Source organism: Dermacentor variabilis, chromosome 2, assembly GCF_050947875.1.
Source record: "Dermacentor variabilis isolate Ectoservices chromosome 2, ASM5094787v1, whole genome shotgun sequence".
NCBI classification, from domain to species: Eukaryota; Metazoa; Arthropoda; class Arachnida; order Ixodida; family Ixodidae; genus Dermacentor; species Dermacentor variabilis.
The window spans coordinates 164,968,606-165,112,784 of record NC_134569.1 but is presented as its reverse complement, the minus strand read 5'-3'; the positions used below and the strand labels follow the sequence as shown (position 1 = coordinate 165,112,784).

The following is a 144,179-nucleotide window of genomic DNA, read 5'->3' as shown; positions in this document are numbered from 1 at the left end:
GCCCTCACGAATAAAAGTCAAAGTAGAAAAAATAAATAAGAACATAGTTACATTTGCTGGTTTTAGTGTCTTGACATGGATTATTTGGCGTAGGTAAAAAGAAATGCTGATATTATTTTTTTGTGTGTGTGTGTGACATGACGGCACAAATTAACCACCGCAACACTTCGTCTTGTCGGACCTCACTGCGTGCTTTGGCAACTTCTCTGAGAGTGTTGATTTGGCTTGTCTCGTTGTATCTTCCGATGTACGACTTTAGAGAATTCAATGCGCCGTTGGCGTCAAATGTTTATAACAACATTAAATTCCCAATGTTCCGCAATCGAAAATCGAAAGCACAACTTTGGAAATTGCAATGCACCTTTCACATCAAAAGTTTATGAGAACTTTACACCCATAAAGTCCTTGAATTGACATCCATGCGCTCCGTAGGTTCCACGGACTCCGCGAGATGGCGCGGCGACCCCGTTCGCCATGTTCGCCATCAAAACGCCCTTGGAAACTTCGTGCTCGGATGGGGCTGCTTGCGTTATGTAACTCCCGGTGCATGGGCGTTGCCGCGAAACCCAGCCCGAGTTCGCAATGTTCGCGGTGAAATGGCTTTTCGAGCGTGAAAAAGTCATTTTACACAAAACCCAGAATATTTTTCGGCGCCGGGGGTTGCTTGGGTCGGCGATGCATGGGCAGCACGAAAAAATTTCGGGGGAGGCTGAAGCCCCATAAGGACCCCTCCCCCCCCTCCCCTGGCTACGCCCCTGACTGTGGAGACTTGACGGATTACACCGCGTTCGCTTAAGCGCAACCTCTCCGGAAAGTCTTGTCTCGCCGGAGTAAAATACCGAGCACTATGCCTATGGTTCTCGGTGGACCAAGCGTCTCACGTTTTCTTCGATATTCATTCGGTAGCCACATCAGGTCCGCAAATTAGGCATTCAATTGTGGCCAACATATTTTGCTTGGAGTTTTTTTTTTTAATTTCGGTGTCCTCGCCCCAGAAAAACAAAAAAAAAACATTGTTGCGGCGCAGCGAATTGTAGCATGGTGACAGTTTCTTACTGCTTTTGCGGAAAGTAATCGGCTACGGCACGCTTCGGTTGCCGGATACTATTATTATATTATGGTGATAGCAATTATATGAAGACTCCAGCCGCATTCCTGCTATCGCCGTCGCCCTCATGTTTCGTATGAAATCTCAGGGCAATAACGTCGTGACCGCGCGCCGCATGCTGTATGTGCGAGTGAAAGAGCAGGGGGGTGGAATGGGTCAGCCGACGATGGTGGCTCAGTGTTGCGTGCGCGAAGGAGAAAACCGGGGAGCAAGCGCGCCGCATTTCGTTGCACGCGATACATCGGATGGAGTGGATGGAATGGGGCGGGATCTAGGATTCTGTGAATCTGTGATTGCGCTACATGTCTATTTGCCTTCTTTGACGCATTATATACAGTGACTTTTTCTTAGATACGTAGATTTATTGGAGACCTATATGTATATTTAAATATCTTGTTGCGAGGTTTTGCGTATACGCGCAGTGAACTTTGTTTCCAGTGACACTCTTTGTCCCTTATCAAACATTCGTATATTCCATGGTATCTTCGCATTTCTAATGAACGAGGGCGAGTTAAATGAAAGTGAGCCTATCCACCCTGCGCAATAATGGTTCGTTTCATCATCTGCGAGGCACGCGCGTAGCACACAGGCATCTTTCATTTACAAAAGTGACACGCAGATGTGAGGGTAAATGTTCTTTAATGCTCTCATACACTGGATTGAACATAGTTACGTAATGGACACTTCAGAAGTTGAGCAGCGGGGTGCCGTGCATGTTTTGACAGCTGAAGGTGTTTCCCAAAAGGAAATTATTCGCCGTATGACTGCCATGTACGTTGAACATTGCATTTCATTGGCCACTGTGAAGCATCGGAGCAAACGGTTGAAAAAGGACGTGAAAGTTGCAAAGACGATCCAACGATCCAAGAACGGGCGAAAGCCATCCTGCAATTTCCTGCAACTGCATCCCAACACAAGCGCAAAAGCTGATGAGCGGATGATACAAGAACGGAGGATAAACATCGATGAACTGACAGAGCGTGTTAACATCAGTCGCAGTACGGTTCATACCATTATTCATGAACATCACGGTCATCGGCTCTTGTGTGTGCAATGGATGCCCAAGATTTTGAACCACCGCCAAAAGAAGGTTCTGCGATGCCTTGACTCATCTGATCCGGTATCACAATGAGGGTGACGACTTCTTGTCTCTAATTGTGAACGGCGACGAACCATGGTGCCACTACTACGAGCCTGAAACAGGACGGCGAAGCTTACAGTGGAAACATTCGAATTCACCGCCCCCAAAGAAAGAAAAGGCCGCAGGAAAGGTGTTGTTTACTATTTTTTTTTTTCGATCGTCAGGGGCCATTACTGATAGAATTTTCTAAAGCCGGGGTGACTATCATTCGTTTCCGATATTGTGAAACGCCGGATCGGCTGCGTGTCGCAATCAAGAAGAAACGACGTGAAAATTGACGAATGGGGTCATCTTGTTCCAGGACCTCGCTATGGTGTTGGACTGCTGAGCACGAGGTCGCGGAATCGAATCCCAGCCACGGCGGGTGCATCTCGATGGGGGCGAAATGCGAAAACACCGGTGTACTTAGATTTAGGTGCACGTTAAAGAACCCCAGGTGGTCGAAATTTCCGGAGTCCTCCACTACAGCGTGCCTCATAATCAGAAAGCGATTTTGAGAAGTAAAACCCCATAATTTAATTTTCAATTTTTCCACAATGCCCGTCCCCACATCGCTGATGTGGTTAATACAAAACTATCAAAGTTCAAGTGGGAAACGCTGCAACATCCGCCATACAGCTAAGACCTGTCGCCTTGTGACTTCCAAATTTTGGGGCAAATGAAAAAACAGCTTAAGGAAAACAGATTTGCGTCGGACGATGACGTGAAAGAGTCAGTTGCGGATTTGTTGAAGCAGCAACCTAAGGAATTTTATGAGACGGAATCACCCGACTCGTTGGTCAATGGGATAAATGTCTAAATGTTCCTTGAGACTACTTTTAAATTAAGTACCCCGTTTGTCATATATTTGCATTGGCTCACTTTCATTTGACTCGCCTTCGTATATATTGCAGAACGGCTTTATATAGGTGGTCTCTGTTGGGACAATAATTTCGGTGCAATTACTCACGATACTCGACTGGTCACAGCTGCTCTTGCGTAATACATTGGAATAAATGACAGCGTCATTGAGATTTTTCACTGGCCGTTGCATACGTACAAAAATGTAAACAAAGTTGTCGAATGACAAAGTTTCATTAACATATTTGTCCTCAACTTGCTCATTTCATGCCTTTACATTTTTCATATCAGAAGCATGCAGTGCTTTGCTGGTTTCGAACTGATATAGTTCTAAGAATCGTGTGATACTTTATTTACTCATTAAATAGACAAAAACATGGAAGCATTGATATCAGTTATTTTGAGCACAATTTCTGGCAGATACGAGTATATGTTTTTATTAAATAATACATATATTACTTGTTTTGAAAGTGCGTAGCGTTCAAGAATTCGTTTGCAGCATCTTTGGCAATGGCAATGCAGTTATTATTCATGTATTTGATCTCTCGACAAATTGTTTAAGAGGAAGCATTTGCTCGGGCCCAACTCCGACGCGGCCTATTGAAATAAATGCGAAACACAGAAACACTTTTCCGAGATAACCCCTGGATAACTTTTAATGGAATTTGTTGAATTTGAGAAAGTTAACTTTTAGTATCTGTTGGAAGTGGAAGTTCGATTTATGGCCTGAATTTCGTTTAAAATATTTTCAAAAATTTGAAAGTGCGAAAAAAAATAGAAGCACGACGTTTACAAACTAAAACCTCTTCATCAAAAACAGATATCGCGGTTCTTCAAACGGCGTCTATTATAAGAGTCAAAGCGGACAAATTCGATATGTCAATTTGCATCTTACGTGAATTAGTTACGTGGTGCACAAGGGTTCTGCAAAAGCCTTATTCCGATAATGCTAAATTGTTTGAGATTCATTTGTAACATATCAATTTTGTCCGCTGTAGATGTACTATTAGATGCGATTCACAGAATTGCGATATTGATTTTCATTGTTGAGTTACAGAGTTTAAAACTTGAAAGTTTTGCTTTCTCAAAATTTGAGATTTGTGCCAATTTTTAATAAAAAATTGACAATCTAAATGAAAAATTCGAAACCAGAAGACCGTAGACTTTAAGTTTTTCTTTTAAATGCAAGAAACCTCATCAAATTCTGCGTGCAGTGGTTGCTGAGAAAAACTACTTCACCTTCTACATGTATGTAGATAGGAGCATTCAAGATAAAGCTTCCTCTTAAGGAGGAGGCCAAGCTGCAACGTGAACCCCTCCCCCCCCCCGAACGAAATTTCTGGCTACACCACTGGCCGCGACCATCGAGTTCAGAAGACGCGACACGAATCTTTCGGCACAAAATTGAAGCAATGGCAGCTGCCACCCTTGGTTCACGCGCCGGTGATCCCAACAGGTTGCCCGTGGTACCACTTGTTCAAGCAATAGTCCGCGCAGAACTCCAAAATCTCGGAGTTTATTCTGCATGCTCTATTACAACTTCATGACGCTCTGAAGGACTTTATCCTTCACCTAGCCAGCGGTGCCCTCCAGGCTATCGAAATCCTGCCGAATGGCGAACTCCAGATGATATACCAATTTGCTTTGCCTCCCGTCTAATCGGTCATATTGCCCGCCATTACCGCAACCGTATCGCTTCTTCACTGCGACGGCCGACCTATGGCGATTGCCGTTCCGGGATTGAGCCGACGCTGTTTTTATGCTCCACTAGACCAGTAACCGCTCAGCGCCAACGCGATTGCCACATGGAACAGTTTCTCACCGTGCTTCCGCCATCATCAGTCCCGTTCGCCACCAGCTCGTCGCCCGCCGTCCCCCATGAACCTTCGACGTTCTTCTCCGGTAAACGAATTGCTGCAGCTACCGGGGGGTGACGCTGTACTGACGACCCGACCTAAAAATCTGCTGCTCACTTTACCGATCACACAAAACTTCATTGACGTTATAGTGGACGGCGTAAACATTTCAGCGTTGGTCGACACTGGTGCGCAACTATCCGTGATGAGTGCCCAATTGCGCCGCCGCTTGAAAAAAGTCATTACACCTGCCGCATCACGAACAGTCCGCGTCGCCGATGAAGGAACGTACACCGTGCTCGGAATGTGTACTGCTCGCGTCAGCATCGCGGAGCACTTTACTACTGTTTTGTCAGCAGTTTTGGAACAGTGCCCTCACGACATTATCCTAGGGTAAGACTTCTTATCATCTCATTCCACCCCATAGTTGCGACACTGCCCATAGTTGCGACATTGCGCAAGAGACACAACCGCGCTTATGTTCCCTCGATGACGTCTGCCTGCCACCGCAAGCCACCAAGTACGTTACTGACCTCATTTCCACCTGTTTCTGACGGCGTCTATCAGGTGTCACCGAGTGCTTACTTAATGTTTAAAAGAACGTCGCCCTTCCGCCCACCCTACTCACTACTGCAGACAACCGGATCACACTCCCTCTCCTCAGCTTTAACTGCTTCGCGCAGGTTATCGTGAGAGGCATGTCGCTGGCTGGTATATCGCCTATCGATCATTGAGAGATACCCGCATGAGACGCGGAAGTCCCACCATCACACGCAGGCAATTTCGATCAGCCTAATCCTGCACCGGTCGAACTAAGCAAGATGATCGCACCTGACCTTCCTCAGCAACATGTCCTCAGCGGACACGCGCCACGTGTTGGAAGCTTATCGCGACGTTTTAGATTTTGATGGTCGTCCCTTAGGCCAGACGTCAGTGGTCACTCGCCGTATATATACTGGAGACGCCAATCCCATAGGCCGACGTTCGCACCGCGTTTGACATGTCAAACGTCAAGTTATTCAGCATGAGGTGCAGAAAGTGCTGACTAAAGGCGTCATCAAATACTCGTCTAGTTCGTGGGCGCACCCTGTTGTCCTTGTCAAGAAAAAGGATGGCAGCTAGCGCTTTTGCGTCGATTACCGACATCTCAGTGAGATCACCTGCAAAGACATCCCCCGCCCGCTGCCACGCATTGATGAGGTCTTGGACTGCCTGCATGGAGCGAAGTACTTCTCGTCCATAGACCTTCGCTCTGGGTATTCGCAGATCTCTGTAGACGACATGGACCACCAAAAAGACCTCTTTCGTTACAGCAGACGGGCTTTATCAGTTCAAGGTTATGCGTTCGGAAATTGTAATGGCCAGGCAACCTTCGAGCGAATTATCGGCTCTCTACTTCAAGAATATAAATGGTCCACTTGTCTATGTTAGTTAGACCACCGTGATAGTTTTCTCGCCCACATTTGTGAGTCCCCTTACGCGTCTGTCGGTCATTCTTGCTGTTTTCAGACGTGCTGACCTGCAACTCAACTCGTCAAAATGCCACTTTGGAAGTCGCCAGCTTACTGTTTCAGGCCACTATGTAAGTGCCGCAGGAGTTCAACCCGATCCTGACAAAATTCCCGCCGTCCCAAACTTTCCGGTACCGTCATCCACGGCAGATGTCAGAAGCTTTGTTGGACTGTGCTCATATTTCCGTGGCTTTATCAAGAACTTTAGCGACACCACCAACCTGCTCACAGACCTACTCAAAAAGGGTTTTTCCTTTTCATGAGGCCCTTCGCAAGCCGACTCCTTCGGCGCCCTCGTCCACCTGCTAACGGCTACTCCTTTGGTGGCTCACTCCTGGCAACTGAAGTTCACACAGATGCCAGCACCCATAGAATAGGAGCTGTTCTCGTTGAACTACAGGACAACGCACAGCGCATAATTGTATACGCTAGCTGCCTTCTCTCGCCCATAGAACGGAAGTTTTTATCACAGAACGCGAGTGCCTGGAATTGGTTTGTGCAGTAGCCAAGTTCCGCCCTTACTGATTTGCGTGCTCATGTTTCGTTATCACTGATCAATATGCCCTGTGATGGCTCTCATCACTTAAATACCCGACTGGACTATTGAATCGGTGGGCGCTGCGGCTACAAGAATACACTTTCACTGTGCTGCACAAACCTGGCCGTTTACACCAAGACTCCGACTGTCTCTCCCGTCACGTGGTCGACAGTCCAGACCATGATGCCCACGACAGCGATGCTTGCGTCCTAGCGATTTGAGGCTTGCGCGACATTCGTAATGAACCATATTGTAATGACTCTTTACGTCTCCTCATCGATCGCGCAGATTCTGTCCATCCTGAACCCGCTGCCAGCGCTTTCGTACTTCAGCACGGCGTTCTGTAGCGACGAAATTTTCGCCCTGACGTCCCGGAAATTTTGCTCGTCCTATAAAGATATCTTCAGGCCAAAGTTCTTGAGCAGCTACACGACGCACCCACCTCCGGCCACCTGGGTGGATCCCTACCTACGACAGTGTTGAACGCTGCTTCTACTGGTCCGGCTTGTATCGCTGAGGGCGCCGCTATAGTATACGTTGCTGTTTCTGCACTCTGTCAGCGCTGCAAACGACCTTCTGTAATACCCGTTGGAGGACGCCTACACCCCATCGATATCCCTTCGAAACCATTCTTTCTTGTCGGGGTCGATCTCCTAGGCCCTTTTCCTACGTCTAAAACCGGCAACAAGTGGGTCGCTGTCGCGACTAACTACACGACGCGCTACACCATCGCTCGAGCATTGCCGACAAGCTGCGCGACAGACGTTACGGATTTTCTTCTGTATGACGTCATACTTTGTCACGGCGCACCGAGGCAGCTGCTCACTGATCGGGGCCGCACCTTCTTGTGCCGTGTTATCGAACACCTTCGATCCTGTTCTGCCGTGCACAGACTATACACCGCACAACATCCGCAGACAAATGAACTAACTGAGCGGCTCAACCAGGCACTGACGGAGATTCTATCCATGTACGTTTCTCCGGACCACAGTGACTGGGACAATACTTTACCGTACATAACATTTGCTTAGAATTCGTCCCGTCACGAGACCGCTGGTTTTCCTCCCTTTTATCTGCTGTTCGACCGCGACCCAGCTTTGCCCTTCGACGCACTCTTTCCACCCGCAGCCAGCATTCCAACTGAATATGGCGGCGACATCTTCGCCAGGACTCACTCAGCTCGCCAGATTGCCCCCTCACGGCTCACTGCCTCACAGTTTGCCCAGAAGACGACGTACGACACCCGCCACCGGGACGTTTATTTCTTCTCTGCGTCCCTAGTTCTTCTATGAACACCATGTCACCGTATCTGATTGTCCGAAAAACTTATACCACTTTACACATGGCAGTTTAAGATCCCGTGCCAGCTCGGCGATGTAAATTACGAAGTATCCCCGCTGTACTATCGTTCGCCGTCTCCCCCTGTGACCCCTGATGTGCCCACGTTTCTAGGCTGAAACCCGACTTCACCACAACTTCACCCCTATGAAAACTACCGCCGAGACGGCGGATTTTTGACCGAGGCGTGATTTTATAGAGCAGCGAGGTATAGTCATAGTATGACTATGAACAAAAACGACGATTGGTCGAGAAAAGCGTGCGGCTGATTCCGGCAGCCATCTTGTGCATATAATGTTGCTGCGACTTGTATATACTTGTAAGTACACCTAATTCTGCCCCGTGGCAATGTGCAGAAGACCAAGGTAATAAACAAGAAATCATATTCGTCAGTCACCCTTAGATTTAGAGTACGTAGGATTTATTTTGGTTACGATTACCATTGTGTGCTGTAAGCTGCCATTGTTCTCTGCCCACGCCTCGCGTGCGAACATCGCCGCATGGCACAACCTCGATCCTCAACAATTGCGTAGTAGTTGGCTACTCGGCTGCTGAGTTGACGCAGCTTGTGAGCTCGTTCTTCAATATACTAGAGTGTTGTCGGATTCTTCCATAATCACAAAAGTCGAGGCCCCGTGCTCAGGTCTTCCATATCTTTAGCTTATACTGATTCACCTAGAAACGCTGCTGAAGACCATAGTGAAACAGGATTAAGAAATATAGCTGCAATATTATCCTGAGCTGCTTAAGAACAACCCGGCCAAGTTTTGGAAAATAAGAAAGCCTAACAACGAATCCGATCAGATGTCATTACAATACAGCAGCAATGTTCCTAGTTCAGACAGCGAATGTTCGAGGGCTTTTAATTCATCCTTCAGCTCTGCCTTTACACAGGAGAAGACTCGAAATATACCTTGTGTTTCAGAATTAGGCTACCAAAACATATAACTTATTGCAGCCACTTTAGAGGACCTTTCTTCTCTCATAAATTACCTTCATGTGGCATAGATGGTAAACGCAAAGATTTTAAAGAATACCCTAGCAAGATCAAGCAAAAATCTCCTTCACATATTCGGACAATCACTTGCGACTGGCCACCTTCCCACAGATTAGATGATGGCAAAAGTTATAACAGTGTTTAAAAATGACAACAGGAACTCCGGTGAGAATTATCGTGCCATCTCCTTGACATGCATTCCCTGAAAGTTGCTCAAACATACTATCGCTTCACAGATTTACAGACATCGTGAGACTAACGAATTCCTTTTTCATAATCGGCATGGCTATCGGAAGGGCCTCTGCGAGGCACAGTTACTTTAATTTACAGCACATCTACACAACAACTTGAATTATAACTGACAAGTTCATTGCTTGTCTCTTGATTTTTCGAAGGCATTCAACCGTGTCGCTTATTGTCGCCTGATATAAAAACTCTCCGCACTCAAATTGGACTGTCTTGCCTTGTCACGGCTCCGTAACTTCCTGTCTAATAGTCAGCACTTTACTATTGCAAATAACTATTCTTCCTCAGTAACAGACGTTCCTTTGGTGTACTATAGTTAGCGTCCTCGGTCCCTTCCTTTTCTAAACTTTATTAACGACCTGCTTCACAATGTGTCCTCCGCTATAAGAATATTCGCCGACTCCGTAATTTATCGCCCAATTAATGGTTCAGATGATCATATCGTTCTTCAGCAAGATCTTGGACAAATTATTAGCTTGTGCAAAAAATGGATAATGACGTTAAATACCTCAAAATGCAAAGTAATGCAGTTTACCCCGAAGTCGACAATTTCACCGTATCTTTGCCATATTAATATTTACACTGTTGCAATGACTACACAATATAAGTTCTAGGAGTTCTATTCGTATCAATTCTTTCTTGCACATAGCACATCACGTCCATATCAGTTAACGCCTCCCAATCGTTGGGGTACTTGTGACGCAACTTAAGAAATGTGCCTTCTAATTTTCGCAAACTACATTATAATATTCGCCGACTCCGTAATTTATCGCCCAATTAATGGTTCAGATGATCATATCGTTCTTCAGCAAGATCTTGGACAAATTATTAGCTTGTGCAAAAAATGGATAATGACGTTAAATACCTCAAAATGCAAAGTAATGCAGTTTACCCCGAAGTCGACAATTTCACCGTATCTTTGCCATATTAATATTTACACTGTTGCAATGACTACACAATATAAGTTCTAGGAGTTCTATTCGTATCAATTCTTTCTTGCACATAGCACATCACGTCCATTTCAGTTAACGCCTCCCAATCGTTGGGGTACTTGTGATGCAACTTAAGAAATGTGCCTTCTAATTTTCGCAAACTACATTATCTAACTCTCGTTCGTCCCAAGCTCAAATACTCATCTCCTATTTGGTCCCCTCATCAGAAATACCGAATAGAAACGCTAGAACGGTTCCAGAACAGAGCAAGCCGCTTCATCTTCAACGATTGCAGCTATCAGTCCAATGTAACACAAATAAAACTTACGCTTCCATTACAATCCTTGAACACTCGCCGAGACATTGCCCTTTTATCACTGCTCCACAAATTCATTCACTCTACTCGAACACCAGCATGCTTGAAAGGAGCCTACTTCACGCCACATAGGCTTCATAATCATTTCAGCTATGCCTGCCTTTAGGGTTCTACAAATGCACTCCATTACTCTGCTCTTCCTCGTGCTATCAGATTATAGAATTCTCTTCCGGATAGCATTGCATGCTGGTCCAACTATGATTCATTCCGTGACGCCTTGACCGACTACATGACTAAAAAAAAATGTCAGGTTCCACGGTTGGCGCACAATGTTTTCTTGCGCTTTCACTACGCCTTATTGTGTACGCCTACGCATTACGCCTTATTGTCGCGTTAGTACCGTTATGTCGCTATGTTTATGTTACCGTTCGAATGTGGCTCTAGTAACTTTTGTGTCTTCTTTTTAAATCTGAAATGATGTTTAGCACTATGGTCCTCTTAATTACACGTCTTCATTGAAAATACTTTGCGTGATTCATTCTTTGTTATTATGTTATGTTTCTTGTACTAGGAAATCGTCAACTAAGTAATTCTTTTTCACCTAGGTTGCACTTAAGGTTCTAGTATGTAAACTGCTACAGTTTTTCATATATTCGATATATTTTTTATGTATCTTTTAGTACTTCACCCCTTACTCAATGCCTCACTTTGAGGCCTGTAAGGTATTTTTAAATAAATAAAGAAAGAAAGAAAACAGGTCCCAGCAAACTATTTTGCAACTTCAGGCGAGTCTAGTTATATACATATATATATAATGCTTTAAGAAAGGGCAGTCATCGACATTTCTGCAGACATGAACAGGCTTACGAGACACTAGTCCTGGCGCACACTATTATTACAACTGTAGCGTTTGGCAGTCAATAATAGCACGTTTCACCTTTTTGACGCTGATAAAAAATTCCTTTCTTTATACCTTCCAGCAAAATGCCCGAACTGCACGATGTTTGAAGTGGCTCTCCGCAATGCGCTTCCCAAGTATGGCCTAGACCCAACCCCACTACCCACACTCACGAAAAACCTGTTTGCAAGTCTCGCTCTTGTCAAAGTTACCAATGGGACCATCCGAGGCCTGTCCACGTTGCGCCAGTCAGGTGACATCGTCGCTAGCATCGATAACTGCGGCGCGCACGCCTTCCTAGATGTGACCGTCCAGAACCTTTCGGTCACACTTGGTGTGAATGTCACAACACTGTTGACTGATATCACGGCCACGGTTGGCATCAACATCTCAGTGCGAGCAGTCATCGAGATTGTCGAGTAAGTTCGTTTTACTATTCGTGTTAAAATGCAAGGCGCAATTTTGCTCTACGGAAACGCTACTGGCGCATATTTGCAGCATAAGTGTGTCGACATAAGTAGGAATAATTTAATTAAAATATCCTTCGACAGAAGAACAAGCATGCAAGAACTACACTGTGTCCCAATGGAACAGGCTTTGGAGAGTTGAATACGACACTACAGAAGAGTGATAAATAACACTATGAATATTAATTTTTGCTTTGATGCGTTGGCTATACAATTATGCCAGAAAGTGGCTGTATAGTGCATCTAAATATCTGAACCTCAAGCTTTATATTCCGAAAGTTATGGAGCCTACCGACCTAAGCCGGAAAAAACAGCGCCAGAGGCAAGCAATGGGAGTTCTGCCTCAAACCAGAGAGTGGATTTTCCTTTGAGATCTCACTGGCTCTTGTCCAGCGCGTGTTCTCATAAAGAAAAGTGCGCTTCTGCCCAGCGCTGATGAGTATTACTTAAACAGTTTTCTGTATTCATTCTCCTGGGAACGAAAACCCTTTTCAATGGAGTATCTAACTTATAGAGCGAAAGAAGCAAACTAATCCAACAAATTTGCTATTAACTGTAATTTCATGTTCTAAGTACATTTGTAGAAACAAACATATAAGAACCGCATTTCTTTCTTCACAATATAGTTGTCAACTCTACATAAGCAATTATCCTAAATATTTGCTCTTAATATGAAGCTTGCAATGGTATTGCGGAAGCTTTGCCGCTCGTTTTTCAAGGCGCCGTCATCATGTTTCCACGCAGCAATGGCCGAGTATCGCTTCCACTATCGGGTGCTGGACAGAACCCTCATAGACCAAAAAAAGCACAGATCGGTCGCACTCACCTTGGTCGAGGCCACCAAAATAACGCTAATTGCAAGAGGGCACCACTCAGTCATCTCGACTATTTTAACTTTGCCATTGGGAGTAACTGTTGCGTCCGAAAGAAAAGAAGAACATAAGACGGGATAGCACTTTTCTAATGTAAAAAAACTGCAAGCACGAACCTTGCAGGCACCCTTGACAAAGCACCAAAGTCGGAAGGGAAACAGGAAGAAACTATGACTAAATCTGGGAAAGTACTTGCAAAAAGAATGTGTTTGTGAATTGGCTAGAGAAGGGTATGTTGCGTCACTATTGATATTACTACCGTTCTGTATGTTGGGTCACTATTGCTATCACTAACGTTCTTAGTACGCCAGAAATGATTATGCGAACATCTAAAATTAATTAAAGATTTTCAGCCAATACACCACGACTAGTCAGTTCCACCCATTCGCTCACTGAACATTGCACAAGAAATAAGCTAAGACTGTTCAGTAATTTTGCCGTTTCGGGACAACCAGTGAAAAAGAACAAAAATTAATTGAGCTGTAGCGATTAGGGCTATGTGAACAGTGCAGAAATAGTATACTGAACAATAAACAGTCGTCCGAATTGCAGACTGCAAAAACAACCACCAGTTCTACAGGAGTGGTTAGAAGAATCACTCTCTTGATCTTCGCGCTTGTCACTTCATTTAAACAAAATATCTCAGTGTTATTCCGGGATCTTAGCGCCATAAAAGTGAGTTTGTTAACAGCAGTTATGATTTTACACCAGGAAAGCAACGCATACACACCACACGGTTGTTCGAAATTTCAAAGTGCGTTAGTGCAAAGGACATCCAGACCGTTTTTACGTGGGCGTGTAGGAAGTACTTCGTGGTGTGCTACAAGCACAGAACATTCCTAAACAGATAGTCATCACGAAACTCTTCCGATAACGAAGCTCATTGACAAAAACTATCTATACGACAGTTGTGGCGAGAAGGAATGCCATACAAAACAGTTTGCTAATGTTACGCCATCCATCACAGGCGAACGCGAAGCTCTTGTCACTGCCTAATATAGGTAGCCTTAGACAGAAGAAAGCTTAATGCTTTTCCCACAGATTGTATTTCATCAAAAAAAAATAGACACCTGTTTTTGACTAGCACTTTTCTTTGCATGCGTTAATTTACACAGTTTTGAGTGACATCCCTACGATTGCCACCTTCCATGGCTCAATTGCCTGGTGCCCTTACTTCAAAGGAATTTAATTGAAAAACATTTTCATACGAGACAACATATTTGCCACAATGTTACGAAAATTACCTCCATGGCTAATTTATCGCACTGCGTTCTCTTAAAACATCCCGATTTAGGGTGCTTAAATATATTAATAAACGATATTCCGTGAGACAAGCCATCACAGTGTGGGGCATTTTGTGGGGGCTGTCTCATTATCTTCTTAGATGATGAGAATATTTTTGACGAGTTTATTATGGGTGCCATTTGTCTTTCTTTGCAGGCGGAACGCCACTCTTGTGTTGGAAAAACTGGTTGTCAATGTAACAGATACAGTAAATGTAACTGTTACACCTATAGGAGCGATCAGTTCTTTCGTAGCATTTTTCTTACCGCCGAAATTTATTGCTGAATTAATAAGAAGAAATATTCACCAGCTGACTAACAGCAGTATACAAAGTGGCCTTGAAGCATTGAGCAATTTCGGTCATGAAAGTGCTGCATAAGCGCCTAATAAATGTGACTGCGAACAATAAAATGAGTACTTTATATCGAAGAGTTCTGTTCTCATGTTATAAATTTTTCCTATTCAGTACTCTTGAGATATCATCTGCATATGTATTTCTGTAAATTATTTCATAGATTCAACTGGACAAAATACTCTCTTGTTCTCAAGTGTACGTGTATCTAACAGAAATCGTGGTTTTCCCTGAAAGGCGGAGCATTGATCCCGATAGCAAATTATTAGACAGCCATACGGTAAGGTTAGTAATTTTATTATCTTTATAAGCTGCTCTAAACGTTCGCGGAAGCTTCCGAACTAAATTAACAAACACGGTGCCACGCGCGCACCAGCAAACATGAAAACATCTCACTCGATGACAGCAGACACTCGTGATGAAGAGCAGCCGCAGCCAGCTGATTACCCTTTGTCGCTGCCTCTGGCTTCAACGCGAAGCAGGGGCCGGAGAACGCAGTGCATGCGAAGCCGTCAGCTATCTCGGGTCGGCTAGCATTTGAAACCATCGCTGACAGCCTCAAGATAGGACGCGTGTAGCCGTGCTCAGCCGCGGCTGGAGTGGAAGTGCAGAAGCGGACCCGTAATCTGTACCCCTTCCCGCCACCCCCTTTCTCGAGCGCCGCACCTCTCCTTGCTTCCTCCCTTGCACGCTGCCACACCAAGTCACCATCCTACTCGGCTCATCCTCGCGTAGTTTCCGTCGCACCAACAATCTACGGCTTGCGGCCGAGATATTATCGCACTTGGACATCACACAGAACCTCAGGGCGACGGTCGCGGCGACGACGATATGAGTGCCATCACATTAAAGACTGAAGAGTTTCGCCCGAAAGGCGAGGCATTGATGGAGATAGCTAAGTATTAGGCATTTGCACGAATTAAGGTTCGTAGTTTTATTGACCATGAAAGCTGCGCTAAAGGTTTGGTCACTCAGTGAACAAACACGCTGTCACGCGCACACAAACCCAGGCAGACCTCGATTATTCGGAGCATTCGCTTCCAGGGCGTTGTCATGAAAAGGAGCGCCGGAGGCGGGGAGGGAACACTGCATGCCGCGGTTCATTATTCCGCGTCTCCTAAAGATCACACGGCCTCCAAGACCAGGCGCGCCGGAAGACAGCGCGCATGAAGGCGCAAGCCACGTCGGCTCGTCCGTTGCCATGACTGCGGACCTGTTTCGCATTTTTCAGAGCTGCGAGAAACGTCTGGGGACTTTCGCTTCTTGGAATCTGCCTTTCCCTAGGGGCTATGGTACTCTGGAGGACGATTGCCTTGCTCAGTTTGTCACTAGCCAAGCTGAATTGTGCGACAGCGCGTAATTACTCCCATATAAGCCTGATAACCCTTCGTGAGGTGCTGATACTTACAACCCTTCTAAAGCGGAAGCTGCATTTCTACCTGAAGTACGAACAATGCTTGTGACTGTGCCTCTTCTCTATATGACTGTCATTGTGCCCGGCATTGTGTAACTATGCACACTATGTAAATGTTTTATGGCATTAAGTGTGATTGTAATAAATACTACGAAAGAAAAAAAATCGTTTACGGCGTGAGCAGAAACGAGGTCCGTAGTTCGAATCGTGCGTTCGGTAAGCTATCCTGTTCGTTTTATTTAAAGGCATAACAGCCTCATTTTACCCTTTGATATTATAGTAGTTGTTCTTTACCTATGCTTCACACCCAGGCCTGACATGGAGTGTTCCAACCGTGGGGAGCGAAGTGACCCATCGTGAAGCGCCTGTGTAGGGAGGGAGGGTGGCTGTAAGGTGGATGCCTCATTAGCGGCCGCAGATCACAGGATAATGATAAGTTGCTCCTGCGAATTCCTTTTTTTGTAAAATATTCCTTGCAAGTTATACTTGAATTATTATTGGCTGGGCAGCTTATACGGAGAGCCTGCCCATGTGGAACGTACTTGTCCCGTCACTGACGACTGGATCACTGGCAGAGGGCCGAAGACACACTGTAAAGCGGCAAACTTTATTCTGCGTGCGTCATAATGACAAGTTTGTCGTCACGCTTTGACGTCAAACTGCTCTTCGCCATAACGAACCCTGTATCGGCAGTTATGTTGCCGTTTAGATTAATGTTCGAGCGGCGCTTACGGGGAATCGAGCAAAGCGCGCCGTCCCCTGTAGAACGTAGGCAAACCGGCATTAGAAGCAATAGTTCTCGCTAAAATGTCCCCAGATGTCGCGAATGACTCCAGTTAAAATCCACAGATGTCCTTCGAGCAAATAACGCATGCGCACGACGCTCGGGCAAACAAGAAAAAGAGGCTCTCGTTAAAAATTACAATTGCCGCAGATAACCTCCAGCATACGTGTGTGGGTCGCGTGTGCGCTCGTCCACGTAGGACAGCCATCCCAGCGGCTCCTACTTGCAGCCCCGACCGAGCTAGATGAGGGAACGCACGCTCACCCTCCACCGCATATAGCCATGCTAATGCGTAGACGCGCGCACGTTCGCGTCGCTCCTGTGCCCGGGCTGCACCTCACCTAGAGCGCTTTTGATCACGTGACCTCCAACGTTGAGCGCGCGGAAAGTCGGCGCGCGTCTAGTCACTATTCTGACGGTCCGGTGAGAGGGACCGGAAGTGGTGAACGATACGGCGTTTTGTTATTGTCCAGTGAATTCCCTGAACGAAAGAAAAAGCGAAATATACGGAATAAAAGGCCGATCTGGAGGGCGGTGAAGGTGTGCCAAAACTGCGAGCGGTGCGACCCCTAATCAACTCGTACGCGGCATTTGTGGGCGCTGCATCCGTTACGTGTGCACGAGCAACCGTGAATCTTACGGGTGTTTTCTTGACCACCGCGCATGCTATCTCCCCGTGTTCGTGACGTGAACGGTGAACCTTCGAGCGCTTCTTTTAGGCGCCTCTCTCTCCCTTTGTTGGTATGTCTGCGCGTGTGATTGCGGACGTGCCCATGATGGACTTTGCTTCACCAAACAAGTACGCTCTCTGGGACAGCCACCGACGTTCGTCCAGCGATGCAAGCATTGACGTGCCGCTTTCCCTCTGCTTCGGTCTTCGGCGACGCGAAGCTACGGAGGCGAGGTGCGCGGAAACCGTGGACGAGTGACTCGCGAAGCGCGCTGCATCAGCCAAGGCTACGACCATTGAGGCTGTCGCACCACCCTGAGACATCCCAGCCACTCCCAGTGGTGCTATTAGCCAGCCGGAGGCTCCCACCTCGGCCCTCTCGCAAGGCTCGTCGCCCTCCTCGCTTCCCCAGGCGGTGCGGACTGCTGATCCTCCCGAACCAGCCTCCGTAGAGCTAGCTCTGATAAGGCGGATATGGATTTGTATTCCTCGCGGAAACGTGGCCGTGACAGCGACGACGAAGGCGAAGTGCCAGAACGGCAATTGGTTTCCAGTCCCTCCCAGAGAGCAAGAAGAAGATAGCGCCAGTCCCTCCTTGCCTCATAGCTGACGACCGGTCTACAGCCCCGGCGGCTCCCACGAGGAGCACTGCGGCGCCTGCACCTGCCATTCCTAATAGAGAACGCGCCTCCGGAGATGCTGTGACTGCCGGCACAACTGACACACCTGTAGGTAGTCCTGCTGCGCCAACCCAGGCAGCCGGCGCATCTTATTGGTTTCTCCAAGTGTCTCCAACGCAGGCTGCCCCCGGGAAAACACCTGCAGCGAAGACGGCAAGCGGCAAGCCGCAACTTGGCGCAGCTGCTTTCTTGAAGGACGCGTCGGCGCCTTGCTTCAAAGAAGAAAAGCAAGGGATCGCGCCACGTTCTAACGGGAAACGCGTAGCCCCCGCCTCGTACAGCGAGCATCGGCCCTTCGGCCCCACTAGCTGCACCATAGGGAGAGGCTGCCGCTGTCAACACCAGCACTCCTAAGGCCCTGCCCATGGATCTTGCGCCATCTGGTAGCAGCGAGCCAGCCATAGACGGATTCATGGTGATCTCCTCCAAGGACGCCCACAGGCGTGCCAGGGTTCTTGAGCAATCAGCAGTTATCAACGCTGTTCCCGGAGTCATGGGGACGGCCATGTTCTGGCCAACTGCACCAGGCAGCGGCTTGCGGCGTGGGTCGCGCCTGGCGTTCGCCTCTGCGCTCTCTACACGGCCAGGTGTTGCGACTGTACGAGACAACACCAAACTACACATTGTGGCTGCAGATGGGACATTGTGGTCATGTCTGGAGGAATTCCTCGCCATCTCCAAGCTCCCAGGTATTCTAGTTGCTGCTCTTGTGCCCACTGCACAGCACTGCATTCCTGCACGGTGTCGATGGCGAGTCCACGGACGTGGAGCTGTTCAGGGCAATCGGGTTCAGCGTTCTTGTGCTGTCTGCATCCCGTTGGGGCAGCACGATGACGCTTCGCTTCGTCGGCCTTGTTGGGCCTGAGCGCGGGACAAGCAGCATTTCTGGGTCCGACCTGCGAGACCGCGACCGCTGCAGTGCCAGCAGTGTGGCCGATATGCGCACGTGACTGCCACCTGTCGCAGGCCCACCAACTGCCTGCACTGTGGCAGGTCCAACCAGGAAGGCCAGAGCTGCCCCAACACGGTCCACTGTGTCACTTGTGGTGGAAACCACCCTGCAAACACTCCTGCTTACCCCAAATGGCAGGAGGAACGCAGGGCGGCAACCATCGTGGTATCAGCCCCTGTTCCACTCTCTCGCCGTACAGTCCGGGTATCAGTCCAGGAAGAGACACAGCAGGCGAGGACATCGCCACAGGTCTCGTACGCATAGGTCCTAATCGACCGCTCACGACAGAACCAGCAGTCGGCTATCCTCCATACTGACCAGCTACCCAGGGCAGCCCCACAGACCCTTCGAGCCCGACCACCTGCTGCTGTCACTACCACCACGGAGGCACCACCCACATAAACTGCGGAGGCCTCTCCAGACAGGCCTCTCCAGACCACCGGTACGAATTCATCGTGAGCCTGCAGCTGACGCTGAAGGCCATCGGAGAGATGCTGCCGGCTGATAGCCCACTCCGAGCAACCGAGAGAGGTGTTGGGCGGGAGGCGTGCCACCCGCCCAACACCATCATGGCTCGTATTGCGGGCATTAAAATCGCCAAGCACCATGAAGTGCTCAGGCAGCTGGGAAATCAAGCTTTAAAAACGATCCTATTCAGTATGTAATCTGGTGGAATATATAACGAGCAGAGTTTCACTAGCGTTAAGGGGAGTCTAATGTGTCCTCTTGATAGGCGATCGACTTATCAACAATTATCGCAATAACGTCTGATGATGGGAGAGCACTTTCACGATATTTTGTAAGAATTACGAAATGTTTAAGAAAATTATGAGATGAATTCAGATGTGTTACTTGTACACAGTGCATTTAGCTGGGGGTGACATATCTGTTCTTTGATATCATTTAGGTTATTCATGAGACCTCTGACATCCCATTGCATGTTTTGTACAGCCATAATAATTAAAATAAAATGAAAACTCTGTGTACAAAACAAGATATTTAACCTCTACAGGTGGGTTTTTTCGCGGAGCAGTTCTTTGAGATTTTTAATTTTGGCGCACTCAAGTCAGCCATGCCTCTCCCTCTGTGCCAAAGGTGAGGAGGCGCCAGGAGAGATGTCCATCAGCTCTTCAAAAGCGCTGTTTGCCTTTTCCGGGAACATGTGGGAGAGTTTGTCAGGCCTCACTGCTTGGGCAAGTGCCGTGAAGGCCACAGGCTCGGAGACCTGCAGGCCCTTCCTATGCGAACATGGAGCAGCGGCAGCTGCCACCACCTAGGGAGGAGAAGTAGCTGCAGCCCGCACAGTGTGCGTCGCTCGAACAACTGCAGGAGGCTGGTGCGGCGCGGTCGCCACCGTATTGGCGTAAGGTTTCTCAAAAGAAGCTCGCTTTCTTGCTTCAATAAATAAAAGGTTGTCTTTCACTTTTAGAGTGATGATCATCTCTCTCTTCGACGCAGGACAAGAGCACGAATAAGCAGGACGATCTCCATCGCAATTTGAACAAAGCGGCTCAGATCTGCAATTTTCAGCTGCGCGTTCATTAGCACCCCATTGTGCGCAGGGCATTCGGACACGGCAGCTCTTAGCTATGACCAAACATCTGGGAATTGAAGCGATTGCGAGGATTAGGAATAGATGGTCTGACACGTATATTTATGTAGCCTGCTTCGATATATTGTGCGAGTATACTGGAGCCAAACGTAAGGATTAAGTTCTTTGTCGGTATTTCCTAGCCTTTGCGCCGGATCTCGATTCGTTTAACTTCGACAACATATTGACCTTTCCATCCGTCAAGAACTTCCTTTCAGGTGCGATTCAAGAAGTCACTGTCACATACAACATCATGAACTGTGTTCAAATAAGGATGTGTGGCTACTGTTATAGGTGCATTGCTAAGGGATACGAGGGGGTTCAGCTTATACAGAGCCCTGTTTTGTCCTTCTAGGAGAAAGTCTCCACTAGCCATTTTCGTGCCTTTGTAACCTGGTCCAATTGTGTTCGTAAGAAACATTGAAACGAGGAAAGGTAAGACTACTCTTGCTGTCATTTCAAGGCATTCAGTGCGGGTGATATGGAACCGTAGAAAATTGTCATTATTCTTTGCAGAAAACTAGAAGGCTTCATTCGTACGCCCTCTTTGAAAAAGAGCACGATGGGGCAGACATGGGAACGATGTCGAAGCCATAAAAGATTAAATATTATTTGATTTTGGTAACGACAGCAGTCGCTCAATCAACACCGAGCCCAACAAGAGGACGCTACGCGACCCGGAGGAATCGCTGACGCCAGCTGTACATAACTACTATTACCTATTATAGCATACGCAAGGTTGCATACGATACACTTAACCCTTGCTGTTTCGGAAATTCGAAGTAAAAGGAAGTAAGAAAAAGACAGGAAACATTAAACAAGAGAGAGAAAGATGAATGTTAGAGAGAGACGAGAGGGACAGGAAAAGTCAACTACCAATTTCTCCCGGATAGGTCAGTCCGGGGATGCCGTCTAGGTGAAGTGGAGGCCAAAGAAGTGTGTTGCCTCCGCCGGGGCCACAAACGTCCAAACACTCGGCATCGTCTCAACCTCCAGGATCCCCACCTTCCCGGACACGGCTAAGTCGCACACGATTAAGCGCGGGAGGGTCCAACGCTCGTGTGCTTGGGTCCGTGGTGTCGCAACACATCAAACGCGTGCTGACGCAGACACCCCTGCGGGTGCTGAACACCCATGCTACTTAGCCCCTGCTGCCTTTATACAGGTGGCCATTCACCAGCATATAGCACCGCATCACAAACTTCAGTGACATTCACGCTGGCGATAGTACTCAACAAAGGCTCGTCTAACATCTGGTCCTCTTCCAACTTGCATGTCTGTAGAATATTCAGGTTGCACATACATCATGCTTTGAATTTCAAACTCGTGCCCCCACTGCTGCAAAAGAGAGACTGAAAAGTGTTAACATATAAAGCACACAACGAGGTCTTATGATCACCGGCACACTGCTATTTTTCGCTTCCATATTTTTCAGCACCAGCCTGAATCGAGGTTTCAGCCTCCCAAAGGCGTTTTCCTCCGGGACCTTGATAAAATATAGTTATAGTAACTCTGCCGATCGTTGGTGGCCAACGATGGTGGCCCAGTCTTGTGTGCGCTATGGAGAAAAGCGGGGAAGAAGCGCGCCGCCTTCCGTCGTGCGCGATACATCGGGGGAAATGAATGGATGGGGGCAGGGGGGGGGAGGTCTTAGGACTCTGTGGTCTGTGATTGCCCAATATGTTTATTTGCCTTGTTTGACGCATTATATGCGGTGACTTTTTCTTACATATGTAGATTTATTGGAGACTTAAACATATATTTAAATATCTTGTTGCGAGGTTTTGTGTGAACGTGCATAGGACTTTGTTTTCAGTGAAACTTTTTTGCCCTTTATGAAGCTGTATCTTCGAATTTGTATATTCTATTGTATCTTCGCATTTTTAATGTACGAGGTCAAGCCAAATGAAAGTGAGCCAACCCAACCCCGCGGTATAATGGTTCCGTTCCTTATGTACGAGGCATGCGCGTACCACACAGGCATCTCTCATTTACAAAAGTGACACGAAGGTGTGAGGATAAATGTTTTTATTGCTTTTATACGCTGTGCCAAAGATGGTTGTGTGACCTTATGAACGCTCCTAAAGTTGAACATCGTTTTTGACAGCTGAAAGTGTTTCCCCCAAAGAAAATTTGCCACCGTATGGCTTCCATGTACGTTGAACATTGCATTTCATAGGCCACGGTGAAGGGTTGGACCTAACGGTTCAAAGAAGGACGTGAGAGTTGCAAACACAATCCAAGACCGGGCCAAAGCCACCATGCTATCACCCACAACACAATTGCAAAGGTTGGTGAGCTGATTAGACAAGAACTGAGGGTACGCATCGATGAACTGGCAGAGCGTGTGAACATCAGTCATGGTTCAGTTCACACCATAATTCATGAACACCTCGGTTATCAGCTCTTGTGTGCACAATGAATGGCCAAGATTTTGAACCACCGCAAGGAGACGGAGAGATTCGGCGTTGCCTTGGATCATCTGATCCGGTATCACAATGATGATGACTTCTTGTGTGCTGTCGTCACCGAGGACGAATAATGGGACCACTATTACGAGCCTGAAATGCAACGGCAATGCTTACAGTGAAAACATTCGAATTAACCACCCCCAAAGAAAGCAAAGGCAGTCATTTCCGTCGGAACGTTCTTGTAGCTTTTTTCTTTCGATCGTCAGGGGCCATTACTGACCGAATTTGCTAAATCTGGAGAGACTATCAATCGTTTCCGATGTTATGAAACACCGGATCGGCTGCATGTCGCAACCAAGAACAAACGACGTAGAAAATTGACAAATGCGGTTATCTTGCTCATCAACAATGCCCGTCCCTACTTCTTTGATGTTGTTAACACAAAACCAGCAAAGTTCATATGGAAAACGCTGCAACATCCGCCATAAAGCCCAGATGTGTCGCCTCATTTTGGGGCAACTGAAAAAAAAAACAGCTCAAAAGAATCAGGCTCGTGTCGGACGATGACGTGAAAGAGTCAATTACAGACTTTTTGGAGCAGCAACCCAAGGAGTTTTCCAGACGGGAATCACACAACCAGTTAGTCAGTGGGAAAAATGTCTTCATGGAGGCTACTTTTAGATAAAGTACCCCGTTCGTCATACATACGCATTGGCTAACTTTTATCTGGCTCGCCGTCGTATATTTTGCAGACATCCTGCTTTTTATATGTGCTATTAATTTAATTTCGGTGCAATTACAATACACGACCGGTAACAGCTGCGCCTGCGCAATACATGAAAACAGAGACAGCGTCATTGAGATTTTCCCCAGCCATTGTTATGTACACAAGTGTAAACAAGGTTCTTGAATGAAAAAAGTTTCAATAAATATTTGTCCTTAACTTGTTCATTTCATGGCCTTCAGATTTTTCATATCAGCGGCATGCACTGCTTCGCTAGTTCCGAAGTGATATAGTTCTAAACTTCCTGTGACATTTTCTTTATTTCTTAAACAGACAACAAACATGGAAGCATTGTTATTAGTTACTTCTAGTACAATTTTTTGGGACATACGGGGTGTATTTTTCTATGAAAAGGTACATATTTTACTTGTCTTGGCGGTGCGTAGCGTTCAAAAGTTTGTTTGCAGCATCTTTGGCAACGACAATGCAGTTATTATTCATGCATTTGATGCCTCCACAAATTCTATGACGAGGAGGCCGAGCCGCAATTTGAGGCCCCCCCCCCTCCCTCCGAACAAGATTTCTGGCTACTCCACTGTCTTGATGGACTTCATTAGGATTCAAGTCAATGGAAATGCCTGGTCGCACAGGATCAATAGTGGCCTAAAACTCCGTTGATTGTTACTATCGGTGCTTGAAACAAGGGGTCCACTACCATAACGATCAAAGCAGACAGGTATATGCATTGGGACAGCGCCCTGAACAGGTACTTTTGGTCTGCCATGGCGACCAATATAATGCTTTACCTGCACAGAACAATCTTATACCCACGAGGTTACAGAGCAGAAGAAAATAAATAGCAATGAATTACATTCACACAGACAATACGGCACCACAAAGAACGAGCGCAATGACTGGTCAGACGTCAAAAAGTACAGCAATCTTTACATTTATCTTTTAATTGCTTTGAGAACACTTAACGAATGCAGTGTTAAATGTGAATCAGTTTGGTGAAACGTTTTCATCGACTACAAACACAATTATTCATCACGTCAAAACTGACAACACAAAAGTCCATATAGACATACCTACCAGCCTGCATAGTTACCATAACTTCTTGCCTGCTACTCTGGCTGCAACATCAATAAGTGGCTGCTGTCCAGGGCCCCAACGCCCTGCGGGAAGTGACACGCTCCCTGGAACTCTTTTACGTGCGTCAGCATGTCGTCCGTTGAAAGCATTTTCCCCCATTACTTTTCGAGAGGGGCAATAACAGTGGCGCAAAATTCCCTGCAAATAACTTTCACAGTAGAAAGACCTATGTCAAAGATGTCCACAATTGCTCTATCGTCCGCGCACGGGCACAGCTCCTACAAGGCCACGGCCACACATTTTTCTATAGCGATGTACTCACTTATATTTGTCGTTTGCTGTTGCATTGCTGGCCGGAACACGTCAACTAAGTACCTGAATGTCGTTTCCTATACCCTGAACGACTGTTTGAAATACCGGCTGCCGAGATTTAGTAGTGTTCTTTCAAACCATACTTCATGGCGACGATAGGCCCGGCCCAGTCGCTGAAGTACACGCGCTATAAAGCGAAGGCCGTAAGCAGGCAGTTGGCAATGAGACACTACCGTATATCTCGCCTCTTCTAACGCGATAGCGTTAATGGCCCCCTATCGCGGAAATCTGGTGTTGCACGTCGCTTCGGCAAAAGTAATTTCGAACACGCGTACCCAACGACGCTGGCCCTCCATGTGGCGCAAGGATATTACTGAACTAATTGAATATCTCAAGAGAAAATAGGTACAAAAATGGTTAAGTTCGACTTACAAACTACAGGGATCACAGCGTCGGATTGTACCTTGAATATACGAGAAAACATAATTCTGTTACGTGGAAACTCAGACACGAGCACGTTTTAACGTGACAGCGTTTTCCAGCTGACGTTTGAGGTCTGCCTTAAAAGGAGCGGCGCGGCCCCCACGGTTCGTTACACACAATAAAAAAAACCCACAAAGCTGGCCTTCGTGCAGAGCGTTCGCCGCCAGCGTTTCTAGGTGGACATTACAGTTGCATAAGCTGCAGTTGCCGGGAAGCGTGAGAAGCACTCGGGGAACTTTGAAGGCTATCGCGTTCCCTATACTTAAAGGCGAAGCTAAAGCGTCCTCCAATTTTTTTTTTTTTTTGCTTTTGCCTCGACGTCTGTTTCTAGCGACGAGACTGCAACCATTGCCAGTGCTCATCGTCGTCCATCACATTCACAATCGTTGCTTTGAGAAAACAAGGCGAGTACAGCAACTAAAGCAACTAAAGCAAGGGCAACAACGAATGATCGACGCCAACCTGCGCCAATATGCGGTGTACGAAGCGGTGCACATGGTAACCATCCTTAGAATCCATACCTCGGCATTTGGTAAACTAACGCTATTACTACGCTTACATTGTCTCTTGATGTACCAATCTAATAAAATTATTTTTGGCGTACTTTTTCTGCGATATGTACTTTTCCTAAGACACATTCGCGCCCACATTCTTTATTAATTTCGAGGCGACGGCAGTGCTAAGGATACGTCGCGGTTTCTCTTAGAAACTTCATGGGCGACCATTTGGAGACTGCGTAGTACTGATACATATGCCTTGAACTAGTGTTACTTTGTAAGCTACTGTGCTCCTTAGCTTCAAAGGACTTTTGGCATGCCGGTGTGACTGGGGTGTTACACAGTCGTTTTCAAGACATTGGAGGTGTTCTATTAGAATGAAAGATTTTTTTACCAATTCCTGAAAAAAAACTAATTTTCACACAACGACGCCCTTTATACAGACGTCACTGTAGGTCAGTTATTGTGACAAGTAATGGCATACGGCACAGTACCTTGTTAAAGTTAGACTGTGTACCGCTGCACAGCCCTGAGCTTCTCTCCTTGCATACCATAATATGACTACAAAGAACAACGGGGGCACCGACATAGGAAATCCTTCCCTTGAGTACATTACGTGCAGCCACATTAACATCAATGATACTGGTGCATACCATAGACAGACTGAAATGTTACCTGATTGCAAAGTACCTAGAAATTTGCTTGGGCCTAAAATTATTGGTTTTTACGACTATCTTTCATCAAACGGATAAGAGCATCACTTCCTGAGTGCGACTTCACGATATTACACACCTGTTAGCTTTCATTTATAACTTGCCTGGCTTCCCTTTCTTTCGTTCTTTTTTTTTGAGCGACCTAGGGTCATTTTATAAAGTGGACATTTTCATAAAAGGACACTCATCGGCATTTGTGTGGATTTCGTGCAGGCTGTCCACTTATGGTCACAGGTTGTTTTTAACGATGTTTTCGGTGCGAAGTGCTATTTTTCCAGGCGGAACGCCCCTCCCCCCATTTGTTAGAAAAAGTTGTTGTCAATGCAACAGAAGCAGTACACGTCAACGTTACGCCAATAGGATAACTCAGTTCATTTGTTGCAACACCTTTACAGGATAAATTAATTAATTATTCAATAAAAGCAAACTTTCCGGAAACCTTAAAGACTACAGTACATAGTGGCCTTGAAAAACTAAGCAATATTACTCATGGAAACGCAACAACTGCTACATAAGGGCCTAATAGATATGTCATACCTCAAACAAAACAAATACGGATGATGCTAAAGGCTTCCCGTTTCCGCTTCTATGCTATTTGCTCTTGTGTACTCTATGTTAAGACACCTGACTAGGTAATATCCCATTTAAAACAAACGATATAGTTATGAGATGTTATTAGATGAAAAGTGCGACACATATAATCTTGCTCTTTATATATCTACACATATATCCGACCGTGAAACGGCAAGACGCGGGGAAAAGGCAGAAATGGTTTTCTCTACAAGAAAATAGCAGAGCATAGGTAGAAGATTGACGCTTCCCTTTGACCTCGCCAGGCTCCTAACATTGGTGCTTGTGCGCCCCCTCCCCCCCACCCCCCAGACACAATCGGCATCTGCGCTCTCTGCTAAATGTATATTCGCAGACTGTTTTCGGTAACTTAAAAACAAAATTACCGGCAAAGAAACAGCATACTGGCTTCGTTTGCAACCGCAAACGAAACCAGTACTTTTTCGCAAAGACTTTTTTGCTACGTGTGGCTCGATCTTGAGCAGGTGCCCGTGAGTTTTGTCAAATGTGGACTTCGAGCTCTGCTCTCTGAATGTCATCACACACTTCCAAACTTTATTTTTTCTGTAGCCGATCGACCCCTCCGGGAACATCACTAATCCAGCGAAGTTGGCATTAGCGCCAGTCGACGTCGTAGGGTTGTTTGGTGGGTGCGGTGCAGCGCCAGAGCAGGTTAGTATATTTGATTTCTTGTTGCGCTGTTTGCAGTTCAGGCAACGTGGTAGCGTGAGCTGATGCTGTGTAGAGGCCCCAAGGGCACGACTTTTGGCTCGAATATCTGGCATATACGCACCGCCGATTTCAATCACACGGAGCTACACCATCTCGTAGCGCAAAGATTCTGAGGCAACAGATCGGGGAATACATGGCATCATAGAGTCTCATAGAACTACGAGAGGGAAATGCGGCGCTAGTGCCTACGGCAGCTGCAAGGGGGCGATTGACCCAGCATGGGATTGATGAGTAGTACATGAATTTGCCGAATTTTCGTCCTACTGGCTTCGAACGGCTTCGTGACTTTGACAGGGCACCATTGGAATCTGAACCTAGCAACGTTTAACGTTAGAACGCTATCTAGTGAGGCGAGTCTAGCACTGTTATTGGAGGAATTAGAGGGTATTAAATAGAATATAATAGGGCTCGGTGAGGCTAGGAAGACAAAAGAAGCACATACAGTGATAAAAAGCGGGCACGTACTGTGCTACCGGGGCTTAGCGGAGAGACGAGAACTAGGAGTCGGATTCCTGATTAATAAGGAAATAGCTGGTAACATACAGGAATTTTATAGCATTAACGAGAGGGTGGCAGGTCTTGTTGTGAAACTTAATAAGAGGTACAAAATGAAGGTTGTACAGGCCTACGCCCCTACATCCAGTCATTATGACCAGGAAATCGAAAGGTCTTATGAAGACGTGCAATCGGCGATGGGTAAAGTCAAAACAAAATACACTACACTGATGGGCGACTTCAATGCCAAGGTAGGCAAGAAGCAGGCTGGAGAAAAGTCAGTGGGGGAATATCGCATAGGCTCTAGGAATAGCAGGGGAAAGTTATTAGTGGAATTTGCAGAACAGAATAATATGAGGATAATGAACACCTTCTTCCGCAAGCGGATTAGCCGAAAGTGGACGTGGGGTAGCCCAAATGGTGAGACTAGAAATGAAATAGACTTCATACTCTGCGCTAACTGTGGCATCGTACAAGATGTGGCCGTGCTCGGCAAGGTGCTCTGCAGTGACCATAGGATGGTAAGAACTCGAATTAGCCTAGACTTGAGAAGGGAACGGTACTTAAGAAGCCGATCAATGAGTTAGCGGTAAAAGAGAAAATAGAGGAATTCCGGATCAAGCTACAGAACAGATGTTCGTCTTTAACTCAGGAAGAGGACCTTAGTGTTGAAACAATGAACAAAAATCTTATGGGCATCATACAGGAGTGTGTAGTAGAAGTCGGTGGTAACTCCGTTAGACAGGATACCAGTAAGCTATCGCAGAAGACGAAAGATCTGATCAAGGAACGCCAATGTGTGAAAGCATCTAACCGTACAGCTAAAATAGAACTGGCAGAACTCTCTACGTTAATCAACAAGCGTAAGACAGCTGGCATAAGCAACTATAGGAATATGGATAGGAATATGAATAATAATCCTATAATCCTATAGGAATATGGATAGAATTGAACATGCTCTCAGGAACGGAGGAAGCCTAACAGCAGTGAAGAAGAAAACAGGAATAGGCAAGAATGAGATGTATGCGTTAAGAGACAAAGCCGGCAATATCGTTACTAATATGGATGAGATAGTTCAAGTGGCTGACAAATTTTATAGAGATTTAGACAATACCAGTAGCACCCACGACGATAATGTGAGAGCGAATAGTCTAGAGGAATTTGAAATCCCACAAGTAACGCCGGTAGAAGTAAAGAACGCCTTGGGAGCTATGCAAAGGGGGAATGAAGCTGGCGAAGATCAGGTAACAGCAGATTTCTTGAAGGATGGTGGGCAGATTGTTCTAGAAAAACTGACCACCCTGTATACGCAATGCCTCATGACTTCGAGCGTACGGGAATCTTGGAAGAACGCTAACATAATCCTAATCCATAAGGAAGGTGACGCCAAAGACTTGAAAAATTATAGACCGATAAGCTTACTGTCCGTTGACTACAAAGTATTTACTAAGGTAATCGCAAATAGAATCAGGAACACCTTAGACTTCTGTCAACCAAAGGACCAGGCAGGATTCCGTAAAGGCTACTCAACAACAGAACATATTCACGCTATCAATCACGTTATAGAGAAATGTGCCGACTATAACCAACGCCTATGTATAGTTTTCATTGATTACGAGAAAGACTTTGATTCAGTCGAAACCTCAGCAGTCATGGTGACATTACGGAATCAGGGCGTAGACGAGCCCTACGTAAAAATTCTGCAAGATATCTATAGCGGCTCCACAGCCACCGTAGTCCTCCATAAAAAAAGCAACAAAATCCCAATAAAGAAAGGTGCCAGACAGGGAGATACGATCTCTCCAATGCTATTCACAGCGTGTTTACAGGAGGTATTCAGAGACCCGGAGTGGGAAGAATTGGGGATAAAAGTTGATGGAGAATACCTTAGCAACTTGCGATTCGCTGATGATATTGCCTTGCTTAGTAATTCAGGAGACCAATTTCAATGCATGCTCACGACCTGGAGAGGCAAAGCAGAAGGGTGGGTCTGAAAATAAATCTGCAGAAAACTAAAGTAATGGTTAACAGTCTCGGAAGAGAACAGCAGTTTACGATGGGTAGCGAGGCAGGTAGTGACTACGGATCCGGATCATGAGACAGAAATAACCAGAAGAATAAGAATGGGCTGGGGTGCGTTTGGCAGGCATTCTCAAATCATGAACAGCAGGTTGCCACTATCCCTCAAGAGAAAAGTGTATAACAGCTGTGTCTTACCAGTACTCACGTATGGGGCAGAAACCTGGAGGCTTACGAAAAGGGTTCGGCTTAAATTGAGGAGGACGCAACGAGCTATGGAAAGAAGAATGATGGGTCTAACGTTAAGGGATAAGAAAAGAGCAGATTGGGTGAGGGAACAAACGTGGGTTAATGACATCTTAGTTGAAATCAAGAAAAAGAAATGGGCATGGGCAGGACATGTAATGAGGAGGGAAGATAACCGATGGTCATTAAGGGTTACGGACTGGATCCCAAGGGAAGGGAAGCGTAGCAGGGGACGGCAGAAAGTTAGGTGGGCGGATGACATTAAGAAGTTTGCAGGGACAACATGGCCACAAATAGTACATGATCGGGATAGTTGGAGAAGTATGGGGGGAGGCCTTTGCCCTGCAGTGGGCGTAACCAGGCTGATGATGATGCTGATGAATTGTCAACAAAGCATGGTGTAAGAGATAATTAAATAAACATTATAAAATGATCCGACCGCAGGATTCGAACACAGGACTTCTAGCACCGAGGCCCGTTACTGAAACGGACAGATAAATAGACAAGCAGCATAAAACGCCTTCATAGAGTTCTCGCCGGAAAGCCGCCGTGATGAGACGCTTGGCGCGTTTCGAGTTAACCACCTCGGCAGGCTGAACCACTGCAATTAGTAGCAATTTTCTGTGTTCACACAGCCTTCTCCATGTAGAAAAGCACAGAGTGCTTTGAAATGTATCCGAATGAAGGCACATAAGGCGTAATAAACAGACACATGAACGTCCGAATCCACAAACATGAAGATCACGCAAATCCATGGACTTCCCATCATTCTCATTCTGGCTGAACGATTACAGCACCAGAGTTCACTTTAGCACTTATTGCAGGAAACTATGCTTGGCATTGTGTCCACTAAGCACCCGTACGCGAGCTTCGCCTAAACCGATTGTACAGCGTGTGGGACCATGTAAGTATTTTTTTTCTCCGTTTCGTTTCTTTCTTTATAGAGTAGCTATAGAAATCAAACCCAATTACAGCTTATTTTGGAGCTGTGTTGTGATATTTTGTTTTCATCTTTGAGAAAGTCGGGAATATTGTTATGTCCTCCAGTGACACGTTGGCCAAGCGCCACTCCCCCCCTTTTTTTTTTTGCTCAGCTTTTCCCCCTCCAAAAATGCTGCGTGTCAGCACATATAATACGTGTTCCAAATCGTTAACGGTGACTCAAAAATGAAAAAGTACAACTACAAATGAACCACCGTAGTTGCGTGTGTCTCTTCTTTCACTCTTTTGTTTCTGTCCCATGTCAACATTAACTAATCCGACAGTCAACTCAACTGAATTGCGCACAATCTTCATCGACCAATCGACTGGTCAAGCGGCATTGCTTCACGACGCATGCGTCTCAAGAGATAGAAAAAGAAAGCTTCCGCCTACATGACCTTACTCTCTACAAAGGCGCCAGGCCCGATTAGCGTATAGCGCGTGTTCAGTGCAACGAAATCGTGAGTGCCAGATTCTTGGCTTATGTTGCGGCTGCCACGGCTAAGTATAGCGCGTGCGTGCACCGCTGCAGCTGCGAAAAGCGGTGCTACGTGCTCGAATGCAGACACATGCGGTCACAGGCGATTGCGAAAGGAAGCCTTGAGAGACGTTCGAAAGGCCGGACCCTAGACAACGCCGCCGTACTAGCAGCACCAGCTGCCACAGCCGCTATTTTCTATACGGCGCCCGCGCGAACAGCTGCTGCGCGGTTTTGTCTCGCTGAGAGAAAACAGATGTGGACGGTGATCGCTTGTCCCCTACTTTCACAAAGTCCCTTTGAGTCCCATGCCGCTGCGCATAGACATCTCAAAAGTAGATGCGGACCTTCGCCAAGCGAGGCCGGCTCGCTGTTTCTCTGGTAATTAAGCATTTGCTGAGGCAGCGCCTATACCCCGTTTCGCGTGCTAAGTGGTACTCCGAGACGTCAGCGCACTCGCGAAAGGTCGTTTCGAAATACTCCTTGCGAGAAGGTCTTTGAGGATACGTATATTCAGCTGTGATTAAGCACCTTCGATAAAGTCACTCAAACACTTATCGCATGACAAAGGTAGAATGCTTTGCCGGTAGTGTCGCTGCTTTGTCACGCGACAACAAAATGCGTGCCACGTACTTCGTTGTCCCTGGGGCGAAACTTAAATAACGGCACCTCATTAACTGGTTAAATACGACTCTAACTTCTTCTGCGATTACAGAAGCCGTAGTTTAAAACTGCCCCTCAGTTTTGACAGCTCCAACATCCGAATTTTGAATTTTTCTTTAAATAAATCGCAAGTGGTCAATCGCCAAGGTTGCGACAGTTGGCATAGAAAAGGCCCAAGAAACGTCTGGTCATATACGGACAAACAGCAAACTTGTTTCACGTAGAATATGAAAGGGTAATTAATTAAGCGCATCTACGTAAGCGCCCACGCCGCCGAGGAGCCGACAACCAGCAGAAAAGTGCTACGTGAGCCATGCGCTTGAGTTGTAAGAAAATAGTACCATGACGTCAATCACCGAGTCCCAAATATTCATCTGTCAACACGGTGCTCGAACCTTCGGAGAGAAAGACATACAAAAAAGAACGGAAGATTCCTTTAGAGCTGAGCAGTCGTTTAGAACGACAGGTGCCCCAACCCAATAATGCGCCGTACGCGAATCGTTCTGATTCGAAATCAAGTTTTCTCACTCACTCATTCCTTCAGAGCCATTTACCGCTACTGCGGCATCGCCCGATATGAAACTTTTCTAAGCTCCTATAGGTTAAAACATTTGTGGTTGAAATTAGCACTTGTGCAAAGCGGCTGGAGCTGTCGAGTTGTCACCCTTTCTTAATTCTGTAGGAAGTTTACTGAAAGCTGACAACTCTCTAGAATGCGCGCGTAGAGTGTTCGATGTCGTTTGAAAAACGACAGTGCCTCACGACTGACATGCTTTTAGAAGGCGACACTATGCACCCAGCTGTGACAGATCCGGAGTTCGTTAACATTCAATGATAAAGGCGAGTCCTCTTCTGCTACGCCGAAAAATTCATAGCATTACTGTAGGAAGTACGCATCGAGGGGCATTGTCTTATAAAGGGCGTTTTTTAGTTACAACAAAGTTTTAAAAGGAAATCGCCTGTGGATATATTTTTGCCCCTTGACCTATACATATATCTTTGCTTGATGTGATTCTCAGACAAAGTCTGAAAGACAGCGAATGTTACTAATAATTGGTATTGCTCAATAATACTCGTAATTTTATTGTTACGAATAATTGCTCAGGAAATCGGAATGTTTATTAAAATAATGAAAAAGCACCTTTATTCATCCGATTTCTATTATATTATGTTACAGCACATACTGCAGTTTAGAGATGGTAGCCCGTGAGTTCTCAAGGCGCAATAACTTGCGAAAATTCTGACGACGCCTTGAGTTTCGAGACATTCATTGTCAAATTTTGCAACATAATGCATGGGCATTCCGGTTATCATTGTGCTTCTTTGCATAAAAAGGCGCTTTGTTACATATGTAACTGGATCAACAGCAGCTTTTTACCACAAGTTTGACTACGTTTATTTCAAAACTGTTGTGAGTGTCAAAACTAGCACGAATGTAGATGTTCTTTTGTAATTTACAGGCATTAATTCGACAATTATAATGTGTGCATTCAGGTGATTAGCTATTAAATGAGATTTCAGTATTTCATCATTTTTCATTTTGAGATTTTATTGGGGATTGGTGAATATTCTTTGTTGAACATTCAATCGAACTTTCTTCTATTGGTTATCCGCTTCAAACATCAAGTTCACTATTTGCGAATCCCTCCTTTTTGTGCAATATCCACCTCTTCGAATAATGCAGCTCAAGAAGCTGATCTGTACTCCTCGGTTTTGGCATGCGCTGAAGCCTGGAGTTCGTGCCGATATCAGTCTTACTGATTCTAGTGGCATTCCTATCACCGATCCAGATTGCGCTCCACTTCTTAATGATACATTTGTAACAACTTTCACTCATGAAACGTTCTCTCTTTGCTTGCATTAAGGGCATTAGTGGGAATCACAATGCACCAGGTAATCACCAGTGAGCCTGGTGTTTTATCTCTACTAACCAATCTCAAAACGCTACCTAGGCCCGATCATCTAGGCTTGAATAACAAATTTTAAATAATATATCGCACAATATTTATTCCATGTTAACCGCTCTATTTTCCCAGTAATTATGAACTGGCTGCATTCCTAACGACTGGCGCATAGCTAAAATAATACCCATTACCAAATAAAGTTATCCTGATTCTCCGCTTAATTATCGTCCCATTTCCTTAGCCAGCACTATTTGTAAATTGCTCGAACATATCATATACTGTTAAGTCTCAAACTTCCTTCAAGACCATAACATTATTTTCAAGCATCAGCACGGTATTCACAAGGGCTACTCACGCGACAGCAAACTTTCCGGATTTATATACGACATACACGCACTAATAAACACTGGCATCAAGTTGACGCAATGCTTTTAGATTTTTCTAAGGCGTTTGATCGAGATCTACTCCACAGGTTATTACTTAAGCTTTATCAACTTAAAATTCACCTTTATCTAATTGCATGGATCGCCCATTCGCTCCCATCTAGAATTCAGTTTACATCAATTAAAAAAATTATGGGGTTTTACGTGCCAAAACCACTTTCTGATTATGAGGCACGCCGTAGTGGAGGAGTCCGGAAATTTTGACCACCTGGGGTTCTTTAACGTGCACCTAAATCTAAGTACACGGGTGTTTTCGCATTTCGCCCCCATCGAAATGCGGCCGCCGTGGCCGGGATTCGATCCCGCGACCTCGTGCTCAGCAGCCTAACACCATAGCCACTGAGCAACCACGGCGGGTTACATCAATTAACAATTCTAACTCATGTTACGCTGATGTTACGTCTGGAGTTCCACAAGGTAGCGTACTTGGACCTTTAGAGTTTCTAATCTATCTTAATGGTTTACGCTTTTGCGTGAGGTTAAAAATCAGCTTATTTGCAGATAATTGTGTGCTTTATCGATGTGTCACAAGTAACACTGATATCCAATTATTACAAACTGACCCAAAGGCTATATGTACCTGGTGTTGTAATTGGTAAACGCCATTAAATATCTACAAAACCAAACTCGTGTCTTTCACCAGAAGCCCACGAATTCCAGCCGCCTACTCTTTTCATAACAATGTAGTAAAGCTCAACACAACTTAGGAGGACCTCGGTATCAAAGTTCGCGTTTAAAGAACGAGCAATATTGAGTCCACCGACCACTAAGCGACCTGTGGCCAGCAAATAGCCACATGAAAATGAAAAAGCTTGCTTAATATTTGTGAGACTGGAAGAGCTGTCTTATGTACATGCTTTCTCAAAACCTATACCGATCTGTGTTGCTAGGGCAAACCATGACGGAAACGTGAAGTGTTATTTTTTATTATCATTTATTTTATTTCGATCTTTTACTACAGACGGGTTTTTTGTCTCTGGCAGAGGATGCAATGGAAAATATGTAATAGCTTGATATTGTCACGTAGTAGTGACGCTGAATGATACAGCGGCAAAATTGTAAATGGCGAAGCTAACTTTTGATTGGGTGAACTTGTGCCCACAAAAACAAATTACATTCAAAGCATAGCGATAGCGTATTGGTGCAGCGGTGGCGTAGAGGTAGAACACCCGCCTAGCGTGCAAGAGGTCCGTGGTTCGAATCACGGTGCCGCTCAATTTTCCACCAGATTAAAAAAAAAATCCGCGTGTTGATAAAATTGCATAAACCGGCCTGGAGTGTGGCCTGATCCCGGTGACCAGAAGGGGTAGCGCACTCCCTCACCAGATCAGGATTGGCCACCCTAGTGCAGTACTTGGCCACAACCTCCTTTATGAACACAACAATCAAACCCCGGCCCTCAGTCCCCAGCAGCTGAAAAGCAACTGACCACGGCGGCGGTCACACCTGCAACGCAGCAGAGGGTGCTAAGAATCGCTGGCTCCGAACAGGCCGCCATTGGAATATGAATCTGGCAACGTTTAATGCTAGAACGTTTTCTAGTGAGGCGAGTCTAGCAGTGCTATTAGAGGGCAGTAAATGGGATATAATAGGACTCAGTGAAGTTAGGAGGCCAAAAGAAACATATACAGTGCTAAAAAGCGGGCATGTCCTGTGCTACCGAGGCTTAGCGGAGAGAGGAGAACTAGGAGTCGGATTCCTAATTAATAAGACTATAGCTGGTAACATACAGGAATTCTATAGCATTAACGAGAGGGTGGCAGGTCTTGTTGTGAAACTCAATAAGAGATACAAAATGAAGGTTGTACAGGTCTACGCGCCTACATCCAGTCATAATGACCAGGAAGTCGAAAGCTTCTATGAAGACGTGGAATCGGCGATGGGTAAAGTTCGAGCGTACCGGAATCTTGGAAAAACGCTAACATAATCCTAATCCACAAGAAAGGGTACGCCAAAGACTTGAAAAATCATAGACCGATCAGCTTACTGTCCGTTGCCTACGAAGTATTTACTAAGGTAATTGCAAATAAAATCAGGAACACCTTGGACTTCCGTCAACCAAAGGACCAGGCAGGATTCCGTAAAGGCTACTCAACAACAGACCATATTCGCACTATCAATCACGTCATAGAGAAATGTGCGGACTATAACCAAGCCTTATATATAGCTTTCATTGATAACGAGAAAGCGTTTGATTCAGTCGAAACCTCAGCAGTCATGGTGACATTACGGAATCAGGGCGGAGACGAGCCCTACGTGAAAATTCTCCAAGATATCTATAGCGGCTGCACAGCCACCGTACTCCTCCATACAGAAAGCAACAAAATCCCAATAAAGAAAGGTGTCAGACAGGGAGATACGATCTCTCCAATGCTATTCACAGCGTGTTTACAGGAGGTATTCAGAGACCTGGATTGGGAAGAATTGGGGATAAGAGTTAGTGGAGAATGCCTTAGTAACTTGCGATTCGCTGATGATATTGCCTTGCTTAGTAACTTAGGGGACCAACTGCAATGCATGCTCACTGACCTGGAGAGGCAAAGCCGACGGGTGGGTCTAAAAATTAATCTGCAGAAAACTAACGTTTAACAGTCTCGGAAGAGAACAGCAGTTCACGACAGGTAGTGAGGCCCTGGAAGTGATAAGGGAATACATCTACTTAGGACAGGTAGTGACTGCGGATCCGGATCATGAGACTGAAATAATCAGAAGAATAAGAATGAGCTGGGGTGCGTTTGGCAGGCATTCTCAGATCATGAACATGCCATTATCCCTCAAGAGAAAGGTTTGTAACAACCTGTGTCTTACCAGTACTCACGTACGGGGCAGAAACCTGGAGGCTTACGAAAAGGGTTCTACTTAAATTGAGGACGACACAACCAGCTATGGAAAGAAGAATGATAGGTGTAACGTTAAGGGATAAGAAAAGGGCAGATTGGGTGAGGGAACAAACGCGAGTTAATGATATCTTAGTTGAAATCAAGAAAAAGAAATGGGCGTGGGGAGGACACGTAATGAGGAATGAGAATGAGGCGGCAGAAAGTTAGGTGGGCGGATGACATTAAGAAGTTTGCAGGGACAACATGGCCACAAATAGTACATGATCGGGATAGTTGGAGAAGTATGGGGGAGGCCTTTGCCCTGCAGTGGGCGTAACCAGGCTGATGATGATGATAGCGGCGAACAAGGTGGGCGACCGCGAATTCTGATCAGCGGGTCAAGCACGTCGGCTTTTGTACATTAGTCATGGATGGTTCCGGAGTAAGCCCGCGTGTAAGATACGAAACAATTCGCGTCCCTCATACAATCAGATTACTCACGCTTGGGTGACAACAGATGACGGATAGAACCATCGATAACATTCGAGAAACTTCCGATACATGCAGGCGCATTCTACGCTGAGCTACAACGGTTAACATTTGTTATCCGCTCAAAAGCGGTCACCCGAAAAAGATACACAAGTGTCGATATGGTCGCTCCTGGTTCGCCTAGGTCTGCCCGTTTCAGGCCTATTGAGTAGCCATTTCTAACCCACTTACCTTCTTGAAGGAACGTGCGGTACAACTTCGCTACCTTTATTTCACCTCGTCAGCAAATTTTGGCTGCTATCTTAGCGGCGCATTCTCGAGATCGGGTCTCCATGTAGAGGGATAAAGGCCTAGCTTGTGGTAATACTATAGTGAGCTAGCTAGCTCACTATATTATGGTCACAGCTGGCTCCCTGTAGTCATACAAAGGCAGCTGGCGACTTCAGTGCAATGTGATGGTGGCACCCTCGGTCACCGCGACGACAAAAAGACGGCGAAACACTCAGTGCAGTGAGAAATGATACCTCCGCTTCGCTGCAGGAAAATAGACATATTTTTTTTAGCCGCGTCACTGCAGACGACATGCACTTGCCATTGTCTTGTATTGACGTTGCTTCAGGCAGCGTACGTGCGCCACCATACATGCTCCTGCCACTCGTTTATCAATGCTGGGACGTGTTAGTTCGGTTTCGTAAATATTTCATGACGTTGACAAGTGTTGCTTAATGGGCAAGTTGGTGCATCCCATTCTTGTCTTGCTTTAGCGCAACTCAGCGCTCATGCTGTCACCTGTCCCTGTTCCTTCATATTCAAACTGAGTTGCGCTAAAGCAAGACAAGAATTTCATGACGCCTTACGGCATCTACATGAGTAAGCTTGTCTTTGGTAAATTTAACTTTATGCTTCGGCGATGTAAGTGACAACCCTGCACGCCCCCCTTAGGAGCGAATTCTGCAGCGACGCCAATAAATTCAACGAATCTCCCACCCTCTGATCTAACCTAGCTTAGTTCAGAAATCAAATATTCATATTTCTTTTGTCAGGATGAGACACATGTGTTATTTTCCGCAGGGGAAGCATACTACTTTCACAATAATGGCACAATACAGTGTCCATGAAACAGCATGTTCTAAACGTCTAGGCTTCTCTTGAAGTGTAGCTACCCCGTTGTAGATATGCTTTGAACCCTCTCAAGTAAAAGCCTTGGATGTGCGCTACGACAAACATTCCTCATTGAGCTCGTTATGCAGCTGATTTTTAAGTAAAAGACCTAATGCCACTTTTTTTTTAATGTCGCATGTGGAAAAGACTCTCTTCAGACTGTTTACACCACGTCACCCCGAAAGCCTCTGTAGAAAACATTCCAGTCACTTGCCCACAATTTGACGAACATGCAGAGACGCTTCCTCATCTTTTGGACGCCTTAGATAGATGTGCCTTTCCTGTAAGAAAATTTCTTGGTTCCCGTTGCTGTTTTCACGACAAAGAGAAGCTGTAAAGCCTTTGCGTCATTTTCTTGTGGACATTGATCTCATTAGTTCCTTTTGAATAGTGCGATTAGGTGGCATAAATTATGCCTCCCAACAACGCCATGACAAGTCTCTCGCGTGCTATTTCACATTTTGCGTGCGTTCATGTGCTTATATTGCACCACGGACTTCTTGCACGCTCCGATTTTAACTGAATCATTAAATCATCAGCAAAGTAATTTTGTATGTCACAGGTCGTACACTGATTCTGTGGTACGGATGCATATGTTTGCAGTTTTTATCAAGACCTTTCTATATTTATGAGGTGCGCGTATAGGCAGTTTTACTCGGTGCGACTGCAAAAACTTTTGAGTGTGTTCTGTTCTTGTTTTTCTGCTTGCACCGCTTGCTCGTGTAGTCGTTCATATATATAAGTGTTAGCTACGATATCAGGATAGCGAGCTCATCACTATCCAAAGTTCCGATATTGTCACACTTAATAAACAACACCATGTTCTGATACGCCACAAGGAATGCTGTACAAATTGCAGCCTCTACGTCTGTGTCGATCAGGTACTGCATGGCAGACGTGTGAGAATAGTAAGTCATTTATTAACACGCCTAATTTTTGCTTTCGTCCGTGGAGCGTTTACGTGAACGTGGCGGATTAGATGGAGTCATCATTAACTTACCTCTAAGGGTGCGTGACCGCGGCTTGAACTGCGTCCTGTGTAACATGCAGCCCAAGCAATAACAAACCTAGTAGATTTTTCTGACAGGTTACAGTGACTTGAACTTCCGCACATGTTTGTCTCATGAGTGTGAGTCATCTACCCCGGGGGCCAAGCGCCGCGTCTTCCGTATAGGTCAACGCACGACCACAGCAGAAGTTCAGTGATCTCAAAGCCAGCTCCACGCGTAACAGCAGCTTTGTTCCGATAACGATGGCATGGTAAGTATTCATTAGGAGTCCATTAAAGGAGATCGTGATTATGTTCTCGAAAATAAGTTTTGCCGGCCGTCACACGAAATAATGTCATGCAGATAATTTAAACTTCGCTTGTTCGTCAAAAGCGTTGTGATCGAGGAACTTTACCGTGCGTCATCCACAGCTGGCACATTTGTCAAGCTGGATTTCTGGCAACCGCCGTACCGGTGCGAACTTAGCGCAAGTGACTAGCGCAATCGGAGCTACGCTTTCGAGCGTACCTGCTTGTCCCTAATAGAGTCGAGTCACAAGCACATGTCGTCGGGAGGCATCCCAGTAGCCTTCCTGTGACCGCCCACAAAGCCCTCTGTCGCCCTCGGAGCAATCTGAACCGCTGTGCGCTTCTTCACCGTGACAGAGACTTCACAAGCCCGCTGCGAGTTAGACCTAGAGCCTTTGCCCCTGCAATTCTCCTGCTCGGTGGGCCGCTACCTGGCTGGCCTTGCGCAGCGGCTGTGCGTTCCCGATCGGTCTTGCTTGTGATTTTGAGTGTAGACCGTGACTGTCGCGTTGTTGTGTACCCTGCGTTAATCACCGCCATTCACGTTAATAAATCCACATTTTTTGGTGATTTCGGTCGGTGTCTGACAATCGACTAATTCATCCATAGCACCGCTCTTGTGCTTCGAAGTGGCCAGAATGAGAGCTGCAATTACATTGAGAAAAGGCGGTACTTCGACTCGTGTACTGACGTCCCTTAATGATCAGCTCATGTTTCTACTAGTGTTCAGCGAGAGAAGTGCTGGTAAATGACGCAAGACTGCAGAATATAGCCCGCTGGACAGTGATGCTCGCAGGCGGGCAATAGCCATACAACCATCGGAGAAGAAAATTTCACATCACAGAAATTGGTTGTTTCTTAAGGCGAAAGCCATAAGTGGCCCGTTACAATGGCCCATGCCCGAAAAAAGCGGCATCTAGTGAAGTGGTTCAAAAAATATCATCGTCAGTAATGGATCATATCCGAAAAAAATAACATTGTTATCTAGATTGGCTCATGCCCCCGTAAGCAATCAATAATGCAATGGTTGAATATCAAAGAGAAATGAAAAACAAAAAGAACGGAAGAAGGAAGGAAAGAAAGCAAGAAAGAGAGAATGAAAGAAAGAAAAAGTTAAATAAGGAAAGAGAAAGACGGTAAGAAAGAAAGAACGAAGTAAAGAACAAGATAACCTTTAGATAATACATTAGGGGCTCGCATGTGTGCTTGAACAAAGCGGCCTACAGCGCAATACGTTTAGTTCACACTGCAGCTGGTTATGCCTTGCAAAAAGTGACTTCTTCGATCGGATAACTTAATCCATTACCACGTGTGCAGCAGGCTTTCGCCTTCAGGTGTTACAGGAGCGTAGCATGCTGCCGATTTCTATTTTTTTTTATAATAACGCTTCATCTCAAATAGAACTGTTGATGAGTACTAAATAACATATATGCGATTAAGACGAGCATGAGAGCGCTCCAGTAAATGCACGCCGGAGCATTAACTACTGAAATATCAGCGCAACTCAATCATATCAGCGCTGTCGTGAATCTTGGCGTGATACTGATTGGCAATGGCTGCAGGGTTTTGCGTATGACGCAGATTCCGAGGGTGGAAGCATCTGTGCATGTATTTCGGAGGCTGTTGTAGACACTACTATAGTAGACGAAGACAACGTTGCATACATCCTGCAAAAAGTATTGAAAACATGGCGGTGTCCATTGTGACATCATGCTACTACCGCAGTAAATGAGTTCAGAATAGCATGGCTCACCAATGACTCATCCATTAGTATTTTTACTGCGGAAAAATCGCTGAAGTTTGATTGTTACCTAAGCGAAGCTACGGTGGAGACACTTGTCGTTATTGACGCCCCGTTCGAGAAGCGAAGTACTGCCTGGCAGCTCGCAAACCGTGAAAGTATTGCTCATTCAGTGGCAGGAAAGCTTACGTATCCACTACCATGAAACTCGCGTAATTTGGCGTTATTTTCGGAGAAACTGAACACGTATTTTATTCTCCCGCAACTGACAACGCTGCACCGACGGCAATATTATCCGTTCGTAATAATCAACACTGTCCCCCTCGCAAAATAAAATATGTAGGCGAGCTCCAGCGTGGGCACCTTAATGTGTATGGCTTGCCTACACTATTTGGACGTCTGTCAGTTGTAAACAGATACACGTGGGGCACCAGTCGTGCTCTACCCACACGTGCTAGGTGCAGCATTCTGGTCGTTTATTTTGGGGACGTGACGCCTTGTTCATATATTACCTGCATCGACGAGCGTGGCTTCCTCTTAAATGGCGCCTATTCTGTGCCACTAATCGATTTCGGGTGGAACGTGTGGAGACCAGAATAGCAATGTAGACTCGGTGTGGCATTTTCATCTAAGTATTTTAGCGCCAATAAGACGGGAGACAAGAAGACACACAGGATCAGTTCAAAACTCAGATCAAGAAACGTGTGGAGATTACCCATTTTCGAACTATTGCAAAGATTGAAAAGCACAGACCGTGTGGAGCTCCGCACTCACTCTGCGGTCATTGGAAAAACTGAACCGATAAATTGCAGGTCCTGCTGTGGCCGCACATTGTACAGCAAACACAATGACGGATTTGTTGCCAATGGCCCGTGATCTTGCACAATGTTTACGCGAGAGTCGTTTGAGTCTGCGGAGTTAGCCATGCCACGCCATAGCTTAGTCGCATGTAAATTTTGCTTGCACTGGTAATTGTTTCATTGGCCATAAAATCCATTAACATGAAAGCAAATTATCCAAAGTGCCTTAGAGACCAAGTGAGCGTGTTCCTTCCTCGAAGCTTTCTGCACCACAAAGCTCTGCTATCCACAGACGCAGAGCAATCGGTCTTCCGCATACAGTAGATATTTCTTAGGTGAGCATCGCCGTGATCATATACAATGCATTGCCTGAAGCACCCGCGGTAAATAGGCTAGCAGTAGCCGAAGAAGGCATTCTGAAGACGCTGAGGGCAGCCCTTACCTTCATGACTGGTGGAGTCTTTTGTAAGCCGTTGAGTCGGTACCTGCGTTTTAAAGGAAGCCCGCTTATCCGCCATAGAAAAATAGAGCAATGCATGTTCAAACGGAAGGGATATTCTTTGTAGGATCGGACGACACCTTATCCACTTCACGAAGCCATGCATATATGCTTCTTCGTTCGACGGAGTAACCTAAAGCGACATTTGAGTCAAGCATTCCTCGGTGCAAGCTGATGCAATATAAAAGAACACATTCTTAGTAGCTTCGGCGTTATGGTACTACCTGCAATATAAAGACTATTCTCGTTTCTATTCGTGTTATATGTTCCACGCCAACGTCCTTCTTTTTTTTCTATGAGTGGAAGGGGCTTGCTAGGAAAGCTGTTGCTCAATATGGAACGCATAGCATGATACGACTGCTACATCATGCGTGGTGCATCTGCAAACAAATATATATGTCCTAAAGGACTGACGCGTTGAATTCTGATCTATTCAGCCACGGAAATACCTGGTTGCTACGCGGAAAATACGTCAGCATCGCACATTTCTTTTTCTTTCCCTCTAGCAACAGTGCAATCTGTCAAAAGATTCAATGCTTCACATCGTATTCCATTGTTCAAAGAGAGAGCTAAAAGTCCGGCTTTAATTTTTTTTTTCGACTACGCATAATACTTGAAAGGGTGACACAAAACACTTGAGAAAACGGCTGAATGCACAAAAGCAAACTTATAAGTCCATTCATTTACCATATGCTTGTGACGTCGCTTCCTGACTATAGGCTTGCTTCTGTTTCCAACCTTTAAAAAAGCTTGTCGCTTTTAAGTTGGAATAAAGGTAAGACGGTTAACAATCTGAGTTGACCGTATCAAAACGTGAGACGCCAATGCAGTTTTCTGTCGTTTTTTTTTTTCTTGCTGCTTACCGTGGCTAAAGGAAAGTCGATGTAGAAATGGCCTGCTACAATAGGCTCCGATGCTTCGACAATCAGCCGTAGACGCGAAAGAGAGGGAAGCCTGCACTCAAGAAAACAGCCATGAAGAGGGCGATTTTACTTTTCGCTCTTGTCGCCTGCCACACCAAAGCGATCAGTGGTGCGTATGTTAACTCAGAGTATTTCGAAATCGCATACTCGCATGTTATTACTTGCACTGGCCTTCTTGACTACGAATCAGTATTGCAAAACATTCTTTTATAGCGCCATTGAACTTTCATCAATGAACGATCTCAAGGATTAACTTTCAACAATACGCGTAATAATGCACAGTTTCATGAGCTCCAAATTTTATGCAATGCCTCCGGGTCTATATGGCGAAATTAAGTGAATTTAGATAAGAAAGACGCCACGGATATATAAATTCTATTCGTTGCGGACTCTCCATACATTAGCCCTTGGCTCCATTTTGACCACTCGCTTAACCTCTTTAGTTCCTGCGCGCACAAATTTCTGAAACTCTGACCTTGTTAACTGTGAGACGTTGTTTACAGGTTGTTTATTTTTACCTCTCTAATCTTTCTCTGTAGGCGAGGCTTCAGTAATTGTTATTAGATGGTACCCACTCACAGACCTGTGGGAAACAGATGCCAGGAATATTTAGGTCCTTAAATTTCGAGTACTGTATATTCAGGTCGTGGAAATTCTACTTTCCTTCAACGTCATTGCAACAGCTTTTGCCGTTTTGATAGTTTTCAACTAGGCAATGAAAAAAAAAATTTCAAAAGGAGGTGAAGAGTGATATGGTGGCTAATCAAGTACTTGACACCGAGTGCCTAAGCGCGTGGCACCGCTACGCTAACATGCCTTATGTGAATCGGGCGCCGCGAAGCCGCACTACACGCGCGTCTTGCGAGTTGCTTCACGCATGCCCTTGAGAGCTCTTGCAGCACGACCCACTACTGCTACGGTAGGAAATGTTCGTTAATAAATGTAAGGGAACAGAAAGCTGTAATATAATGGGCACGTACAGTTTATATGCGCGTATAACTTAGCAAAATGTAATTACGAAAGAAGCAGTGGTCGGTGGGGTCCGCTCTGCCTTGCCAGAACGAAAAAGAAAAGCTGGTGGGTTTTGTCGCGTGCCCGTTCTCTCTCAACACAAGTGTCATCAGGGCGCCAAGGTAAAAAGGCCATTGGTTCTTGTTCATTTAGCGGCGCAATTAATTTCAGGGTGTCTAAGAGCCTTAGTAGATCTGAAGGTCTTTTACTTCAGTATACAATAACAGAAACTGGAAATAGTTGCTCATTTGCCTTTGTGGTAGAAAAGATGACACTAGCCAAAGTGAAGGGTCGTTGTGTGGCTCATTTGCTTTAAATATAACGCGGAGTACGGTAATGACCACGTATTCACGGTGAATCGAATGTATCATAACATTTCTACATGTTATATGACGTCAGGGCTATTTAATTTGCACTAATAATTTCTCACTGAGTGTCAGACATTCGCCCAGAACAAAGGTTCCGTGGAAGTACATTGGCTAAATGCTGATACTTTTGTTTTTTGCCGCATGTGATCACATACCTGACACGTTTACTGGTGCAAAAAATATAGAAACAAAAATAACTTGAAAATCTGCGGACATTCGTTATGGTATCCGCTACACCTTTCTTTTGCGTTATGAAGGCCGAATTCTAAACAGGGCCATAAAAATGAAAAATTGAGAATAACAAAGATAACGAGGCATTAAGTGAACTAAAAGTTTGTGTATTATATATAAAGTAGCAATAGTATGACGATATTTAAATAAGCATCAGTGCCTGAATAGCACGGAATATCGTACGGGCTTGTGGATCTGCCTTCAGGAACTCTTCGTTTCTGAGATTTTTACTCACTCGCATGCAATAGAGCTTGTGACGCAAGTTACTCTGTGCACTTTTTTATGAACATCGATAGCAGATCGAGCCGTCCAGACGTTTGCGTAAAACAATACCTCACTTATCACAGACTTTCCTTGAGTAAACGTCTTTGAGTGGCATGAACTTGACAAGGTTTAAAAGACTGTCTCGTAGTTTCACGCAGGATGTGGCGCAATAAGACATTGTTTCACTTGACATGTTCTTTTCGTTTTGTTTTAATCTATCTACGTGCTGGATTATTTTCGCATTCAATACCTAAGGCTCTCGAGCTTTTATAACGCAGCTCTTAGGAGCCCGTTCCTGCGGCGAGCGTCGGAGTCGTACCTCGTAACCGAACGCACCGAAGGATGAAAGCGAACGCGGAGCGCAGCAGGAGTTCAGAGACGGCGGTAGCGAAGAGAGCGCGAGGAGAAAAGTGGAGGGAGGAGGGTAAGGCGAAACCGTGAGAAGAAAAGCGTAGCACAGCTCAAGACAGGCTCTGCCGCCCCGATGGCTACGAGAAGGTGCCAGCGTAGCGTGCGTTGTCTGTACGGAAACCAAGCACTGCATGGGCGGAGGTCTGTCTGCGGAGGCTGCTGGGAATCGCGGCCACGCGTCACCCACGCACTAATTAGCGAGGCAGTAACGCGACACTTCGTTCAGTTAGCAACGTGCTGCATGAACATGTTTCTATGGGTGGGCAGCACAACCCGGACGAAGGACGAGAGGAAGTACACAATACGAGCAGGAGACACAATACGAGCTGCACGAGACAGATTGTCCACGCCAGCCAATATATCAAAACACGCATAGAGCTCCCCTCAAATTTCGCATTAGGGAGTATCGGAAAAATCGGTGAATTTTTACCGGGCCACTCTACGGTTGTAATGTATGGAATGGCATGGGCATTTGGCACGCTCACTTATGTTCTTCTGAACTTACATCTCAGTCAGTGTTTGTCTTATTGCGCTCTGTGTAAGGATAGCGAGTATTGCATGGTGGGAGCCATTTGTACTGAGCGCACACACCATGTGACACTACGGCGCCTTCAAACTGCTTGCGCGCATCGAACAATTTTCATCCTGCAACAAATCAGTGACATACGTGTTTGAGCTCGCCATGTTCGTGCTTGACATACGTGTTTGAGTTCGCCATGTGTTTGAGCTCGCCGTATTTCTGCTTCTTAAGTTAGTACCGGTAGAGTGCAATTATTCGTGAAGTGTAATTGACACACAACCTAAGACGTACCTGCCACGATGGTGCAATGGCTATTTTCTTTTCTGTGCAGGAGTTCACAGATTCGTCTTCCCGATGCGGGAATGCAAGGTAGCTAATGCACGGTATTTTGTGCGTGTGTTATAGGATTCTAGATAGTCAAAATTGTTCTAACAGGTGTAACAGGTGTACTAGCAGGTGTACTTTCCGAGCGCGCCTTTCTGCCTACCCCAAGAGCTGCATTCCTTTGCAAGCGATAGCGGCCTGACGATGGGCCCTGAGAAAGGCATTTATTAATATTCATAAAATAAAATAGAGTTGTCTTTTCTTCACTCGTGACACACATATAAAATTGATTAGGAATATCATTTTTGTTGAATCAATCTAACTGTGACTCGCTTTAATTAAAAAAAACGCTTTTATTTTCTTTTCAATGTTTGTTCCCTCCAAACATAGTCGCGCTTGAATTGCTGCTCCCATAACCACTCTTGCTGATGTCGGTGGCAATTTTGTTCTGAATTGCTTTTTGTCCGAAGCTTCGTGGCCTATTTGAATCGACCTTGGAACACGCCCCGCACGTCTGCTAGCCTTAGAGTTAGTGTACTTCTACTTGCTCCATGCGTTGTGCCCACGCCTTGCCAACCCGATATTCTTTTAATGCGAAGTATTTCTCCCCGAGTCAAGCCGGTTTTCCATACCAGGGTGTCTACGAGCAGTATATCGATAACCTGTGTGTCCGCTCGGAAGTGAGCAACGCATTAAGGCAGTGATGTTCCGTACCTTGCAGCAGAATTACCATTCCTAAGCACGAAAATTCCCTATTTGCGACAATATTCTTTGCATTATTCCCAAATAGCCCAGCAAATTTCACTGTACATACATACATACATACATACATACACATACATACATACATACATACATACATACATACATACATACATACATACATACATACATACATACATACATACATACATACATACATACATACATACATACATACATACATACATACATACATACATACAATATATGTAGGCGCTGACTACGGGAGGGGGGCGGGCGCTCCGGGGCAAGAGCCCCCTGCGGTGCTTTCCGGAGGGGGGAGAGGGGGAGGGCAGAGCGCCCATTCCCGGCGATGCCGAAGGCTACGCCCCCACCCACCCCCACACACACTCCTTTAATGTCCTAACCAGAGTTTTGTCATCCACATCATTTGAGGTTTCTTTTGCCTTGCCTCTACCTTATCGCCTAAAATTTTATTGGGGCTGATACCTTATTGCATAATTGTTAGCGTGGACGTGGAGGGCTTCTAATGCATACTTTCGCCTTATTTCTACAAATCCTGACAGCAGAAGGATAAGCGCATTAGAAGCACCAGCGGCGGGGGCCATGTCTGTATTTTCTCACTTCAACATTGTTTTAAATTTACACTGTAAACACTATGCACATACACAATATATTTAAATATATACACAGGACAAATCACATTATATTTTTGCAAGAGGGTAGCCAAATAACTAGCACTTGCATGCGGAGGTCGTAAATATATACAGGGTGTCCCCATTTAATATGATGCACCAGGATTTCAAAAAAAAAGAGAGAAATTGAGTTACTCAAAGAAAACCTAGTGCTTACTGTGTCCAGAAGAGTGCAGTAGCCACCAGTAATGTTTTTGATTACTGAGGGTTATTTAGGTATAATTTTAATGAATTATCTAACTCGAGACGTACTCCCCTAATTATCAATGTGTCAATGAGGTATTTGCAGGCACAGCCAAGGGACATCCAACTGCGGTGTTTCGCAACGACGTACTAATTGCGTACTAAGTTTTTCCGACTTATAAATAAACCCCGCGAAATGTGAAAAATACCGCGTGACTGCGCTGTCACCCGCACATAAATCAACACCATCGAACAGGCTCTCTCCAAGTTATTCAGAAGCAAATAAATAAAATAAAGAAAAACATTGTGATCGACCCTGATCGTGCGAGCCCCGGCCGAAGGAAAACGTCGCGTTTGGTGTTAGTTGGAAACAAGCTGGTTTCTTAGCGTAGATAAGGTGCACGGACGTTTTCTTTTTCTATATTTTTTGGCACCAAACCTATCGCCACAAAAGCGAATTGACAACGTCAGCGCAAAGGCATAAATGTGCGTTTTGTTCCGTCCCAGTCGCCATGTCTTTTCTACTGAGCAGAAGGAAAACATGATCCTTGCCTTGAAAGCTGCAAATGGCAACAAGAGGAAGGCCGGAAATATATATCAGTCATGTTAGTATGGCTGTAGACCATATGCATCAACTATGATGAGAAATTATGAAAACCTGAGACACACTGGCAGCTTCCAGAAACAGTGGCGCAGGATTCCATCTTTCAGTCCTAGCCAACGCCCGGATGTTCTAGCATTTATGTCCTCAAATCCTCATGCTAGCGTGCGGAACGCGGCCACCCAGGTACCAATTTCCATGTCATCAGTTCGGAGGATTCTAAATCACCCGGCTTTTTACACGTACCACCTTAACCAGCAAGAATCTTCGAACACACGGACCTGCAGAATCGTCTTGCTTTCTTGAATTGATTCCTCACAAAAGCCGACGAGTCAGCTGACTTCTTCAGCAACATCATGTGCACAGATGAAGCCAATTTTTGCCCAAACGGACAGGTAAACTTCCGCAATGCACACATTGGAGTGACTCCAATCCACACTGGCTATATCGCACTCGGCACAGTACCAGTGGTCATTCAATATGGGGTGCGGAAATTACGCCGGTGCTATAATCGGTCCCATCTTCTTCGATCACAGACTCACTGGATAGCGTTATGCTGACTAAATACTTGAAGAAGTGGTGGATGAGTTTCTCAGCGAAGTCCCGCTGTCAAGTCTTGTACTTGTGTGGTGTCGGCAGGGTGGGTTGCCTGCACACAGCAGCAGCCGAGCACGAAACTGTCTGGATGCAACTTTTCGCGCACAATAGATTGGTAGGCACTGGCCTGTAAATTGGCCGGCTAGGTCACCTGACCTAGCCGATTTCTTTCTTTGAGATTATGTGAAATATCGTGTTTACATGATCGAGACGACGACGTCGTATGAGCTCAACGCAAGGATAACGGATGTCTGCCGTAGAATTCCAGCGTCGGTCATCAACCTTTGACATTTCAAGCATCTCGGGGCGTTTGGCACGTATGGCCTGACACGGAATTTCATATAGCCTGCTTCGATACTTTCAGGACACGCACTTAAGAGGAAGCTTTAGCTCAGGCCCAACTCCGACGCGGCCTATTCAAATACATGAAAACGCAAAAACGTTTTTCTGAGATAACCTCTCAACTGATTTTAATGAAAGTTATTCCATTTCAGAGAAAATATTAACTTCTAGTGACTGTTGGAAGCGTAATTTCGATTTAGGTCCTGCATTTTGTAACAAGAACTTTCAAAAATTCGAAAGTCTGAAAAAATAGAAGCACGAACTTTAGACACTCATATCTGCATAAAGAAGAGACATCGCGGTTCTGTAAACGGCATTCATTAGATCATTGAAAGCGGACAAATCCTTATGTCATTTTACATTTTACGTGAATTTGTTACGTTGTTTACGAGGGTTCTGCAAAAGCTGTATTTACATATTCCTGAACTTTTTGTATTTCATATGTAACATCAATTTTGTCTGCTTTACATGTGGTATTTGATGCAATTCACATAATTTGTATTTCATTTTTTGTTGCTGAGTTACAGAGTTGTGAACTTGATAGTGTCGTTTTCTGCATTCTTTTTATTTTGCTAATTTTTAATAAAAATTGATGACCTAAATAAAATATCCGAAGCCAACAGTCACTAGATTTCAATTTTTTCTTTTAGATGCAACACACCTTGTCAAATTTGGTGCAGTGGTTGCTGAGAAAAACGAATTCTTTTACATCTATTTAGATAGGAGCACCCGAGCTAAAGCTTCCTCTTAAGCCTTAGGTTAAAATAATGCGCTTTTTTGAGCTCTTTCTTTTTTTTTTGACATCCCGCCTCAACTTTATTCTCTTGACATGGATGCCGTTATGGTCGCTCCAGCCCTCTAGAGAGAAAGATAGAACTTTATTGTGTCCTTAATGGGGTCCAGGGGTGGCGCGGGTCGGCAGACTAGCCCCAATCCACCCCTTGCTCAGACGGCGGCCAGTCCTTGCTTTCTGGCGGCGTCTTCGGCCATCCGGACGGCCCAGAGCTGCTTCTCTGGATCCAAGCTGAGCAGCAAAGTCTCCCACTGCTCGGTCGTAGTTATGATGCGTGTAGTGTTAGTGCGGTAGGTGTTAGTGGGTGAGGCTTTGGGGCATTGCCAGATAATGTGATCGAGGTCAGCGCGGGCCTGGCATGGTTTGCAGAGTGAGGACTACGCATCGGGATAAATGCGGTTTTATAGCAGAGGGTTCGGGAAAGTTCGCGTCTGAAGTAGTCGCCAAGGGGTGGATTGAGATTTATTCAGTGTTTTGTGTGCTGGGGAGTAGCGTAACTGCCGCTCTCTGCGATAGTGGAGGAGGGTTTCTCTGAACCTGCCCATTCAGTCCCGCACGTGACCGCGATACAGAACAGAGGGCTGGCCAGGATCGGAAGACTCAGGAGAAGCATGATGCGCCCGGTGTGCGACAGTTCGGGCAGCATCATGGGCGGCTTCATTTCCCGCCAGACCCGGGTGACCAAGGGCCCAGATGATCTGGACGCGGCGTCGCCTTGAGGGAGGAGTGCCAGAGAGTATCTTTTGCGCTTGGCGCGCTATCAGTCCCCTTGTGTAGTTGCGAATGGCCGTTTTTCAATCGCTGATGATGCAGTGTGCATTGGTAGCCGCGTAGGCCAAAGCCCCATGGCCGTTTCTTCTTCTCCTTCGGGTTGTGTGGTGAGTACTGACGCGGCCGCGGCAAGGCGGTACTGCAAGCCCTCGACTGCGACGACAACCATGGCGTTTTGGTTGGGGTAATCCGCTGTGTCCACGTAGGCTACGCCAGCAACTTGGTCGTAGCGCTTTTGTAGTTGTTTAGATCTTTCGGCACGTCGCTCGGGGTTGTGTTCAGGGTGCATATTGCGAGGTATGGGCGGGATAACTAGCTGAACGGGAATGTTTAGAGGGATGGGTACTTTTGGTCCAAATTGGCTGGTGTAGGTTATGCCTAGGGTGCCTAGAATGTACCTGCCTGTGGTGTAATTGGCGAGTCGTTCGTATTGGCTAGCACACTGCGCTTCAATAAGCTCGTCTATGGTGTTGTGAATGCCGAGGGAGTTTAGTTTCTCGTTAGAGCTGGAGATGGGAAGATGTAGGGTTTGTTTAGAGGCCCTCTTGACCATGGTATTGAGTTTGAGCTTGTCAGTTGCATTGAGGCTAAGGTACGGGGCGACATAGGTGACCTTGCTCAGGGCGTAGGTAGTTACCAGGCGTATAAGGTTGTTTTTTTTTTCATGCCGTGATGTCGACTTGCGATGCGTGCAATGAGGCGAGTGGTTTGGTGTAGATGAGTATCTACTTGCTTGAGTATCTCCGGGTTTCTGCAGTTTTGTTGGATGCGCAAGCCAAGGATACGGACGCTAGGTACAGTAGGTATGCGTTACTGATGCACGTGGAGTAATATCTCGGCGGGAATGAGGTCGACCTGAGTGTCGACCTCCCCAATTAGGCTTGTACAGAAGGAGCTCCGATTTCTGTGGGGAGCACTCCAGGCCGCGCCGTTCTACGTATGCAACCATCTCGTCGATGGCTTGCTGCAGCCTGTGATATCTCCGTCGCTGCCCCCGGTGACCCACAGGGTGATATCGCCTGCGTATAGGCTAAGCTTGAGGCTGTGGATGCTAGCTAATGCAGGCGGTAGTCCGAGCAAGGCCACGTTAAACAGAAAAGGGGACAGAACGAATCCTTGCGGCGTGCCTTTGTTGCGAAGTGAATAATTGGCGACTACAACACTCCGACGGTAATGGTGACCGCGCGACCTGTAAGGAAATTTTTCACGTAGCTGTATGTTCGATGTCCAACCTGGAGTTGTGCCAGTTGGTTCAGTATGGCCTCATGCGTTACGTTATCGAAGGCGTTAGTTAGGTCTAGCCCCAAGATGGCTTTGGTGGATGCTAGCTAATGCAGGCGGTAGTCCGAGCAAGGCCACGTTAAACAGAAAAGGGGACAGAACGAATCCTTGCGGCGTGCCTTTGTTGCGAAGTGAATAATTGGCGACTACAACACTCCGACGGTAATGGTGACCGCGCGACCTGTAAGGAAATTTTTCACGTAGCTGTATGTTCGATGTCCAACCTGGAGTTGTGCCAGTTGGTTCAGTATGGCCTCATGCGTTACGTTATCGAAGGCGTTAGTTAGGTCTAGCCCCAAGATGGCTCTGGTGGCCAGCCTGGACCTTTTATCGCCATCGATAATTTGGTGCTTGAGCTGAATCTTGATATTTTGAGCAGAAATTTTCGGGCGGAAGCCTACCGTGGTATTGGGGAAGAGGTCGTTGTCGTTCATATGTCTGTGTAAGCGTGTGTGGATAACGTGTTCGAGGACCTTTCAGACACATGAAGTAAGGGAGATAGGGTGGAGGTTTTCGAGTAGGAGGGGCTACCCTGCTTTTTGAATCATAGAAGTTCCGTCTCGGTGAGTTCCAGCAAGCATCATCCGTAATGACACCGCGGGTGGTGTTCAATGTTTGGTGAGTGGTAATAGTCAAGGGAAGTTCCCCCAAGGAGACTAGATTTAGGAGCTTTTCCTGTTGCTTCTTGTAGCGGAGTTCCAAGATGAGGTCACCGCTAGCCAGTTTTGTCATTTTTATAACCCGGACCAATGGCATCTGTGAAACATTTCGCCACAAGGGATGGTGAGATGACTCTGACTGTTTCTTTTTCTTGTTTTTCACTACAAACTCCATGATAGCGCGGGAAAATGTGTGTCTGGTTTCCAAAAATACTTGAAGACTTCTTCCGTGCGCCTCCTTTTCTGGAGCTAACAGGGAGTAGTGGAAAGTTGCTAGCTATACCTGGACGGCGTGCTTTTAGGCAGCAACGCCAGCCACCCACCTTTGAGGCCAACAAGGGGACGTCGCAAAACGTCTAAAACAAGTACTGCAAACTCCGGCTGTATGTCAGTGATATAGCCTAACGTTATTTAACCTAGGTTATTTATATCCCACATGGTTAACTCTCTCCGTCGGGAACGTCGGAAATAAGAAGAAGTGAAGAGTATGCAGGAAAGGTTCAAAGTTAGAGAAAAAGATTAAGACTGAAGAGGAGGACAGGAAAAGGCGACTGCCGGTTTCCTCCAAATAGATTAGTCTGGAGGTGCCGCTATGCGAGGTAAACGACAAAGAGGTGTGTTGCCTCGGCATCACCTCAACTCCCCCAGGTCCCCTTTTCTCCAGACACGGCTACACACGGAGGGTCCAGCCCTCATGTGTTTGGCTGTGTGGTGTTGCAACACACCTCACGCCTTTTTACGCAGACGTACCTGAAGGGGAGGGGAGGCGTCACCCCTCTGCCCACAAAAAAAAAGGAAACAAGAATAGGGAAGGCGCTCTGTGGCGGCCGGTGAGCTGATTGTGCTTTATTACGAAACTCAGACACATTGAGTATACCATCTAGTGCCGACCGCCATGCTGTCTGAGTATCGTGTTTCAATCGCTGAGCACTGTACATTAACGCATGTAATGTCAAGGCAGGTTCAGAAATGCCCTTGTGGAACATGGTGGCTCCTGCTTCAGTGCGAATAGTCGGGATAGCTGCACTTTCGCCATCGGTGATTGCTAAGCAATGGCAAATTATCTGCTCGCTTGCTCTCAGCTTCCTCGTAATGAGCGGCTAGCGTGCCCAATTTCTGCGATCAGTTGGCAGTTCTGGCGTGCGAAGGCCCATGATATGTGTCGGCACAGAAGCAGTGGAAATCGATTGCCTTGCCTCGGACAAGCTTCAAAACATGCACCAAGTGACATGCTCTACGATAATGTTTCTTTTCTTTTTTTTTTTTTGCACCGGAACTGTAAATGTCTACGTTCCCATACATTTTTCAATGTCCGCGCATTAAAACTCCCGTGCCCTGTATGAGGAGGCAACACAAACCAGTAAGGCATGCACTGACACCTGCTATATCAAGAGGAACGCTAAGAAACCACCCGATACGTGGTTTCATACAATTACTCGAGGGAACATTGGCGCTAGCGTCCACGGCAGCTGTAATCGCGGCGTTCCAGCCAACATGGGGATTGTGGGAAGTACATGGATTTGCCTAAACTTCGTGCTTGTGACATTAAGCGTCCCTGTGACTTTGTAAATTCGTCATTCTCAACAAAGTACTAATAAATATTATTAAAACAAAGTAATAAGCCTTATTTAAAAAATCCGCCCGCAGGATTCAAACACAGGACCTGAAGCACTGAAGCCTGACATTCAAACCATTGCGCTACGGACAATTTTTTTCTCTTCCCTATTTCCAGCTTGGCTATAAGCCTCAAATGAGGTCGTGATCACAGTTCACACTCGTTTTATATGTGTTAAACTATCCAGCATTGACACCACACCTTCATCACAGTCGTCTTGTACACGTCACGTACTTTCACAACCATTTCCACAAAATATTCATACACAGATCGACCTTCAACATCAGTGTCTATATGCTAACAGACTACGCCAGACTTCGCGTGCAGCCCAAGTAAAACGATTACGTCCATCTGTTCAAAATCGCGTCCAGGAGGTAAACAACGAATGCAACGTGGATTCAGGGGTAGGTCTATCTGTAAAGTTCTCCGTAATGTATCCCAAAAGAATATGGCATTATTACAATCAATGAAAACATGTTCGATCGTTTCAGCTTTGTTGCACAGAAGGCATCTGCTTCCCCATGGCCGCACAAATCCTTTTTCCCTCTAGTTAGAGAAGCCATGGAGCGCGGATGCACGTCGCGTCAGCTCCGCATTTTCTTGTGATTCTCGGCGGAAAATCGCATTTTGTTGAGGAATCCATTGATAATCGAAAGAACAAGTGCCAGAGACCCCAAGGATATCATTCTCTAGCGGCTAAGCACGTGTTTTGGCCGTGAATCGTTCTTTCCTCTCGCTACGCGTGGCGGCAGATCTACGCCTAACGCGAACGCCTCGACGCATCGAACGCCTCCGCCGCAGCGGTGGCTGAGAGAGCTCGGCCTACCGCGCCGACGGAGATACCAGACCCTGCTCCATGATGGAAGTCGTGAGCGTGGAAGGCAAAGAAATGCAACCGGAGGAGTTCGGAAAAGAATCGGGTTGGTGTGAAGTTAGAATAGGCGCAAAGAAGCGATACAGCGATGGGGCCGGATTGCCGGAACACGGGCAGTAGGGAATAACTTCCGTCTGGGAAGCAACAAATAGAAACAAATGGAAGAACGAACGCAAGGTGCGACAAATTATATAAGTAAGTAGGCTGCCTAGCCTGCCAGAAGAAGACTACAGAGTTATCGTGCGTCCACGCGGCGGACTTAAGGTATCGGACTACAAGCTGGATCGCAATTAGTACTGCCTGCGCAACGCTGCCGGGGTCGGCCGAGAGACAGCGGAGGAAGACTGCACATACATAAACAGCAAGCAAAATATAGTGGTGCTCAGCACGCCTTCCGAGGAACGCGCCAGGAAATGTGGGGCTATCTACAAGCTCCGCCTTGGAGAACAAGAATTCGAAGCAAGTGCTTACAGAGCAGCTCCTGATAACACATCCAATGGTCTCATCGGGGAAAGATCCCAGGAGGAGAGTCCGGAGGACATTGTGACCAGTCTGATGAGGCCACGCAATCCTGGAGTCTTGCACGCCAAGAGAATGGGTAACATAGACAAGGTGATCGTTTTATTTGAAGGTTTTCACGGCCCACGATACGTGAGGTATGCACGATGCTTATCCAATGCTCCTTGTATAAAAAGACATCGACATATACCATGGGTGTGGAAGAACAAGGCACAGGGCTGACGTGTGCCCCAACCATGAAGACAAGATTTGCCGGGGTTGTGGGTGCAAGAATCCACAGCAGGATCACAAGTGCGACGCGGAGTGCCAACTGTGCGGCAAAGACCATCTCACGGGATACAATAAGTGCAAGGCGATACAAGATACCGTACCCGGTGAGGAGACACCACTGCGAGCGACGGAAGAGCGAAGAAGAACAGTCAGAAGAGGAAGATTACTACTACCACAACTACAAAGGAACCACAGGGAGCAACAACAATAACCATAAGACTGTAGCGAGCAAGCAGCCCTCAACCGACAAAGAAGAAACAAGCAGGAAAAACTGTGGAAGCGACCGCTCCGGTTCCTTCCCGAGACTGCCGGGGAAGCCGGTCGCGGACGCTCCAGGTCCAGGTCTAGGACCAGATCGTGGACTAGATCAAGGTCGAGGTCAGGTTCGAGAACTAATCGAGGAGGGGACAGGAGCAAAACACAGGTGAGCTGGGCAAGCGCGGTCTCCGGCACTGCTACTCAGTCATCTAAAGTTAAGGGGTCCGCCCTAGAACAGGGAATGACACAGATTAGAAACATGTTAGAACAGATTACCCGAGAGAATGCAACGCTTAAAGATGAGATCAAGCAGCTTAGGGCAGAAAGCGCGAAGCTTCAGCAACAAAAAAAAAAAAGAATGATCATGCACCATCCGCCAGTACGACGTCGACGCCTAGTAAACTTCCAACGCCCGTTCCCACACAAGCGAACGGGAAAGCACCACCACACAAAAGGATGGCGCAAGAAACAGTTGAAGAAAAGAGCGTATTTGTAATCAGCGAGGTTATGGGAACGTTTAAAGGAATGTTCGATGGGTTACAGCAACAAATCACAAACATGTATGTAGAGATTAAACAACGATTCGATGGATTAGAGAATAGAGTAGCAGCACTAGAAAGCACACCAAAGGATATTCGGCCGGCAGGCGCAGGACCGGTTAAAAGCAAACCGTATAGCAGACCGAATGCGGTAGAAATTAGCAAGGCCACCGGGGAAGCACAGATGAATCAACATGGCGCCGCGTAATCAATACGCGATTTGGCAATGGAACTGCCACGGGTATCGTCGGAAGCGAGGAAACCTGCAGCAGTTCGTAACAAAGAGACGCCAGATGTCATCGTCCTGCAGGAGACCGGGGTGATGGCAAAATTATCGGGGTATAAATCTTACAGTGCTTCCGGCGAGGAGGCAACGGTCATGACGCTGATACACAGAAAGTTCTCGGCTGTCGAGCACGATACCGGTATGCGCGGCCTAGACCACGTCCTGATTGAAATAATCGCCTTCCGTAAAGAAGAGGGAAGTCTATTTATTCTTAACATATACAGTCCACCCCGATACAAGCCCAAATTCGGCCCACTCTTCCGCAAAGTGTTTAGCGTAGCGCATAAGCAAACGCTAGTCGTGGTTGATGATTTTAGCACGCAACACACGGCTTGGGTATACAGCATAGAGAACATTAAGGGCCGAAGCCTATAGACAGACGCTCAGCACGAAGGACTAACACTTATAACTGACCCTCAGGCAGCAACTAGAATAGGAAACAGCGTAACCAACGACACGACACCAGATCTCACATTTACGAAGAATTTAGCAGATTCTCAATGGACAAACATGCAGGAAACCTTAGGCAATGACCTTTACATCGTCATCACAACGGTACAAGCAGGCCCAAGGAAAAAGAGGGGTAGAGAACTGAAACTTGTACAATGGGGCTCTTTCCGCAAAACCCAACAAGAAGATGCGGAAGACACTATAACGGACATTAAGAAAGGGGCAGAGAAACTACAAGAAAGCATTAAACGAGCTACCAAAACTGTTCCAGATAAGGCAGGGATAGAGGAGATGGATAGCAGATTACTGCACATGTGGGAAGCGAAAGATAGTATGCTGAAAAGATGCCAAAACATAATCGGAAATTAAGGAAGAGAATTGTGGAATTAAACAAGGAAATCAAGATATATGAAAATAGGTTAACGCAACAAACGTGGGAAGCCACGTGCGACTTGATGGAAAGGCTGATAGGAATGTCCAAGACCTGGAACATTTTCCGATATCTCTTGGACCCCGGCAGCACAAAAACCATACAAAGACACAATCTACAGAAGGTTAAACACAGCTACGACGGTACAGAAGAAGAGCTCTTTCGAGAGCTCCAAAGACATGTACGTAGGAGATGCGGATAGAGAACAACTCCCGGATTACCTAGATAACGAGAATCTTGATCTTGATACCCCTATTACGGAGACAGAAGTCAGATATGAACTTACCAGGCTCAACCCGAAATCTGCGCCAGGGCCTGATGGGATAAGCAGCAAAACACTCAGGAACCTCGACGATGTATCCATCCGAGCTCTAACGGACTACATGAATAATTGCTGGGAGCAAGGTGGCATTCCAAGTCAATGGAAATAAGCCCAAAGCATTTTTATACCGAAGCCTGGAAAGAAACTACAACTTACGAACTTAAGGCCCATAATACTAACATCCTGCGTCGGTAAACTCATGGAACATGTGGTTATCACACGCCTCACGAGGTGCATAGATGATGGAGGATTTGCCCACATGCCATGGTTGGAATTTGACCCAAGTTATCGACGCAGGATATTATGTTCAAATTAAAACATCGGATCATCGATGCGGGTGAGAAAACTCTAGACACCAACGCAATAGTTGGTCTCGATCTAACTAAGGCCTTTGACACCGTCACGCACAAGGCAATACTACAATACCTCTTAAAGCTGGATGTAGGACGTAAAACATACGCGCACATGAAAGACTTCTTGACGTATCGTACCGCAAAGATTTTAATTGGAGAATCCAAATCGGAGGCGCTCAAACTAGGCAATAGGGGTACCCCGCAGGGTTCAGTCCTATCTCCCTTTCTATTCAACGTGGCACTGATCGGTCTTCCTGCGAGACTTGAAAAGATAGGACTCGGACAAAGCCTCTACGCGGACGACATCACCCTTTGGGTGGCGCGTGGAAGCGATGGGCATGTGGAAGAGATCCTTCAAACACCAGTAAACACGGTCGTAGACTACATCAGAGACAAGGGCCTGAGATGCTCCTCACAAAAATCAGAACTTCTGCTCTATACACCCCCATGCCGGGGTCGAAAAAGCATTAGGGAAAGGCCGGCCATTGCGGTCACAGTAGAAGCCACCACGATACCGATAGTGGAGAGCCTGAGAATACTGGGACTCCGCACATCCGAAAACGGCCATAACGCAGAAACCATTAGACTACTTGACAATAGTGTTCAACAAACAATCAGACTGATAAAGACTGATCCAACAGGCAATATGGAATGAAAGAGCACAATCTCATCTGATTAATAGAAACATTCGTAATCAGTCGTATTGTATATGTGTTCCCTTACCACCAGCTCTAAGCTGTGGAGAAATCCAAGGTAGAATGCGTTATTAGAAGGGTGTATAAGCAAGCCTTGGGACTTCCGGCAAATACGCCAAACAAGAAATTCTTGACGCTCGGCGTGCACAACACACTAGTTATTGAGGCCCAGGGAGTAGCGCAGTATGAAACGATTACACAGAGTTTGACGTGGAGACACAGCTTAGATGACATCGGAATAACCTACGAAGCGCAGCACCGAGTGCGGAGAGACATCCCAAGGAAAACAAGAGAACATATACCAATACCCCCAATCCCCAGAAACATGCACCCGGAGTTTCACAAAGATTGAAGAAACGCAAGAGCGACTCCACAAAAGATTCCGTTGTGCCAGGGACGTGGTCTATCTGGACGCGGCGGAGTACTCAAATAGACAGAGTATGTCGATAGTTGCTACGAGTCTAGAGGGTGACTGCAGATTTAGTGGGACGGTAAAAACAGGGAAGGCGGAGGTGGCGGAGGTGGCTGCCTCAGCACTGGCAATAGCCTCCACGGAAGCTAACATCGTAGTAAGCAACTGCAAGACAGCCGTCAAGAACTATGCAAAAAGAAGAATGTCGCCGTTAGCGCTGACGATTTTAACAACTTTCGCGAAGATCGCGACATTTACATTATATGGGCACCCGCACACACCTCTCTTCCCGGGAACGAAATAGTGCACAACCTGGCTCGAGAACTGACAGGCCTAGCAGGTGACACGCAACAAATACAGGGAACGTAGAGAGACCGGATGACTAGCTTTAACAACATCACCATACACTATAAATTGGGAAGGGCCTGTTTCCCCCCGGCACACTCCTCGCTGAGTAGACGGCAAGCGATGGCATGGCGCCTCTTACAAACAGATACATATCCGAACCCTTTGGCCTACTACCGCTACTACCCGGACCTTTATACTGATAGATGTAGATTCTGTCAAGAAAGGGCGGACCTACAACATATGGTTTGGGCTTGTCCTCGGACACCCACACAGAATAAGATAAACAAGACCAGAGAGCAGTGGGAGACCGCGTTGCTCAGCTGTGCACCGGAAAACTAACTCAAGGCAATCCAGCAGGCCGAAGATGCCGCCAGGGCCCAAGGGCTCGAGGCCGTCATCTACGAAGAGAGGTGTAGGTCTCAAATCTGCTGTGCACAAATAAATTTTGTTCCCCCTCCTCCTCCTCCTCCTCCTCCTCCTCCTCTAATTACGTTTTAACAGGCAAAATTCCTGTGTGAAGCTTGAAGAAAAATGTTTTAACATTTGCCAGTATCCACATATTTTTAGTCCTTTTAGTACGTCTTGCCCAGGCCCTTGAAACATTAACCGATACAATGGTACAGGGAAGGCACTCTGAATAAGATCCTTCATAAGACGCTTTCTTTTTCCATAGGTGAGGTAATCAAGGCAAAATCTTGCCCTAAGGAACCGCTGGGCCGTCAAAACTTCGCACAAGAACGATGAAATTGTCTAATGAGGGCCATTGGCTGGAGAAAAAATAATCACACATAGACACTGTTAACATCGTTTGAAAAAAACAACACAGAACGGGTCATTCCTTATGAAACGTGATACAACTTGCTGAATAAACAAGTGGCACTCCGACAGACCACCTTTCTTTACTCGACGAAACAAAATTTTCCTTTATGTTCGCTCCCAGTTGGAGCACCAGATAAACGTGGCAAATATTCGGTGAAATTTTTTAATGTGCTTACGTGTGCGATACATTGTGTCCAGAAGATGCATAATTTTCAGAGTGAGAAAAACCTTACGAATAGTGGCACTTGCAAAAATCGACGATTCACGGCCACCCCATTCTTCGACCGCATGGCACGCATTTCATCCGTTTTTTCGAGCCAGAGTGAGTGGTTCACACGATACCTATCCAAAGGTACCCCCAGGTATGTGCTAGGTGTCCTGAGCCACTGGATATTTTCAAAAAACACCGGGGGTGACATTCCAATGGCCATGCCACAGACCAATACCATTTTGCTTATTTATTTGACTGCTACTTTGCTCGGAAAACCTTTCAGTAATTCTTAATAATGAGCTAACACTCTCCCTAACACTCTGCAGAAAATAGGGCAACGTCATTGGCCTAAGGTAGCAGGGGCGTAGCCAGGGGGGGGGGACTTATGGGGCTTCAGCCCCCCCCCCCCGAAATTCTTTCGTGCTGTCATGCGCCGCCGACCAAAAAAACTCCCGGCGCCGGAAATCATGCTCGATTTTGTCTAGAATGATATTAATTCACGCTCGAAAAGACATTTTAGCGCGAACATTGCCAAATCGGGCTGGATTTCGCGGCAACGCCCATGCTTCGGGAGTCACATATCGTAACGCAAGAGCCCCACCGAGCACAAAATTTCAAGGGCGCTTTGATGGCAAGCGGGCTCGTCTCGGCATCTCGCGGAGGCCGCGGAATCTACGGAGCGCTTGGATTTCAAGTCTCAAACTTTGTGGGTATAAAGTTCTCATAACATTTTGATGCGAAAGGTGCATTGACATTTCCAAAGTCGTGCTTCAGATCTTCAATTACGGAACTTTGTGGGTTTAAAGCTGTTGTAAACATTTGACGCCAAAGGTGCATCGACTTTTCTAAAGTCGCACATCGGGCCATACAACGAGACAAGCCAAATCAACATACTATCAGACAAGTTGACAAAGCACGCAGCGAGGACCGATAAGACAAAGCGTTGTGGTGGTTCATTTGGGCCGTCAGGTCAGAGAAAAGAATATGAACATTTTTTTTTTCCACCTGCGCCAAAGCATCCATGTCAAGACACTAAATCCACCATTGTAACTACGTTCTTATTTATTTTTCTACCTAGACTTTTATTCGCGAGGATACATTGAGCCTCTTTCTCTTTTTTTTTCTTTTGTTCTTGTAACCCGCGGGCTGCCGATCCAGCCAGAGCGCATGCGTTTTTCTCGTGCTGCATCGACAACCGCGCTGCGCACTTGGATGCGCGTTCGTTTTTCTCTGGCCGACTGCATTTTCGCATGGCAGAGCTCTGGACGCTTTCTGGCTAGCAGACGAGAAAAAGAAACAATGCGTAGTCGCTCGCCGCCAGCACTGCGGGGACTCGACGGATTGCAACGCGTTCGCTCGAGCGCAACCTCTCCGGAAAATTTTGTCTCGCCGGTGTAGGATACCGAGCAGCATGCGTATGGTTTTCTGTGGACCAAGCGTCACACGTTTTCTTCGATATTCCTTCGGTAGCCACACTAGGTGCCCAAAGTAGGCATTCGATTGTAGCCAACATGTTTTCCTTTGCGTTATTCTATTTCGCCGCCCCCCGCCCCACAAAAGAAAGAACGACATTGTTGCGGCGCAGCGAATTGTCGCATGGTGAAAGTTCGATTTTGTTACTTCTTTTGCGGAAAGTAATGGGCCACGGGACGCTTCAGTTGCCGGATACTATTACATTATTGCAATAGCAGCTATATGAAGACTCCAGGCGCATTCCTGCCGTTGCCCTCATGTTCCGTATAAATAAAGGCCAAGGGCGATAACATCGTGACCGCGCGCCGCATGCTCTATGTGCGAATGAAAGCGTGGGCGGAGGAGGAGGGGGGAGCCGACGATGAGTCTTGTGTGCGCAAGGGAGAAAAGCGGGGAGGAAGCGCGCCGCCTTCCGTCGCACGCGATACATTTTGGGAGTGGAAGGAAGGGGGGGGGTGCTGTGATCTGTGAATCTGTGGTTGCGCAACCTGTTTATTTGCCTTGTTTGACGCATTATATATAGTGACTTTTTCTTAGGTGCGTAGATTTATTGGAGACTTATACGTACATTTAAATATCTTGTTGCGAGGTTTTTTGTATATGCGCAGTGAACATTGTTTCCAGTGACAATTTTTTGCCCTGTGTCAAGCTGTAGCTTCACATTTGTATATTCCATTGTATCTTCGCATTTCTAATGTACGAAGGCAAGTCAAATGAAAGTGAGACAACCCGCCCCGCGCAATAATGGTTCGGTTCATTATTTTCGAGGCGTGCGCGTAGCACATACGCATCTCATTTACAAGTGACATGCAGAGGTGAGGTTAAATGTTCTTTAATGCTCTCATACACTGGGTTGAACACGGTTGCGTGACATAATGGACACTCCAAAAGTTGAACAGCTTGGTGTCGTGAGGTTTTTGATAAATGAAGATGTTTCCCAAAAAGAAATTATTCGCCGTATGGCTGCCGTATGCATTGAACATTGCGTTTCATTGGCCACTGTGAAGCGTTGTAGCAAACTGTTCAAAGTACATGAAAGCTACAAAGACGATCCATGGCCGGCCCAAAGCCACCGTGCAATCACCGGCCCCCAACACAATTGAAAAGGCCGTGGTTGCTCAGTGGCTATGGTGTTGGGCTGCTGAGCACGAGGTCGCAGGATCGAATCCCCGTCACGGCGGCTGCATTTCGATGGAGGCGAAATGCGAAAACACCCGTGTACTTAGATTTAGGTGCACGTCAAAGAACCCCAGATGAGGGTGACGCCTTTTTGTCTGCAATTGTGACCGGGGATGGCTCATGGTGCCGCTACTACTAGCCTGAAACATTACGGCAAAGCTTACAGTGGAAACATTTGAATTCACCACTCCCAAGGAAAACAAAGGCTGTTATTTCTGCCGGAGAAGTGTTGACTCCTTTTTAGATCGTTAGGGGCCATTAGTGATCGAATTTTTTAAACCTGGAGAGACTCTAAATTGTTTCAGATATTGTGAAAGGTCGTATCGGCTGCGTGTCGCAATCAAGAACAAACGAGGTGGAAAATTGAGCATTGGGAACACCTTGCTTCACGACATTGCCCGTTCTCACGTCGCTGATGTGGTTAATACAAATCTGGCAAAGTTCAAGTGGGAAACGCTGCAACATCCCTCATGCAGCCCAGACCTGTTGCCTTGCGTCTTCCACATTTGGTAAAATTTGAAGAAACTGCTCAAGTGAACCAGATTCGTGTCGGAAGATGACGTGTAGTCATTTACAGATTTTTGAGGCAGCAATCCAAGGAGTTTTATGAGACGGAAATAACGCGACTCGTTAGTAGGAGAAGTGTCTAAATACTCATGGTGACTACTTTTAAATAAAGTACCCCGTGTGTCATATATTCGCATTGTCTCACTTTCATTTGACTCGCCCTCGTATATTTTGCAGAACTCCTGCTTTTTATATGTGCTCTCTGTTGCGACTATAATTTCCGAGCAATTACTCGCAATACACAACCGGTGACAGCTGCTCCTGCGCAATACATTCTAACAAAGGACAGCGTCCTTGAGATTTTCCCCGGGTCGTTGCATATGTACGAAAATTAAATAAGGTTGTTGAATGACAGATATATATATATATATATATATATATATATATATATATATATATATATATATATATATATATATATATATATATATATATTGATTACTCGACTAATTCTGTAAGGGGAGGCCGAGCTGCAAAGTGAGCCCCCCCCCCCGAACGAAATTTCTGGCTACGCCACTGTAAGGTAGAACACATACTTTACACAATTCTATCTTAAGCCCCCTGATTTATGTACTGTTAACTATTTTTCTACAGAGCTGCTCCAAAAATAAAGCAAAAGGTAAAGGACTTAACGGACAACCCTGTAGAACGGAAAAGAGTACTTGTATGTGTTGTGAAAGTTCACCATTACCAATTAAATTGGTACATGAGGTTTCATATGCCATTTGGTGCGTTTACACATGACAGAACCAAGTCCTACATAAATAATTAACAAAAACAGACACTATGAGGTACCATGTCAAAAGCCTCAGCTAGATCTATTTGCAGGATCGCTACCTTCAAGAGAGCGCTATCGCAATATTCTAAGATGCTTCTAGCTGCATGAATATTTGTAAACATTTTCCTACCCCTGATGCCATGTGTCTGTTGCGGCCCAACTAACTTTCGTATACCTCCCTGCAGCCTTGTTGCAAGAACTTTCATTAAAACCTTGTATTCAACATTTGTCAACGTAATTGGCCTGTATCCCGTTACTTTACGTAATATATTTCTACCTTTGCTTTTGGGATTAGAACTGTGTGCGCACGATTGAACGCTGCAGGTGAAGTCCCCCGCTCGAGTGCCTCTGAAAATACCTGATGCAATGCTGTTGCTATATCCGTCTTGAACGTCTTCTGAACTGCCGCGGCAATCCCATCCGGATCAGGAGATTTGCCAGAGCTTAGTTCCTCAATAGCCCTCTCGCGCCACGTACCCATGCATCGAGAAGCGGAATAGAACGCCCTTATGAATTTCTTGCGGGCAAGCCAACGTCTTGAGAGCTTGGCGCGTTTCAATTGGGACACCTAGACATGTTGAGCAGCTATTAGTAGCGATTGGCCGTGTTCTTAGAGTATTCTGCAGACGCGGAAGGGAAAAGCCCCAAAATAACGAAACTTTTGCACTCAGTGGCGTGTTTTGTCTTTTATTGCGATAGCAATTATATCGACACTCCAAGCGCATTTCCGCCGTCGGCATCGCCATCGCCGTGAGGTTCTGTATAAAGTCGAAGGGCGATAACGCCATCGCAGCGCGCAAGTGAAGGCGTGCGAGGGGTTGCCGACGGTGGCGGCTGCATCTCGCCCGCTTGAAAGAGACGAAAGCGGGGAGGAAGCCCACCGCATTACGTCCTGCGCGAGGCAGCCAATGTTGCGAGCGACCGGGGAAGGGGAAGGAGAGGGACGGCGTTCTACTCCGGCTGCAACTGCGCATGTGGAGGCTGGGCGCGGCCGTATCTTGAGAGCGATCGGCCGCTTGTAGCTTTGTGCGAGCTTTGAGTTCTCGGCGCTCACTTTGCCTTCAAGCGATAGACAGTACGAATGTCACTTCGATCGCTGCTGCTGCCGCGTTTCCTCGCGCCAGCGTTTTGACAGCGAGTTTCCGCGATCATCGAGTCAAATGCGGTCATTATTGCTCATGCGCGCGTGACACCATGCTTGCTAATTCAGTTAGTGTGCCTATATTTACAGCTTTATAGGGCCGATAAATCTACTATAGTTACTTGGCTTAGCCTTCCACAAATTTGCTATCGCAATCGATGCTTCGCTTTTCGGGCGAAACCGACTTTTTTTACATCTACGCTGGCAGCCCACATTCACTGGAATGGCTGCCAAATTATTGCAGCTGCGCTGCTAGGCCACATTATAGAATGGAATGGTAGCAAATTTTTTTTTACGCTTGCATTCGCGTATGTTAAAATAAATGTTTTCAAGCGAGGCGCACCGTAACTTCCCGAAAGGGGGTTGCGTTTCACGTAAGGTAGGGAACGCTAATAAAAAACGGTTTATTGGTGAATTGCGCCTCTTTTGGCACTCCGCAATCCGCCAGACGTTGTAAGTCGTCGCTTCTTTAGGGCTCGAAGGACCTGTATCTTCTCCTAATATGTTTTTTTTTACGAATCGATCTTTAACATCATCGTTCCACTGCCAACATTGTCTAGAGACGGCAGTAATCAAAAGCGCAACAAGCTAAGAACTACGGACGAATTCGTGCATTGCAACATTCTTAAAATAAGTGGATATCCACTTCATAATGCTGCGAATCATGCTATATCCATGCTTTTTTACGCCACTGTGCTCACTAAAGCTGCAGCCTTCTTGCTGTTATTACTAGCAGTGTTTTATCGCGGTTGAGTAAAGAGGCCTCCGAAAGGCCTATCGGGATTATTGACTGAATATGCTAATATTTCCTATTGAATAACAATATTCTTCTTGTTCATTTCCTCGCCAGCGCAGAATCAAGAGAGGTGTTCCAAGGGGCAGGGACCAACGGACGGAGATTTGGTTCTTGACAAAGCCATGAAGAAATACTTCATGTCCGAACGTTTCAAAGCCATATCTCTTCCGAAATTCAATTACACCGTCCGTGTGGCCATGTGGAATTTACGGATCGAATTTTACAACGGAACCATCTTTGGTTTGAGTGCCGTTGAAAGATTGGGCGTCAACTACATGGAAGCTGAAACTAACAAATCTATGCGAATTCGCGTGGCCTTGAAACTGGAAGGATTGAACATTTCAGTTGCCGCACGGACCAAGAGGTTCATTGGGTACACTTATTTTGAAGCAGACGTCTTCGCACCTGCAACTACATTCGTCGCGGAAATAAAAGAGTAAGTTTGCTAACGCCATGCTTTGGACGGGTAGCGTAAGAGAAAAAAAAAAAACTCTTACGAACAACTTCGGCCATAAGAGAAAGCCACTGTATGTTCTCACATCAAACTTGGAATTTGCTGCCACTTGAATTTGAAACTTGAATTTGCAGCCGAGTTACAATATTATGTCTTACAGTGTAGTTAAGGGAAGTGCAAAACAAAAAACAAAATAAGGGCAAACAACTATAGAAAGCGTAAGAACATTGTATAAAGATATATTGATGTGCAGTGCTCAGCAAATGAAACGCGATACTCGGAGCGCGTGGCCGCCGGCATTTGTTGCGTCACCGGTGAGCGCTCGTGAAGCCAACCTGGTGCATTGTGGGATACGCTTGGAGCGAGAGGGCTGGTGACGCATGAAGGCTGCATCTGGCCGACAGTCGTTTGGTCTGTGTTTCGCGGTGGCGCCGCCGGAGCACTGCAAGCTGTGATTTCTACACCGCGTCCTATTGCCGCGCCGCTCGAACCGGTCGTGCCGCGATGGCACTTTCGCTGGACGTTGGTTGTGCGCGTCACAGACGATTTTAATTTACGTTTTCGCAACGTACTAGCGTGACGTAATGTTGTGGAGTAGAGTTAGCGTGCTCGCAGCATATTGCGTGCTCAGCAAAATGAATAGAATTGGGAATTTAAATGACTTACTACAGAAAAGGAAAGGAAAGAAAAGCAGGATAAAATAAAAAGGAATAACAAGAGACTCCGAGAGCTTTCAGCATCGGCCCCTTTGGATACGGTTCTGTAGATTGGGACTATATACGTAGCCGAATACTTCATTATATCGACTCAAGTGGCCACGACGGGCAACATCTGTAGGAGCAGGTCTTTAAACAGGAAAGCTGCTGAAGTCGGAGGCTATCGCGTTGGGCCGCTGAGCTCGAGGCTCCCTCCCCCTTTCCCAAATGACGCTGTGCCGCCTCACAAATTTATGGAAAAGTTAGAGCGAGAAATTATACCTTTATCATGACTGATGATTTTAGATGCAAAGTGTATTTCAGTTTCCCTTCTGTATGCTTCATTGTGGACACTGCAGAATTATTGAAAATGTAATAATTTGCGCCATGTTTTCGACGCACGTTTTTCGTCGTAGTTTCACGGTTTTGCTGTTTCATCACATGTTTTAATTGCATCCTTGCAGCGTTTTACTATCTGCAATATCTGAAATGTGTCCGATAAGCATGAGCGATAAATAAACAATGCTTGGTGAGCAAGATTTATGCTCGTTTCTCGTATTCGCCTTAACGTCTGTGCGGGCGTAACAACACGCCATACATCCTGATAAGTAGATCGTTCTCTTGCACATAAAGCCTCGCGATACTTTCATCGATTCACTAAACGTCTTCGCGCAACCGAAGCCGGCTAATTGACGCCATCATATGAACGGGCATCGGTCTACGTTACGATGAAGAAGTCTTCAGCGAACAGCCAGTGAAAAACACAGAGGAGAAAGGCGTTGTCCACGAGATCACCATTTTCGCCAGCGTAAAATCGGCCTAGATGCTTACCAAGCAGCACAAGCCGTTCTTTAATAAGCCCCCCACTTAATGTGCTCACGACACATGACGCGTTGCTGCTGCCAATCAATAAAGTTATGATTCGAGCCTCTGCGGCGGCAAGTTCTGACAACGACCGAATATTACCCGTATTATTTAATAGTTCGGACACAAACGACACCCACCCTTAAAAATTTGTTATAAGTGGACAGAACTGTTCATGCGAGATTTCATACTAGATCAGCCGTGCCAGCTATATCTTCGGCAGAGCGTATGCAAATAGCTACCATGTATGACAGAAATGTCGCAGTAGCAAATTCCTACAGTTACAGGAGAGGAGGAGGAGACAAAGGAGAGGAAAGACAGGGAGGTTAGCCAGTGTAAGTACCAGCTGGCTACCCTGTGCTGGGGAAAGGGGTAAAGGGAATAAACCTACAGTTACAGACCACGCGTATTCGTCAGTAGGCAGGATTGTTAATGCATACTGACATGAAGGCCGCCTAGAAGACCTGCCTCGAGGATCCCGACCGAGAGCAACGACGTCTGACGAAGACGGACGCATCCTGAATGCTGAAAACTACGACCCAGTTTTGACCACGCAGGAAATCAGACATGACTTCGGCCCTTGCGCGAGCACAAGCTCGGTGAGACGGCGTCTTGATGAAGGTGGCCTCCTCAGCTGCGTGTCGGCTAGCAAGCCTCTGCTCTATAGCGTGAACGAAGCCAAACGGCTAGTATTTAACCGGGAGCACCAGACATGAAGTGCACAGGACTGTAGTAATGTCGTGCTCTCGTATGAGTCTACATTCACGACCTCGTGGGACTAGCAACACAAGGTATGATCGCTGGCCTCACATTTTTCTAGCACTTAAACTAGAGAATGCGATACTGAAGTAGTCAGTAATCTCTAAGCTACGGTATAGTCCCTACCTATATATTGCTTAGTATAGTCGCTCTACGCATGCATTGCTTTGCTTGGATAACTTCTCACCTATAGAAAGGGAGGGATTTGAGCAGACGCAAAAAAAACTGCGCATCAGTTAGCATTTCCTGTTTCCCTGTTGTGGAAGATATCGTTCAGCAGGATTTCAGTGAGAGGCTGCTCGAGCACTTCACCGATGCAGCGCTATGGACCGCCGAAACACACTAATGCTCATTTGCGCGCTCGGTCATTCGAATGCTCTATAATACGCAGCCAACGCTTTCATTGTGCACCACTATATTCGGAATTTGTGTTTGTATATCGCGCATATTATTATTACGTGTTATTACGTATTATTATTATACGTATCAGTGACAAACATTTCTTTATTTTCACAGATCTCAAGGAAGAAATTCTGAGCGAGTGGCCAGTAGCGGACGCTGCTCCGTCGGCATCTGGGGACCATATCAAAGGACGGTTTAGGGTGCTTGGTGCGTCTCGAAGGCCCATTCAATGCTGCCGCATACAGAGATTCCCTAGACGGCACCGTGCTCCCCAAGTTTCGGACGGGCCCTTTCCGGATGCCTTCTTTTACTACCAGCAGGACAGGAGCCTTGTCCACATGCCAGTATCGATGACTCGGTTTCTAGAGCAAAGAGGCGTTACGGTGCTTCAGTGACCTTTGCAAGAAGCCGACATGAATATAATGGAAAATGTATGTGGTGCCATAAAGCGGTCCATGTCTCGTCGACCGCTTCACAGAGCCTCGGTCGACGAACTGTGGGGCGGGCGTGGAGGTCGAGTGGAATCGTCCGGTGCATACAGACCTCGCCGTCGGCCTGTTCAACAACCTGCCCCGCCCGATGGCGGCCGGCACGCTTGCTCGAGGAAACGTGACGAAGTACTAGCACAATAGGAGGCCAAAGCCAAGTGGACAGATCCAGCGCGCAAGTCGTGAGCAAGGGAAGCGTTTTAACGCGATAGCCTTAAAGTCTCCGTGTCGAAGAAAATCCCGCCTTGGCGTTCCGAGTCTTGCGTCAGACGTCGTTCCGACAAATTGTATTGCGCACCACGAATACCCAGGGCTTTCACTTTCACTTTCTTTCACTTTATTTCCTTAAAGACCCCTCTTCGGGGTATTACATAAGGGGTGGGTTGCAAAGAATGTGTGAAACAAAGAATATCAAAATGTTACAAGGCATAATGCGAGGCAATTTCTTCTGTGAAGGCAGATGAGCTGGGTATGTTGCGCAAGGCAGTTGCTGAAATAATTGAATTTCTCAAGTGAAAATACGCAGAGAAATCGTAGAGTACGACTTACACATAACCTACAGAGGTCATTGCGTCGTATTGTAATTTGAATATGCGAGCAAACATAATTCTGTTACGCGAAAACTCAAACAAACCCCTTTTCCAGCGTGTATCCCATACATAGACCGGCCATATCGTCCGCCATTTGTGCGCACCAGCGCGCGAAAATTTTTGAGGCCACGCAGCGGCGCTCACACCCCCATATGGCGCTCGTCTCCGCCGCAACACGGCTCACGTAAGCGACCGCGTTTCTACCATTTCTACCCTTCTAACATAGCGTTCGCCGCCAGCATTTTGCGTTAAACATTGCGGTTACATACGCTGCAGTTTCCGGGAAGCGTGAGAAGCAGTCAGGGGTCTTTCAATGCTATGCATTCCACTCTTAAAGGCGAAGCTTAAGCGTCCTCCAATTTTTTTTCCTGGGGTACATATTTTTAAAGAGCAAAAGTTAATATTTATTCCTTCTGCGTTTATTCGTCTCTCTGTTTTAGTGAGTGCGCAGTATGCCTCAAGCACCTTGGCCCTATTCCGCAACCATGAGCCATGCTAGCACATCGCGAAAGAACACTCATTCGAGTGCTGCGAAACATGCCCGTTGTCAGTTCCTGCCACCACGTGAGCGCGGTGCTGAAACCACGGCTTGCAGCGCTCCGGTGGCGCCACCGCGAAACACATGCCGAAATCTGTCAGCCTGACGCAGCCTCCATGCGTCGCCGACCTTCTCGCCCTCAGCATTATACCACAGTCCACCAGTTCGCTCTGACGAGAGCCCGCCGGTGGCGCAAGAAGGGCGAGCGGTCACGCGCTCCGAGTACCGCGTTTCCTTCGCTGAGCACTGTACATTAATTATCAAACATCTATGCGACTGAGCACTGAGAAACATCAATAAATTGCTGAAAATGGAATCCGTAAATGGAGGAACAAACAACCAGTGTAAGTTTGTTAACGTTATACTTTTGAAAAGTAGAGTAAGGGGCAAAAAACTCTTACAGAGAAGTGTGCCCCTTCTTGCTGAACTGCACTGTTCGTTCCCGCATCAAATTTCAGGTTCGCCGCCACAAACATGCGTTAAAGGTTCTCAGCAAAGCATTCCATCGGGCACGTCAGTATACGAACAGCGTAGTAGTGTTTAAACAATAACCAAATCAGCACGAAAACGCTCAAGCAGGAAAAAGGCTTAGTGAAAGTACGCTATTTGAAATAACCACAAAATCATTATTTGTTATTTAAGTCATTCCATGGGTTCTATCAAAAGATATGTGGGTATCACTCCTATAGTATGCATTTTGATGAGAAAAAAAACCGATGGCGTAACGAAGGGTGGGCTGATTGAGAGGAAGCGGACGAGACACGCATCTAAAATATTTTGTCGGTGTTAATTAAATGTGACACAGTGTTGTACTTAACAATGTTATAACCTCTCTTTAGAATATTATTTGTGCCATTTCACGGCATACATCTGCGTACAATTCGTAGGACTCTTTGTTTTTAAGTAGGTCTCTGGGCGAAAACTGAGTTTTATGTCCTATTCGCCAGGTAGCAACGCAGTAAACAATGCGACTCTGAATTAAGCTCTATTAGAGATTAACAAAAATATCTGTATTGAAAGAAGTTTACATATCTAGCCTATACGCGTAGACAAGATGAGGGGTTTTTTTACAGTTCAATTCACATGCTGAATAAATTGTAGGTATCTGTCCACGATTAGGTCAAGAAAGTGTGTGTTCTAGTGCTATGATTGTGTGATTGCTGTATTTTGTATCGGAGTGCTGCGAAACATGTTCTTTGTGCCAATGAAACATAATGAGTACTGTCTTAATTAATGTGGCTTAAGGCATACATTATTTGATGTGCACCATCTGTGTACGTTATTTAACGTAATATTAGCTTTACAAACCAGTGCATTTCGGTCCCGACCTGCAACCAATATAGTTGTGTCATCCGCATACAGTACCGGCTTATAATTGACTGTGATAGTGAACCATTTAAATCGAATAAAAAAACCAATGCTGCGAGCACTTAGCTATGAGGTACACCGATATTAATATACTTTCTACTCGAACTGGTACCATTCACATGAACAATATGAGGTCGATCTTAATTGTAGCTTTTGTTTAAAAGATGTGCCTTTAATGCCACAATGTCACAGCTTCTACAAAATAATTGTATGATTTGATGAACCCAACGCCTTCACAACGTCCATGAATATTCCTGCTACACGCGAACCTGAGTCGATCAACTTTTTGACGTAAACCATAAACGTCGATATCGCGGCAGTTACCGAAACTGATATGGGGTTACTATGTTATAGGTTTTTGGGTACCCATTCAAAGGCTCCACAAGGAGCGTCTAAACAACTTTACTAAGAACTGGCAGAATATCAATCGCCCAGTAATCTTATACGCGATATTTATTTTTTACCGTATAAAGTGATATTATTTTCGCTATCTCTATTCTCCCTAGCAATTCCCCTGTTAAAAAGATGGGTTTGTCATGCGGCTGCGTACTGCAGTAATACGATCTTTCAGGAAGTTTGAGAAGGTCAGCGAAAGTTTGTCTGTCCCACACGCTGTATTCATGGATAGTGAAGCACGTACACGGTGTTTCACTTAAATTGAGCCAAACTTTAGAATTATGCAAATGCGACATAGCTGGACAGCGCTCTTAGTCTGTTAACCAATGACGCAGCCGATATCATACACGGAAACAAAGCATTGCATGAGGGGAGGTCTCTCTGCGGCGGCTGCTACGAATCGCGCCCACCTGTCACCCACACGCTGCCTCCCGCGGTCTCCCGACCAGCGAGGCAGTCGCGCCACACTTCGCTCTGTTTGTAACGTGCCGCACGAGAGAGATTGTCCGCGCCAACCAATATATATCGAAATGAAAACAGGTATAGAGTTGCGCTCAAATTTCGTGTTAGGGAGTATCGTAATCATCGGTGCACTTTTTTCTTGTTCCTTTCAATTCAAGCACTATAGCATACCGTACACAAACATCAGAGATGAGAACAACCGAAGATGCATAAAAAAGGACACGTCTCTCAATGCCCTTCCCCACATTAGATAACAGTGTACAACTCACCTGCGGGAGAAAAACAAAGCAAGATTATCAGAAGTAGAACAAAACGAAGTATCAGTTTAATTAACAATAAGATCATTAGTAACCGAGGTAGCCTGGAGCGCAGTTATTGCGATCCGCAGTTAGGGCGCGATTTTTGTTATGTACCAATACTCTGGCTTTCTTGTATTGTAGGGAGTTTCGTGTTGCTTACAGTTAGCCATCTAATTATCATAACTTATGCTTCTTTTCTGCCAATTTTTATACACAAGTACTCAACGATACCTTAAATGGGTCTTAAGTTCATGAGTTAAAGATTCTGAAGGGAAATCATATGGTTTGTTGCGAATAGCCCGAAGAGCCTTCTTTTGGAGAGTGTACAACGTGTTCATACTAGTTTCAGAAGTCCTACCCCAGACAAGAAAACAATAACTTCAATGGCCAGAAAAAGTGAATTATGTAGTAAGTATTTAATAGAAGAAGGAAGGTAGTTTGCGGAATAAAATATTCCACTGGTTTGTGAACGCTGAAAAGCAAGAAAATGTATGTGCGTATACCAGGTGATCGTATGATAAGAAAGTACACATAAATATCTTACCGAATTTGCAAGTGCAATTTTAGCGTTGTTCTTAATTAAATCTTCCTTGAAAGTAATTTGCATGTTCTTAGGGCGAAATAACACCAGTTTAGCCCTTCTAAACAAAGTGAAACCGTTATCTAGTCGCCATTTGTGCAGGTTATTCAGAAGTGCATTACCCCTTGCAATTCGGTAGGGCGTATCAACATCAACGTTTGCTAGATTATTAACAAAAACATTAAAAAGAAGGGACCCTGAAATACTGACCTGGGGTACACCTACATTGACTCACGGATCTTGAGGCTTAGAACTATATGTACAAACTGCTTTTTGTGACCTAAATGTGACCTAATCAAGTCAAGTGCGATGCCGCGTATACCATAGTGGTTTAACTTATTCAGCCAGAGACCGTTATTTTTAGGATAAAATGCTTCTGAGAAGTCGACAAATACTCACAATGTTAGCAAACGCTGCTCAAAATTGATTAGAATAAGTTCTTTTTGTTCGAGGAAAGCAAGCTGTGCTGACAATTTTTTGCGGTAAGAGTAACGATCTTTGGTTATCAAGTTGTGCTTGTTCAGAAAGTCAGATATTATACAAAATACAAATTTTTCTTAACTTCTCGAAAACATAGCGAGAACAGACACAGGTGTGAAATTAGATAGGGCAGTTCTGTCAACATTTTTAAACAGTTCAGCCGCTTTCATGATCTGTATTCTATACGGAAACATACCTGTAGAAAGGCAAAGATTGGAACTATAGGTTAGCACTGGAGTGACTATGTCTATTACAAATTTTACAGGCTTGATTTTATTGTTATGAGCATCGCAGGTGTTTCTGTTACTTAGTGCGGAAAAAAACTAAAATTACTTCTCAATTTACTGCAGGACGCAAAATAATTGAACGCGCACATTTCGTTGCAATGAAACGCAATTCAACATCACGTGTCCCATTGCAGTCAACAAGTATGCTTATATTGAAATAGCCACTACCAATAAATTTATACTGAGATTCAACAGTATACTGTAAAGCATTTTTGAAAAACAGAAAAAAAGTCTTGCACGTTACCTCGCGGTGGTCAGTACACAACGGAATAAACAGTGCGCGCAGGGAAAACAGACAATACCTCGTAGTCTTCGGTAACAGAAAATATTCTTGTGCATAGTACGCATTAAATTAATCGCACACAAGTAAGCTAACCTAGTCCAGGGTTCCATGGAACATCGTCTGGCGAGGGCTATAAGTTTTCTTCTTGACAGAGAAGAAATACTCACCAAAGTTTGAACAAAAAAGTCTCAGCTTCGCCCGAAAGGCGAAGTATCGATTGCGAGAGCAAATTCGCAGACAGTTATACGAAGTAAGGATAATAGTTTTATCTGCCGCATGAAAGCGGCTTTTTCTTTTTTTGACGTTTCGCGTCCCATACGGGTCTCTTGTCACATAAAAGCGAGACAAGTTGGGCCGTGCTTTATATACGTAGTAGATGGCGCAACGATCTCGTGTATATATCGGGTAGATTTCCACGTGACCGATGCAGTGTAAGAGGCGTTGAATGTATTAATAATGATTCCGAAAGAAGGCGGGATAATAGTGATTTTTCTGTGTCGATGACAGTCGTAGAATTCCAATGAACATCGATTGGAACATTGATTTCTCCATCGCCAAGTCTTCTTGTGGTCTTCCCTTTTAGACCTGTAAGTGTTCTCAGAAACTTCAGAGCGTGTAGTTCCAATGCGATAATAAGCTGAACAATCAGAGCTCTCCATAAACTCGCTCTCGTCCTAAAAGGTACAACGTTTGCCGCACTCTGACTTACGCGACGGGCCCACGACGACCAATAGCAATCCGTAAATACAGAAATGCAAGCAAGGTATGGCACAAGTTTCGATGACAGAATTGCTCAATAGCCGCAGGAGCAGCAGAAAGAATAATACATCCTAAGCGTACGCAGTTAAAAGAGGCCATCTGTAAGACGCACGTGCCAGTAAAAGGTTGCAGAACGGCGTTAGATCGCCGTCTGTACTCCGCTGCCGCTGCTGCCAAAGTACCAGGAAATCACAGCGCAACCCGTATTAGTAGCAGAAGAAGTGACCCTTGTGATTTGTCTACAAGATGCACGTGGGCTTCGGTCAAGGCTAGGCCAGGCGCAGGAGGCGGATGGATTAACCAGTTCTTAGGCACGGAGAGTAGTTGGATATCGTGCGCATCCGCTTTTCATTAAGGTGGTCAGGTAGTCCTATGTTCCGCGCGAGGCGATGGCACGCAGCAAAGGAAAATATGTGCAGGGTTGCAGAGAGAAGTTAGACAGTCGTCTGTACTCCGCTGCCGCTGCTGCCAATATTTCGCTCTCCCCTTCTGCAGTACTGAGTATTTCGCAGTAAAATGTCAAAACCTGTGATGTCTAGATTTATTTATAGGCCGGAGAGCCCACAGAATCATGAATCGCAAGGCACAGCGTTATTATTGGGGGGCGAGGACTTACAGAGTCGCCATCTGTCGGAGGCGCCTCCCTTGCGTAGTATCAGGGATCACGCGGCGCGCTCCTCGTAGGTTTCGCTTACAGCGCCCAGTAAAAACACCACGCGGGAGTCCTCCTGGACATTTATGTAAGTACTCTCAAAACGAGGGAAGTTTTTTGACTGTCGATGTAATATTCTTCGGCGAACTGAAAGCACAGAATGGTTTACAGACGCTATCTACCGAATACGTACATTGGACGCTACTGGGCGCGGTCGCCGCGATAGAGTCTCCCGAACCGGCTTCTTTCGTGAAAGGCAGGCAAACGTTGAGAGTAGACAATGTGAAATATGTTCTTATGATGAGTGCCTGTATAACTAAATGGAGCATAACAGAATCAAATCTCAATGCAGTGATCGCAAGGGTTCGCAGCAACCGACTGCGCGTGTGCATGCCTGTCCGCGCACAATGTTTTGCTTTCGCTGTGAGCGCGTTTTCGCACCGTGCCGTGAGCTTTATGATGCAGCATATGAGCATTTGAAAGTACACTAGCTACCATTGTTGCGTTTACGCTATCAGAACTGTTCAAATATAATTTCGTTATAGAGACTTCGACGCCTACGGCGACTGTGATTTGCCGTCGCGACGATTCAATCTTTTTTTATCTTCTAAATTCTTGGACATTTCAATATTATTTCTCAAGTTGCGTCGCACTGTATGTTTATCGGTCTTCTCAGCGTGCGATTTGCCTCTGCTTCCTTTTCGTAATCCACGTGCATTAATTCATAACACAAACATGACCATATGCCATGCCTTTTTTTAATGTCCGTCTTACCGCTCCCTCTCCGTTCCAGTGAACTTGCCAGTTCTTAGCATCAACAAGTTCATAGACCAAAACTTCCATGACAATAGCCGGGCAGCGGGCGCGGGCGAGCGTTTCAGCGCCCGTTTTCTGCTAGTCGCAGAAAATTGCAGTCCCGGCGCCTTAGAAAAAATCTTCTTCGCATCTGTGCATGCTGCATACCCGAGTTGTACCCGATGGCTGTCTGCCGGTTCTAAGTTTCGCGAGCCAAGCTTCACGCACCTCCTTGTCCTGCGGCTACTTGTGAATACAGCTGACACCGGGCTCCGTTGCGTACGTCCGACACTGCGGCACCTAGCAGTGGCCTACCATGCTGCACGCCTCCAAAGGCAGCCACTACCCATTATAGTACTTTCAAATGTTGTCAAGCAGACACCCAAGCCGGTAAAGCCTCACCACTTAATCAGAACCGCAGTGCAGCTGGGACTTTAAACTTTCGTTTTCAGCTCGCTTCGGTGCTTCCGAAGCAGCCGACGCGGCCGGTGTGTCCACGTGACCCCTCAAGCCAATGCATGCCGACGGGGGCGCCAGCTTTCCAGTGATGGAGCTCGCCCCCAATACTTTAGCTCAAAAACATTTCTTTCGCTTGTATTTTTTTCTCGTATGTTCTGCAAATTCTTGAATTCCTTGAAGTCTCAAAATACGCGTGTGTGCCCGCGCCTTGGTATCCTCGTGGCTGTGGCGTTGGGCTGCTAAGCCCGAAGTCGCGAGATCCAAGCACGGCCACGATGACCGAATTTCGATGTGGGAGAAATGCAAAAGCGCCCCTGTACCGCGTATTGAGTGCACGTTAAGGAAATCGAGGTTGTCAAAATTAATCAGGAGTCCCTCATTGCGGCGTGCCTCATAATCATATCGTGCTTTCGGCGCGCAAAACCCAAGAATTTAAGTTACAGTACGTGTTTACAGACGTACTAAAAATACGTCTATATTTTTTCGAAACGCCAATCGTGTTCCTGCGCCAGACCCTTTGCAAGGCATGTTTAGAAAAGCGAAAGGTTGCTTTGTTTGTACCTCTTCTACTGCTAACGCAAGACATTGATGTCATTGCTTCACGTCGAAGAGATGCAAGACTGTTTATAGCAGTTCAAGTAGATGACGAATATGTTGTGAGAACGGTGCATGAGTGGTTCCCTAATACTTCAAGCCCTTCAATGTTGCATGACCCGGCAACAATAAATTCATCGCTCAATCAAAGCCACAATGCGCTATGCTTCTACGTCAAAAAAAAAAAAAAAACAGCGGCGGCCTTCGCAGAACTGCGACCGAGATATGAGAGAAGTGGCCGAATGTTCCGTCCTCTCTAAGCAGTGGCAGAGCCACCGTATTTGAGAGAATCGCTGACTTGTAGCCACACATAAAAACAAGCTATGCGCGATGCTTTCAACAGCGATGAAGGCGTTCATCGTGCTTTGTGAAACATTCTTGCAGCAAATCTGCCTCAAATATAAGCAAAAAGCAAGTGGAAACGTGGATTACAGGAACTTTCGCGTCCTAGAATAATAAGAAAAAATTAAATTATGGGGTTTTACGTGCCAAAAACACTTTCTGATTATGAGGCACGCCGTAGTGGGGGACTCCGGAAATTTGGACCACCTGGGGTTCCTCAACGTGCACCTAAATCTAAGTACACGGTTGTTTTCGCATTTCGCCCCCATCGAAATGCGGTAGTCGTGGAGCATAAGAGAAAGAGCGACAGAAGCAAGATTTACCCCCTTTTCGAGGGATAGGTGCGGGCGAGCTCTTCTGGCGCGGTCAAGCTGTTCTGACGTGTTGTGTGAAGCCCGCGTTCCTTGTCTCCAACTAGCGTTGACAGATAAAGCGCGCACCAACGCCACGACTTCCATGGAGGTGTTTCGCAACTCTTGGCAACGATTGACGCTTCGCACGTGGCCACCTGGCTTATAGCGCAGGTAAAACAATAATGAGCAGGAAGTGCAGAACATGTGTTCTGGTTTACCTGTTCAACAATAGAGCAACTGTTCAGAGTTACCTCTAGTACTACCAGTAATTTGCAACAAATGCTTTACTCGAAAACGATCGTGGCATAAAATACACACTAATGACACCTGTGTGCTATCGCAGATGTCATGATGAGTATATCACGCCTCCAACTGATACTTGCATTTCCTGAAAAAGAAAATAAGGACCATGCCCGCAGCCAGTCTAATTTAGGAAATGACAATGCTGTTGCTGATTTACAGAAGAGCTGTAATTGAGACATGGACTGACTCAGGACACGACCTTCAAATCTTTGGTTCTCGAGCTGTGTTTGTTACTTCTTCAACCAAGCAAAGCAGCTCTGCCCAAACGCTTCTCATCCACACGCTCTACACTGTACTACAAGACATGCATTCACCGGATTACAATACTCTCCTTATCTGTCATTCGGTCCAGCAGAGTACGAGGACTCAAAAAGCAGGCATTACTGAAACAACTGATTCATCAATATTTGCAAACCACGTAGTGCGCTATTTCTTGCAGTCCTACGTGTGTGTATAATTTATATTCAGATACACTGGCCAGTAGCTTTCTTATATGTCTCCCTTTCGCACGGCGTCGTTAGAAAAAAAAATAGCATTGATTATTAACATTGACAGGGTCGTCCATCTTTCGATCACTATTGTTGATAGTTATTTCTGATCAATATGGCATATTTTGTTATGAATCATTCCCCAGCCTTGCTAAACGAAGTGACGCAATCACAAACCGCAGCTATAGGTTGCTGATATACTATCCGTGCGTTTAATCGTCAGCAATGGCGAATCGAAAATGTTGTAGTCGAACACCTTTGGCAATTACTATAAAGCGCGGTCTCACACTGCTACTTATCTGTTTCCCAAAGCTGGTATTAAAGGAACTGGCGAAAGCATGAACGAAAGAGCGCGTCCTGGGTAGCCCTAACTTAGTCAGGTTTTGATTGTCTACGAAGTAAGGGCGGCGAATTACAGCGAAAAATTAGTCTCACCTTGACTGACGGCATCATTGGACAGATAAATTGCTTTATTGCGATAGCAATTGCGACGCTCCAGGCGCATTGTTGCCGTCGCCGTCGCAGTGATGTTCCGTATAACGTCCAATGGCGATAACACCGTCGCGCGTGCGTCATATGACGTCATCATCATCATCAGCCTGGTTACGCCCACTGCAGGGCAAAGGCCTCTCCCATACTTCTCCAACTACCCCGGTCATGTACTAATTATGGCCATGTTGTCCCAGCAAACTTCTTGATCTCATCCACCCACCTAACTTTCTGCCGCCCTCTGCTGCGCTTCGGTTCCCTTGGAATCCATTCCGTAACTCTTAATGACCACAGGTTATCTTCCCTCCTCATTACGTGTCCTGCCCATGCCCATTTCTTTTTCTTGATATCAACTAAGATATCATTAACTCGCGTTTGTTCCCTCACCCAATCTGCTCTTTTCTTATCCCTTAATGTTACACTTACCATTCTTCTTTCCATATCCCGTTGCGTCGTCCTCAATTTAATTAGAACCCTTTTCGTAAGCCTCCAGGTTTCTGCCCCGTACGTGAGTACTGGTAAGACACAGCTGGTTATAAACTTTTCTCTTGAGGGATAATGGCAACCTGCTGTTCATGATCTGAGAATGCCTGCCAAACGCACTCCAGCCCATTCTTATTCTTCTGATTATTTCAGTCTCATGATCCGGATCCGCAGTCACTACCTGTCCTGAGTAGAAGTATTCCCTTACCACTTCCAGTGCCTCACTACGTATCGTAAACTGCTGTTCTTTTCCGAGACTGTTAAACATTACTTTAGTTTTCTGCAGATTAATTTTTAAACCCACCCTTCGGCTTTGCCTCTCCAGGTAAGTGAGCAAGCATTGCAGTTGGTCACCTGAGTTAATAAGCAAGGCAATATCATCTGCGAATCGCAAGGTACTAAAATATTCTCCATTAACTCTTATCCCCAATTCTTCCCAATCTAGGTCTCTGAATACCTCCTGTAAACACGCTGTGACAAATATTGGAGAGATCGTATCTCCCTGCCTGACGCCTTTCTTTATTGGGATTTTGTTGCTTTCTTTATGGAGGACTTCGGTGGCTGTGGAGCACCTATAGTATTTTTACATACGGCTCGTGTACACCCTGATTCCGCAATGCCTCCATGACTGCTGAAGTTTCGACTGAATCAAACGCTTTCTCGTAATCAATGAAAGCTATATATAAAGGTTCGTTATATTCCGCACATTTTTCTATCACCTGATTGATAGCGTAAATATCGTCTATTGTTGAGTAGCCTTTAGGGAATCTTGCCTGCTCCTTTGGTTGACGGAAGTCTAAGGTGTTCCTGATCCTATTTGCAATTACCTTAGTAAATACTTTGTAGGCAACGGACAGTAAGCTGATTGTTCTATAATTTCTCAAGTCTTTGGGGTCCCCTTTCTTATGGATTAGGATTATGTTAGCGTTTTTCCATGATTCCGGTACGCTCGAAGTCATGAGGCATTGCGTATACAGGGTGGCCAGTTTCTCTAGAACAATCTGCCCACCATCCTCCAACAAATCTGCTGTTACCTGATCCTCCCCAGCTGCCTTCCCCCTTTGCATAGCTCCCAAGGCTTTCTTTACTTCTTCCGGCGTTACCTATGGTATTTCGAATTCCTCTAGACTATTCTCTCTTCCATTATCGTCGTCGGTGCCACTGGTACTGTATAGATCTTTATAGAACTCCTCAGCCACTTGAACTATCTCATCCATATTAGTAATGATATTGCCGGATTTGTCTCTTAACGCGCACATCTGATTCTTGCCAATTCCTAGTTTCTTCTTCACTGCTTTTAGGCTTCCTCCGTTCCTGAGAGCATGTTCAATTCTATCCATATTATGCTTTCTTATGTCAGCTGTCTTACGCTTGTTGATTAACTTCGAAAGTTCTGCCAGTTCTATTCTAGCTGTAGGGTTAGATGCTTTCATATATACGACGTATGTGTGAGTTAAAGCACGCGAGGGATGCCGACGATCGCGGCTCAATCTGGCGCGCGCGAAGGAATAATGTGGAGAGTAAACGCGCCGTCTGCCGTCGCACGAAAGGCCGCGGGGGAATCGAAGGGAGGAAGGGGGCGGCGTTGTGCTCCGGCAGCAACCGCGCCTTTAGCGACCGCGCACAAGGGGAACTGACGATCGCGGCTCAATCTCGCGCGCCACATATGGAGGTGGGGAAGGGGGGCTTCGACTCTGCCGACAAGTGCGTACTTCGCACGGCCGCGCGCGGTCACATGTGCCTTATATCGAAAGGTATCTGCAGACGGCTCGTACTTTTGTGCGCGCTGTGTTCCCGCCGCTGTTGCGTTGAAGCGATAGACCACACGAAGGTTACATCGCTCGCTGCTGCTGCCGCGCTTTATCACACCAGTATATTTACAGCGAGTGTCCGCGCTCATTGAGTGTCATGTGTTCATGTTTGCTGGTGTGCGCCGACATGATGCTTGTTAATTCAGCTGGTAAGTGCATGTTTCACATTTTTTTCTAGTCGATAAAGCTACTTTTCTTACTTCGTATAGCTGTCCGCTGATTAGCTATCGCAATTGATGGTTCGCCTTTCGGGCGCAACTGCGACTTTTCTTTGTAACATAGTTGAAGCGCCCACCGACGCCGCCACGAGGGGACGCTAAGGTTGGCACTCTAGGCCGGTGCCTTGGTGCCGGCCGCGAAAGACGAGGAATACAAAATTGGGCGCCGCATGCACGATGCGTAAGCACGCTGGTCCTCTGGTTCTAGCGCGCCGCTGCGACACCTAGGTTTGCGACAGCGGTGACTCTGGCCTAGCAGATGACCGACTCCAGCAACCAACCGCCCTAAGGCAACCTTCTGCCTGACGCTACCTCACGCCCACGAAACATTGCAGCTCTGCAGCTCCAGCTTCCCATGTTCTGGCACAAGAACCCACGGGTTTTGTTCGCCCAGGTCGAAGCCATCTTCGATCTCAAACACATCACCTTGTAGACCTGGGCTTCGCTACTTTGCAACCTGTCTCCTGATGTGGCTGAAAAGGTGCCGGCCGTTGTCGCTGCACCTTTGACCGATGCCCCGTACTGGTGTCTTAAGCAGAGTATTCGAGATCATACCACAGCGGTCTGAAAGAGTGCGCCTGCAGTACCTGATCATCTCCGAGGAGCTTGGAGATCGCCGCGCCTTCCAGCTGCTCAACAGCATGCGGCAGCTTCTCGGCACAACGTCGATTCAAACGGTGCGCGGTTGATGGAGCTCTTCCGGCAGCGCTTACCGCAATCGACTCTCCTTGTCTTAAGAGGAAGCTTTAGCTCGAGTGCTCCTATCTAAATACATGTAAAAGGAGAATTCATTTTTCTCGGCAACCACTCCACCAAATTTGACGAGGTTTGTTGCATTTAAAAGACAAACTTAAAATCTAGTGACTGTTGGTTTCGAATTCTTGAGTTAGATCGTTAATTTTTTATTAAAAATTGGCAAAAATCGGAAATTTTCAGAAAACGAAGCTATCAAGTTTACAACTCTGTAACTTAACCACTAAAAATGATAATACAATTCTATGAACTGTATCTAATAGTACATCTAAAGCGGACAAAATTGATATATTACACATGAATATAAAAAGAATTAATAATAGTGAAGTACAACTTTTGCAAAACCGTTGTAACCAACGTAACAAATTCACGTAAGATGTAAAATGACATATTGAATTTGTCCGCTTTGAATGATCTAATGGATGCCGTTTACAGATCTGCGATATCAGTTGTTGATGCAGAGCTATGAATTTGTAAATTTGGTGCTTCTATTTTTTTCAAACGGTCAAATATTTGAAAATCGTTTTAAGAAAATTCAAGCCCTAAATCGAAATTCCGCTTCCAACAGTCACTATAATTTAACTTTCTCTTTCAAATGCAACAAATTTCATCAAAATCTGTCCAGAGGTTATCTCATAAAAACGTTTTTGCCTTTTACATGTATTTGAATAGGCCGTGTCGGAGTTGGGCCCGAGCTAAAGCTTCCTCTTAACCACTGCAGGGGACTTATGGAACCTTAGTTATGTTATAGAACCTTATCGATCCTAGTGTTTCTTTTATACATGGACTATGCAAGGCATACAAGCCTCCTGAAAAAACGCCTTTTCGTAATCAATCAAGGTTGCATATACGGGAAGGGTGTGTTTTGTCGATTCCCCAATCATCTTCGCAATGGCAAATAGCCAATTATGAACCACTGTTCACCATCGAGAAAGTAATCGCCATGCATATAAATAATGAAACGAGCCCATCCTAATCATATTGTTCGTACGTTCAAAATGTTAAAGCAAATTTCTAGCCAAGGCGAGCACTGCCGACTTTTCTTGAAGGTACGATTGTATATGCACAGTGTAAGCACTCGATTCGAGAACCTCAAACCGCGCTCACTTAATTTAATAATCAATTTGCAAATAATTATAATAATTAAAAATTAATTTAATAATTGCCACTGAAGTGCTCCGATTCCAAGCACGAATTCATCCTCTAACGGGTCGAGATTGCGCGTCAAGAGAATCGGACAGGTGTTTCTCACTATTAAATGCGAATCATTTCTTGGAGAACATTTTACAATTTGACAGTATCTATATAGCCGCCTACGTTTTGGTGCTCACATAGCCGTTTTATTAACTTGGTATGTACCAAAATTGACATAGTGTGACAAGAGTATGTGACGAACATAAATGATTGGTCAGGTCACGAATATCATGACATGTATGTCATGTAGGTCATGAAGCAGCTGCCTACGGCTTCGTGCTCTCATGGTCCTTTCGTTAACTTGGTATGTACCAAAATTGGCATAGCATGAGAAGAGTGTATGACAAACAATAATGACAGGTCATGACTTGAATTTCATGAAATGCGTGTCATGTAGGTCATGAAACAGATGCCTACCTCTTGGTGCTCTCATGGTCGTTTCATTAACATGTACCTAAATTGGCAGAGCACTTATGACAAGAATGCGTAACAAACATAAGTGATAGCTCATGGCAGTAATTTCATGACGCGCATGTCATGAAGGTCATGAAACCGCCACCTACGTCTTGGTGCTCTCATAGTCGTTTCGTTAACTTGGTAGGCTTCCCGCACACTGATTCGCATACCATCGATTCCCACGGAGCGTGGCATCTGCCAGTTCTTTTTCTACTGGCAGATCAAAATTTAGACAAGAAAAATCTAGACAGTGATTCGGCGATTGTGGCAGCTGTTGTAGGTCAAACACTATACAAAACAACACGCACTATTTTCAATAACAATACGCACTAAATGTAGCGCGTGCATTTTATACATGCACTCGTGAAAGTAACGCCGTTTCTGCACGCCTACCTTTCTGGAACATTTCGCAAGTGGCTGTAGTCGTTAGAAAAACATCCCTCGTTATTTTGAGGGTGCGAAAAGGTGTTATGTGCGAAACATACACATCCCAGAATTTAGGAATGCTAAGGCACTTGCAAGATCTCAAGCAGGTAAAACGCTGCACGGGTTTCTTTCCGTGCGGTTCGCGCTAAGTCGGTACTCGAGTACGTCATGTGGTCACAGTGGGCTACGGATCCCATTCTGGGGACCTGTAACGTAAAGATATTCCGATGGATTTTTATTCTAATCTCCTAACAACAAATGTACGTAAACGCTGACGCAGGCACGGGGAAGTGGCTCGCAGCGTTCTTGAACCGCCCAGTCAAACGCTCTCATAGTTTGTAGGAGGTCAGATTTGTTTGCTTTCAAAGCGAATAACATTGCCGACCGTGGTAAGCTTATTCTGTCTTATTGGCCGACAAGGTGCATGCGAGGAGTGCGTAGGCGTGGATATGGCCGCATAAAAATGTTTTATTACACGCAACTAAATCAGATCACTTTTCCCTGGTAGTTTCAAGTAGCCAGTGCCAGAGCGATCGGTGAGCACACATCTTCTATCCCATTCAAAACGGGGCACTCCCCAGCTGTCCCGAAAGGAAATCACTTTTGTTCGGCATAATAATGCATAATGCGTACACGCCACATTGACGTGGTGAGTTTTCGCTGTCTTTTGATGTCGCGTGACAAACAGGCGAAGTGGGCGCACCCCAAAAGTTTTCCCGAATAGCAGTGGCTAATGGCGAAAAATGTGTGGAAACGCAAATAAATACGTTCTTTCATTCTGTCTAATCAAGCTTGATCAGTGTATACACGTCATAGCAAATGGAGAGCCCCCGCGAGTTTCCCGACGTCGCTTGACAGACAGGTGAAGTGGAGCTGACCCGCAAAGTGTTCGGCCATTGACGGAGGGCTGATTGCAGAAATGAAATCACATTTTTGAGCAAGCTTTGCGCTATGGCGCCGCAGCTCAAAGTATATCACATCCCTGGTGGGGAAGCCCCACGGACAGTGCTTCAAAGCAGTGTCCATTTATTTATTATTTCCTATCCTGGCATATCGTTTTTACCATTGGCCGCGTTGAATTTGGTTTAGCATGGCGTTATATTATAGATAAGCTGCCAAGCGTCAGCGAAAATAGCGTGTAAACCAGTGTAGTTCTTCAGGTGTGTGTTCTTTCTGTCGTCGCAACGGCGGCGGTGCAATACTGTGCGCAGTCAGCCTTGCATTGGTTCATGCAGAATCGATTGGAGTAAAAATTTGCAGATTCGTCGAGGAACAACCTACTGCCAATAGAAACATGGCACTTGTTGTGGAAGTGGCACAGCCCCAGTCGTAAAGTGTGGAGACACTACCTTTAAATCTTAAGACTAAAGGTTCGATTACATTTTCTGCAGTACACACCGGTCGAATTGCGAAAACTGCATATGCTAGGTTTTTAAACTGTATTGCTTCTCCGGTCACCCTTATATTTGTTCCTATGCTTTGTCTGTTTACGAAACTCAGATATCTTCTGTATTTCTTTTACTTTTCTTGCTCTATCTTGCATGTTATTGCAATTGCCGCTGCTGACTGTTCTGTACGAAGGTAGCTGTGGGCCTTTCTCAAGCTGCCTCTACGGAGAGCAGCTTCTATCTACAGCTTTCTTCATCAGTCCGGTGATGAAACACAAACATTATTATTATTATTATTATTATTATTATTATTATTATTATTATTATTATTATTATTATTATTATTATATTGTTTCACCTTGACGCTACTTTATAGACAAACTGAACAGCATAGCACCAGAGTATCACAGCAGCCAGAGATGTCACTGCAATCTTTAATATTACTTGTAGTAATGAACGCGGAGTACCCAACTCTTTACATGTCCTAGTGGCAATCTAAAGTACCGAAGTTCGTATCCAAGCGGGTTGTTTTATTTATTTATTTATTTATTTATTTATTTATTTATTTAAACATACTGCAGGCCCTTTTCGGGCCCATGCGGGAGCGTTTAGGAGGATTATTTTGTTCAAAACAAAATACAGAAAATAAGGTCGGTGTTCTCACATCTATATATAAAAAAAAATCGGCGCGGCTTTTTTATTATACTTTTATAGGCGTCTCAAAAAACATTTCGAGATTACTTCGGTGAGTGCCCAAAGGACTCGGGTATCGATGGAAAAGCAGATATCGCTTTAAAAAAGAAAGCTTAATGTGTATTCTGGTGAAACACACATTAAAGAAAAGGGTGGTACTCGAAAAAAATCACCCACCTATTCGTTCACTCAAACACTCTTTTACGACGGTGTAAGGTAGTGAGTTCTAGACACAAGAAAACACCCTTAGAGGTGGAAGCTTTCCTTGGTGTGCGCCATGAAACAACTTAATTTCCCTTCTCTTCCTTTTATTCTCAAGGATCAACAACACGCTCATGTTGAAGCGGCTCGAGATGAACGATACCAGCGAGGTGAAAGTCCACTTTCGCTTCCTAAGCCCAATACTACGTTTACTGAACAAGCTTACGCCACTTCAGAGATATATCAACAAGAAGATAAATGAGCATCTGGAAGCTGAACTCTTCTACGCTGTTGACGAAGCGGTTCATGCGCTGGGAGGGCGGCGTGCAGAGCGTAAGTATTTATATTTGCAGACCTGCAAATCAAAATTTGGCGCAAGTTATCGTAGCATTTTTAACAAATCAGCAGAGCCCCACACGGAAAGGAAAACATGCGTGTGTATAAAGATGTAGACTACATCGAGTCACAATACAGGGTTCACTGCTACGCATGCGGTCTAAGTAATGGTACGACGAACTAGAAAAAAAATAAAAGAAAAAGAGGGCACAGATTATGTCAACACTCCATGTCTTACCACCTATACACGTAAATGCCGGTGTCGAACCTGAGTCTCTTAACACAATAAAAAAGAAGAAGAAAAATGCTCGCAGGACGGGAATGTTAGCTGTAGTGCAGGCTAGGCGTTTTCTCTCATGAGCCCGAGCTAGCCCAATCACTTCTGAAGTTCTGAAGGTCCTGTTTCATCCATGACATTTGAGTGTAAATGACGTTTCATAGAGCTCTCGTTAACACTGGTACGCTCTTCTCCAATGATCGAGTTTTCGCCGGCTTTCTTAGCATACAGTGGCGCAACCGAAAGCGCTGTGACGACGACGGTTTGACAACATTGGTAAGGTGATCCTGAAATGAGGACGATGGCATAACGACGACAGCGTGACGACGACAGCCCGAGGGCAATGGGATGACGAGTGTATATGACGATATGAGGAGAATGACGACGACGATATGAGGAAAATGGGATGACGAAGAGAGAATGACAACGATGGAACAACCATGAGTTAGGCGCCATCATCATGATCAGCCCTTTCTATGTCCGTTGCAGAAGGAATGCCCCTCCCTTCGATCGTCAACTAACCCTGTCTCGTGCTAGCTGATTCCAAGCTGCGCCTGCAAATTGCACCTGCAAGCACAGTTGCACCTGCAAACTGTGCTTCCCTTCGCTTCGCACACATTCAACAAATCTAATTGTCCACCGGTTATCTATGCTCCGCATTAGATGGCCAGCCCAGCTCCATCTTTCCTTCTTTATGTCAACTAGAATATCGGCTATCCCCGTTCGCTCTCTGATACACAGCGCTCTTTTCCCGTCTCTTAACGATAGGCTTAACATTTCTTGTTCCATTGCTCTTTGCGCCATCCTTAGGTTGTTCTCGGGCTTCTTTGTTAACCTCCAAGTGTCTTTCTGTCCCATATGTTAGCGCCAGTAGAAGGCAATGATTGTACATTTTTCTTTGCAACGACAGTGGTAAGCTCTCAGACAGGACTTGGTAATGCCTACCGTGTTCACTCAACCCATTTTTATTGTGCTGTAAATTTCCGCAGGAGTCATGAAGGAGGCAGTGGGCGAATACTGCACCAGGGAGGCCAATTCCTATTCTGGTCAGGGAGTGTCATCGTTCAATATGAGTGGGCCTTCCTGATTTGGTTGCACCTGCACTAGTATAGCCCCACTGGCTCTCAGCAGTTTCTTCTCTTTTTTTTTTTTTTTGCCGATGCCACGCGTCACTCATAGCCTGAAAATGTAGTGAACTGGATGAGCATGCGAGCTTATGACAACGAATGACCGTGTGACAACGAATGCGCAACGATGACAGTATGACGACGATGCCATAGCGACGGTGTCATAATCACACATAAATTACGACAGCATAATAACGATGGAGTGACGAAGAACGAATGTTGTCGGTGGAACGACGACGGGTGCAGTTGATGGGTTTTGCCACCCGCAATCGCAGAGCACCGCTACCGAAGTTCCCTCTCTCATTAGCGCAAGGGCACGCCTCGTCGCGTGGTGTGGGGCTGCGTCAGCGCCGAACTCAGCAAGGCGTCGTCGCGTGCGCTTTCTTTTTTTTTTTTTTTTTTTGTCATCTTTCTCGCCCACCTCTCCCGCAGTTCACGGAACTGCAGTTTCGCGCCACTCAGGACCAAGGAGCGATGAAAAGCTAACGCTTTAAATTTTAATTACATTTATTTAATTCAATCTGCCACAGGCGATTTTTTTGAAAAATTTCAGACAACTTAAATATAATCACCCCGTATAACAGTAAAACTGCTTGTTGATATGCTTAGCCTAAACATAAAACTCCCCATTGGTGGCTCTTCAATGTCACAAAGAACCCGCCGTGGTTGCTCAGTGGCTATGGTGTTGGGCTGCTGAGCACGAGGTCGCGGGATCGAATCCCGGCCACGGCGGCCGCATTTCGATGGGGGCGAAATGCGAAAACACCCGTGTGCTTAGATTTCATCATCATCATCAGCCTGGTTACGCCCACTGCAGGGCAAAGGCCTCTCCCATATTTCTCCAACAACCCCGGTCATGTACTAATTGTGGCCATGCCGTCCCTGCAAACTTCTTAATCTCACCCGCCCACCTAACTTTCTGCCGCCCCCTGCTACGCTTCCCTTCCCTTGGGATCCAGTCCGTAACCCTTAATGACCATCGGTTATCTTCCCTCCTCATTACATGTCCTGCCCATGCCCATTTCTTTTTCTTCATTTCAACTAAGATATCATTAACTCGCGTTTGTTCCCTCACCCAATCTGCTCTTTTCTTATCCCTTAACGTTACACCTATCATTCTTCTTTCCATAGCTCGTTGTGTCGTCCTCAATTTGAGTAGAACCCTTTTCGTAAGCCTCCAGGCTTCTGCCCCGTAGGTGAGTACTGGTAAGACACAGCTATTATATACTTTTCTCTTGAGGGATAACGGCAACCTGCTGTTCATGATTTGGGAATGCCTGCCAAACGCACTCCAGCCCATTCTTATTCTTCTGATTATTTCCGTCTCATGATCCGGATCCGCCGTCACTACCTGCCCTAAGTAGATGTATTCCCTTACGACTTCCAGTGCCTCGCTGCCTATTGTAAATTGCTGTTCTCTCCCGAGACTGTTAAGCATTACTTTAGTTTTCTGCATATTAATTTTTAAACCCACTCTTCTGCTTTGCCTCTCCAGGTCAGTGAGCATGCATTGCAATTGGTCCCCTGAGTTACTAAGCAAGGCAATATCATCAGCGAATCGCAAGTTACTAAGGTATTCTCCATTAACTTTTATCCCCAATTCTTCCCAATCCAGGTCTCTGAATACCTCCTGTAAACACGCTGTGAATAGCATTGGAGATATCGTATCTCCCTGCCTGACGCCTTTCTTTATTGGGATTTTGTTGCTTACTTTATGGAGGACTACGGTGGCTGTGGAGCCGCTATAGATGTCTTCCAGTATTTTTACATATGGCTCATCTACACCCTGATTCCGTAATGCCTCCATGACTGCTGAGGTTTCGACTGAATCAAACGCTTTCTCGTAATCAATGAAAGCTATATATAAGGGTTGCTTATATTCTGCACATTTCTCTATCACTTGATTGATAGTGTGAATATGGTCTATTGTTGAGTAGCCTTTACGGAATCCTGCCTGGTCCTTTGGTTGACAGAAGTCTAAGGTGTTCCTGATTCTATTTGCAATTAGATTTAGGTGCAGGTTAAAGAACCCCAGGTGGTCAAAATTTCCGGAGTCCTCCACTACGGCGTGCCTCATAATCAGAAAGTGGTTTTGGCACGTAAAACCCCAAATATTATTATTATCAATGTCACAAAGTAATAATAACCTGAACAAATGGTGCTTGTACCACCAGCAGTGTCTATAGTGACTTCTAGGATGCGGAAGTGCCGTCGCGGTAGGGCTTCAGTATATTCTTCATGACATCACTTGGCGTGCAAGGCTCAAGTGTCTGTTATACACACCCTAGAAGCATACATCCGAACGACTAAAATGATATTGAAGTAACACGTAATGAATTAAGGATATTCAAGCAGGAGCGCTGTAACGTAAAGCTATTCCGATCGCTTTCTAGTTCATTTTTGCCAGAGGCCATCCACGATTGCTTAAAAGTTTTTCGGTCCACCTCCACTACGCCTGTCTGTCGCGTAAGAGCTCTTGATCTGATATGACGTGTACGTACTGATTAAGCATGATCACGCCGAGCGAAAGGCAGACAATTCTTTACGATTCTACTCCTGTTTCGCCGTTAGCCGTCCGTTACTGGTCTTCGGTCTGCGCCCGCTTCGCTTTTTTGTCACGCCACGTCACAAAACCGCAAAAACTCCCGACGTTAAATCGACGTGCTCGTTCGCATTAACATGCAAAAAGAAAAACTTGATTGCTATTGAATAGCCGGTGACTGGCCCGTTTCGAAAGAAATAAGAAGTTGCTGCTCGGCCGGCAGCTGTTACATCGGCTAACCAGCGGGCTGGGAGAATGGATTGTTTTAAGTTTTAAAGAAAATGTTTCGCGTGGCCACATAACGTTGTCGAGAAGTTTCGGCACACATACATTCATCTGCCAACTCTCCTGCGCTTGGGATACCTTCTAGCGGCATTTTTATCTTTCCGTTACACGCAGCCCCGATTTTTGAGCAGCTACTGCAAGGTACGCAAGAGGGAGAGGACCAGTCGCTTTGACCGCGCTAGCTCGGGGCCACCGAAAGCCTCTCCGCTTGTGTGCATTCCTCGCCTCTTGTAGGCGAGTTCGACAAAAAAAAAGCCTTTAAATGTAGGCAACGGTGTTTGCTTTCAAAGCAAACGAAAGTGATCTCCTATAGCCTATAGGAGAGCGTTTGATTGGGCGGTTCAAACAAAGCTACGGGTACCATCCGACGCTTACATTGGCGGTTGCGTAAAATTTAAATCAGAAGGTAAGAGTTAGATCAGAACGTATTAGTTTTACGTCATAGGACTCCAGTACTGCAAAGGCTAGACACACGCGAAGTTCATTTGTGACCTCGACAATATATTTCACGTATTCTATAGAAAATTGTATCAGCTTAGACACCTAAATTTACGTCCTTCATTTGCAGTGCAATGCGCCAGATGCACGACGTTCGAAGTGGCCCTCCGAAATGCGCTAACCTCGTACAAGCTCGACCCGAGTCCGCTACCAGCGCTGACGACAGACATGTTCGCCACACTCGCCCGGGTCAAAGTCAGCAACGGAACCATTCGAGGCCTGTCCAGGTTGCGCCAGTCGGGTGACGTCGTCGCCCGCATCGACGAATGCGGCGCGTACGTTTACGCCGACGTGACGGTGCGCAACCTGACCGTCACGCTTGCCGTGAATGTGAGGACGTTCATGGCTGACTTCAGAGCGATAGTGAACGCCAACATTTCAGCGAGGGTCATCGTCGAGGTTGTCGAGTGAGTATACGATTGATACTCGAGGGCAAACACAAAAGATCCATATAAGTCGCTCAACTTGACGTGTCATTCTAGAGCCTCCGCGTTTTTTTAGATAATTTTTACAGTGACGCCAATAACATGAAGATAGCCCTGGTAAGGTTCCGCAGGTGTTTCTGGCTAAGTTCAGTACGAAGTCCCATTTCACTGCGGGTGTTATCCCTTGGCATAAATGTGGATTTTATCTCAATAATTGCAAGGATATTCCACGGACAAAATCTTTTTTAGTTCAAGGGCCCACGTCCATTTCCCCTGTTCCTAAGACATAGCGAAGGCCTCATTAGTAAGCCATCTGGGTACAGCAAAGAAAATTTTCTTGGCAAAGCACAATGATGTGATACTGTTTCAGAAAACAGGAGTTATTCGGCCGTTTAAAAAAAAAGCATTAAATTCTGGGGTTTTATGTGCCAGAACGACGTAGTGGGGTACTCCGGACTAATATTAAGTACCTCGGTTTCTTTAACGTGCCTCCAATGCACGGAATACAAGGGCGCCGCTACGTCACCAACGCGTGTAATTCAGCCGTTTCAGAATCCGACGTTCGAACCACCGCTGCAAGAGATGTGCCTAAATATATCGTTTAGAAAATACCGAGAAAAATGTGCGGCATCAATAAAGCATAAAAAAGAATTTGCGCAGATCAAGTCATTCTCATCACTTAGCAACCTTTGTCAAGATGTAGGATTATTTCGGGCCGCGAATTGTTGAAGAAAGGGTTACCAACACGGCTTGGGGCAGAAGACGACTATTGTTTATGTCTTAAACGCACGCATGCACCTTATACTCACGTGAACGCAGAGCCGAGGTGATGATAAGAGGGTTAACGATTAATAAATAGGATACACACTCGCGCATGCCAGTCATTTTTTAATGAAGCAAACATAATCAGCAAAGATAACGGCAAACACGTGCGTGATCTAATACAAGACGAAATGATTCATCGATTAGGCAAGCAGTGTTCAGAGTACGTTTTATTGTCTAATAAAGAACCCGTATTTCTCGAATCTAGCTTCAGGCGCTGATGACAAACTGTTAAGTTTCATACCTGTGTAAACTGAATACGAAACATGAACATGTGTATTGACGAAACGCTTTCCAATACAGTTGTAAGCTCAGTGCTCTGATGTCTTGTTTGTCTCGGTTCCCGTTGTTGTCTGTTTGCTGGTTTCTTTTTATCGTAATACGTAATCTGTCTATTATTAATTCACTCACAAGCCCAAGATGTAGGGGTCTCAATAAATTAAATTTGAATTCAGGGGTTTTACGTGCCAAAACCATGATCTGATATTCAGAGATGCCGTAGCGGGGGACTCTGAGTTAGAACTGAGGTGAAACAGCGCGAAAAAGACGAGGACACAAGGAAACAAATACCACAGACAAGCGCTGACTGCCAACTGGAAGTTTATTTGAAATTCACCGGACATTTATACCTTCTTCAGCATAGGCATGCGCACATCAGTCGCCAAAACATCTGCAAATCAACATTTTAATCTTTCTTCCAAAAACGTGATTTCTTTTCCCGACAAGGCAAGAGAGGGAGTGCTTACACATTTATCGCCTTCCTTTCTTATATGAAAGGCGTCTACTATTTCCCTTTCCTTCTTACTATTTCCTTTCCCTATGAATTTTGTCTTTTCAAATATGGGGCTGCGTTGACACTTGTTACAGTGTCCAGCTAAATGACTCCCATAGCCATTTTTTAGGTTGGTGCCGTGCTGACGAGCTCTTTCATTGAAAGGCACCTGTGCACCACTAATCATAAAACTCGTATCACTGAGTGCAGGCGCAATGTCATCTATCAAATACCGCTCAGCTGTGGGAAATCCTATATAGGTCAAACGGGACAGTGCTTCAATTAAAGAGCTCGTCAGCACAGCACCAACCTAAAGAATGGCTATGGGAGTCATTTAGCTGGACACTGTAACAAGTGTCAATGCACCCCCATATTTGAAAAGACAAAATTCATAGGGAAAGGAAATAGTAAGAGGGAAAGGGAAATAGTAAAGGCCTTTCATATAAGAAAGGAAGGCGAAAAATGTGTAAGCACTCCCTCTCTCGCCTTGTCGGGAAAAGAAATCACATTTTTGGAAGAAAGATTAAAATGTTGATTTGTAGATGTTTTTGCGACTGATGGTGCGCATGTCTATGCTGAAGAAGGTATAAATGTTCGGTGAATTTCAAATAAACTTCCAGTTGGCAGTCAGCGCTTGTCTGTGGTATTTGTTTCCTTGTGTCCTCGTCTTTTTCGCGCTGTTTCACCTCAGTTCTAAGTATGAACCAACTAGCCCTCATCAAGATCTTACTAATGCAGACTCTGAGTTAATTTTGCCCCCATCGAATTGCGCCCACCTCGCGTGGATCAGCGCAATTAACGCATACGCCACTAAGGAGCCACGGCGGGCAATTGCGTCATCAACTGCTACAATTATCGGAAAAGGCGAGCCCTGTTTGTCGAGAGCGCCGTTTGTATTTCCTTGGTTCGCTGGAAACAGAACAACAAATTCATTTCAAATAATGCAGTAGAGCTTCCGCGTGAGCACTTTTCTTTGTGGTTAATATCTACTTTATGCATACTTAAAGAGAGAATAATACTCCTCGCCCAGTTCAGGAAAAGCAGACAAAAAAAAACCTCTTCATATTAAGCTTGATTCGTTAGTAACTGTATCGTGGCTAATATGAAAACGTAAATCGCCCATCCTACTTCTTTTGTTGAAATTTCAGCGAAGTATTCGGGAAATTCTTTCAATTTCTGTATTAAAAACGCAACGGGTAGAAAGGTACATCAGATTTTAACTATTATGTTTACCCAAAAAGATGTCTTATTGGACGACAACATCTGCCCGAGTATATGAGAATTAATACAGGCTACATCATGTTTAGCGGTCATTTCTAACGCAACCTGTTTCGATCCCCCTTTCTTTCTTCGCAGGCAAAACGCCACTTTCGTGCTGAAAACGGTCATCGTCAACACGACCGACCGAGTATACGCCACTGTTACCCCAATTGGAGCTGTCAGTTCGCTCGCAGCTTTATTCTTACCGGCTAGATTTATTGCTGAAATGACAAAAAGAGAGCTACAGCCGCTCACAAGGAGTACGATACAAGGCAGTCTTTATGCATTACACGACTTCGCTCACGAAAATAATAGAAAAGGCTAATAAAAGTCTGATACACAAAAAGTCTGACCCCAAGGCTGATAAGAACACGCATGGTAGCGAATCTGCTGCCCTCTTATGTCAAACGTTCCGCACTGTCTTGCAGTTTTATCTCGCCTCAAGATAATATGCACGTTCTGTGCGTAGCTGCTACGTAGAGCAGTTATTCATTTACTTGTGTGTATTTGTTGTTATGCTGCTGTTAATTTACTTTGCTGTCTGGCCGAATGATGGTGGACCTCAGAACTATTTTCTAACGCTGCTTAATGGGCTTCGTTGAAGAGAACGGCGGAGAGGTCTTTACAGAAGGATACGCAAAAAAGTGGGGCAATCTATCTCACGATGACTGTCGACAGTAATTCGTTTGGAATCGAATCTTTAGGGCGAGACAACATTTTGCCACTGTCAAAAGGAGTTATGCATGAGGCGCGTGCTCCAGCGGGATTCGTCTTTCGCGCTTCCCTAAGGACACTCGGCGCCATCTAGCGCCCGGGATTCCCTGCATAGAGCAAGCGTCTCCTGTAATCCGGCTTCTCCGCGCAGCTAAGCGCTGGCGGCGATCGGTCTAGTTGCGAATTAGTACGAGAGATGACGCGAGTGCTGCGCTACTAACGCCACCTAATGATGCTGTTACTGGCGCGGACGTTTCGCACGTGCGCCGACGCGTTTTGTGGGACCGTCCCGAGACAGGCTTCAGAGTAGGGCACCGGGATGGATGAACTCTATCATCCGAACGCGACACCGTTAGCGTGAGTGTACACGCAAACGCTTAGGCGTTGGTGCCCAGTATGGGAGCGAACATATCCGATCGCTATCCGGTTGCGATGAGTCGGATTTCCGCGATTTCTCGGGCGCCAATCGGGATGTTCCATGGGCGTGGTAAATCGGCTAGCAGGCATTAGTCTGTGCAAGGTGCAATAAATGCCCGTCTGATTGTTTGCACTACTATGTCGCGTCGTCGTTCCTTTGTCCTAAAAGCACGTTTGACCCCACATCTTGCTGCTCAAAGTGGGGCTCTCGTGGGAACAGACACACCTGGCTGCCCAATGTCCCCTGAGGCATCGATACAATCTTCGCTTAAACCGAAGCGTAGGCCTAGCGTGGAACTTGATCGCTAGCGAAGGCGGCATGCTTTTCTGGGCGAGGACACGGTCGTTGCAGCAAGTTTGAACTTTTCAACACGCTAAGCCTTTTCGCAAGTGTTTTTGAAGAACTTTCATCGGTACAAGAGCAACATGGTCTGCATCCTGGGAGAGTAAGGTCTAGCCCCCGCGGAGCGTTGTCAAGTCTGAAGTGAGTGAATGCGGGAGGCTCGTGGGTGGTCCATGTTTCTGATCTCAATGACTTCTGTCTCTTTGACTCTGGAAGTCGCGGATCTGGGAGCTGAGGGGCCGCGAGGCATGAGTTCCGCTATACTGGCGGTCTCGTATTGCGGTCTGGCATAGGGCTCTCCGACACCGTCTGGAACGATGGGCGCCGTCTACTGGGATGCTAGGACAAACTCAGCTGACGTCTTCTCGCTGCTGACATTTTTGCGCCCATTTTGTGTGTTGTTTTTGGACGCCGGTCGTTGCCAGATTAGCGAATATTAGTTCTAAAGCTTTACGAAGCTGCCTGTCGCACGTGGAGGGACATAACCCAATGGGCCGTGGCGTTGAGCTGTCACACCCCATTGCGCGCCTAATTCTATATAGTTTTCGTTCAACTCGAGAAATCGATCTTTGTTCGCATGAACTTAGCATCCGATTAGCCCCCTAACCTTTTGCTTGTTGAAATAAACATCCCACCACGTGGGCAATGCGCACACAAAAGTCTTATCCCGTGCACCACTTCAGTGTTTATAGCGGAGTCATCATTGGTTTACTGTCACCTGCATATTGCCTGCACTTATGCCCCAGGATACGATCGAGCGATCCCAAGCAATTGGGATACCTGTGGCCAGTTCGGCGCAGCGACTTCAGCGGCCGCCTCTGTCAGGGCTCGCAACCCTGGCGGGATGGGAAAACAGGCTGCAGTCACCAAGGACGACTGCGGCTCTCGCCAGTATGGTGCGCGAACACAAGCGGCGCTTCCTCACGCCATTTAGTCCGTCGCTGTTTTCAGGAACCTAGCCTGGAGTCGCGCCGTCGAGTCTGCAGAGCTACTCCTGTGACTAACGGACTCCAGCAGTGTACTTTAGAGACATTTCAGGGTGCATGTTGTGGACAGTGCGTGGACATATCCTCCGCGCGGCCACTGCCGCATTTACTACCTCTTGATCGCGAACCACGTTCGCGAAGCTAAACGCCAGTGGCCCTCGGTGTGGTTGCGTTTAGTAAGAGAGACGGCGCGAGTGTTGCGCTGCTAAAGCCACCTAACGGCGGGGTTACGAGGACGCGAAATTGAGTAGACTGTTCCGCTTTGACCTGCACCGCGGTGCACAGGTTTCGCGCGTGCACCGACACGCTTCGCGGGATCCTTCCGAGAAAGGCTTGGAGCGAGGCACCGGGATGGACAAACACGGTCGTTCGAACACCACACGATTCGCTTGACTGTACACGCGAACGATTAGGCGTTGGTGCCCAGCATGGGAGCCACCCCTTTCCGGCTGCGTCCAACCGGTTGGTCGCAACGTCCCAGCGATCTCTGCGATTTTCCGTCTGCGCTGGTAGCTATATCGCGCTTTGTTTTTGGAAATGGGGTCTGGCTCAACAAGTGCAATGCGCGGAGACGTGGATCGCCGAATCAAGTACGTACGCGAATGGAGAATGAAAAACTTCTACCACAGATTCCATTCTCCCATTTCTTCATGTTCGTTGACACGCTATGTAACAAATGAAGGACATTCGGTATAGACACTCCTTTGCGAGTTGTCAATACTACGAGGTGTTCGATCCGCACGGGACGGCATGGCCTATTGGGGTCGTCAAAGTTTTTTTTTTTTTGCTGAGTAGCATACACAAATCGCGCGCACAGAGCAGTTTAAATAATAGCAACCGCGGCAATTGCAACTGACGAGAAAGGAAAGTAACCGAATTTTCAAGCTGCGCTGAACGCAGCTTGAACCCAGACATGAACCAGCGACCAAAGTTAGCTTGACCCGGGAAACCAAAACTTTCATCGTGCTTGACCCCGTCCCACGAAACATCCACCCAGTGCATAACGAGGGAAGAAGATTCGCGACAGCCAAGTCCATCTTTAAAAAGACCAGTCAGCAGAAACTACATGCACGCTATGTCGATGCTGCCAGATATGACAGTGGGGATAAGTTCGCTGTCTTGATGGTAGATGCGAGGGGCCTACTGGTCAATGTAGCCTCTGTTTATACGAAGTTTGCCTATGTGGCGGAGGAAGCGGCTCTGGCTTTGCACAGCTCAAAATTTCCCCCTATCGTCTTCTCGGATTCGCGCATGACGGTTAGATCCTTCTCGTCCGGTCTCCTGTCCGAACAGGCGAACAGTATTGTGAAGAAAGTACTTCAAAGAGCCAGGGAGAGCAGCGAAGGAGGATACCACACCTCGTGGTTCGCAGCCCATCTAGATTGCTCAGTTAACCCGCTTGGATGCAATCCTAACGAGCAGGCCCACCGTAGAGCGCGCTATTGCACGTACCGCGCTGTCACGGGTAGCCAGGTTTGGAACGAGCTCAATATCTACAAAGATCCATTATGTACTTTCCACCAAACTGTTTCCCATTATCGACTGGGCAGGAGGACATTTCTACCCCCTCACCCAAAATTGAACAAACCTCAGGCTAGCACACTCAGACTTCTGCAAGCCCGTTCGTATCCCATTCCTCGGTCACTAAAGAGGATAGATCCTGACGAGGAACAGTCGTTCCCCAAATGCGGTCATGACTAGTGCTCTTTTGAACACATGCTCTGGCTGTGGCCAGCTCTTAACGCCTCTCGACCCATCACGAAATAACAATGACAGGAACCCCTCACGAGCAGCAATCTGCACATTCAACTCCAGGCTGTCCGTAAGGCCCACAACAATGCGGCGGGACTTCATCTCCCGGTCCCATCGTGGGAGGAGCCACCGACTTGATCTTCGGAACCTTGGACTTTGGCTCCCCGAGGACTCAAATAAAGTTTATGTCATGTCATCAAACAGATATATACGGGTAATGATAGGTCTTTTCAACTTTACCATGCTTGAAGGTCTCTATGAGAAAGGGCAAACGAACAAAGGCCTAGACAGAGTAGAGGTGCAGCCTGCGGCACAACTTCTTTGCCTCAAGAGCTCGGAATATGGTCGCAAGATACTATGCCAGCTAGGATATGAGCTCTAAAGACGACTTCTTCTCCCTTCAGCAACACAACTTTAGGAGCATCTGAACTCGACACACAACAGACCGATACCGTAGACTACATGGGTAAACAATTATGCCGAGAGACTATATGCAACTGCTAAGCACACAGAGGAAGTTGCTAATCATGAATACAAACATCAGGCATATATAGTATACTGATGCGGCAATAACGGTGTAACAGGAGTAAGATACTGCATAATATAAACATCATACAAGTGGGGACCACGCCAGGTTATCCTACACCCAGAGAAGCTCAACTGAAAGCGCATTTGCAGTGCAAATTGGCAGACTACAACAACCTGCATGGCTGCATGAATTCACCAGAAACTGTCAGGTCCTGCATATCACACAAGATTGTCAAGGAAATCGGGAGACTGATACGCGACGTATAAGCACATGGCCACGAAATTAAATTACAGGATACATAACCATGCAGATATCCCAGGACACAAGCGGGCTCATGAACCCGACATAAGAACTGGAAACTGTGCGAGTTGGCGTGCATTCATAATTAATTGCAGGGCAACAGATAGGCAACGGACAAACCGGGATTCCCGAATGATGCATGGTCCAGTTGCGCCAGGTTTGAATTAACAGGTTTAGTTTTAACCAGAAATACATCATACAAACATTCTAAATATTCTGTCAGCTCACAGGTATCCTCAAAGTGCACAAACAATAATATTTTCCATTATTTCCTTGAATTTCTGATGTTTAACCTAGCGCATTTTGGGCTACTCGGTATGTGCCACTGTGACACATAGGCAGGCTTAAGCCTTTTTATGCTTGTGAATCCTTGTTCGTTCGCCGGTTTTTATCATTAATCTCTGTATAGCTTTATGCCCTGTTATCCTTATTCTGTTAATTCTATTTTACTTCTGTTTGCAAGTCTCATTCACTCAGTCAGTCATTTAATTAATCGATCAATCAATCAATCAATTTTATTTATCACAAACAGATATAACTGGAGGGACACGTGGGCAAAAAGCTGTTGCAGCAGTTTGACGGAGGCCCAGTATTACTAACAGAAACATGGCTTCACTCGCAAATACGGGACAATGAACTTTCCGCACTCGCATCTCGTCTTTCGGTCTACCGCTGCGACCCTATGTACATCACGAAGAGGAGGCGGTGTACTTCTAGCCGTTTCCAAAGATTTCGTGTCGCAGTGCATCTATGTTTCCAGCGAAGTAGAAACAGTGTGGACCACCATTGAGCTTAACCAGCAAAAAATAATCATTAGCATCTGCTGCCCACCCTCAATAGTTTAATTGCTGGTAATCAACTGCAAGACGTAACCTACATTGCACAGTGTTACCGTCTTACGTTTCCTGCTTTATTTACTGGGCGACTTTAATGTTCCTAATGTGAAGTTGAATTCTGAAGCAACTATATAAACCCCTTTTCTGCTGTAGCAAAATAATTTACTCACATGTGCTCGCTCTTTTCTCTTTCTCAACTAATCACACAATCCACTAGAATAACGGAATTTGTCCAAAATACTCTGGATCTTGTTCTAACAACAAGCTCTGATCTTGTATCACCCATAATTTATTTATCAGGTTTGTGCGATCATTCTCTGTTTTCCTTTCACATTAATTTATCAGAACCCAACGCTTAAGAACAAGAGAAAACCCACTCGTGACTATTCATCTGCTGATTTCATTGTCATTAACAATGAACTCGCTGCATTTCTTGAAGATTCCTTTCATGATTTCGATCTCCGTACGGTAAAAGCTAGTTGGAAATTGTTTTTGGTTAAAGTTAATCATTTAACTAGCAAAGGTAGACCTTCTCACACTGTTATTCCTGATCACAAGGCCCATTGGTACAATCGCAACATTAAAGTTTTATCGAACAAAAGGAAACGCGTATTCAAATCCGCCTTGTCTTCAAATAATGCTCGACGGAATGTGCACCAACTTGCTTTGGTCGAATATACTCCTGCATTAAGGAAAAAAACAATTTCTGGCATAATGGGCTCCCATCAATGCTAACAACTGATCCGAGAAAGCTTCGGCGTGTCATGAAGCCCAAAGCACATGATTTAATACACCTGGTTGACAGTTGGGGAAATGTCATCCCTGCTGAAGAGTGCTTAACTGCATTTCATGTGGTTTATTTTTCTCATTTTTCTGCCATCTCGACTATTTTACCGCCAGAAGCGCACTCTTGTGACCACTCTCCAATGTCACCAATTTTCACTGACCCAAGTGGCGTGGAAAACACAATGGGAAAGGTAAAACGCTAATCATCCCCTGGTTGCGATTTAGTCAATACCAAATGTTCAAAAACACGTCTTTATTCCTCAGTACTACTAACGAAGATCTTACAACAGTGACAACGGCTTGACCTGACGATTGGATGGTGGGGAAGGTGAGTCCACGACATAAATCAGGTAACACGCACTCGCCACTCAATTACCGGCCCATTTGACTCTTCAAGGGGTGTACGGTAGCGCGATTAAAGGACGGGACAAAAGAAGACACACAGGGACACACACAGCGCTAACTTCCAACAATGTTTCGTATCGAAAACCAAGTCGTGCTTATACACTGAGCCAACATGAGTCACAGCCATGCCTTTTAATCGCGCTACCGTACACCCCTTAAAGATGGGTTACCAACAAGCCCACATTGCAACCCTCCTGAACCATTTGACACACCAGTATTCCGTGCAAGATCCCTGATCATATCTTGTTTTCAGATTTGAACAGGTTTCAAGAATGCAAATTATTTTTCACACATTCACAGCGGCGCTTCTTCAAAACCTACTCCAGTAAAACACAGCTCATATTATTCACGCACAAAGTAAACATGCTAATTGACCGTGGTTCCTTAGCCGTTTGTACTTCCTAGGTTTTCCTAAAGCTTTCGACACGGTGAGTCGTCAATTATTACTCTATAAATTGCATTTACTTACGACAGACACCAAACTTATCACCTGGCTAAATGTTTCTTGCTAAACCGTTCCCAATTCGTTTCCGGTAACAATTTTAACTCCTCATCCATCAACTCCGGCGCGCCACAAGGCACTGTACTTGACCCCTTCCGTCTCCTTAATTATATGAACCACTTCACCAAATTGTGTGTCATCTCATATTCAATTGTTTGTTGAAGACTGTTATCTTTCAAGATAGAGGTCACACTAGCGACATAAGGTATCTCCAATCTGATCTTAACGCTGTTTCTAATTGGCGCGAAACTTGGTGCATGGAACTGAGCACTGATAAATGTAAATCAATGCACGTAACCCAATCCGCTTGTGAATTGCAAACTTATTGCCTTAATGACACCCGCTTGGAAATAGTGCCTTCTTACAAATACTTAGGAGTTCCCATTACGACCCACCTTACCTGGACAGCTAAATCTGTCTATCTCACTAATAATGCTAAAAAAGCTCTTCAATATTTTCGAAGGAACATTTCCCACGCACCCTTGAGACCAAAACGCTTGTGGTACATATCTCTAACTCGAAAAATTAGAATACACCAAATCGGTTTGAAACCCCAGCCACCATGACAACTTAAAAAACTCCTTAGAAATAATTCCAATCAACTCCGACCGTTTTATCCTATCTAATTATAACAGAACTCTCAGTATAAACAGCGTGAAGTCTAGTTTCGACATACAGTTATTGACACACTGCCGTAAAGTTGCCCGTCTGTGTTTTTCTCATCACATCTTTCATCAACATTCTCTGCGCAATCAACTCTTTTTGCCTCCCCAATATGCGTCATCTCGGCTAGACTATCGTCACAAGGTTGGAATTCGATCATGCAAAACTAATGTTTTTTTTTTTCAGTCACATTCACCACGAACATCCCAGGTGTAGAGTCACCTTTCTGTGCACATTGCCACCACAGTTGACAAGGAAAAGTTAGAGAAGTGTTTAGCTAACAATGTATAACGAAGCCTTCTTACTGTACACTCCCTTTATGTATGTTCTTTTTCTCACTGACTGTAACCACTCCCCTCCGTAATGCGACTCAGGCCTGAGGGCATAATAAATAAATAAATAAATAAATAAATAAATAAATAAATAAATAAACATAATTTCTGCACCAATAAAAGATGTAGTGAGTAATAGCGCATCTTATGATTTTGAAACGAGACCAATTTACTTGGTAGAGCAAATCAATTTCTTTGATTATAAATTTATTTAGCTTTAAAAAGACAAATAATTACGACACATTTCTTCAAGGTGAACTACTTGAACGCTATAAAACAAGTCTAGAAAACCTGATACGTTCCTATTACCAAAGTGTACAAATTATGGCTTCGCGATGTTTATATACCTGTATACTGCCAAAATTCTTCAAACGTGTCCACCTGTGACCATTTCAGAACTGTGTTCTTTTCCGCAATTCGTAACCTTTACTGTAAATAGTATTATTCTACAGTCTAGTGCCCGTGCTATTGCATCGTTTCGTACGTGTATAAGTTTAGAAATGAAGTTTTTGTTTAAATATTTGAATAAGTTGATCAGTATGTGGTGCAACGTGTGATCAACAAAAACGGTAAATGATTGATTTTGTGATTTATTAGCAGAAAAGGCTATACACATACGCAGGAATAGAGCTTGTTGTTATTTACAATAACAGCGTCCCATAGCTGTGCACTTATGAGCACGCTTGTATAGGTACAGAAGGCGGCTTGCGGGATGCCGTTGAGTTCATCGTTAACATTGCGTTTTATTCCAGTAAAATTCCTAAAGCCGTTGTCCATTTAAGTGATCCTTCAAGCTAGGTAAATTGAAGAAAATTATACGGCAGAGTCTCCTGTGGTAGGTACCTAAGTTATGCGTAAGCATTTGCTACAAGTGACCTGCTGTTTCGGGCTCATATGCTGCTGTGTTTGGTATAATTGCGAGACAGCGTGGGAAAGAATCGTGAAACGGAGAAACGCAGATGCAACAACGAAATGTTAATTGAGACCAGCGTGAGACTACGAAGAAGCGGCGAGCAGTTGCAATGTTCACTCATGTTATATGGTGAGTTTGCATGACGCTGCTGTTCTGTGGAAGATAAGCGCTGGCCGACGCGTGGTGTACTACGTGACGCAATTGCACAGTATCACGTTTTGTAGACCTCGTAGGTAGACGTGGTCGATGACACTGCCTCTTCTCGATGCGAACTATTACCAACCGTGAACAACTATAGTCCGGCGGCGGCTATGTATGACGCGGTCGCGCGGGCCCTGTCTTGAATGCGATCTGTGATGGGAATAGAGTGCGCCGACTGCTGATAGCCTCGTGTGCGCTGTGTTCTCGCCGCTTAGTTCGCGTTCACGCGAGCGGCAGCACGATGTTCAATTCGCTCGCTGCTGCGGGCCCCTATCTTGAAAGCGATCTCACCTTACGTTACGAACGGCTGGAAGGATGAAGAGACGGGTTTCCTAGTCGGGTAAGGCATAGAAAAGCTTACGCACTTAATAATCGACATGGCACAGGTTTGGTGAATAGGGGGCCGATGGAGCACAACAAATGTTTACGTGTCAGCAACAGCTGAAGCAGAATTTCGCCTACGTACGTTGCTCCCATTCATGCGTAACAGCGTCGCTGCTATGCACCTTACTGCAAGTCTCGACAATTGCGCTTCTGAACAATCGCAAGGCTCCGCCAAGGATGACTGACAGATTATGGGCTTCACACTACATGGGGGTACGAGGCTAGTCAAGCGGTGGTGAATACTACTTTTTTCTCGCCAGCCTTGGTTTCTTCCCTGAAACGGTAATAAAACATTAACTGAACTGAACCGAATCAAAGGCAGCAGTATCTCCTAAACACCCCATCTTTGAAAAAGTAGGAACCTATTCGCATGTCTCTTATTCGTCCTCGTCTCCTTCCTGCTTTTCTTGGAATTGCTTAAATGAAGAACGAAGCCAAGCTGCCAGGATTGCGAACGAGCATTAACTGATCGTTCAATGTCATCAGAAGCGTGTCCTTGCTATCTTAAACTAGAAATTCAAGTGGCGAGGCGTGCAAGCCTGGCTGCCACACTTTTTTCTTGTTGTTCCAGTCTCGACGGATTTGCTGAAACGACAAGCTTCATTGTCTTCACTTCAACAGCAGCACAAAGGCACAGCTTGCAAAAAATCTTATTTTTTTTATTTCGTGCCTTACTGTACCGGTGCCTGCGCTGCCATAATGGCCATTATCATTCGTCCAATGCCCAACTGCTGTACGTCTAGACTCTGTTACACCGCTTACGTCGGGGCTTTTCCTTGTCCTAGCGGCTTCACATAGGGGCCGAGGTTTTTTTTTGTCTCCTCTTGCTTGTCAGTTGTGATACATCAGCAATGTCTGTCTGAACTGTCATCATGGCGATACCAAAGTATGTAATACAGTTTGAAAAAGAAAATTTTTTTAGGCTAGTTGGTTCACGTACGAGAAAGACGACAACATCGCAACTGACACGATCGTAGAAATAACAAAGAACGACCTGTAGCGCAGAAGAAGTATATATACTATTTACACGTGTACTTGTTTATCTTTGTACGTAGGGTTGGTAACCTCGACGAATGATTAATCGAATAAATGTATCCCACAAAGCAATTGATCTTTATCGATGCACGCGTTTTATTTACCCGATTTAATTAGTAAGACCTGTTAGATTAAGCGTTTCCGAAAGTTTGACAGGAGCCGCGCGAAAATTTGGAAATTGTACTGACATGGCGGCGCCTAGCAGTGACTGTGCGGCTGTGGTATAGCGACTGTGCCCACTGTTTTTCCGAATGATGGCTACCCGAGCGCTTCCCCTCTCTTCCCTCCCACCGCACACGCCGCCCAAAGCCGGAGGCTGGAACTGCCCTCTCAATTCAATGCACAGTAAAGCAAACCCAGTAGTTGATCGTAGTGCCATTCCGAGTCCACCAAAGACGTGCCACAGCATGCGCTTCGGTTTGGAGCATATATTTGGCATAGCGATGGAGTCCGCGTCGATTCCAGCCAATATATAGCGTGCGAGAATCGATTCTCGCATTCTGGGTGCATGTCCATTCAAAGAAGGTGTCAGTTTCACCCAAGCGTACCAGCCAACTAACATACCTGCGCAATGTAGAAGAGAGCATGTCGTAGAAAATCATAAACTAGTACATTTGTTTTTCCCTGCGCATATTGATGTTTATTGCATATTTAGCTGGACTTCACCATTGACTTTTGCCATTTTTCTAATTTCTTCTTTAACTGTACTGTGCAGGGATTCACTAGTGCTATGTCTCTTATTCATATTCTACACTAAGTGCCAGTTTATAAGTATATTCTTTATCTGACGATTATCCTTTATCAAACTTTTATACCCGTGTGTTTCAAACTTGGTTCATCCTCTCAAACCTTAATATAGGGTCCCACAAGCGTAGGTAACTGTCTTTCAACCGTCCTAAGAATTCGCAGTAAAACTTTCGAATAATCCATGAATTGCTGAATAACTTTGCATCGAAAGCGATGAATCAGTTAAAGGATAGAATAATGAGCCATCAATCGTTAATCGAATAAGAGAATTGCTTGACCATCCCGATTTCTACGGTGACCGCTTTTCATCGGCTAAGAAATGTTAAACGTTATCGCTCGGCAACGGACGCGCCTGCATGTATCGCAAGTTTCTCTAGTATTACCGATGGTTTCATGCGTTGTCTGTTGTCACCGAACCTTGTGTAATCTGATATAACGCGCTACGCGAATTGTGTAGTTTTTTTCCTGGAAGGTACGACGTCACCAGCGATTACTCTGGAGGCTTCGTCGATACATGTATAGAAGTCAACGTCCTTGACCCACAGATTAGATTTTCGACGTTCGCCGTCTGTGGTCGCAGCTATCGCTGTGCTTCGAATGTTGCTTGCTTTTAGGGGCACTAGTTCGCCCAATAAACGGCTGGTTTCATCGTTCACGGTTTTACCGATGTTTTCCTGAGGGCCACTACAAAGTGACACTATTATGTGCTGATACTTCATTAGTCTTTTTCTTGACCATACTTATCAAATGGCTAAAAACAAATCTAGCCTTACAAACATTCTTTTTGGTCAAAACATTGTCATAAGAGGTGAGTCAACCTAACATATAGCTACCTCTGACGATCATCATTGTCTCCTTCGTGTAACTTCTGGAGCTTGAATAGCATCGAATGCTATAATGCACAGACTAAGTATCTCAGACAGACAGTGGTACACTTCCCCCCCCCCCAACCTTTCGATTCGGCATCCAGCACTTTGGTCAATTTCGCCCAACAAGAGATCCGTAAAAAAACACGCACCAAGCCTCCTATTGTCTACAAAGCGTTAGCGCAGGCACGCTCAACGATGCACTAGACGAACGTAATAATTGTAGCCCACACACGTAATGACCATAGCGATGACAATGATTTATTGGGATCCCCTTTGAAACGGGGCGGTGACAAACAGTTACCTAGACTGATTGAGTTAATCAGGCACGCTATACAGGCTTTTCATTGTGGCATTTTTGTATACGTCTCCTTAAACTTCTTTTTTCCTGTTCCTAAAAACTTATCTACCTTATACCGCTACCTATGCCTGTAACAGATGCTGTCGTATTAATTCACTTCCATGTTTGTTTGCTTTTTTCACAACTACTATAAAGACTTTTGCTTATCTCTACTGCTGACTGGTTGATGCTTCTGTCCACTTAAATCCAAGCACCTCTAGAAAATGCTCGTTGCCTACGAGTCTGACTTGGTGAATACCTTCAACTGCCATTAGGATGCGCTGAGTGGTCTCCGGATTTTCGCTGCAGCAGGCATATGCCTCATCTTGTGAATAATTGCGCTGGTATTTTTTTTTGTCCTGAGGCAGCCAGCTAGAGTCTCAGATAGCAAGGCATCGCCCTTAGTGTTATCGTACAGGTCCTTCCCTTCTAATTTCTTTCTTCCCACTCGTATAAATCCCCATGCTCATTCTTAGTTCAATTTTTTGCTTCTAATTCACTGTCTCTGTTTCTCTCACTTTCTTTTTGATGACTCATAGTTGTCTATTAGCACTTTCAATTTGCTATGCTATGCTATTTCCCGAGATGAAAGTGCAATACAAGGATAACTGACGCACGAGCTATCAAACTTCCCGATGAAATCTGCCTCAATTATTTCACGTGCCAGCTGTGGACTTCGTTTACCCAGCACTTCGCTTTTTTCCAAGCAGGGCGGAAATGAATACGCGGATGGCCCTGTACCGAATTGTGCACATTGCTATGGTGTTCCTTGAGAAATTCACTTAAGCATCTGCCTCTCTGTCTCACGTACTTTTTTCCACAAAAGGGAGGAATCATACACCACGCCCGTGATACAGGGCACTAAACCCTTCCTGTGTTTCACAGAACAACGACCACGCCTGGCTAGTGAAGCAAACATGCAAAGCTTCGCTAGTTTTTCAGGAGCGGAAAAAAAAAACCACTGCAACACCAGCACGTTGCCCTACCCTCTTCAGTTTGTGGGACAAATCATGCATATACGAAAGTACTGTGAGTTTTTTTTTTCTTTTTCACTGACGGATTTGGCGCTCAATCTTCATCCCGCTTGATTTGCTTATAAAGCTTTTCCGCGACAGCTGATACTCGAGCCTTCGTGTATCCAGCAGATAACAAACGGTCAACCTGAGCATCAAAACTTTTTGCATAGAATGCAGACATCACCTTCTGAGGGCACTGACGAGGCACACATGAACCATTCCTCTTTTGACTAATTTTGAATGCGCTAACTGGTAAGACAGAATCGGTTTCCCGCTCATCGGTTCGAATTACCAGTACAAATGTCTACTGGGCGTGCTCAGCTTGACGCCGAAAAAGCTTAAGGAGTTACTTTCAGGTAGCTCATGCGTCAGCTCTAACGTATGCAGTTTTTTTTCTGAACACAAATAACAGTTTTCCTGCAGCCTGCTCAAACACTTCCTCCGAACATTCAATGAGAACTTAAAAATCGTCTACATGTCTGCACACCGTAGCAAGTAGGGTCATGTCAAGAAAAGTTCGAATAGTGCGGTCTTTATGTGGCCGGGAACTATCACTGAGGACAGGCACGAGACATGAAGCTATGCAAATGACACTTTTTGAATGTACTGGCATTCCTCCCAGGAAAAAAAAAAGGCAGATTTAAGATAAAATGTCAACAATTCTAAAAACCCACTAACCGCTATTCTTTTCTCGTTCTCGAATGCCATCCATCTAAAGTTGTCAATGCATCTATCTACGGATTTCAGCCTAGTCCATTTCTCGGTTATATTTAGTCGTAGAGAGTAGTCGTTCTTGTTAGTTTTAGCGGTAAAAAGGAAGTCGGAACTCAGCTTTCTTGATTTTTCGCCCGACTTTGTTAGCTTGTCAAGGCTTAGGGTATTGCAAAGCCTCTTGATTTCGGGTTTTACTTGAGTGAGCGAACTATCGTCCTCTCAACGAAAAGCAGATTCAATAGTTCGAGTGGCCTTGGTTTTGAAGGTACCGGAAGGCAAAACATCCAGCCACCTTTTTTCCCAGAACGTAAAAGGACTAGGGATCACGCCTTCAAGAAGGAAGCTACATGTTTAATCGGCAAAGCATTAGAAGGTGGTTTTCGCCTGGACAAAATGTTACACCTTCAGAGACACACTTCTTTGAATCTTCTTCCCTCGTCGTGTTTGAATCGTCTTTGAATCGCTGTCACATTAGCTGTCGTCACGTGGAATAATAGAAGCCTATTTCATGAGGAAGTTTCATAACTATTGCGTCAGTACTCCTTCGATTGCACTTTTATCCACGGAAATAGCATATCTAAACAGGCTGCGAATGGCAAACATTCCGCGTGTAGTTTCGGCATGTGGCTATCATTATCAGCATTGGAAATGATGCTCCAGTTTTTTGCTGTATATTCACATGTTGCGCACGTTAACAGCCTATGTATTTATTCCTTCATGCTGCCATGAACAAACTGTTGTAAGTCAGCGCTGTGTCCGTGTCGCTCTCTCGTGTTGCTGTCCTTTTTGCGCTGTGTCCTTTTTTCCACTGAATCACCAACAAGCCCAAGCTTCCACGCTAAGCCAACTAAGATGGCGGTTGAGCAGGACGCTTGGAAACTCAACAGGTAGGTCGTCTGGGAATAAGAAAACGTAGACACGCTTTCCTGTGCCATTAATGTAAGTCACGTCGTGTTTTTCAAGTGGAAAGGCACAAATATTTAAAATGCAGAAATATTGTGCGCTTCTCTCAACCTTTTCTAGTCGCCGCGAGCTGGCGTCACGTCGCAGAAGCGTCGTCCGCACGGTTCGAACCACGCTCCATTACTTAGCCTCGAAACAGTTATTAGCCTTAGCTGTGTATGTAGACTGTTTTCGATGCTAGCTTGAATTTGAGCACACCCTAGGTATGTGATCCTGGTCGAGATGCCGTCGTGGTCGCTCCATTGTAGTCATTCTTGGTTAGTGATCTTGCTGTCGTCATGCCGTTGTCGTCGCATCTTCTACCAAAACCCTTGGCAAAAATTGTCTAATACCTTGGAGCAGTCGGTACGAGCTCGTGGTTGTGTACCGTCGTGGCCATTGCCTTGCCATCATTTCAGGTTTGTCATACCGTCGTCGTCACTTTGTCGTTATATATTCGTCATGCTTTCGTTGTCACACCGCCGAATTGATGCCATAGTGCTCGTTCAATCGTCGTCATTACAGCTTCGTGATCTGATTCTCGTCATGCTGTTATCGTTACGCTTTCCACCCCTGCCCAGTGGTTCAAGTTTTGTAATAGCGTAGGTCACTAAGTATGCGTTCGCTGTCGTGATAGCATCGCGGCGGTTGCAGTGTCATTCCAGCGCTGCCATCCGACTCTGTTCATCCCGTCGTCATCATGCGGACATTTTATCATCCTTATCACTTCATTGATATATCCAGATTGTCTTCATGGAGTGGTCATACCACGTTGGTCTTTCCATTGATGTCAATCTATCTTCGCCGTAGTGTATTGATACTCACGTCATTGAATCTTGATTATGTCGTTCTTGTTTTGGCGTCATCGTCAGACAGTCGCTATCATGCCTCCATTCGCAGTCGCGATCATGTATCCGTCCTCCTAATGTCGTCGTGGTCATGACATCATCGTCACTGGAGCTTCGCCATTCGACTCTCATCATGCCACCGTCGTCACGACATCGTTGTCAGACAACTTTCGCGATACAGCCATTGTCACGCCATGGTCATTAAACGCTCGTCCTCATCAGATTGTCCACACGCTGTTGTGATGTTGTCGTCATCATGCATTCATTGTCATGCTGCTGTTCGGATGCCGTCGCGGTCATTTTATCGTGATGATTGTAACTTTGACATCCGACTCTCGTCATGCCGTCGTTTTCACACCGTTTTTATCATGCCATCATCGCAACGCTGTCGTTTCGCCATCGACATACCATTGTCAACACACCGTCGTCGTAATACGACTTTCGTCGATATATCTGCGTCATTCCTTGTTTATCATTCTGTCGTAATGGTGGTGTCGTATGATTATGCTGCCCTTGTAATGCCATCGTCGTATACAGTTGTGGTCACATTGTCCTCATGTCGTCGCGTTGGCGCCGTTATACTATCGTCATAATTTATCGCCATTTCACTGTCGTCATGCCGTCGTCATTATACGCCTTTTTTGTCCCATCGATATTATTCCTTCAGCGACGTGCTAACTACGTTTATGTTTTAACGAAACCCAGTTGTCTTAACCCACATCACTAACTGGTCAGTCTCATTGTTTTGGTACCTATATATTTTACGCCATTTACAGCGAAAGGTTTGAGGCCCTTTTACAGCCTTGTCGCATCTACCATAAGTAATTGACTGTCCACGCCATCTACAATTAATCGATAACCATTTGTCATGGCGCTTTTTGGCCATACCTGGCCTTGCACCATAAAACAGCACATATCATATATATATATATATATATATATATATATATATATATATATATATATATATATATATATATATATATACACTTGAAAGTTACTATGAAATCAAGGTAAAGAGCCATTAAATACGTCAGTTCACTTTACATTTACCACCCATACAGGTAATCATCGATCCCACATGGTGACCCACGGTGGACAACGCATGATTTGTATATGTTCCCTCAAATTATGCAACATCCCTGGATGATGCAGTGATAAAAGGCAATTAGTACCTGACAGAAGTCCCAGACCCCACACAGTAGCAAGAGCACCGTACTTATTAAAATTGTAGCAAATGTATGTTTTCATAATTCCACAAATACTATTGCTCTCTAATTCATCAGTATAAGGTTATTGCTACTTGAAGCAATTGTCGAGGTTATACACATCAAAGTAGTCGACATAAAATACTTACAATATTCATAAGCACAAAAAAAAAGAAATCGTCAGCCAGATGCTTGGAAATCACTAATTTCCAGCGAAGCTGTTTCTTTCAAGCTGGTAGAAATAAGAGTTAGTTTCCTGTAGTGGCACCTTAAAAGGTTACTCCGTTCCGTTTGAAACCTTGCCCGCATGTTAGCTTTTCGAGCACTTACTGTAAGGAACATTCACCATAGCGGATGGCATAGCATCCCCTCTAATTTTGATGGATTTTATCTCGGTTAATTTCCAAGATCTCCAAGAGCAGCGAGATAAATCCTGCTTTGTTCGTAAAACACCTTAATAAAGCTCTGGATAACTTGCATGCGTGACTTACAGCGAATTCGTAATTTGTCCGCTCTCTTTCAACTTAGCCTACACATTACCATAACGCGCCCATTACTTTCGCCAAATATAACCAAGGTACCTTGATTAGTTCAACGAAGACTTTGCAGAAACCAACTATGAACGTCTTACGGCGCTTCAAAATAGGATGAAAGAAAACGAGGGTTCGGTGATTACTTGCAAGGATTGCAAGCAGACCATGAATGCAAAGACGCTCTCAGACATGGGACTTGACGTGGCTACGTCTTCCATCTCCACGAAATATAAACATGCTGTAATTTACAGCATTGTCGGCATTCACTGAGGACAGCAGGCGAACGCCACACGTATCACGCATAAAAAAAGAACCAAAAAACGAGGTTTCAATAATTATTCGTAACACTCCTATGTAAGCCAGAAACGTTAGAAGTTCACGACATATTCCGCTTAAGCTGTACCCATTCCGTCTGAATAGTTTGTGAAATGCAGTGAAATGCCTCTAGCACACTGTCATTCCGTATGCTAACTCCTCCAGTTCAGCGAAGCTGTTGTCTCGTTCATAGAACAAAGAGCCATTCGTACATTGCTACCTTGTCATCAAATTTTCAAGGCAGGTTCTTTTGATTTGCCTTCAATGCGCGGCGCATTTTCCATAAATCCATTGAAGGTCGGCGCCTAGTGCATGTATTCCAATGCTGGGCGTCTCGCTCGCAATTGATGGAAACAATAATTCTTGGAAGTAGCGGCGAAAATTTAAGAATTATTGTGTACGTAGGCCACTTATTAATTTAACGGCTACACATTTTGGTAAAGTTTGCTTAATTACCTATATTGGCACGCAAATTCATATGGGAAACACTTTAGGCATATCTGCAGCATGCATGGAGTGCGGAATGCTCTCTCAACCGCGGCATTGGTGATATTCTGCGACTATCTTCTGCAAGGCTCCTACAACGCCGACTTTGAAAGTACCAATTCTACTCTGGTAAAATGATGCAATGCGTGGCTGCATCACCCCCCCCCCCCGGCCCCCGATGCACAGAGACACCACACATCCAGTGGCGTAACCAGAAAGTTCGTTCGGGGGGGCTCACTTTGTACCTCGGCCTCCTCCCTATAGAGATAGTCGAGGGATCAAATACATTAAACATTAATAATAACTGCGTTGCTATTGCCAAAGATGCTGCAAACGAATTCTTGAACGCTACGCACTGCCAAGGCAAGTAAATTATGTACTTTTTGATAAATGCAAATACTCCTATGTCTCAAAATTGTGCCCGAAATAACTGATGTCAATGCTTCCATGTTTTCTCTATATTTAATAAGTAAAGCATGAACTTTAGAACAATATCAGTTTGAAACCAGCAAAGCAGTGAATGCCGCTGATATCAAAAATGTAAAGGCCATGAAATGAACAAGTCGAGGACAAATATTTTATTAAAACTTTGTCAGCCTCCTTGCCTTTCTCTGATTTGCATCGCTCTCTCGCTCTCGCTCTCTCTGTCATTGAAGAACCTTGTTTGCATTTTCGTACATATGCAACGACCACGGGAAAATCTCAATGCTGCTGTCCTTTGTGAGAATGTATTGCGCAGGAGCAGCTGTCACCGGTCCTGTATTGCGAGTAATTGCTCCGAAATTATAGTCGAAACAGAGAGCACATATACAAAGCAGGACTTCCGCAAAATATACGAGGGTGAGCCAAATGAAAGTGAGCCAATGCGAATATATGACCAACGGGGCACTTTATTTAAAATAGTCTCCATGAGCATTTAGACAGTTGTCCCACTGACTAACGAGTCGCGTAATTCCCGTCTCATAAAAATCCTTGGGTTGCTGCTACAAAAATCTGTAAATGGCTCTACGTCATCGTCCGACACTAATCTGGTTCCCTTGAGCAATTTTTTTTTTCAAGTACTCCCAAATGTGGAAGTCCCGAGGCGACAGGTCTGGGCTGCATGGCGGATATTGAAGCGTTTCGCACTTGAACTTTGCCAGTTTTGTATTAACCATATCAGCGACGTGGCTTCGGGCAATGTCGGGGAGCAAGATGATCCCATTGCTCAATTTTCCACGTCGTTTGTTGTTGATTGCGACACGCAGCCGATCCGACGTTTCACAATATCGGAAGCACTTGTTAGTCTGTTCCGGTTTAGCAAAGTCAATCAATAATGGCCCCTGACGATCAAAAAGAAAAGTCAACAACTTTCCGGCAGAAATGACGGCCTTTGCTTTCCTTGGGGGTGGTAAATTCCGATGTTTCCAGTGTAAGCTTTGCCGTAGTATTTCAAGCTAGTAGTAGCGGCACCATGACTTGTCCCCGGTCCCATTTGCAGGCAAAAAGTCGTCACCCTCATCGTGATACCGGATTAGATGAGTGAAGGCAGACTTCTGCGTCTTCTGGCGATGGTTCAAAATCTTGGGGATATAATGCGCACACAAGAGCCGATAACCGAGATGTTCATGAATTATGGTGTGACGCAAACCGTGACTGATGTTCACACGCCCTGCCAATTCACCGATGCCTATCCTCCGTTCTTGTCTAATCAGCCTCTGCAATTGTTTGGGGGTGATTGCACAGTGGCTTTGACCCGGCCATTGGTCGTCTTTGAAACTTTCACGTCCTTCTTTGAACCGTATGCTCCAACGCTTCATAGTGGCCAATGAAGTGCAATGTACAATGCAGACGGCAGCCATACGGTGACTAATTTCTTTTGAGGAAACATCATCATCTGTAAGAAACCCCATCACACCATGCTGTTCAACTTTTGGAGTGTCCATTGTGTCACGCAACCATGTTCAACCCAGTGTATGAGAGCATTAAAGAACATTTATCTTCACCCCTGCATGTCACTTTTGTAAATGAGATACCTATGTGCCATGTGCATGCCTTGCAAATAACAAGCCGAATCATTATTGCACGGGTTGCGTTGGCTCACTTTAATTTGACTCGCCCTCGTACATTAGAAATGCGAAGATACAATGCAATGTACAAATGGGAAAACACAGTTTGATAAAGGGCAAGAAGTGTCACTGGAAACGAAGTTCACTGCGCATATACACAAAACCTCGCAACAAGACATTTAACTATACGTATAAGTCTCGAATAAATCTACGTACCTAAGGAAAAGTTACGATATATGATGCCTCAAACAAGGCAAAAAGCCATGTTGCGCAACCACAGATTCACAGATCACAGCCCCCCTCCCTCCACTCCCCCGGTGTATCGCGCGCGACGGAAAGCCGTGCGCTTCCTCCCCACTTTTCTCCTTGCGCACACAAGGCTGAGCTACCACCATCGGCTCACCCCCTACACCTTCACTCGCACATACAGCATGCGGCGCGCGGTTACGATGTTATCGCCCTTGTACTCCATTTATACGGAACATGAGGGCGACGGCAGGAATGCGCCTGGAGTCTCCATATAGCTGCTATCGCAATACTATATTAAGAGTTTCCGGCAACTGGAACGTCCCGTGGCCAGGGGCGTAGCCAGGGGGGGGGGCATATGGGACTTCAGCCCCCCCCCCCCCAAGATTTTTTCGTGCTGTCCATGCACCGCCGACCAAAGCAACCCCCGGCGTCGGAAATCCTTCTGGATTTTGTCTAGAATGGTGTGTTTCATGCTCTAAAATATATTTCACTACGAACATTGCGAACTCGGGCTGGATTTCGCGGCAGCGCCCATGTACCGGGAGTCACATAACGCCAATTAGCCGCATACGAGCAAAAAGTTTCAAGGGTGTTTTGATGATAAACGGGCTCGCCACGGCATCTCGCGGAGGCCGCGGAATATACAGAGCGCATAGATATGAATTCCGAAACTTTAGGCGTATAAATCTCATAAACTATTGATGTGACAGGCGCGTTGACATTTCCAAATTTGTGCTTTGGATTTTCAATTCCGGAACTTTGTGGGTTTAATGCTGTTATAAATATTTGACGCCAAAGGTGCATTGACTATTCTAAAGTCTTACATCGGAACATGCAACGTGACAAGCCAAATCAACACACTATTAGAAAAGTTCACAAAGCACGCAGCGAGGTCCAATCAGACGAAGCGTTGTGGTGGTTCATTTGTGCCGTCATGTCACATAAAAAAATATCAAATCTTTTTTCACCTCCTCCAAAGCATCCATGTCAAGACACTAAAGCCAGCCAAGGTAACTACGTTCTTATTTATTTTTTCTACATTGATTTTTATTCGCGAGGACACATTGAGCGTCTTCAATTTTTTTTCTCGCTACGCGCATACGTTTTTCTCGTGTTCCCTCGACCACAGCGCGGCGCACTACGGTGCGCGTTCGGTTTTCTCTGGCCGAGTGCATTTTCGCCTGGCAGAGTTTTGGACGCTTTCTGGCTAACAGACGAGAAAAAGAAACAATGGTCAGTCGTCGCCATCACTGTGGGGACTCAACGGATTGCACCACGTTCACTTAGCGCAGCCTCTCCAGAAAGTCTTGTCTCGCCGGTGTAGGATGCCGAGCAGTATGCGTATGGTTCTTGGTGGACCGAGCGTCTCACGTTTTTTTTCGATATTTCTTCGGTAGCCACATTAGGTGCGCAATATAGGCATTCGATTGTGGCCTACATATTTTCCTTTGCGTATTTTCATTTCGGTGCCCCCGCCCCACAAAAGGAAAAAAAAAGATACATTGTTGAGGCGCAACGAATTGTCGCATGGTGAAAGTTCGATTTTGTTACTTCTTCCTTTGCGGAAAGTAATGGATCATGGGATGCTTCAGTTGCCGGATACTCCTATTATACTATTGCGATAGCAATTATATGGATCCTCCATGTGCTTTTCCGCCGTCATCGTCGCCCTCATGCTTCGTATAAAGACCAAGAGCGATAACAATGTTACCAAGCGCCGCGTGCTGTGTGTGCGATTGAAAGCGCAAGGGGAGGGAGGGGGACTGGAATAGGTGAGCCGATGATGGTGAGTGGCTTGTGTGCGCAAAGGAGAAAAGCGGAGAGCAAGCTAGCCGTCTTCCGCCGCGCGCGATTCATCGGTGGGACTGGATGGAACGGGGGCGGTATCTACGATTCTGTGAATCTGTGATTGCGCAACATGTTTATTTGCTTCGTTTGACGCATTGTATACCGTGACTTTTTCTTAGATACGTAGATTTATTGGAGACTTACAAGTATATTTAAATGTCTTGTTGCGAGGTTTCGTGTATACGCGTGCGTGCAGTGAACTTTATTTCCAGTGACACTTTTTTTGCCCTTTATCAAGCTCTATCTTCGCATTTGTGTATCCCATTGTATCTTCGCATTTCTAATGTACCAGGGCGAGTCAAATGAAAGTGAGCCTACCCACCCCGCGCGTTCATTATCTGCGAGGTATGTGCCTAGAAGAGAGGGATGTCTCATTTACAAAAGTGACACGCAGGTGTGAGGATAAAGGTTGTGTAGTGCTCTCATACACTCCAAAAGTCGAACAACGTGGTACCGTGAAGTTTTTGACTGCGGAAGGTATTTCCCAAAAAGAAATTAGACGTCGTATAGCTGCATGTTGAACATCGCCTTTCATTGGCCACTGTGAAGCTTTGGAGCACACGGTTCAAAGAAGGACGTCAAAATTGCAATGACGATCCGAAACGGGGCTAAATTCCATCGTGAAATCACCCTTAACAATATTGCAAAGGTTGGTGAGCTGATGGGACAAGAATGGAGGATAAGCATCGATGAACTGGCAGAGCGTGTGAACATCAGTCACGGTTCGGTTCGCGCCATAATTCATGAACATCTCTGTCATCCGCTTTTGTGTGCGCAATGGATGCCCAAGATTTTGAACCACCACCAGAAGACGGAGAGGTTCGCCGCTGCCTTGACTCATCTGATCCGGTATCACAATGATGGTGGCGACTTCTTCTCTGCAATTGTTATCGGGGACGAACCCTGGTGCCACTATCACAAGCCTGAAACACGACAGCAAAGCTTACAGTGGAAGCATTCGAATTGACCACGCCCAAAGAAAGAAAGGCCGTCATTTCTGCCGGAAAGGTGTTGTTGACTTTTTTTTCGATCGTCAGGGAGCACTACGGATAGAATTTGCTAAATCTTGAGAGACTATCAATTATTTCCGATACTGTGATACGCCGGAACGGCTGCGTCTTGCGATCGAGAACAAACGACATGGAAAATTGACGAATGGGGTCATCTTGATCCGCGAGAATGCCCGTCCCCACATCGCTGATGTGTTTAATACAAAACTGACAAATTTCAAGTGGGAAACGCTGCAACATTCGCCATACAGCTCAGACCTGTCGCCTTGTGAGTTGCAAATTTTGAGGCAACAGAAAAAAACAGCTCAAGGGAAATAGATTCGTGTCGGACAGTGACGTGAAAGAGTCAGTTGCAGACTTTTTAAAGCAGCAACCCAAAGAATTTTAAGAGACCGGAATCACGCGACTCCTTAGTCAACAGGAGAAACGCCTAAATTCTCATGGAGGCTACTTTTAAATAAAGTACCCCGTTTGCCATATATTCGCATTGGCTCACTTTCATTTGATTCGCCCTCGTATATTCTGCAGAACTCCTGCTTTTTATACGTACTCTCTGTTGCGACTATAATTTAGGTGAAATTACTCACGATACACGGCCGGTGACAGCGTCTTCTGCGTAATACTTTGGAATGAATGCCAACGTCATCGATATTTTTCACTGGCCGTTGCATACGTTCATGAATGTAAACGCGCTTCTTGAATGACAAAGTTTCATTAACGGATTTGTCGACAACTTGTTCATTTCATGGCCTTTACATTTTTCATATTAGCGGCATGCACTGCTTTGCCGGTTTCGAACTGAAATGTGTGATATTTTCGTGTGATATTTTCTTATTAAAATAGACAAGAAATGGAAGCATTGATATCAGTTATTTTTGGCACAATTTTTGGCACATACGAGTATATGCTTTCATGAAAAATGTCATATTCTGCTTGTTTTGACACTGCGTAGCGTTCTAGAATTCGTTTGTAGCACCATTGACAATGGCAATGCAATTATTATTCATGTATTTGTTCCCTCCACAAATTCTTTAAGAGGAATGTTTAGCTCGGGCCCAACTCCGACGCGGTCTATTCAAGTACATGTAAAACAGAGAAAAGCTTTTCTGACATAACCACTAGATCGCTTTTAATGAAATTTGTTGCATTCGAGAGAGAAAGTTTCATTCTAGTGTCTGTTGGAAGCGTAATTTCGATTTAGGCCTGAATTTTGTTTAAAATATTTCGACAAATTCGAAAGTTCGAAAAGAATAAAAGCACGTCGTTTACAATCTGATAGCTCTGCATCAAGAACAGATATCGCGGTTCTGTCAACGGCATCAATAAACAGCATCCGAAGGACGACAGTCTGTCTTCAACATAGTTTTGGTGCCGTGAAACCCGGGATGATACTGGTGCACTGCAGCGACGACTGATCAACTGCGACGCAGCATAGGCGTATTTCTCCTCCAGCGTCCAAAACTCTGCAGGAGAAAGTTCACTCGGCCAGAGAAAAATGAATGTGCATCGAAGTGCGCCGCGCGGTGGTCAATGCAGCACGAGAAAAACGCATGCGCGCTGGCTGGTTCGGCAACCCGTGGGTCCCGAGAACAATAAAGAAAAGGAAGAGGCAGAATTTGTCCTCGCGAATAGAAGTCCAAGTAGAACAATAAATAAGAACGTAGTTACATTTTCTGGCTTGAGTGTCTTGACATGGATGCTTTGGCACAGGTAAAAAATAAAGTTGATATTCGTTTCTGTGACATGACCGCACAAATGAACCACCACAACGCTTCGTCTCATCAGCCCTCGCTGCGGGTTTTGACAGCTTGTCGGACACTGTTGATTTGGCTTGTCTCTTTGTATGGTCCGATGTACGACATTAGAAAAGTCAGTGCACCTTGGGCGTCAAACGTTTGTAACAACATTAAGCCCACATAGTTCCTGAATTGAAAATCTAAAGCACGACTTTCGAAATGTCAATGCACCTCTCGCATCAAAAGTTTGAGAACTTTACACCCATAAAGTTTCAGAATTGAAATCCAAGCGCTCCCTCGATTCTGCGGCCTCAGCGAGATGCAGCGACGAGCCCGCTCGCCATCCAAACGCCTTTGAAGCTTTGTGCTCGGATGGAGCTCCTTGGCGTTAAGATATCTGACTGCCGGTGCATGGGCGTTGCCGCGAAATCCAGCCCGATTTCGCAATGTTCGCGCTAAAGTGTCTTTTCGAGCGTGCAAAGGACATTCTAGTCAAAAGTGAGCGTGATTTCCGGCGCCGGGGGTTGTTTTGGTCGGCAGCGCATGACAGCCGGAAAGAATTTGGGGGGGGGGCTGAAGCCCCCCTACCGAAATTTATGCCCCCCCCCCCCCCCGGGGAACATAAAGACCGCAGCGATGCAGATAACACTCGGTCCTATCGATGGCTTCTAGCAGGGCGTTTTGTTGTTCGCCCACCGATCTCGGCACGTCCACACGGTCAGGTCGTACGCGTACACTGTGTGACAGATACCGCTGATGTTCTCCAAGAGATTCTGCAACCCCCTCCTCGCTATATAGAACAGCAACGGGGAGATCACCGCCACCTGGAGGAGCGGGGGGGGGGGCGCTTTCTGTCTCATTTGGTACTTGTCGGTCCTAAGGTTCTCCAGCCCTATGGTAGCCGTTCGACCCGCCAGGAAGTTCCGGACATAGTTGAAAGTCCGCCGTCCGCAGTTCGTAGGTATAGACTGTTTAGCTCTACTTCGTGCTCGAAGCTGTCGAATGACCCCTTCATGTCGAGTGCCGGGATGGCGCTCTTGTGTTGTATATATTTTAATGGCGCAAGGGCCAGTTCTCGCCAAAGAACTCAACAACGGTGCTTTAAAGCTTGTCAATGGAGATATGGTAACAATTGAATGGTATGTAGCACTGCTTCAAATGGGCCTAAAACACGCTGTATAAGTGCGTAAACTGCCTAAACTCCTGAAAAGTATGGCTATGACATAGTGAAGTTAGTTGAAAACATGAAAGATAACCTATGTAAAATCAGCAGTTATAAACGCAGCGATGGTGATAGTTTCCCAGCAGCGCTATTGCCTCGCCATGCACAGCCCTCTAACTTAAGGGCCTGGAGGCATGTGTCATGTTAAAGCTAGTGTTGCAGCAAGGATTTCCAATGGAAGACTGTGCGATGAATCATCTAGGTGAATAATCTGCGAAGTGCTAAGATCCATCAAAAATATGAACACCAATTCCTTCTTAAATAGGGCTTCAGAGCTAAAGAAGGGTACAGAATTGAAAGGGATATGATGTATGTATGCTAGTTAAAAGTGCTTCTTTCTTTCTCGTTCTGCTTCTCTGCATTTCAGTAACACACAGATTATAGTCAGGTTCTTGCTGCATCGCCACTAGCCAAGAGGCAAGAATAAGCAGCCCAGGCGTACCCTATTTTTGTCTACACGAGATCCCTGTTCGTCATGCTTTTGCTGTCGATGGTCAATTTTCTAAATGTAGCTTATTACACGGAGCTGGTTGAAGTTTGGTTGTCTCAGATGTATTGCCGATAGCTCTCGAGTAACTTCTCCAAGAAAATTTGTCTAGGACAGGGATAGCTATGGAGGAGTTGCTAGCTATAGACGTCCGCTCTGTTAGCATATTGCCCTTGATGTCTCTATGCCCAGGCGCCCGGTACATAATGACCAGGTGGATACACATTTACGTTGTGTACAGAACTGAATAAAGCCCATTAAGAATGGGGTCTTTTGTGTTTGTAGGATGTCATTATACATATTACGAGCCTTACAAGAATCGCCTACTTAAGGGGTCCCACAGCCGACACTACTGCATAGGCCTCTGCAGTAAATATACTTGTTTTGGGATGCAAGATATCAGATTCTGAAAACGATGGAGCAACAGCTTCATAGGAGACGCTGGCATGCGACTTTGACGCATGTGCGTCATATTGTGGACTAGAGTACTTTGGGTGAAGTTCTAGACTGCGTTCGAATATGCACATCGGGAGCATGCTTAGTCACTGTTCAACAGTGTAGAAGAAGAAAAGGTAAAGAACATCTGAGGCGAGGGCTCTCGCTAGCGCTATCTTAGTAGTTCGATCAATAAACAGCATCCGAAGGACGACAGTCTGTCTTCAACATAGTTTTGGTGCCGTGAAACCCGGGATGAGACTGGTGCACTGCAGCGACGACTGATCAACTGCGACGCAGCATAGGCGTATTTTGAGCCGCTGATAGAAAGCTTCATCTCGTCCGTGACCGAAGCACTGCAAGCGGAGTATCCTTCACCCTCCGGCCTGGAAATTATTTTGCATGGCTGGCAGGACAACGACTCGGCGCTTGCAGCGCTCATCGAACAGATTGTTGAACTCGCAAGAGCTATTGTTTTAGATGCGGAAGACAGGGACGCGTCGCACGAAAGCGCCGCAACGCAGCGTGGCTCGTGTACAAGTAGCGCTCGAAACGTCATCTTTCAGCACTTTGCGCCATAAGAAACAGGATAGCAAGAGCCCATCTGCCGAGAGAATTGATACATTTGTCAACCATGAGACCATGGAAAGGGAGAAGTCGCCAGTGACAAGTGATCCTGCTAACAATTCTACGTCGGCAACTGTCCTATGGAAACGGCCGCAGTGCGGGGGTCAGAAAAGCACATTTCTGTGTTAGCTTCATTACTGCTTCAAACCGGCAGCCAAAGAACGCTCATTCGACGCGACCTATCCAATAGGCTCGACCTGCCTTCCTTCAGGACAGATGAGCTGTCTGTGCTCACGTTTGCTGCTGAGAAGTGACCCCGCCATTACAGTTGCCAAAACATCAGTCTCAGTCATACTCGTTTCGACACCCGCGACATCACGATAGACTCGTCGGAGGTACCCGACGTCTGCACCGTCAAGACTCCAGCCATCAGTCAAGGTCTCGTCGTAAGATCATTGCATACACGCATGGTGCTTGTCGCTGATGAGCATCCACAGGGGGATCGGCCCATGAGACAACCTGTGTTCTTACAGGTTCAGACTTATATTTGCGCATAGTGACAGGGCGAACGGAATGCCTAAGCAGCGACCTATGTTCCCTAGAGATGGTGCTTGGTTGTAGGGTGTAAGGCTTTTACAGATCAAGGCTCGCCAATAGTTTACCTGCTTCAAACAGCACGTCTGCCTTATTATTTCCGTTTGAACAAAAGACGCAAGGTTCATACAAAATAGGCTCGATAAAGATGCGGCGACTTGTTCCAATAGGCATCACCGACACCAAGAGGCGCCAACGACGCTTTCCAACCCACTTAGAGATCGCTCAGCGTTATCACCACTCCATTCCAGACCAAACTTTAATCGGCACTCCGAACGTAACAACAGAAGCCGGCCTCCTACCACCGCGACGACAGCGTCAACGACGCCAGTCACCACTGGTAAGTGATATTAAAAGAGGCTAGAACCCCTTGGGGGAATCTGCCATGGTTGAAAACAGCCTTCTCACTGAACAAGAAAGCAAGCTGAACTAGAGCCGACGAGTGACTGTGATAGAAAAGTCAAGAAACGGCCCCGGAAGAGAGCGATATCGCGATTGATACAGAGGTCTCAGTCGACGACGGCAGGCACAAGGAGCCAGTGCTTGAACCGCCCATCTACCGGTAGCTTTCCGCGAAGCCAAATCGGTCAACACGCACCGCGCGCAGAACTCACGTCAAAGAGCAAGCGCCGGATACAAGCCGACCTTTGCGATGAGGCGTAAATTCCTCCCAGTTCCATTTCTAATATAACTAATAAATAATATTTCTAATAAAAACTTGCCGCGACACAATGATCACCACTGCTCCTACCGCCACCGCAGTGAGAAGGCCGAACACGAACGGGAAGCGATGCTCGCGACCACAATCCGATTTCAAGATCTTGATGGCTTCGACCAAGGATGGCAAGGTGCACATTGATACGTACGGCCACATGCAGCTGCCCCGGCTGATGCAGCCTCCCTGAGGAGTCTGGTATCGGGAAAAGCTTCTTCAGCGACTATGAAAACGGACGAAGAAGGAATACCTACCGTTTGTACAAACTCCTCAACTCAGCAAGCACATGATGTCTTCAAACAGCCCGACCTTATCGCCGTCATAACTGACATAAACCCGCCGTCGGACAAGGCGCTGGCCCGTGTCATTAAAGTGTTGCCAAGAATGGGGGCTATTGTACGTCATTCCTGAAACTACTGTCGAACGGCCAGCAAGTCTGACGTCCTGTACTGCGCACCTCCTGTAGGCGCACAGGCAACCGCGAGAGTGTGTTGAAAACTGTAGAAGAGGTTAAGAAAGCGTGAGGCGAAGGCTCGTGCCAGCGGCATCTTAACAGTTCAATCACTAAACCACATTCGACGGACGTCAGTCCCTGCCAACAGTTACTTCCATAAACGACTTGTCACATTATTTCAGCTGACACGGCCGCTGTGGCGGCAGCTCCGCTGGAGCCATTAGATGATGATCGAGCAGTGCAAGTCCCTTTTCTTCACTGAGGCCCGTCACACGCACTGAGAACCAAACTTTCAACTGAAGGCCGGTTCTGAATATGTGCAGCAGATGCGGTATCGCTCATCGCAGAATATGAAAGATGCGCACAATTTGCTTGCGCTTTCAGAAACGATATAACTTGAATACGATATCTGCAGATGCGGATATCATTAATTCGACTTACTTAGTGGCTTGGTATCGAACTTGCCTTGTAGAGACTGGTCCTGAGGAGGATACTTTATGGGTGAGCAGGGTTCAGCATTAGCGCCTAATGCAGCGAACTGATACATTATGACGCCGTAGTCTAAACGCGTACGCATGAGGCTGTTTTCCAGCACCGGGAACAGAGCTATTGTAACAATGAAAATAACGAAAATGAAAAACCAGAGTAGAGCCACGTATTTTGCGTACGTACCGTAGGCAAAAAGAGCTGGCTACAATTTTATTTTTTCATACGCATTGTGTGACGTAAGCATTGACTGGCTGACAGAAAGCCGCCATAAGGGAGGCCACAAGGAGATCAGGAGAACTCGTCCATTTTTGGCATGGACGATCCAAGTTGAAAAGCAACAGCGGGACGCTCGGTGTTAATATTTTACGTAACAAAGTCATACATTGACACGCAGGAAGCTATGATAGACTACCAGGCAAATTAGCTACTTAAGTCAGCTTAATATCTTCTTTTAGTGTCCCTTGAAGAACAGCCCCAAGCGATGTCTCGGCGGCTATAGTGTTCTGCTTAAGTATCTAGAGTTGGAAGGCTTTCTGCCTCTTCCGGTGGCAGTTGCCAAACTGCTACACGCTTTCTTTTTCCTGTCAAAAGTATATATGTTGTATTCAAAACAAATATTAATAATAATAATAATAATAATAATAATTTACTATCAAATCTGCGGGTACAAGTAGAGAAATCGGGTTCGCCTAAGCCATCACAGTGGGCTGTTAATAATATGATAATCAGCCTATTTAATGTCCCCGCAGGACGAAGGCCTCTCCCTGCGATCTCCAATTTCCCCTGTCCTGCGCCAACCGATTCCAACTAGCGCCCGCGAATTTCCTCATTTCATCGCTCCACCTAGTCTTCTGCCGCCCTCGACTGCATTTCCCTTCTCTTGGTACCCATAGTGTAACCCTAATGGTCCGACGGTTATCTAACCTGCGCATTACATGACGTGCCCAGCTCTATTTTCTTTACTTAATGTTAATTAGAATATCGGCTATACCCATTTGTTCCCTTATCCAAACCGCTCTCTTTCTGTATCTTAACGTTATGCCTAGCATTCTTCGTTCCGTCGCTCTTTGCGCGTTCCTTAACTTGGCCTCAAGCTTCTTTGTCAATCTCTAAGTCTCTGCCCCATATGTCAGCACCGGTAAAATGCACTGATTGTACATCTTCCTTTTCAATGATAATTGTAAGCTTCCAGTGAGGAGCTGACAATGTATCCTCTATACGATCCAACCAATTTTTTTCTTCTATGAATTTCCTTCTCGTCATCAGGGTTCCCTGTGATTATTTGACCTAGGTAAACGTACTCCTTCACAACCTCTAGAGGCTGACTGGCGATCCTCAACTCTTGTTCCCTTGCCGATCTATTCATCATTATGTTTGTCTTCTGCATACTAATCTTCAGCCCCACTCTTGCACTCTCTCTCTTCTAAGGTCCTCAATCATTTCTCGTAACTCGTCTTTAGTGTTGCTGAATGTCATCGGCAAACCGAAGGTTGCGATATTCGCCGTCTATCTTTACTCCTAAGCCTTCCCAGTTTAACAGCTTGAATACTTCTTCCAAGCCCGCAGTGAATAGAATTGGAAAGATTGCGTCTCCCTGTCTTACCCGTTTCTTTATAGATAAGTTCCTGCTTTTCTGTGTAGAATGGAGGTAGCTGTGGGATCTCTGTAGATATTTTCCAAGGTATTTACGTAAGCAGTCTGTACTCCTTGATTACGTAATGCGTCTACGACTGCTGGTATCTGTACTGAACCAAATCATTTTTCGTAATCTGTGCAAGCCATATAGAGAGGCTCATTGTAATGTGCGTATTTCTCGATTACCTAATTAATGACAAGGATTTGGTCCATGGTAGAGTATCCCTTCCTGAAGCCAGCCTGTTCCCTTGGTTGACTAAAGTCCAGTGTTGCCCTCATTCTATTGGGATTTCTTTTGGTGAATATTTTATATAATAATGGGAGTAACCTTACGGGCGTATAACTTTTGAATTCTGTAACGTCTCTCTTTTTGTGGATTAGTATAATGTTTGCATTCTTCCAGTTTTCTGGGACCCTTGAACTCGATAGACACTTCGGATACAGGGCCGCCACTTTTCAAGCATCATGTATCCTCCATCTTTGATTAAATCGACTTGTATTCCATCTTCTGCTGCCGCTCTTCCTCGTTTCATGTCTTGCAAGGCCCTTCTGACTTCATCGCTAGTTATACGAGGAGTTTCTGTATCCTGTTCATTACTGTTTCTAATGGAGGTGTCCTAACTTCTCTGGGTACTGTACAGGTCAGTATATAATTCTTCTGCTACTCTTACTATATCTTCGGGATTGCTGATGATATTACCCTGCTTATTTTGCAGTGCACATATCTTGGTTTCTCCTATGCAAATTTTCCTCCTCACTGATTTCAGGCTGCGTCCATATTTTACGGCTTCTTCGATCTTTCTCACCTTATAGTTTAGAATATCACTTATTTTCGTCTTTTTGATCAGTTTTGACAGTTCCGCGAATTCTGTCTCTTGAGTTCGACACTTTCATTCTTTGTCGCTTCGTTATATAGGTCCATTGTTACTTGTGAGAGCTTGCCTATTGGTTGCCTTGGTGCCTTGCCTCCCACTTCGATTGCTGCCTCTGAAGCCAGCCTAGTTACGGCTTTATTCATAACCTCTATGTCACCTTCATCTCTATGTTCTAGGGCTGCATATTTGTTTGCAAGTACCAACCTGAATTCTTCTGCTTTTACCCTTACTGCCTATAGGTTGACTTGCTCTCACTAGCGTATGATTGCTGCGCTTTACCCTACGTATCACTTCTACGTCCTGCACTATGCTGGGATCGTCAGAAAGTATCAAATCAATTTCATTTCTTGTTTCACCATTAGGGCTTTTCCAGGTCCACTTTCTGTTCTTATTCTTAGGAAGCTTATTCCTTCCTATGAATTCTACCAACATCTCTCCTCTAGTCTTCCTAGGATCCACGCCGTAGTTGCCATTTGCTTGTTCATCAGCCAGCTTTTTCCAGATTTTTGCATTGAAGTAGCCCGTTGCTGCAGTATACTGAGTTTGCGCTTTTCTCATCGCTAATTCAACATCTTCCTCAAACTGATCTACTTCCTCATTATCGTGATTGGACGTTGGAGCCTAGGTTTGTACTACTTTTAACCTATACATCTTATGAAGTTTTATTACGACTACTGCTACCCTCTCATTATTGCTGTAGAATTCGTCAATGTTGCCAGCTATGTCCTTATGGATTAGGAATGCCACCCCGTACTGCTTCTTATCTGGGAGACCTCTATAGCAGAGTACATTGCCGTTATTCAGCAATGTATAAGCCTCACCAGTTCTTTTAATCTCACTAAGGCCGATGATATCCCAAACAATGTCTGTCTGATAGTTCCTCAAAGAGTCCTGCTAAGGTAGCCTCACTTGACAGGTTTCAGCTGTTAAAGGTTGACAGGGTCCGTTTCCAGAGGCGGCCTGTCCGGACCCAGAGATTCTTAGCACCCTCGGCTGCGTTACAGGTCTGACCACCGCATTGGTCAGGTGCTCCGCCGCTGCTGGGGACTGAGGGCCATAGCTTAATTGTAGCAATCATCACAGAGGTAGTGACCGAATACTGCACCAGGGAGGTCAATTCCTGTTCTGGTGAGGTAATGGCTTTGTTCAAGCGTAGTGGGCCTTCCTAATTTGGTTGTACCTGGATTAGTATAGCCCCACTCGCTCTCGGCATCTTTTGCCGCTGTCAGGCGTCATTCCAAGCCTGCAGATGTGCACTGGAGGTGGTGAAATTCAAGCTCACCATCGTCAGATTAAAAAAGTGTTATAAAAGGATTCTAACTTCCGACTATGGCAACCGAGCATTCGACACAGCTCAGTCAGATAATCCCGTACCGGCTACTTTATCGCCAAGAAGTACAATCCAGAGGGCACTGGATGCCTAAAAACTTCTTCGATTTATCCGTCAGAGACGATTTCTAAGCGGTCCTGGCCTTGTAGTTCCGGAATTCTCGCGTGCGCAGGCGGCCGCGAACTCGGCTAGGCAAACCGTACAGGCATTTCGAAGGCCTCGAACAGCACTTAAAACGAGTACGAGTCAAAATAATGGCGGAAGTGGTCGCTTCTCTCATCCGAAAGGTGACGAGACACGAAGTATTCCATGTTGAGCTGCGTCGAAAGGCCGAGTCGTCGAGAGTGGATAGCAGCACTGTCATATACACATACGTATATATACGCGGAAACTTTCGCTCCCGAAGGAATCGGAAGACTCCGCCACCGGGTTCTCTGCGTCACAGAACTCATACCGCTACTGGCATTTAAAATAATAACACGCACGATGCGCTCGCTTCGACCACAAAAAGGGGGGCCATCTCAATGGGCACGTATCAGCAGCGCGCTTCTGAAATTTCTGCAACCCATTTCGTAAACCTTACATGCCTAGAAACTTCTTTCATTTATCCGCGATAGGTGTGTTTTGCTGATCGCGAGGGGTAACTCAATATAGGACGACGTCTAAGCGGTTCTGGCCTTGTAGTTCTGGAATTCTCGCGTGCGCAGGCGACCTTGACCTCGGCTAGGCAAACTATACAGGCGTTCCGAAGGCCTCGGACGACATATAAAATAATAATAATAATAATAATAATAATAATAACGTATCAGGGGCTCCATCCATGAAGTTTTTCTTAAGTTATCTTCGCTATTGGCCGGTGGCCTGCTCTCTTGCCATGTCGTTATTAACATTGGCTGACATTTCCTCAGAAAGCCTATTCTAACGTAAGAGAACACTTTGTGAATAAGGGCCCAGGTCCTCCTCTTCAGCATTGACCTACGTGGAGAACTGAGGCCGTATTTTCGAGCGACTACTTTCAGCGATACGATCGCTTTCGCAAGATGTCGCGACTGCGCCGGCCACGTCGATTTACAAGGCCGAGAACGTCTATGGCGCGGTGAAAAGCTCGCTTTCATCGCGCAGAGCCAGAAACGATTTTGGCCCTGTACTTCAACGTGCTGAACTGAGCTAAATCTCGCAAAAGGAATCGCATCGCCGAAAGGGATCGCTCGAAAATGCCGCCACCGCATTTACAGTGATACCATATTGTGTGAGAGCGATCATACTGGATGAATTTTACTTTTAAGCGCTAGTCCTTCGATTAGTAAATTTAACGAACAATTTAGTTCTTTAAATAATTTAATGATTTGATGAGAACGTGGCTGACACTCATGATTCATGAGAGACGGTGCGTAAGAGGTTCATCTAAGTCTATTCATCATCGAGGCCTGGCACGTGAAGTCGCGGCATCCAATAATGGTATATCCGTCATTTTTTGTAAGAATACAGTATTAGCATGAAGACACATGCATTTGGAAGAACTTTTCTTGGTAGGAAAGCCATGCGAAAAATGTCGGCACCGGTAGCAGTGACGTGGAGTCTGCACGCGAGGTACCGACACGAGAATTTTTTAAAATATTTTTTCCCTTCCACCTCTTGTCACAATTTGAATAACCATTAGCTTTGTTTTAGCTAGCGAGCCTTCGCCGTTTGTAAGGCGCCACACACGAGCGTACAAGGCTGCCGTCACTCATACTGCGCAAGCTGTCGCATACTCGTATCACAATGCTGTGCAGGCTCCACGAAAACAAGTCACTTTCGTCTACGCCGATGCATTGCAAACTTAAAGACGCAAGGACTTAAAACAATGACGGCCCGGCCATGTTGTCCACATCTGGGTGCTGAGACGGGCCTGAAAGGCGAAAGAAAGGGCCAGACCCGCACAGGCTCGGCTCAAAACAGCCGTATCCTGCTTGCTTTGTATTTGGTATGACAGGTATGACGTGCACTTGGTCCACGTGCGTCTTGTCTTCATCCAGAGAACCACATTTAGTACAATCCAAGGCCAACCATGAAAGGCCTTCATATGTAAGAAAAAGGTTTAGCAGTGCCTCTTCACCGACCAGTGAGCGCAGCGGCGGCGCAGGAGACACAGGCTCCCGAAGATGCGGAGCGCAATACTGTTGCTGTTTTGCGTGGCGACCGCCTATGGTAAGGGCACATTTTAAGTTCAAATATTTGAAGTAAGAAGCAGATAGGCTTATCCGTACAGTGCTTTAGTCATGCGTCAGCCTCCAATTAGTTCGTAAACTAAACTCTGTTTCAACGGACACCTTCTCCGGTACCTTCAGCTAACCTTCGGCCACTCAGCCACGAAGGCGCGATAGCGTCAACTGAGCCTAAGTACGCGCATGTTCAGGATAGCAAGACAAGCAGGGGATCACGCACTCTTAACGTCCGCTTACAGCTAATTTGCTGTGATTGCTGTGCGCCTCTGCTCTATTATCCGTATTGTGGCCCCGCGCTGCAGGTGCGTGTGTATGTACGAATATATTCACCACCAGCAAGCTCAACTACCTAGTTCTTTGGAGAATGCAGAGTTCGCAACCGATCGTCGCGTCTGTTTCGGCAGAGATATACTGACACAATAGGCTTTCAACGCCGGTGAACCGTGGAAGCTAATATATTTAATTCAACGCAAGAATAGCGTGTTCTAAACTCACACACGACTGAATTTTCCTTTACGCCACGTTTCTTTTTTAACTCGCTCGAGCAAACACTAGGCCTATATCTAGAAAATATTTAAAAAACGCGACTTCCTAGCAACCATCGTAAGTGGCATGAAACCTTCGACAAAGCACTCAAACTAGTAAACACCAATGGGCCAATGAGTGTTAAGCTCCCTAAGTTACTGCGCATCAAATAAATATATACGGCGCTTAAACCACTACTTTGGTTTGCAGTCGACTCGTCACTTGAATGGAAGGGGCGAGTTTTGTGAAGCCATGCGACCAGAAAATCCATTGTGCTTCCTTCACTCCAACATTTTGGCGACGGACTCATTCATATCGATATTGGGAGAGTCTGGTCGTTCAACTAAACCGCTCTGTAACATTGTTCCCTAACTGGGATAAATGTGCGTACCGTTGGACCTGTGTGGTAGAGCCGTAACTCAAGGCTGACGCGATTTCTATACACGTAACAGCTGTGTTGGCGACTCATAAAGTCATCGCACGCATAATTGTGCCGTGGGCAGGTGCTCAAAACGCGGCCAGTATTTCCAACAACTGCTAAAGGCAAAACAAAACTTGGGCCTTCTGTTTAAAAAGTGAAGGGTGGTCGCTCCTTTACGGCTCAACGAAGGGGCGATACTGTACAGGTTTCTACAGAGAGGCAGCGCACTCATTGTTTCAATTGGAGGAATCGATGTCAAGAGCTCCAATCGCTAGCTAGTAAAAGCGAATTCACGGGGCCGGGCGCAGGTGATTAAGGCATAGTTGTGACTTCCTTAAGTGTATGCAGGCGCGCCACGCTATAAATGATTGCGAGTTATCACCGCACTGACCGCTCAGCTTTCTTCAGTGAAGCGCGGCCACTGCACGCCACAGATATGAAGCACGCATTGCACGTCCGCTGCGACACTGATGTACATGGAACTCGGTTGCAGCCTTGTAAACGCAGCTGTAATAATTACTCTGTCTCGCAAGAAGTTAGCCCTTGTTTGACGTCACTTGTCATGACCTGTGCGCTTTCGGTACGGTCTTGTAGAACTTGGTAATACCATCTGTTGTAGAGCTGCATAGCAATACAGGAATTTTACCAAAGATCAGACATTGCATGTTTTTCAGAAACTTCAGATTTTCACAATCTGAAGTCCCTTGCAATAGAATGCACGGGACGCCGTCGAAAGATACACGGCCGACCGTAGCCAAGCTGCTGCCAAGGATACTTCGCTTCCCACATGAGTACATTCCTGTGACTAGGACAACGCCCGGCAATGGTCACATGAGTGAAAAGTCTGGAAGCTGCTAGTCACCGGATAGCCAAAGCACAGTCGCATCAAGCGAACTGGTGCACTTTGAGTGTTGCCGTTCCATGCTGACCGCAGGACACACAAACTGTACTATATTTGGTGGATCATCTTGCATAAGTTTCGGTACCTACACGTTTCGACATAATAACATTCTTGTGCATCTCAAGGTTATATCAAGCTGCGCCTTTTCTTGAACATCAGCAGAAAGCTGCTGTTTCACATCGTTCAAGTTGAGCGATTGACAACAGGATACAACGGGCGGGCTGAGAATTATTACAATACAGCGACGTTTCCGCAAAAGCTTAGCGCAAACAGAGATTCATTTTTCCACATCGGTGTCCGGCTTCCCGTTTGTAGAACATTTTGTCACAATTGGACCGAAATGAAAGTTAACCAAGTGCCTGGCTATGATTCTTCGGTATGGTAAAGTAGTTCGCAATTGCAATTCCATACTTTTTGCTCCAGTGCTCAGCGCGATTTTCAGTAAACATATAAAGGGAAGTATGTTTTGCCTACCCTTGCCGGTTTGGTGTGCCTGCGATGGCGCTGTCCTGCACAATTGGCTAGTACGGCGCATCGTGCAAACCAGTACCAGACATAGTGCGAGGTGAGGTGACCCGGGATAATAAGGATGTGACCTCCACGGCAAACACGCTGTCGTCGACATTCAGCGCCTTCATTCAGTTGGGATAATTCTTTCGTGCTGAAGCCGTCGTCGCCACTACGCTGTAATTTCGTCGCTAAATTGTAATTTCAATTTGTAAAATAATTGTATTAGAAAATTTCTAAAATAATTGCATTATTGTAAAAATTGTAATTTAAATTTGTAATGTAAATTTGTAATTTAATTTCGTCGTTAAATTGTAAATTGTAATTGTCCCGACTACGGTGTAATTTCATCGTAGTCGGGACAGCATCATGGAATAACGTTGTCTTCATTTCATTGTGACCACGCCGCCGTAATTACATCATCGTCACTCCGTCATCATCATTTTACCGTCGTCATGCCATAGTTGTTTTATGGACTTCGTTAACCATTCGTGGTCATAAAGTCGTGATTCCGTCGTGGTCGTTACGTCAGGATCATTGCAGTTTCGTCTTCTAATTGCCAAGCCGTTGTCATTGCATAATCGCCGTCCCTTTGTCGTCACGTGTTTGTCATACTGTCATACTGCCGCTGGTTTACTATCGTGGTTATTCGATCATCATCCTTGAGTTAGCTTCATTCTGTCGCACTGATTGCAGTGTCGTCAACTCATCGACGTCACACCATCGTGTTTATTGTGTTGTCATGCAGTCGTTGTGTTTGATTGGCGGCCATATTGTCGTGATGCCGTCTCGATCACTCCACAATTGTGATTGAAGCTTCGTAATCCAATTGTCCTGAGGCCTTCGTCGTCATGTCAGAGTAGTTATACATTCAGTCGTTATGCCATCGTCCTCACACCGTTGGCGTAATATTATAGTGATTACTCCAGAATTGGCGTACACTTTATCGCCATGCCGTCGTCATTCCATCGCCGCCATTGCGGCGACGTCGCATAGTAGAATAGTAATTGGTCGTTCAATTGTAGTCATTCTGATGTCGTGAAGCCGTGATCGCCATGCCGTCACGGTTATTCCTTCGTCTTCGTTCCACTTTTGTCACTTCCTCAAATTGTTGCCAATCCTTCGTCGTCACGCCTGGATTCCTTACGTTCTAGCGCCACGATGGGCATTTATCGGTGAAAATCTCTTTCTCGGTCGTGTCCTCTATGCTTGCACATGGTAATCGATCAAGAAGAGCTTTCTTCGCAAACACCAATGAAAGCTAAACTGATTACCAGCGCATGGTACCTGCAACGTTAAACGCAAAGCATTCTTTGCCTCATTGCAAACACTTTAAGGTGGTTAGGAATGTAGGTTTTTCTGGCCTCGCCTTATTTCGGACGCCTGCAATAAAATTTTCAGACGCTGTGTTAGACCGAGCCATGTTCAATATCGCCCCGCATTCCCCAGCACATTCCTCGTAGCAGTCAGCAATGCTGCATAGAAACTGGGCGACGTTGTACAGCCTTTATGACCGGCCCAGGTGGAACAGGTTCTAACGTTTCATCGCCACAGTGCAAATACTATCGTCATCGTAACGTAGACCACATGACACAGCGATTGGCACTTACGATTGTATGACACGTAGTCGCTTATGACGTAACAATCAGTGTTTCTCCGGCTTACGCGCGTCAACTACCTATGCAGGCCTTAATAAATGGCATGTCCTAAGTTCGCATTGAACGCCCGGAGTAGAAATAAAGCCGTCGCCGTAACACGATTGTCGTCACCGTGGTCTTGTTACTGTCGCCACCCGCACGCTTGCATCAGACACACAGGTCTTCGTCTTCCAGAAACACGTTGGTCCATTTGGTAAAGCTTTGTGTAATCCCAAACGATGATGGAGAGCCAGCTACCAGCAAGATGCTTCGCATAACATCGATTGTCACAGTGCGTGGCATCGGCATCTGCCTCACTTTATAGTGAAGACTTTTTGGCTCTTCCCGCTCTTTGGGTGGAGGCTGCTGCTGTATTGCCGAATATAGAACAATGTATAATTACACGTGCCACTGAGTGGCAGGGTATGTGCCCATAGGGCCACTTTCGTTGTCACGTTGTCGCTTTCAGTCCTTCATCGTGCGGGTATAGTGCACACTAGTATTGGGTACGGTATGTGGTCGCAGCTACATTACCATCGTCCCATATTCATGATTGCTTTGTCATCATTTGTTCTTGATATGCCATCTTCGCCACCTTGTCCCCGTTGCGCAATTATCATTATGTCGTCATCCCGCTGTGATCACGCAGTCGTCGGCATGCCGTCAGCGTCATGATGATTTCATCATTCCACCGTCGTGACGCGGTGGTCCTCAAGCCTTCATGGTAACATTGTGAATTTTCCGATGTTGCCCCTCTGTCGTTGTCACTCCCGTCATTGTTAGTCTGTCTTTCGTCGTCTCTCAGCCATTATCATTCACTCCTCTTTTTCCATCGTTGTCATGCCATGGTCCTCAGGTTTTCGTGATTAGATCGTAATGGTTCCGCCGTCGTCACGTAAACCTGTCACTGTCCTCGTCACTCATGTCGTGGTTCAGTCACCATCGTTTCGCTGTCGTCAATCTGTCATCGTCCCTGACTGTGCCGTCTTAATTCTGTCGTCCGTCCAGTGTTGTGACTCCGCTGGCATCTCTACTTTACATGCCCTCGTGACCGCTTCGAAATCATGTAGTCCCCGGTGTGCCATATTTGTCATTCTGTATTCGTCTGTGTATGAACATCGTCCTTACGTAATCCACCTGTTGTCGTCATTCAATTGTGATTTCAGTGTCGACCCTCCTTCGTCATCATTCGTTCTTCACATGCTGTTGCGAGGCCTTCGCAGTCGTGCAGTCATCAGCAAGCTGTCATCGCCATGCCGCTGTGGTCACCTGGCAGTCGCCAGAGCGCCGTCAAGGCGCCGTGGCTGCATTAAAAAAATTACATTCTGGTTTTTACGTGGCAAAACCACAATCTGATTATTGGGCACGCCGTAGTGGGGGACTCCGCATTAATTTTGACTATATGCGGTTTTTTAGCTTGCCCTAAGTGCACTGGACACGGGCGTTTTTGCATTCCACCACCATCTAAATGCGGCCTCCGCGGCCGGGATTTGAACACGAGACCTCGTGCTTAGCAGCGCAATACCATCGCCGCTAAGCCACCGGGTGGTTTCATCATCATCATTCTGTCGTCTTTATACCGTTTCCATGCTATGGCCATTTACACCCACTGCCCATTAGAAAATGACAAAGTCTACAATACAGAGGTGCACAAGAGGTTGGCATCATGCGCCATCGCCGTAGTGGGTAAGCATCTTGGTGAAAGGAGCAAGCAAGCAAGCAGCCGAGAATGCGACCACTTGCCTAACCGCGTTACGTTTGCTTAAGCATTAGATATCCCTTGCATCGTGAACTATTTATTTGGCTAAAATAACACTTCATTTATGCCAATTTCTGCAAGCACTTCGGTCATTGGCGTTACGTTTTCATAAGAATTAATTTTCCATTTGTGCAAACATCATCGAATGCTTCTCGACAGAAGGAAATGAACTAAGAGTTCCCTCCTAATCAGAATGATGGGCAAAAATAACGTATTTTTCTCACTCTCTCGCTTAACGCCGATTCCCACACAAGCATAGAACCCGCAGATGTCTTTTTTTTTTGCTGGCACATACGCATTTTGATCACCAGGATAACCATGCGGCTCCATATTACCTATCTTCCAACAAGGATAAAGTTATCTTAAGGCATTGCTTGGCATTCACACCACCCATTCATTCATACCATACCTCATCGCTATCTCTGCTTTGCCAGAGAAATATTTTGCTAATATTCCTCTGTTCGGTATAAAATAAATTATTTACTCACAATATTATCAGCTTGATCTAGTTAATCAAGCTCCTAAAGAAAAAAAGAAATCACCACCCCTTCCAGTCCGTGAAGATGGTCGAACACGGAAGGTGTGTTAGTTACATCGAGTGTTAACCATGCAAGTCAAACTTCGCAAGCAGTCTATATTATAAATCTTATGTTTCACCATTATTTCACCTCATCTTTGCTTTTGCGTGCTTCGTGTAGCGAGCATGCATAGGGGTGCTCATATTTTGAGGTTCTCCCAGTGTTATCTTTTTTTTGCGCGTGAAGTTAGTGTCAGTGTTTTGCCGTGCGTTTTATTTTTTTTTTCGCGTGCAAGTTGCTCCGCCCCGTGGTCTTCCCATGGTTGTAGCTGGAATAGATTGTGCGGAACCACTAATCCAAAGCTCCGTATATTGGGCGCAAGGCTCACCACTGGGGATACGGGCACTGAAATCGCTTTGACGATTGACGTCTTTGTGTTCCTTAATGAGGTTACACACACTTTCGGCTGCGACGGAGAGAACGACGTCAGTGACGGTATCCCTGCAGTCCGCCGTTGTCGCTTCCGTTCGATGTCTCGAGTTTCCTCGGTGGCGTGGTTAGCAGCATCCGCCAGGCATTGCCGCTGGCGATTCTTCAAAATTAAATTGCTTGATCATTAAATCTGTCCGTCACGTAAGACAATGACTGCTCATAACCCCTTATGCAATAGTTCACACCCCCGTAAACGCGGCCTCTCCATTACGACGACATAAGAGAAGTGAAATTCAAGGCCGGAATGACGACAGGCAACCGAGCCAGCTGTGAAAGAAGACCACGACGACTAACGCGGGAGCAGCGGCACAAGCGCATTCGCGCGGTAGCGCCGATGGCCGCCAACGAGCCAGCTGCGGCGAAAGACGACGACGCTCGAGCCATTGCTGATGATGATAGTTTCAGTGAACTCCCACAACAACGGCATAGGGTCCGCATAAACAGCTTCGCTGTAAAAGAGCGCAACAAGCATGTTTATTAGTCCTTTGGGCGCCAAAAAAACGAGACTACCTCGTCAGTGACGTGTGCGTGTTCTTGCGCTTCGAATAAAGGGTGAGAGCGAGAAAAACACGTTAGACGCGAGCCCTTCTATTTCCGGCCATCGTAGCGACAACGGCGCACAAAATTTCCAACATGCGAGGCGTACTTGGGGTACTACTGCAGTTCGCCAAGCAAGACGGGATTAAAAGAAAGCCTCATCCAGGGGGTGTTCGCCTGGTGCGTATATCGTAAGCGGAAGAGCTGTGGTTCGGCTTTGTTCGTACGGCATCCTTTGTCCTCTGCCGTAAGCGGCAGGGCGCTTGTTTTCTGGTGATGACGATATCCAGCTTCGGCGAGAAGTTCGCTGTCGAAAAAAATGAGTCCGGTCGGA

The 144,179-nt window shown here is 45.8% G+C and overlaps 2 protein-coding genes across 3 annotated transcripts in view; both read left to right on the top strand.

Moving 5' to 3' along the window:
- Positions 1 to 45,126: 45,126 nt before the first annotated feature.
- On the top strand, positions 45,127 to 99,883 carry LOC142572921 (uncharacterized). 2 transcript variants are annotated; one of them, XM_075682377.1, is made up of 5 exons: positions 45,127 to 45,388; positions 69,448 to 69,824; positions 91,309 to 91,523; positions 96,326 to 96,662; positions 99,631 to 99,883. In XM_075682377.1, exons 2-5 carry the CDS (start codon positions 69,511 to 69,513, stop codon positions 99,857 to 99,859), a joined length of 1,095 nt encoding a protein of 364 aa, XP_075538492.1. In that variant the 5' UTR covers positions 45,127 to 45,388; positions 69,448 to 69,510; the 3' UTR covers positions 99,860 to 99,883. The 2 variants fall into 2 exon arrangements, with proteins under 2 accessions (XP_075538492.1, XP_075538491.1); XM_075682376.1 differs by having other exon boundaries at positions 69,443 to 69,824.
- A 36,491-nt stretch (positions 99,884 to 136,374) lies between these two features.
- Positions 136,375 to 144,179, top strand: part of LOC142572920 (uncharacterized) — an 11,981-nt gene continuing 4,176 nt past the window's right edge. Inside the window, exon 1 of the mRNA XM_075682375.1 lies at positions 136,375 to 136,531. Coding sequence (XP_075538490.1) covers positions 136,486 to 136,531 — 46 coding nt within the window. The 5' untranslated portion in view covers positions 136,375 to 136,485. The remainder of the gene's footprint in view (positions 136,532 to 144,179) is intronic.

Bases quoted from the DNA above. Each gene is read 5' to 3' on its own strand.
- LOC142572921 (XM_075682376.1), top strand. From the start codon at position 45,331: ATGAAGAGGGCGATTTTACTTTTCGCTCTTGTCGCCTGCCACACCAAA. The intron at 45,389-69,442 runs GTGCGTATGTTA...TTTCCTCGCCAG, and splicing joins CCACACCAAAGCGATCAGTG to CGCAGAATCAAGAGAGGTGT. The intron at 69,825-91,308 runs GTAAGTTTGCTA...TTTATTCTCAAG, and splicing joins TTCGTCGCGGAAATAAAAGA to GATCAACAACACGCTCATGT.